Source organism: Phyllobates terribilis, unplaced genomic scaffold, assembly GCF_046119375.1.
Source record: "Phyllobates terribilis strain yellow unplaced genomic scaffold, ASM4611937v1 Scaffold_11__3_contigs__length_659146591, whole genome shotgun sequence".
Lineage (NCBI taxonomy): Eukaryota > Metazoa > Chordata > Amphibia > Anura > Dendrobatidae > Phyllobates > Phyllobates terribilis.
Window position 1 is genome coordinate 403,229,898 of NW_027362771.1, and position 144,179 is coordinate 403,374,076.

Sequence of the window (144,179 nt, forward strand, 5' to 3'; positions counted from 1 at the left end):
AAACTTATGGTGTGACCTCCATGCTCCCCTGACCTCAACCCCATTCAGAACCTCTGGAGCATCATCAAAAGGAGTGTCTATGATGGCGGGAGGCAGTTCACATCTAAGCAACAGCTCTGGAAGGGTATTCTGTCCTCATGCAAAACAATTGAAGCAGAAACCATCCAAAACCTGACAAATTGAATGGACGAGAGAGTTGAGAAGCTCCTTTCGAACAAGGGGTCCAATGTGCAAATGTAACATCACCTAAAATAACTTTTTGAGTTGAAAACTGTTTGATTTCAGTTTCTAATAACCTGCTAATGCTTATAATTTCAAAAATTACCATTTTTTTGTTCTTTATCAAAATGAAAAGGTTGATCGAAGAGTGTGGGGGATCTAAGAGTGTGGCAACCCAGTAGTCAGGAATACTTCGAATTCTGACAATCTGAGGGTCATGTTGCCGGTAGTGCAGCAAGAAGGCACTCATGTGTCTTGCGCATCTAGGAGCCCCAAAATTATTTTCCGGGCTAGATGCAGCTAAAAATTATTTTTAATTTGAAAGCTGGTGGAGCTTAGTATAGATGGCCTAATAGAATCAGTACTGCAAACTGCTACAAAGCCCAAATTATTTTCCAGCCAAGATACAGATAAACATGATTAGTAATTTTAAATCTGGTGGAGTTTAGTATAGATGGCCTAATAGAATCAGTACTGCACACTGCTACAAGGCCCAAATTATTTTCCAGCCAAGATACAGATAAACATGATTAGCAATTTTAAAGCTTAAAACCACCAGCAGCGCTGAACACACGTTCAGACAGAACGCTGGCTGCGGGGCATGACAAGATCTCCAAGGCGTAAGTGGCGAGCTCCGGACATTTATCCAGATTGGAAGCCCAAAAAGAGCAAGGGTCCAGTGACACAGTCATGGCTTCCATGTTTACTTGGAGATACTCCTGTACCATCGTCTCTAGGCATTGACTATGTGTCAGACTTCTTGTCTCCTGCGGCCTTGCAAAGGATGGGCTTAAAAAGTGGTGAAATGATTCTGCAAAATTGATGTTACCAGCAGATACTGTGTTTCTGTTACGTTTTGAGAGCTGAACACTCGACGGTCCCACGGTTGGCAAGTTGGAACTGTGAGATTCAAGACGTGCACCACTAGTGTTTTGGGGAAAAGCACATGTAAGATTCTGCAACAGTCTCTGCTGATACTCCTGCATGCGGGCATCCCTTTCTATGGCAGGAATAATTTCTGCAAATTTACTTTTGTACCGGGGATCTAACAGTGTGGCAACCCAGTTGTCAGGATTATTTCTAATTCTCACAATTCGAGGGTCATGTTTAAGGTAGTGCAGCAAGAAGGCACTCATGTGTCTTGGGCATCCAGGAGCACCAAGTCCCTGTTGTGTTGGTGGAGAGGTAACAATCATGATTCCTTCCTCTGCCCTCTCCCCTCAACCTCGCACAACAGAAATGTGATCAAGGTCTCCCTCATCTGATGAGTCTTCCATCAGTTCGTCCTCCACTTCTTCCTTGGCTCCTGCACCTTCCTCACTAGTTGGCTGCTATCATGCGCCCTGGTAAAACCATCTCCCCCACACTCACATGCCTGCCGCCTTTGCGCTGCCGACCGTCTGGACCTTGCAGATGTTAGCCCTTCCGCATACAACTCCTCCTCCTCTACTTCCTCCACCTCCTCTTGTGCCACCACCTGACTCCGAATTCTGTTTAACATGTGCTCCAGCATGTAAATCACCGGAATAGTCAAACTGATAATGGCATAGTCAGCACTAAACATCGTCGCCATTTCAAAACTGTGCAGAAGGGTGCATAGGTCCCTGATCTGAGACCACTCCTCCAGCGTGATTTGCCCCACTTCTGGATCTCGTTGGCCGAGGCTATACGTCACAACGTATTGCACCAGGGCTTGTCGGTGCTGCCACAGTCGCTGCAACATGTGCAGAGTTGAATTCCACCGGGTAGGCACATCGCATTTTAGCCGGTGAAGTGGCAGGCCCAACGACTTCTGTAGAAATGTAAGTCGCTGAGCTGCGGGATGCGAACGGCGGAAGTGAGCACACAGCGACCGTGCCCTCTGCAGAAGGCCATCTAGTCTGGGATAGTGGGCTAAAAATTTCTGGACAACCAGGTTCAACATGTGATCCATACAAGGCACGTGTGTGACATTGCCCCGGCGAAGGGCCGCACCCAGGTTTGCAGCATTGTCGCAAACGGCCTTCCCTGGTTTTAGGTCCAGTGGAGACAACCATTCATGAAACTGGTTCTCCAGAGCTGACCACAACTCCTCAGCTGTGTGACTCACATTTCCCAGACATTTCAAAGTAAAAACCACCTGATGACGTTGAGCCCTGCTGCCAGCATAGTAAGGAGGTGTGCAGGATCCCTTCTGCGCAGTTAGAAAGCTTGTGGCATGACCAGACAGGCTTTGGGTGCAGGTGGAGGACCGAGAGAAGGTTGAGGTGGCAGAAGCAGTGGAGGAACTTTGAGATAAAGAGGATTGATGCAGAACTCGTGGGAACCGCAAGACTTGGACAGCAGCCCCTTGTCCTGCTGTCACCATAGTTACCCAGGGCCCAGTCAGCGACATGTAACGCCCCTGTCCATGCCTACTCGTCCAAGTGTCTGTGGTGAAATGCACCCTGTCACACACAGAGTTTCTCAAAGAAGCGGTGATGTTGTGTGCGACATGCTGGTGGAGCGCAGGCACACCTTTCTTTGAGAAGTAGTGCCGACTGGGCATCTGGTACTGGGGCATTGCGACGGACATAAGGTCTCGAAAATCCTCTGTGTCCACCAGGCGGAAAGGAAGCATTTCTGCAGCCAAGAGCTTGCAGATGGTGAAATTCAACCTCTTAGATTTCTCATGGATAGGAGGAAATGGTCTTTTACTTGTCAACATCTGAGGGACCGAAGGCTGGCTGTTGTGCTTAGACAGGGTTGAGAATGGCGTCCCCGGCAAACTGCCGATCTGTGAGGAAGATGCAGGCGGACATGTTAGGTTGCCTTCATCCAAAGGTGGTGCTATATATGTTGGACAGCGCTGAACACCAGCTGGTGTTTCCACCTCCAAAGAAAATGATGACCTGCCAATCACGCTGGCTGTTGCGGGTAAAGAGGAGGCAGGTCTGCGTCCCAAAACAGGTGTGACTGCTGTCCCCCCAGTTAGAGAGGATGAAGAGGCCGAGGATGCACAAGATGTGGTAGACGGTGGTTGGCCCGGCCGGCTAGGCCGCTTTGTAGCACAGTGAGCTTCCCACTGCAACTTATGCTTCATATCCATGTGCCGGTTCATGCATGAAGTACTCAAACTATGTATTTTTTGGCCTCTTCTTAGCTTTTGCTGACAAATGTTACAGATAACACGAGTTGGGTCATCTTTATCGATCTGAAAAAATACCCAGGCTATGCAAGGCTTAGCACCCATGTGACCTGAAGAGCCACCACGACTTGTGGTCAGAGGCAGAGTTGTGTTTGAGGATGCAGTTGTTGACGTGCTTCCAGCACTACGTCTCTGTCCAGGAAGGCGCAACCTGACCTCATCGTCACAAGCATCCTCCTTCACCTCCTCTGCTGACCTCATCTCTGGGTTGAAAGTAAGTGGGATCTCCAACCTCGTCATCATCACCCTGTGTGTCATCACACCCATCGTCCTTAGAGCCAACCTCTTCCTGCCCTGACAAAAAACTAAAGTTGTCGCTCCAATCAGGTATTTGAGTCTCATCATCGTCTTCCTCATTGTCTCCACCAACTGGAGTTACAGTTTGGGAACGAGGGTCTACATTATGGTCAGAACCTTCTGCGTCTGGTCCTGGATCCGACTCATAAAGAATCTGGGCATCAGTGCAGATCATTTCCTCGTCTGGACTCACAGAAGCTCTGGAGCCGACCTCTGATTCCCAGGCTATAGTATGAGTAAACAGCTCTGCAGACTCAATCATCTGTTCTACCCCATACTCAGACGGGCAGCTGGAGACTTGGGAACTGTGAGGAAGCAAGTGCGATTGGGGTGACACCTCTGAGGACTGGACTATTTGTGATGTTGAAGTTGAGGTGGAGGAGAGCCCACTTAAAGGAGCACTTGATATCCGTTGAAGCACCTGCTGTTTTTGTGCCTCATCTGGAATTTGTAGCGATGGGCGTGGCCGTAAGAAAGGGATTGTATCACATTGTCCAATAAAATAAGTAGACATCTTAGTTTGACTGGAAGATGGTCTTCCTTCTGCAGATGTTACTGTTGCTTTAACACCTACCCCACGGACACAACCTTTTTTTCCCTTCCCAACACGCCTATTCCCCTTTCCACCAGCAGCAGGCCTTTTTCCACTCATTTTGGTGGTTAACTAATTGACAACTCTGGAGTTGTTTGCACAAAAAACAGTGGATGGGAACCAAGCAGAGCTGAGTGGCCAAACTGTTGTATTGGCTGGGTTAGATGCAGATATAAATTATTTTGAATTTGCAACCTGCTGGAGGTTAGTATAGATGGACTAATAGAACAAGTCCCACACACTGCTAGAAGCCGAAATATTTTTTCAGAGCTAGATGCAGAAAAAAATTAGATTGAATTTGCAACCTGCTGGAGGTTAGTATAGATGGACTAATAGAACAAGTCCCACACACTGCTACAAGCCGAAATAGTTTTTCAGAGCTAGATGCAGAAAAAAATTAGATTGAATTTGCAACCTGGTGGAGGATAGTATAGATGGACTAATAGAACAAGTCCCACACACTGCTACAAGCCGAAATATTTTTTCAGAGCTAGATGCAGAAAAAAATTATACTGAATTTGCTACCTGGTGGAGGTTAGTATAGATGGACTAATAGAATGATGCTATGCCCAAAAGGTTTTACTTCACTAGGTGCAGTAAAAAAATTTGTATTCTATACACAGGTGGTGTAGCTTGCAACACAGATAGGCTTCTCCACTGACTAACACACACTGCAAGAGGACAAAAAGTATTAGTGTTGCTAGATTTAGCCAAATGCTGTGAACAAAAACTTGCACAGCACTGGCACAGACCTGCCTTGGAAAAAGTGATAGGAACTGATGTAACCTAGCCCTGAAAAGGACTGCAATTACAATTAGTCTTTACTCCCAACCTATCTATTTAAGAGCACAGACCTGCCTGATAAAAGTCGTAGGAAATGATGTAACCTAGTCCTTAAAAGGACTGCAATCACAACTATTCCCTACTCCCAAGCTATCTGTAGATTTGTGCAAAAATTGGCTTGAAATTAACAAAGTATAGCGCACACAGCAACAGCGATGCCATCTAATACGCAGCTGCAGCAGTGAGAAAATGGTGGCGACGGGGAAAATGGCTGGGTCTTATAGGGCAAGGACATGTGACATACACTGCCAATGACACATGCCCTTGCTTGTGTGAAAAAAAGCAGTTCGCTCCGTGTGTGCGCTGCTGATAGGCTGACAGATTGCACCTCCCCACTGTAAATGCGGGAAAGAGGAAAAAAAATGGAGATCTTCATTATTTCTGCAGAGATCCATCCCCTGCCCCTCCCCCCGCCCCGCTGTACACTCAAACTGCGTATTAACATTCATTTTCAGCATTACTGAGAAAAAATCCAGTTATGATTTTGGTGCACGAACAGTTATCGAACATAACCTCGAACAGCCGAATTTTTTTCAAATCGTTCGTGTTCGCCGAACGGCTCGAACACCGCCCACAGCAGCTCGAATTTGAGATTGGCGAACAGTTCGAGTCGAACACCGCTCATCTCTAGTGTTGAGCGCTCTCCGACATCGAGAGCACCACCTTTGGATCAAGGCAACCAAACATGTCCGCCTGCATCTTCCTCACAGACCGGAAGTTTGCCGGGGACACCCTACTCAACCCCGTCTAAGCACAACAGCCAGCCCTCGGTCCCTCAGATGTGGACAAGTAAAAGACCATTTCCTCCTAGCCATGAGAAAGCTAAAAGGTTGAATTTCACCATCTGCAAGCTCTTGGCTACAGAAATGCTGCCTTTCCGCCTGGTGGACACAGAGAATTTTCGAGACCTTATGTCCGTCGCAGTGCCCCAGTACCAGATGCCCAGTCGGCACTACTTCTCAAAGAAAGGTGTGCCTGTGCTCCACCAGCATGTCGCACACAACATCACCGCTTCTTTGAGAAACTCTGTGTGTGACAGGGTGCATTTCACCACAGACACTTGGACGAGTAGGCATGGACAGGGGCGTTACATGTCACTGACTGGGCACTGGGTAACTATGGTGACAGCCGGACAAGGGGCTGCTGTCCAAGTTTTGCCGTCCCCACGAGTTGTGCGTCAATACTCTTTATCTCAAAGTTCCTCCACTGCTTCTGCCTCTTCAACCTCCTATCGGTCCTCCACCTGCACCCAAAGCCTGTCTGGTCATGCCACCCGCTTTCTAACTGCGCAGATGGGATCCTGCACACCTCCTTACTATGCTGGCAACAGGGCTCAATGTCATCAGGCGGTTTTTACTTTGAAATGTCTGGGAAATGTGAGTCACACAGCTGAGGAGTCGTGGTCAGCTCTGGAGAACTAGTTTCATGAATGGTTGTCTCCACTGGACCTGCAACCAGGGAAGGCCATTTGCGACAATGCTGCAAACCTGGGTGCGGCCCTTCGCCGGGGCAATGTCACACACGTGCCTTGTATGGCTCACGTGTTGAACCTGGTTGTCCAGCAATTTTTAGCCCACTATCTCGGACTAGATGGCCTTCTGCAGAGGGCACGGTCGCTGTGTGCTCACTTCCGCTGTTCGCATCCGGCAGCTCAGCGACTTACATCTCTACAGAAGTCGTTGGGCCTGCCACTTCACCGGCTAAAATGTGATGTGCCAACACGGTGGAATTCAACTCTGCACATGTTGCAGCGACTGTGGGAGCACCGACAAGCCCTGGTGCAATACGTTCTGACTTATAGCCTGGGCCAACGAGATCCAAAGGTGGGGCAAATCACGCTGAAGGAGTGGTCTCAGATCAGGGACCTATGCACCCTTCTGCACAGTTTTGAAATGGCAACGAAGATGTTTAGTGCTGACGATGCCATTATCAGCATGACTATTCCGGTGATTTACATGCTGGAGCACATGTTAAACAGAATTCGGAGTCAGGTGGTGGGACAAGAAGAGGTGGAGGAAGTAGAGGAGGAGGAGTTGTATGCACATGGGCTAACATCTGCAAGGTCCAGACAGTCGGCAGCAACAAGGCGGCAGGCATGGGAGGGTGGTCGAGAGGGATTAACCAGGGCGCATGGTAGCAGCCAAACTAGTGAGGAAGGTGCAGGAGCCCAGGAAGAAGTGGAGGGCGAACTGGCGATGGGCATGGAAGACTCATCAGATGTGGGAGACCTTGATCACATTTCTGTTGTGTGAGGTTGGGGGGAGAGGGCAGAGGAAGGAATCATGATTCTTACCTCGCCACCAACACTACTGGGACTTGGTGCTCCTGGTTGCGCAAGACACATGAGTGCCTTCTTGCTGCACTACCTGCAACATGACCCTCGAATTGTCAGAATTCGAAATAATCCTGACTACTGGGTAGCCACACTGTTAGATCCCGGTACAAAAGTAAATTTGCCGAAATAATTCCTGCCATAGAAAGGAATTCACGCATGCAGGAGTATCAGCAGAGACTGTTACAGAATCTTACATGTGCTTTTCCACAAAGCACCAGTGGTGCACTTAGTGAATCTCACAGTTCTAATTTGCCAACCGTGGGACTGTCGAGTCTTCAGCACTCAAACCGTAACAGAAGCACAGTATCTGCTGGTAAAAGCAATTTTGAGGAATCCTTTCACCACTTTTTTAGCCCATCCTTTACAAGGCCACAGGAGACAAGAAGTCAGACACATAGTCAACGCTTAGAGAAGATGGTACAGGAGTATCTCCAAGTGAACATCGAAGCCATGACTGTGTCACTGGACCCTTGCTCTTTTTGGGCTTCCAATCTGGATAAATGGCCGGAGCTCGCCACTCACGCCTTGGAGATCTTGTCATGCTCCGCAGCCAGAGTTCTCTCTGAACGTGTGTTCAGTGCTGCTGGTGGTGTGCTGACAGATAAGCGCACGCGGCTGTCCACTGAGAATGTAGACAGACTCACGTTCATAAAGATGAACAAATCATGGATCCGCAAGGACTGTTATACCCGTCATCCTGAGGAGAGTAAAAGCTTGAGGATTTGATAAAATCACCTCACCAACTGTATTAAGCTTTCAAATTACTAATAATTTTTAGCTGCATCTAGCCCGGAAAATAATTTTGGGCCTGTAGCAGTGTGTGGTACTCATTCTATTAGGCCATCTATACTAAGCTCCACCAGCTTTCAAATTAATAATAATTTTTAGCTGCATCAAACCCAGAAAATAATTTTAGGCCTGTAGCAGTGTGTGGTACTCATTCTATTAGGCCATCTATAATAAGCTCCACCAGCTTTCAAATTACTAATAATTTTTTTTCTCTCTGAACGTGTGTTCAGCACTGCAGGTGGTGTGCTGACAGATAAGCGCACGCGGCTGTCCACTGACAATGTAGACAGACTCACGTTCATAAAGATGAACAAATCATGGATCCGCAAGGACTTTTCTACCCCTGTGTCATCCTGGGGAGAGTAAAAGCTTGAGGATTTGTTAAAATCACCTCACCAACCGTTTTAAGCAACTCTGGAGCAATTGATGCCACTTAAGTCGTGTCTGTGCCCCAAATTTTGGGAAAAAATGGAGACTTTTTTTGGAGTCCCCTTGCTGTGTTTTACGTGACGTTGGCATCGTCAATTACAGGTGGGTTGGGTCTCCCCCCCCCCCTTTTAACAGTAAGAAACTTCATACACTATAGCTTGAAGAGCTGTTTACTCAGAGGTCTGCTCCAAAGCTTCAGTGTATGCTAGTCAGCGTAGTAACCCAGCTGCGAAGCAAGCTGCACCACCTGTGTATCTAATAATGATTTTTAACTGCATCTAGCCAAGGCAGACTGTGGTGACCCCCAACCAAACCCAGACGCTCAGCCCCCTACCGCCCCCCTTTCATTGACAATACAATCATGTAACTCTTACAACTGGATGGGTGAGGATCGGTCACAGCTTTATTAACTGTTGATACTCATTACATTAGAAAGGCATTTTATTTCTAAAATAATTCAGCTTGATGCAGCATGCTCTGTGTCTCCAGTCTCCACAATGGCAAGTTGGCCAACAAGTGTAACTCTCCAACATGTCTTTTCTATTTCCAGGCCACGGAGGATCCTGTGTACTCGTATGCAGGACTCTGAACCCCATCCATCACTCTTAACGCTTGTTCCACTCCTTATTGGAGTCCTGACAGGAATATGTCCAGTCCAATATCCATTAATTGAACACAGTCGGGCCGTATGAGGCCTGCTTTATCTCCTTCCAGTTGTCCGCCTCTGTCTCTTATAAATTTTGGCATCCAAATATTTATTAGCCACCTTGTCCGTTCGATGGCCGTGATGTCTCGGGCACCTTGCCATACTGCGCTCGGCACAATCTCTGACTATTTTTGTGAAAAATTCTCTGAAGCGCTCAGTGTCTAGTTTCATTATTGTCATTAGTTATGCGCTCTTGTGATAACCTAGGTTGCTTTTCCCGGCCTGTATAACTAAGATGACCGGACCTCTTGCCTCTCTCCCTACCTTGATTACCTCCATTAGTACCTGTGGCCATTGCAGGCCTCTAATACCTCCTCAGTTGAAATATGTGTTATGAAACTCTAATTTCCTCCCGCCTGGGCGGACTTTCGCCCTTTTTTCTACCCAATATATATAAGAGTGGCCTATCACCCACACTGTTGGCTTAACGTCACCTGTAAAAGAAGCAAACCACGTTAGGATAACAAGTCCGGTCTTATGTATCTCGCCAAACACGTGGATCGCCATCTCCCTATCCTCTGAACTTCCGTTTGCGACAATCCTGCTCTTGCTGCTTCCGTGGCCGCGCCTATGCGGAATGAGTGTGTCCCATAATCTTTGGGGTGGTTCCCTGCCGATGTTATGCATTTATTAAATATAGCTTGGAACTGGTATCTTGATAATGGCATTCCATCAATGTGTGATAGGAAGAAATTACTTTGTGATCTGATGGTTATTTATGTTTTTACTATTGTTACCCGACTCAGCGTACCATTTGTGGGTTGTAGAAGTACCCAAGAGGCCCTGCCCGCTGGAACTGTTTTCGATTTGCATATGTGTTGACGTATTGCATTACTGGCTATGACTACGTCCTGGTGTAATAAGCCTCCACTGGTGTTATTTTTTAATTGAGGGACTAATTCGCTTATGCATAGCGCCCCGAAGAAGGCGATCGCAAATACAGTAGACAGTAGTGTTGCTTCGAATTGTGAGTATCATGTTAATGGTGTTAGGGATATGATGTGAGAAATCAGTTTTAGTGACACGGGACGGGACGTCTACACTCCTGACTTGGCTGACCCCTTTTCCACCCTTTAATGGATTGTATGATGATGAATCTCTTTGTCACATATCCCCAATTCAGTGGTTAGAAGTGAAATGCTACTCCGGTCAGCCACCACTGCGCTGACGCCCCTGATATGCCCCTCATCATTAGCTGGTGGAGAAACTCTATGGTGACTTGTAATCTGGCTTGTTCACCTTGGTCAACCCGTCTGCCTGCTACTAGTCGTGTCCACTGTTCCCATGCCTTACCGTATGCTTGCCATATCGACGGGGCAACTGACGCTCTGATTAATGGCATCAACTATTCTCCACTAGATCCCATAGGGAGGCTGGGCAACTGTTGCCCGATGGGTGGGCGTTGGGGAGGAGCTCTGTGAAAATCTGCCAATTGAATTGTGATAAAGCGTTAGCAGCAGCGTTAGACACCTCAGCATCGTGGCTAGCGCGGACCCATACATTGTGTTTTAGGCACAGGAATGCTAGCCGGCGCAGTAGGCCTAGCACTGGGAGAGACGATGATGCCATATTATTAATGAAGTGCGTCTAGGCTGGTGTTTTTTGTCATGAAGGTTATATTTTTGTTAGCAAGGCGCGTGCCCCATATTTCTATTGCTACCACTATTGGAAACAGTTCCAGGACTGTCTGTTTTTTTGACAGCACTTGTTCTGCCCAATACGGAGGCCATAAGCTTGTGCACCATTGGTTATTTAGTATCGCTGCATATCCGCCTGATTCTGCCGCCCCGGTGAATAATCTTAGTTGAATTTTGGACTGTTCTGCTGACATAAATAACGTGTGACCGTTGAATGATTATAAGAAGGTTTTCCACACCTCTAAGTACGCCCGTAGCTGTCTGCTGATTCTGATTGTATGACTCGGTTAGATGCCCCTTTTGTTGCGAGTGATAAATGAAGAGAAAAAACCCTTCCGACTGGCATCACCCGACTCGCAAACACGAGGAGACCTAGTAATACTTGCATCTGCTGTAGTGACTTTCCATACTGCGCAAAAAAACCTAGATCAGGTGTAATGTTTTGGTATTTTTTCCCATGGGAGGCAGAACAACCTTGCTGTGGTGTCGATTTCGATGCCTAAGAATGATTTTTTTTAGTTGTGGGGCCTATGTTTTTGGTTAGGCATAATGGGACTCCAAACCGACGGGAGATGTTTGTGAATTCGTTGAGTAAAGGGCAGCGAAAGTGGATGACCAATCGCCACATGGCAGAAAAAGAAAGGAAAAAATCAGCTCACCCACCTAGTAGATCAACAGCACGGAGCCAGGAGTGCTACCAGACGAACATGAGGAACCAGGAAGATCTAGCTGAACAATTCTTCTAAAAACCACTTTTTACTGGGTCATACAAAAAATATTTTAAAAGTCCACCTTGGAGAAGAACAGCAAACGCGTTTCGATCTAAAGGTTCTTAATCATTGCATAGCAAAAAAACAGCAAGGAAGTGGTATTTATATGTCATGTCCTGCTATGCACCTGTTCAAGGCTGAGTTAATCAGAAATTTAAACACACATACCATATTAAAATCGTATAGCATACAAACAATGCATATAAATGTAAATAATCCAAAAGAAAAAGAAAAGAAGAAAAAAGGAACATATATATAATAATAATCTATAAATGATCAATCATAATGATACATCAAATCATGTCTGATGTTTAAACCCGCTGTTACACGTGTATTTAAAGTATAAATCCACCAACTTTCTCTATTAAGGAGCTTTCTCCTATAATCATCCACCAAATCTCCACCAATTGCCACGGCCCACGGAGGGGACACCACAGTCAGTGAATCCTTCCTTATTTAGTATAGAGTCTACCAATACTTTGGGTGTATTAGCCCAGCTGCAAAGCAAGCTGCACCGCCTGTGTATCTAATAATAATTTTTAACTGCATCTAGCCTAGGCAGACTGTGGGGACCCCCAACCAAACCCAGACGCTCTGCATCTAACACAGCCAATCATTTGATAGTATTGCTAGTAGCAGAGTCGCATGGGCTCTAAACCTTGCATAGCCTTTGCATTTCTTCAGATCGATAAGGATGACCCAACTCGTGTTATCTGTAACATTTGTCACCAAAAGCTAAGTAGAGGCCAAAAAATCCATAGTTTGAGTACTTTATGCATCAACCGTCACACGGATATGAAGCATAAGTTGCAGTGCAAAGCTCACTGTGCTACAATGCGGCCTAGCGGGCCGGGACAACCACCATCTGCCCCACCTGTGTCATTCTGGGGAGACTAAAAGCTTGAAGATTTTGGAAAATCACCTCACCAACCATTTTAAGCAACTCTGGGACAATTGATGCCACTTAAGTGGTGTCTGTGCCACAATTTTGGGAAAAAATGGAGACACTTTTTGGAGTCCCCTTGCTGTGTTTTACGTGACGTTGCCATCGTCAATTACAGGTGGGTCGGGTCTCCCCCCCTTCCTTTCAACCGTAAGAAACTACATACACTATGGCTTGGGGTAACACAGATAGTTGAGTCTGAAGAGCTGTTTACTCATACTATAGCCTGGGAATCAGAGGTCTGCTCCAAAGCTTTAGTGTCTGCTAGTCAGCGGAGTAGCCACCGCCTGTAGATCTAATTAGAATTTTTTTTTCAAATTCAAGTTTTTTTTTTATTTTTGTGTTGAAAAAGTACAAGAAAATACAATATACATAGTAAAAGGGGTAGTATAACTATAAATCTATGCATAACGACAGTACATTGGGGGGTACAGGGAGGGTTTTCCATCAATATCCAGATCAAGCATGTATTTTTCCATATGAAAGATAGAGAGAGAGGGAGCGGACCACGGCAGAACACCAATCAATAGAGTGCGATTATGATCATTATTGTGCCGACATCACTGATAACTTTAGTTGGGGGCTAGATGGTAGGGGTCAGAGTTTTGCAAATCAATCCAATCCCTCCAAATCACACAGTATCTATCAACATCAACCGGTGAGATGGCAATCAGATGCTCCATCCTATTAAGGAGGGAGATCTCCGCAAACCATTCCTACACAGTGGGTGGGTCTCTGCTTTTCCAGTGTCGTGGAATGACATTCTTAGCCGCCTGTATTAGGTAGCCTATTGATGACCTTTTATAACTACGTTTACTTATTGGTAACTTTGATAAAAGGAGGGCTTCTGGCGTATTAGGGAAAGTCAAACCAGTTATTTTCTCAATCATGGGAACCACCTTTGCCCAAAATGCATTTATTATAGGGCTTACCCACCATATGTGTGACATTGTCCCTTCCCCCTCCCCACATCTCCAACATCTATCTGAGACCACTGGATACCATCTATGAAGGACTGCTGGTACCCGGTACCATCTAGAGATAATTTTGAAGGAGGTTTCCTGAGCTTTGGACCCTATTGAGGTTTTATGTGTTAGGAAGAAACATTTATCCCATTGTGAGTCAGAGAAGGACTTCCCCAGTTCCCTTTCCCATGCACCGCAGAATCCTGGCCTATTGTCAGTTACCTGGGCAATGAGGAGATTATACAGTAGGGAGATGGAGTGTGTAGGGGGTGACAATGATAGGCTCAATTTTTCAAAGTTTGTGAGATCTCTATGAAGATGTGTGCACTTTTTCACAGTTGAATAGAAGTGTTGTAACTGGCTATATCCAAAATTAGCCTTTGGGGAAGTGGCTCTTCCCTGTAACAAGTCATTGAGGGGGGGCAGCGAAGTATTGGAGATGACATGAGAAAATAATATCGGATGGGATTTATTTGAACCGAGAAATCTATTTGCAGATAGTCCTGGTGGGAAATCTGGATTATCTGAAATCAGGAGCAAAGGGCCCTGGGGGTCAATTGAGGATAAGCTTTTTTTTGGGGATCTCAAAGCCAAAGCAGTGGCATAGGTACTATATGACATGAGGCCAAGAGAGGGGACAATTAAATGGGCGCACCATGGGAGAGTGGTAAGAGCTTTAGGACAAATGGATTGAGCTATTTTGACCCACAATTTCCCCTCCGAATGATGGAAGAAGTCCAGGATTCTAGCGTGTACTGCTGCCATGTAATACCTTCTACAATCCGGAAGGCTAAGGCCCCCCTTTTGTTTGTGTCTGATCAGAATGTCCCCCTGAATGCGTGGACGCCCACTTGCCTAGATAAATCTGCAAAAGCTACTGCATAGTCTTTTCCAAAAATTTGAGGGAATTACCACGGGATGGTTTGGAAGAGGTATAAGAGTTTATGTAGGACGTTCATTTTTAGTATATTTATTCTGCCGAACCAGGAAAAATCATTCACCGGCCAAGAAGTAAGATCTCTATGGAGTTGTTCAATAAAGGGCCCAAAATTAAGATAAAATAGACGGGAGAGGTCTCTATGAATACGAATTCCTAAGTATTTGATACCCTGTGAGAGCCAGGCAAAGGGAAAGTAGGACTGGATGGAATCCTGTATGGATTTGGGGGGGGAGACATCGAGGGCCTCAGACTTCGCTGCATTGATTTTAAAATTTGACCATGTACCAAAGTGATCTATTGCAGCCATAACAGCAGTGATGGATATATGTGGTTGAGTGATATATACTAGGACATCATCAGCAAATGCAGAGCACTTGTACTCGGTGCCTCCCACCTCAATCCCCCTAATATTTGGGTTATCGTGAATTGATGAGAGCAGGTGCTCCATCACTAGGATGTATAAGAGAGGGGACAGAGGACATCCCTGCCTTGTCCCATTGGTGATTATGAAAGGTGATGATAATGTTCCATTTACCTTCAGCCTAGCTGACGGATTGCGATACAGGGCCATGATTTTGGCTATAAAAGGGTCCCCTACCCCAAGCTTTTTAAGAGAATAATATATGGCGTGCCAGGAGACTCTATGGAATGCTTTCTCAGCATCCAACGAGAGTATCTAATTACAAATTTTTAACTGCATCTAGCCCAAGCAATACTTTGGGCCTAGTAGCAGTGTCTGCTAGTCAGCGGATTAACACAGCTGTTAAGCAAGCTACACCACCTGTAGTTTGGACACTTAATTTTTTCAAAGGAAATGGTTCAGGCCCCCGGGACACTCAGTGAAGAGCATCGGGGAGGCACCCCAAGGCACAGGGGCTGGGACTGGCGGTAGGAAACCTTGCGGTGGACCGCCAAGCTCGATCCTTATAAAAGCTTTTTAACTGCAGCAGCTTTAGTGGACGCTACTGGAGCTGGAATTACCGCGGCTGCTGGCATGAGACTTGCCCTCCAATAGATCCTTGTAAAAGGATTTAAAGTGTACTCATTCAAATTAGAGAGACAATTTAAATTAAAAAGATTAGACCTGCCTGCACCGCAGGGGGGCTCGCTCGACCCACCAGCGGACAGGCACCAGTATTGGGAGAGGGGGGCTGGGTCCACCCCAGCTCTGGCACAAACCCGGCGACACGGAGGTCGCACGGGCAGGAACGGAAGGCCGTGTCGGCTTCGCACTTTTTTTGTTTTAGAAGGGCATGACATGCCTATATCTGTGTCTCCCCCTCCTTTTACTCCTCCACCTCTTTTCTTTTCGCATGACTATATGTACTTGTCAATTTTCCATGTGTTAGTTGTGTCTTCTGAGCAGTTTGTCAGCTTTTGGACACCTTTGAAATGTTTTCTATGTGTTTTCTATGTGTTTCTGTTTGCCTGCCATTGGTTTTAACGGTGTTCGGCGAACAGTTCGATGAACATACGGGTGTTCGATGAACCGAACCGAACTCGAACACTACAGGGGTGACTCAACACTAATCTCGAGGTGCAGGATATTATGGGGTCTACTACATCCCGCTGTAAAACATTTAGCAATTTTGACTTTTTAGAATCAGTTAAATATATTTTTTGGTCCATTTTGCCTGAGAAAAACAAGCAGCCTAATAATTCTCCACACTTTGATAAAGGGTGTTGATATCCTTAGGCCTTAACCCCCTCATTACACAAATATACATCACCTGATCTGCTTCATCCAATAAGCATTCAAATTTAATCTGTTTTGAGCTGTAAAATTTGCATAAAAACTGTATGATCAAAATACCTACTTGCCTAATAATTGTCCACACAGAGTATATACCATTTGCAATTAGAACATTCCTAAGAGAATTAACACAGATCTGAAAAAGAATAGCCTATCTAGAATTCAAGATGGAGGAGCTCACTTAGGGTCATAACAAACTAGTTGATGAACACAATGAATCTGATGATGACATAACAGCTTTAAAATGTAAACTTGCAGACTTTGAAGCCTACTCTTGTAGAAGAAGTTCAAGGTGATACATGAAAATGTAAAGGCACTCACATGGAAAGACTTTCCATCTGATTTTTCCTTGTCACTAATGCCAGAATCCAACCAATGGGATCTACTCATAGACAGTGAATTGTATTCCTAATTCTAAAAGAGTATTCACCACAGCTCATAGAGATGTGATAGCGAGAATACATTTGGACCATTTTAAAGAACAGATTTCCAAAGTAGCTTCTTCACCAGAATCCACAAATGAATTGCCAGAAAGGTCTTGAAATATAACTACCTTCATTGACTTGTTTGTGATAACCCTGAACAGGAGAAAACAATTTGCTCCATTAATAAGAATCCTCAGAGAGCATACAATCATTTATAAATGGGGCTACCCTGTAAACCTTCTGATCTATAGAAACTGGATAATTCAGTCCCTAACCCTCTAAGCTCACCTAAGAAAGCTGAGGAAATCTTCCTCAAACATGGAATGCTATCTGTGATCAAGATAATGCCAATTCCATAAACATGAAACCATATCCAATGGGCAGAGAGTGGTCCATCCCAAGATAATTCAAGAAGTGCAAGATCTGATCATAGAAACATACAAGCTGTTGGCTTCGTTTAAGACTTTCTTCTGTCTTATATCCAGCGTTATATTGTTCTAATGTGAGAGAGGGGTGGGGAGGATCAGGGAGCCATCATTCACATTAGCTGATCTCAGATGAGGTGAAGGAAATGCCGCTGGGAGGTGCTGGTCTCGCTGATGAGCCACAGCCATAGTAGAAGAAAATTGGGGAAAATCCAGATTTGGCACAGCAACCAGGTAAAAATCAAAAACTTTATTGAGCCAGTTTAAAAACAGAAAACCTCCTTATGCGTTTCTGTCGGAGTGAAGATCCCTTAATCATAGGATACAAACAGAAAATACAGGCTTCTATAAATACAGGAAATGACCAAATCACCAGAATGGTGAAAATCACATTGCAAATGAAGCAGCTGTACAAAAACTAGGAAATACATGGGTTAAATGGACAATAGCACATCAATATACTGTATATATAGAACAAATCATTCTTAAAATTCATTCCCCTAGGATATTTGGTGTCCAAACGCAATATCCAAAATACTTCCCTGGCCTGGATTGTTTTGCCAGTTACCACCATGCTTCGGATATTCTATTTTTTCTAGACCAAAAAATGCAAAACTACTTAGATTCCCTTTGTGAACAGTCACAAAGTGTTTTGCAGTGCCTGAATAGAACCTATTTTTACCATTTGTTTGATATACAGTACAGACCAAAAGTTTGGACACACCATCTCATTTAAAGATTTTTCTGTATTTTCATCACTATGAAAATTGTACATTCACACTGAAGGCATCAAAACTATGAATTAACACATGTGGAATTATATACTTAACAAAAAAGTGTGAAAAAAATGAAAATATGTCTTATATTCTAGGTTCTTCAAAGTAGCCACCTTTTGCTTTGATGACTGCTTTGCATCGGAAATGATCTTCCAACAATCTTGAAGGAGTTCCCAGAGATGCTTAGCACTTGTTGGCCCTTTTGCCTTCACTCTGCGGTCCAGCTCACCCCAAACCATCTCGATTGGGTTCAGGTCTGGTGACTGTGGAGGCCAGGTCATCTGGTGTAGCACCCCATCACTCTCCTTCTTAGTCAAATAGCCCTTACACAGCCTGGAGGTGTGTTTGGGGTCATTGTCCTGTTGAAAAATAAATGATGGTCCAACTAAACGCAAACCGGATGGAATAGCATGCCGCTGCAAGATGCTGTGGTAGCCATGCTGGTTCAGTATGCCTTCAATTTTGAATAAATCCCCAACAGTGTCACCAGCAAAGCACCCCCACACCATCACACCTCCTCCTCCATGCTTCACGGTGAGAACCAGGCATGTAGAGTCCATCCGTTCACCTTTTCTGCGTCGCACAAAGACACGGTGGTTGGAACCAAAGATCTCAAAATTAGTCTCATCAGACCAAAGCATAGATTTCCACTGGTCTAATGTCCATTCCTTGTGTTCTTTAGCCCAAACAAGTCTCTTCTGCTTGTTGTCTGTCCTTAGCAGTGGTTTCCTAGCAGCTATTTTACCATGAAGGCCTGCTGCACAAAGTCTCCTCTTAACAGTTGTTGTAGAGATGTGTCTGCTGCTAGAACTCTGTGTGGCATTGACCTGGTCGCTAATCTGAGCTGCTGTTAACCTGCGATTTCTGAGGCTGGTGACTCGGATAAACTTAAGCCCCCGCCTCACATAGCGATATCGCTAGCGATATCGCTGCTGAGTCACGGTTTTGGTGACTCACCAGCGACCTCACCAGCGATGTCGCTGTGTGTGACACTTTGCAACGATCAGGCCCCTGCTGTGAGGTCGCTGATCGCTGCAACGTGTCCTGGACCATTTTTTGGTTGTTGGCCTCCCGCTGGCCAGCACACATCGCTGTGTGTGACCAGCGGGACCAACGATCTGGCTGGTAACTATGGTAAATATCGGGTTACTAGGGGCACGCGCGCACTTAGTAACCCGCTGTTTACCATGGATACCACTTTGCTACGGTAAGCGGAGGCTCCCGCGCACCGTAGCAGAGTGGTATCCATGGTAAACAGCGGGTTACTAAGGGCACACGCGCACTTAGTAACGCGATGTTTACCATAGTTACCAGCCTGCTCCTGCTTGCAGCAGGCTGGTAACGGGAGCAGGACATCGTGGAACGATCCTTTCCACGATATCGCTGCTCCCCTGATCGCTGGTGAGCCTGCCTGTTTGACAGCTCACCAGAGATGTATTAGCGATGCAGCAACGATCCCTGACAGGTCGTATCGTTGTCGGGATCGCTGCTGCATCGCTTAGTGTGACGGGGCCCTTATCCTCAGAAGCAGAGGTGACTCTTGGTCTTCCTTTCCTGAGGCGGTCCTCATGTGAGCCAGTTTCTTTGTAGCCCTTGATGGTTTTTGCAACTGCACTTGGGGACACTTTCAAAGTTTTCCCAATTTTTCAGACTGACTGACCTTCATTTCTTTAAGTAATGATGGCCACTCGTTTTTCTTTACTTAACTGCTTTTTTCTTGCCATAATACAAATTCAAACAGTCTATTCAGTAGGACTATCAGCTGTGTATCAACCAGACTTCTGCACAACACAACTGATGGTCCCAACTCCATTTATAAGGCAATAAATCCCACTTATTAAACCTTACAGGGCACACCTTTGAAGTGAAAACTATTTCCAGTGACTACCTCTTGATGCTCATCAAGAGAATGCAAAGAGTGTGCAAAGCAGTCATCAAAGCAAAAGGTGGCTACTTTGAAGAACCTAGAATATAAGACATATTTTCAGTTGTTTCACACTTTTTTCTTAAGTATATAATTCCACATGTGTTAATTCATGGTTTTGATGCCTTCAGTGTGAATGTACAATTTTCAAAGTCATGAAAATACAGAAAAATCATTAAATGAGAAGGTGTGTCCAAACTTTTGGTCTGTACTGTATGTTCTGCAATTCTCTTCTTGAGCTTACAAATAGTGCATTCAATGTACTTGATTTTGCACAAAGTACATGTAATGCAATATACTACATATTTGGTATCACAATTAATAATAGATGTAATAATGTGATTTGTTGTGGGGGATATTGTGATCTGACGCATCCTGTCAAGCTCATATACGCACATATTGCACCTGCTGATGCCTCATTCATGGAAACCTTTAACTGCCAACCAATTGGATGTAGAATTTTGAGATTTAAGTAAGCTGGGAGATAACATATTACCCAGGGTAAGCACTCTCTTTGCAACTCATCTGCTGCCATTGCTGATTATTCTGCGCAAAGTGTCATCCTGGTTCACCACTGGTAGATATTTTAATATAATATTGTTTATTGAACTGAACTGTTGGCTGTAAGGGTTGAGAAAGTAATAGGTGGTTTTAGGCTATGTGCCCACGATGCAGAAATGAAGCAGAAAATGTCTGCAGCATTTCTGCATCTCCCTGGCAGAAAAAAACGCATGCAGATTGTGCATTTGTTTTTCCTGCAGAATACATGCGGATCCACATGCGGATTCACATGCATTTCCGCATGCAGATTGACAAGCACTTTCCAGGCGATAGCATCACTTGGAAAGTGCTTGACAACTAGGTCACACTGTATAAATCCATGCAAACAGCATGGATTTATACAGTGTGAACCGTAAAAATTAAAACAAATAAAGCTATACTCACCCCCGATGCCCCGGCGTGGCTGCAGCGCTCGTTCCTGTCTGGTTCCCGGCTGCCGGCATATCGCGAGACAGAGCGGTGAAGTGCCTGCGGTCACATGACTGTGACGTCACCGCAGGTCCTTCAGCGCTGCTGGCATTCAGAGAGAAGCCTTCGGAAAGGTGAGTATAAACTTTATTTGTTATTTTATTCTTTTTTTACAGGTACAATGGTACCCAGGTCTGGATGAGAGTCTCCTCTCCTCCAGAACTGGGTACCATCCGTACATAGAGACGCATAGAAGCCGCTTGTAAAAATGTACAGTCGCGGTTTCTGTGCGTCTCAATGCAAGTCAATGGCGGGAGTTCCGCTGCACTTCCGTAAAATTAAATGACATGCTGCGGATTTTTGTACGCAGCATAAACGCTGCGGAAAAATCCGCAGCATGTGCATAGAACATGCGGAATCCCCTTGGGGACCATGGGGTGCGGATTACCTAGCGTTTTACAAGTGTTTCCGCTGCGGAAATTCCGCAGCATAAACGCTTGAAAAACGCTACGTGGGCACACAGCCTTACATCATTGTTATGGGAGGACCATATTGTTTGTGACAAAGGGGGTCTAGGGGCATCTGTTACCTTTTTTAGCGCATGTTTAACCTCAAAAACAATGATATCCCATAGCAATCAAATATTTATTAATAATTTTACCCTCTTCACTGAAGGAAGTTTGTGAAGAACAAATGCGTTTGGCACGCTTCAGTTCTCCATACGGTATTTTGCGTATTGTGTAACGGGGATGTGCACTAGAGGAATGCAGTACAGTGTTTCCAGAGACTGCTTTCCTGTAGAGAGATGTATTCACTTTTTTGGTCCTAGAATCACTTGATAAAAGTATATTAAGGAAAGGGATCTCTGTGGTACGTTTGCTGACTGTAAATTTAAGTTTAACTTGTCGGAATTTAAATATAATGAAAAACTTTTGATCCTATCAGGGTCTCCTTGCTATACGATAAGAAGGTCGTCCACAAACCTTACCAAACCACCTAATATCATTGAAGAAAGGAAAATATATGTTTCCTCCCATCAGGCCATATATAAAATTGCGAGGGATGGAGAAAATTTGTAGCCCGTTGGGGCTCCGAGGACCTGGAGAAAGAACTGAGAATTAAACATAAAGAAATTGTGAAATAAAAGATATTGTAGGGCTATGAAAATAAATTGTTTTAGACCAATAGTATAGTTGCTGTGCCTATCCAAATGATGTTTGATGGCAATAATGGCTAGGTTTTGGGGGATTGTAGAGTATAAGTTTACCATATCGCTTTTTATAAGACAATATTCTTTATTAAATGCAAATTGATCAAAAACATTGAGGACAGTAGTAGTGTCCTTTAAATATCCAAGAATCCTAATCACAAGTGGTTGGAGGTATTTCCGCATGTTCAGAATCTGCCATATTAGTAAAGGGCAATTGCAGAACACAACAGCAGCCTCCAATGGTAAGGACTGGAATTGCAGCACAATTATTAGGTGAACAATAGCAGCCTCTAGTGGTCAAACTGTAGAAGGACAGCAGAAATTCTGACAGATAGGTATCATCAGCTGGAAATGAGTGTTCATTTTGGTGACATACATCTCTTCCACTGTCCTTAACTTGATTGCTTTTTCCAAATACTCATTTAGAGATTTGTGATTTTTACAGTGATCTCTACTCAAAAATTCATCAAAGCAGACAGGGTTGCTTGCATTCCTCCACAGTTTGGTGCTGCCACACACCAAAAAAAACTATTTTCAGGGCCGATTCAAATCCTATCTATATTCTACAATATTACCGTTCTTATCTGCAATTTGTGCAGGGTGAGCTATTGCAGTAGGTATAGCGTATTACAGGCTTCTAGTCAGGGATTATTGCCTTATAGTCCTTGCTGCTACAACTGGAAAAAAAGTCTATTCTATTCCCTATTAATACCGCTGTTAGCTGCATTTAGTATAGGGATAGGTGCTAGGTATCATCTGCTGGAAATGAGTGTTCATTCTGGTGACATACATCTCTTCCACTGACCATAACTTGATTGCTTTTTTCCATACACTCATTGACAGATTTGTGTTTTTTACAGAGATATGTACTCATAAATATATCAAATCAGGCAAAATTAAATGGTTTAACGTGTCCATTCTCTGTTTCTCTGGAACATCAGTATGTAAGACATAGTGGTGTGAGACTTTATGCTACTGGAGCTGGATTTACCACTTCAGAACTCTCTAGTGCTTTGTTTCCATCCATTTCTGGGTGCTTCTTGAAGTATGTTTGGGATCATTGTCCTGCTGGAGGAACTATGACCTAGGATGCAAACCCAGCTTTCTGACACTGGGCACTACATTGCGACCCAAAATCCTTTGCGAATCTTCATATTTCATCATACCTTGTCCACAGTCAAGGCACCCAGTGCCAGAGGCAGCAAAGCAACCCTTACATTTCTTTGCACCTCCAACATTTTTGACAGTAAGTACTGTTCTTTTATTTTTAGGCCTCATTCCATTTACAGTAAACAGTTAAATGATGTGCTTTAACAAAAAGCTCTATCTTGGTCTAAACTGTCCACAAGACACCTGCCCTCTAAAAAGAGTGGAGGCCACCTGCTGGCACTATATAAATTGTGTGGGCCACCTGCTACCCCTCCAAGTTTCAAACTTTAGAGCATTAATACGAAAAATAAAATTTGACCACCTCAGATAGATACATTATATTGCAGTAGCAATATATGGCTATGCAATGCATAGCCGGCTGCTGGACCTCCAAAAATGCTTAGTGAGGGCCGCCTGATAGCCCTGAAAATAAAAAATGGGACTTTCAGAGTCCCTCCTTCATAAATTAAACAGGATGTGTCTGATCATGTCTCACACACCACACAACCAGATAAGGTAATAAAATGTTAATATTACATTCACTGGTGAATGTTTTTTACTATTGAAAGCAATGTGAATGGGCAAAAATGCAGCAAAAACACTATGTGTGAACATAGCCCAAGGTGTGGAGGAGCATTTTTTTATTCTTATTCATTTTGCCTTATAAACAAGCCATTAACATTCTTTCCAGTAAAATCCATTTTATCTTCGGATTTGTATGTTTTATTGTCAGTCCATAAAAGTGGCGCAATACTCAGACAATATTGTTCCCAGCAGAAACCTGGGAATCAGAAATACTTCAAGGGGTCTTTCCCATGCTGTTCCCATGCCATTTCAGTGCTGTTTACATTGATTTGAGCAATTTTTAGACCCCTCCAGACCTCTCTGGGGGGGGAGGGAAGCGGCAGCCGGAAAAGTTCTCGAGTTTCCCATTGACTTCCATTATACTCGATACTCAGGTCAAGCATCCGATCATTACAATTTGCTCGACTTGAGTAATGAGCACCCAAGCATTATAGTGCTTGCTCATCACTAAAAATGGATAATCAATTTTTCCGGTATCAGAGATTCCCATTATGCCCTTACTCTCCTAACTTATATTTGTACTCCTAGATTTAAAGGGTGTCTCTGATAAGTGACTTATTTGACAGAGGAAAACTTTGTTCTGCAGAATAAAAGAAATCCACCCCCACAGCTATTCAAATTGATAAAAACTCCTTGGAATATTGAGGTCTATCTTTAAAGGAATTGGTTACTACTTTATCCCTTTCATGTGAACTACCTACCATACCTAAACTCTTTTGTAAATACATTGCTTCCCAAAATCTTTCCGTAACCATAGAGTCTTTTCTGGTCACATAAGCACTGGCGCTGCAATTCCACTGACTTCCTGTTTTGCTGCGTTAATTTCTCCCTAAGTTCCTGGCTGTGGAATTTGATCTGCCATCATAGTCATGTGACTCTCATGTTGTGTGAATGGGTGGGGCTCTATTCAGCAAAGCTCGCTCACTGATCCTGTGCATACCTCTGCAGACACAGCTCTTTCATCTCCCTGCACATTTCTCCCTCCTGAGCTTTCCCTTGTATCCGTATGTTTAAAACAGAGTGTTTATATCTATACATACAGTATATAGAGATATACTATAAATATATATATATATATATATATATATATACATACCCTGCGCAAAAGGTCATAGTGTCATGGTGCACCATGGCCTTTCTCATGCATGCACAGAGGCCTCTCAGGCTCCATCATATCCGGAATCCCTGGTCTAGTGTGAGAAGCCTGGATGTTTCAGCTCAAATGGGGGTGATTTGAAGATGTGGCAAGGACTACACAAGTGATGGTTTGAAGCAGAAGAACTGGAGAGGAGAGTATAAAGACTTTTTCATCTTTTATATCTTATGTTTATTATGCTTTGAGGTCTGAAGAAACTGGGAGAAGCCTCTGGGGTCCTGCCTGTCCGACTAGTCTCTCAAGCAACTGGCAGTGACCAGCGGACAGGCCGGACCGGTGCACAAAGAGGTGAGTTAAATTTTTTTCTTTATTTTCTTTTGTTATGTTACATGTTACATTTATTATGTACTTGGGTCTTGATAGACCTATGATCATAATAACTCATGATCATACCAGGGGATATTAAATTCACAGAGAATAACTTTTCTACTAATATAATTGCCCCGTGAAAAAAAACACACAAACAGTGAATTTGAATTTTGCCTGATCTGCTCATCTCTAGTTATCAAAAGCTTCTAAATGTTTAAATCATCTAGAACATTTTAGAAATATATTATTCAAAACGTATTTTACACTGGATAGGCTTGCTAAAATGGATTAAGACTATCCAACCACTTGCTGGCATTGCTTAAGCGCTAATGCTAATATGGTGTATTTGTGGTGGAAGTGTGGAGAAATTTTGTCTTTCTTTATGGGAAGTGATTAGTAATGTTTGAGGTAGAATTTGCAAATACAAAGTTTCAATTTCAGATAAACAAGGTCTCTTAATGATAAACCTAGATTCTTTCTTCTTTATTCATCAATCCATTTTTGTCTATTGCATTGTAGCTACAAGAATGAAGATCGTAAAATACCAGAAAAATCCTAAATCACCATCACTTGCTGAAATTATAGGCAGGACCAATGAACATTGCTTAAATGAAAGGACTATCACCTTCAATTTAAATAAATATTCAAGTTTTATTCTTAATTGGGATAAATGTCTCGTCATATAATACATCATTCTTTGAATACTTAATCCATGTAATCGAATTACCATATATGTTTTATGTTTCTTTTGTTATTTTCCTATTAAATAAATGAAAATCATTATGAAAAGGAATCTCTTCTAGTTAATGGACTGGAAGGAATACGGTCCCAAGTAGATATGCTGTGTACTCATAAGGACATTATTGCCATAATCTTGCTCTGCTATTGCTAACTCTTTTTGGATGCGCCCTAATAGCAGGGTATTGTTACACACCTGTCTCTTCTTTGGGGACAAGTGCCACTCACTTCTACTGTGGCTGCTGCCCTTAGCTGTGCTCCACATCGGGTCTTGCAAGTGGCCCTCCATTATTTTGTGATATCATCTTCCAAGCCCTCTTAAAGTCTAATTGTACACATCTCTGGGAGACTTCCACTATCCTGTTCCTTCTGTTTCCATCTTCTGCTCAAAGTTCAGTGATTTTCATCACTTGCATCTGCTCAGGTGAACCCATTGATTGCAGCAATCCTCATAAACTGTTATTAGTAACTGTTCACATTATATTGCTACCTGCTGTGGACCTTGCAGCCTACATTTGAGTGCAACTCCAGACGTGCTATCTCTTCTGCATCTGCCCTCCAGGTTTTATGGCTTCTGCCTTGTCCTATCTAAACTGCCTCATTTGTCTTTCTTCCACCCATCATAGCCTATTGTCCAAGTCAAGTCCTCATTACTCCAATGCTCAGGCTGTGTCAATCCTGACTTGTGGCTTCATGCATACACTTTACCTGGTGGGTCAAACACCCCAATTTTAAGCAATAATTTATTATATCAAAAAAGTCACACATAATCTAAAAGTGCTAAAACACTTAAAGGGAACCTGAAAGCTGATACACGCTGCCCAGTCCATAGACTGTGGTTGCATGATTTCAGCCACACATATGGTTAATTCTCAAATGTTGCAACGCTTTAGAGAATAAACATGATTAAATTGGCGCCTTGTATCAAGCCACATGGGAGACCAGTTGGACAGGTGGGTCCCTGACAGCTTCTCCCCTCTCACTACCTTGGAGTGTCAGGTCTTTCCCTATATACACATGAAGGGAGAGACCTGTCAGTGTGGCAATGGACTGGGAGAAGCTGCCAGGGACTAGCCTATCCGACTAGTTTCCTGAGCAGCTGGCAGTGATCAGCAGAAAGGACAGACAGGTGCACAGTGAGATGAGTACATTTTTTCTTTGTGTTTTTACATTTTATATTTATCATGCTTTGGGGTCTGGAGAGACCCCCAAACCTAACAAAGGACTTTCAATTTGTGGAGAATAACTTCTCTGCAAATAACTTTTCCTGTGAAAATCAACGCAGTTTAGCAATTTCACATTTTGTCAGATCCACTCATCTCTAGTTGATGTCTTTGTTTAATTAATGCATTTGTGGTTTGCACAAGTGCATTATATAGTTTTATTTTAAAAATAGATATTTTTAGTAGCTGCACAGTATTTGCCAATACTGTTGAATTCTAAAGTAAGAAGAAAACAGAAATAATTTATTTTACTCCCAATTGTTTCATTTCCAAAAAGCTGACTCATTGTGCATTTTGGGACTGGCAGAAAGACTGTTAAGCAATGTTTTAACAGATTGCATCACATCACCTGCAATAGCCCATTCATTACTCACTTGCTGCAGACATTATATTCTTGTTAGAGAAATGATTTCATTTCATTACCCTAGTGTTGAGATTGGCTTTTTGGCCCACCACTGCAGTCCAGAATGAGAGGTCATTAGTATCAGAGCAATATTGTAAGGACTACTTGATTAAAAAGAGCTGTGCTTGCATGGCATGTTAACAGTTGCTTTACTGATCCACTGATAAAATGTACTGCAGTAATCATGGAAAGATGGTCCTAATAAATTAAAGAACATTGCATTGATTTCTTTTATATTGTCTGAGTAGAAAAGGCTTTAAAAAGTGCCAAATGTTTTGGCATAAAGTCAGTAAAATCCATGGTATTTTTCATCAAGAAAATTGGATATTAAAATTGTTAAAAGATCAATGAATCATAGAATAAATGTAACTTATTTTAACTTCAAAGTAAAGAGTAGAGATGGGCGGTGTTCGAGTCGTTCGACGAACTCGAATGATTTGCAAAAAATTCGGCTGTTCGAGGTTATGTTCGATAACTGTTCGTGCACCAAAAGCGTAACTGGATTTTTTCACAGTAATATTGTTAATCAATGTTAATAGACAGTTTCAGTGTAGAGTGGGCGGGGGGAGGGGCAGGGAATGGATCTCTGGAGAAATAATGCCGATCTCCATTTTTTTTTTCTTTCCCGCATTTACAGTGGGGCGGTGCAGTCTGTCAGCCTATCAGCAGCGCATACATGCAGCGAAGTGCTTTTTTTTCACACAAGCAAGGGCATGTGTCATTGGCTGTGTATGTCACATGTCCTTGCCCTATAAGACCCAGCCATTTTCCCCATCGACACCATTTTCTCACTGCTGCAGCTGAGTGTTAGACGGCACCGCTGCTGCTGTGGGCGCTATACAGTATAACTGTGTGAATTGCGAGCGAATTTCCAGTTACATAGAAAGATAGGTTTAGGGAGTAGGGACTACTTCTAATTGCAGCCCTTTTGAGGGCTAGGTTACAGCAGTTCATAGCACTTTTTGCCAGGCAGGTCTGTGCCAGTGCTGTGCAAGTGTTTTTCACAGCACTTGGCGAAATGTAGCTCAGCCAATCCTTTTGGGCCTGTAGCCGTGTCTGTTAGTCATTGGAGTAGCCTATCTGTGTTGCAAGCTACACCACCTGTGTATCTAATAACAATTTTTTACTGCATCTAAGCCAGCCAATCGTTTTGGGTCTGTAGCAGTGTCTTGTAGTCAGTGGAGTAGCCCATCTGAAGCAAGCTACACTACCTGTGTACCTAATAACAATTTTTTACTGCATCTAACCCAGTTGTCACGCTGTCTCTGTATACTGGAGGTAGGGGGCCTAAGCTGACCCTAAGCTGGGGCCCTGACTAATCCCTCAACCTGGAGGTACTGTTAAAGGTACAGAGGTCCAGGCCGCCAGCGTAACCCCTACCTCCTGAGGATCCCTGCACCTAAGTAATCTAGTCCTGAGAAGGACCCCGATCACAACAAAAGAGGACAAGTAATAATATGCCCACACACAGTACTTAGACGAACGAGACAGTACAAGGGAAAAACCAAAACCACCTTGCATACAAAAACTACACAACTACAACAGAGGGAACACCAACGGGAAAGGAGATAAATGATAAAGCGAGGAAGGGAAAAACCACTCCAAATACACTTATCTCAGAAACTCCAAATACCACGATCCGCTCTGTAAGTCTGTATGAAATGCTTTCACCGATACTTCCCAAACAGACCAGCAGGCATTTGAAGGAGACTCACTACAGCAGCATTGATTGCAGCTGGGCGAGGCTGGACCTCGTCTAGCACAGAGAGAGAATTAACTCCCTCACTGCCGAAAACACAAAGCACCAAAAAGTCAGCTGCGAGAAGTCAGGCTGTGTAATCATGACGATCTTCGTGGCAACACACCCGTGACAGTACCCCCCCTTCTACGAGGGGCCTCCGGACCCTCAGGGCCAGGTTTATCCGGGTGAGTCGTGTGGAAGGCCCGAACTAATCGGTCTGCGTTAATATCCGACGCAGGAACCCACATCCTCTCCTCAGGACCATACCCTTTCCAATGAACCAGGTACTGAAGGGACCGGCGATTAAAACGTGAATCGATGACCCTTGATACCTGGAACTCCAAGTTACCATTGACCACCACTTGAGGGGGAGGTAAAGGTGACGGTACCACCGGCGCCACATACCTCTTAAGCAACGATCTGTGGAACACGTTGTGAATTTTAAACGTAGGGGGGAGGTCAAGACGGAATGCCACCGGATTAATAATAGAACTGATTCTGTACGGCCCGATGAACCTGGGACCCAGTTTCCAGGAGGGAACCTTAAGTTTAATATTCCTGGTAGACAACCATACCAGATCGTTCACACTTAGGTCCGGACCAGACACTCTCCTCCTATCAGCCATACGTTTGTATCGGTTCCCCATAGTATTCAGATTCTTCAGCACCCCTCTCCATACTGAAGCGAGTGATGAGGAAAATCGTTCCTCCTCAGGAACCCCCGAAGAGCCCCCCCTACTGAAAGTACAAAACTGGGGGTGAAAACCATATGCCCCAAAAAACGGGGACTTACCAGTGGACTCGCTCCGCCTATTATTAAGAGCAAACTCTGCCAGAGGTAAGAAAGAAGCCCAGTCCTCCTGGTTCTCTGACACAAAACACCGGAGATATGTCTCCAAGCTCTGGTTCATACGTTCCGTCTGACCATTGGTCTGAGGGTGAAAAGCTGATGAGAATGACAAATGCATCCCCCGCCGTGCACAAAACGCCTTCCAGAACTTGGACACAAACTGAGACCCCCGATCAGACACCACATCGGAGGGTACCCCGTGAAGCCTCACAATCTCCCCAATGAACACCTGCGCAAGAGTTTTAGCATTAGGGAGAGCCGGAAGAGCGATAAAATGTGCCATCTTGCTGAACCTGTCCACTACAACGAGTATGACCGTTTTACCCGAAGACGGAGGGAGGTCCGTAATAAAGTCCATAGACAGATGAGTCCAAGGACGCTCCGGGATCTTCAAAGGTAAGAGGGCCCCAGACGGACGGGTATGTGAGGTCTTAGAGCGCGCACAAACCCCACAGGACGCGACAAAAGTTACCACCTCCTTATGTAAGTTAGGCCACCAAAACCGACGCGAGAGGAGATCCACAGTTGCTTTACTCCCCGGGTGTCCTGCCAAAACTGAGTTATGGTGTGCCTCGATCACCTTTTGTCGCAACTGATCTGGAACAAACAGTCTCCCCGGAGGTCCAACAGGGGCGTCCCCCTGAGCCTCCAATACCTCCTCCTTCAGCTCAGAGCATACTGCCGAAACCACCACCCCCTCCTGAAGGATAGGAATCGGGTCGTCCGTATTCCCGGCCCCAGGGAAACTGCGAGATAAGGCATCCGCCTTTACATTTTTTGACCCAGGACGATATGTAACGACAAAATTAAACCTGGTAAAAAACAATGACCACCTAGCTTGTCTGGGATTCAGACGTTTCGCGGACTCCAGATATAGCAGGTTCTTGTGATCGGTGATGACGGTGACCGGATGGACTGCCCCCTCCAAAAAATGGCGCCACTCCTCAAAAGCTAACTTAATGGCCAAGAGTTCCCTATTGCCGACATCGTAATTCCTCTCAGCGGACGACAATTTTTTAGAGAAAAAGGCGCACGGATGCCACTTACCAGGGGACGAACCTTGTGACAATACTGCTCCCATCCCTACCTCAGAAGCGTCTACCTCTACAATGAATGGCTGTGACGCATCAGGTTGAATGAGTATGGGTGCCGAGGCAAAACATTTTTTCAAGCAGGAGAATGCTTGACAAGCCTTGTCAGACCACCTAGAAAAATCCGTCCCCTTTTTAGTCATGTCTGTGAGAGGCTTAACCATGGACGAGAAATTACGAATGAACTTCCGGTAATAATTAGCAAACCCCAGGAAACGTTGTAGTGCCTTAAGATTCTCTGGCCGATCCCACTCAAGAACTGCCCGCACTTTCCCAGGGTCCATACGAAAACCGGACGCTGAAACCAGGAAGCCTAAAAACTGGAGTTCCTGTACGGCGAACACACACTTTTCCCATTTGGCATACAGTTTATTATCCCGCAAGATCTGTAACACCTGCCTAACGTGCTCCTGATGAGACACCAGATCCGGCGAGTAAATTAAGATATCATCCAGATATATGACAACAAACTGTCCCACCAGGCGGCGAAAAATGTCATTAACAAAGTGTTGGAACACCGCCGGGGCATTAGTCAGACCGAATGGCATGACAAGGTTCTCATAATGCCCCTCCGGAGTGTTAAACGCCGTCTTCCACTCATCCCCCTCCTTCATCCCAATCAGATTGTACGCCCCCCTGAGATCCAACTTAGAGAACCATTTGGCGCCCACGATCTGATTAAAGAGATCGGGAATAAGTGGGAGTGGATACGGATCTCGGACCGTAATCCGATTAAGTTCACGGAAATCCAGGCAAGGGCGTAGGCCTCCATCTTTCTTCTTAACAAAGAAGAACCCCGCAGCCACCGGTGAAGATGAAGGTCTAATATGCCCCTTAGCCAGACTTTCTGAAATATAATCCTTCATGGCCTGCCTCTCAGGACCAGAAAGGTTATACAACCTAGCTTTAGGTAACTTGGCCTCAGGGAGCAGTTTTACAGAACAGTCATACTCGCGATGAGGAGGTAGTTCCTGACACCCTTTCTCCGAGAATACATCCTCAAAGTCCGCCAGAAATGGAGGTAAGACCCAAGGAGTAACCGCACCGATGACCGTGTTCATGCAGTTTTTATTACAGAATTTACTCCATTGGCTTATCTCTCTGGTTTGCCAATTAATAACCGGGTTATGCTTAGTTAACCAAGGAAGGCCCAACACTATAGGAGTGGGAAGACCCTCCAACACGTAGCAAGACAACAGTTCTTTATGTATCGCCCCCACTTGAAGTTTTACGTCATGCACAGCTTGCAAAAAACTTCCCTGACCGAGAGGCCTGGCATCGATCGAGAATATGGGGATGGGTTTAGCCAACTCACTCAATCGCATACCTTGAACCCGGGCAAACTGAGCATCAACCAGATTAGCCCCGGCCCCACTATCCAGAAGAACAGATATCCTCTCAGTTCTCGTACCCACCACCACCTCCGCCGGTACGAGAAACTGAGACGAACCTAGGGACGAAATACCTACTCCCAGATTGCCGTCCACCACACAACCTGGGATCAACAGTTTTCCGACGACTCTTCACTCTGCAAGGGACGGGATGGACACCCCCCAATAAAATGTCCCTTTCTCCCGCAGAAGAAACACCTTCCTGTCTTATGGCGCACCACCGGTCCCCTCCCCCGAAATGATGTCCCTCCTAATTGCATAGGCTCCTCTGGACTGACCAGGGGAACCACCATATGAGGGGACCTTGTAGGAGGTGGACTCATCACAGGGGGTCGAGTTATCCCGCACCTCTCCCGAAGCCGTCTGTCAATGCGAATAGCCAGGGCCATAGCGGCTTCCAGTGACGCGGGAGAGTCATACTGTGCCAACACATCCTGTAATTTGTCGGATAAACCTTGACAAAACTGGCTCCTAAGAGCCGGGTCATTCCACTGGGTGTCCGTGGCCCACCTACGGAACTCCGAACAGAATTCCTCCGCCGGACGATCTCCCTGCTGGATCCTACTTAACTTAGACTCAGCAAGGGAGATCCGATCTGGGTCATCATATACGAGTCCCAGAGCAGCGAAAAACCTATCCACTGACTGGAGAGCCGGGGAGCCCGGGGGAAGAGAGAACGCCCAAGATTGTGGGTCCCCTTGTAGGAGCGAGATGACAATTCCCACCCTTTGTTCTTCACTCCCCGATGACCAAGGCCGCAGCCGAAAGTACAATTTGCATGCCTCCCGGAAAACAAAAAACTTGTCCCGCCCCCCAGTGAACCTGTCAGGGAGAGCTACTTTAGGTTCTGGTCCGGCTTGCTCCTGAGGATGCAAAACCTTGGACCTAACGTCCGCCAGCTCCATGGACAAACTCTGCAACTGCCGAGCTAGACCGGCTACTGGATCCATGGTAGCTGGAGAAAAACTAAGTGGGTCGGTGAAAATGTCACGCTGTCTCTGTATACTGGAGGTAGGGGGCCTAAGCTGACCCTAAGCTGGGGCCCTGACTAATCCCTCAACCTGGAGGTACTGTTAAAGGTACAGAGGTCCAGGCCGCCAGCGTAACCCCTACCTCCTGAGGATCCCTGCACCTAAGTAATCTAGTCCTGAGAAGGACCCCAATCACAACAAAAGAGGACAAGTAATAATATGCCCACACACAGTACTTAGACGAACGAGACAGTACAAGGGAAAAACCAAAACCACCTTGCATACAAAAACTACACAACTACAACAGAGGGAACACCAACGGGAAAGGAGATAAATGATAAAGCGAGGAAGGGAAAAACCACTCCAAATACACTTATCTCAGAAACTCCAAATACCACGATCCGCTCTGTAAGTCTGTATGAAATGCTTTCACCGACACTTCCCAAACAGACCAGCAGGCATTTGAAGGAGACTCACTACAGCAGCATTGATTGCAGCTGGGCGAGGCTGGACCTCGTCTAGCACAGAGAGAGAATTAACTCCCTCACTGCCGAAAACACAAAGCACCAAAAAGTCAGCTGCGAGAAGTCAGGCTGTGTAATCGTGACGATCTTCGTGGCGACACACCCGTGACACCAGTAAAACCTTTTGGGCATAGTAGCAGTGTCTCGTAGTCAGCAGAGTAGCCCACCTGTAAAGGAAGCTACACCGCCTGTGTATCTAATTCTAATTTTTTACTGCATTTAACCCAGGAAATCTTTTTGGGCCTAGTAGCAGTGTCTGGTAGTCAGCGGAGTAGCCCACCTGTGAAGGAAGCTACACCGCCTGTGTATCTAATTCTAATTTTTTACTGCATTTAACCCAGGAAATCTTTTTGGGCCTAGTAGCAGTGTCTGGTAGTCAGCGGAGTAGCCCACCTGTGAAGGAAGCTACACCGCCTGTGTATTTAATTCTAATTTTTTTACTGCATCTAACCCAGGAAATCCTTTTGGGCCTAGTAGCAGTGTCTGGTAGTCAGCGGATTAGCCCACCTGTGAAGGAAGCTACACCACCTGTGTATCTAATTCTAATTTTTTACTGCATCTAACCCAGTAAATCCTTTTGGGCATAGTAGCAGTGTCTCGTAGTCAGCGGAGTAGCCCACCTGTGAAGGAAGCTACACCACCTGTGTATCTAATTAAATTTTTTACTGCATCTAACCCAGGAAATCCTTTTGGGCCTAGTAGCAGTGTCTGGTAGTCAGTGGAGTAGCCCATCTGAAGCAAGTAACACCACCTGTGTATCTAATAACAATTTTTTACTGCACCTAACCCAGTAAATCCTTTTGGGCATAGTAGTAGTGTCTCGTAGTCAGCGGAGTAGCCCACCTGTGAAGGAAGCTACACCGCCTGTGTATCTAATTCTAATTTTTTACTGCATCTAACCCAGGAAATCCTTTTGGGCTAGTAGCAGTGTCTGGTAGTCAGCAGAGTAGCCCATCTGAAGCAAGCTACACTGCCTTTGTACCTAATAACAATTTTTAACTGCATCTAGCCCAGGCAATACTTTGGGCCTAGTAGCAGTGTCTGCTAGTCAGCGGAGTAGACCAGCTGTTAGGCAAGCTACACCGCCTGTAGATCTAATTACAAATTTTTAACTGCATCTAGCCCAGGCAATACTTTGGGCCTAGTAGCAGTGTCTGCTAGTCAGCGGAGTAGCCCAGCTGTTAAGCAAGCTACACCACCTGTGCTTTGGACACTTAATTTTTTCAAAGGAAACGCTTCGGGCCTCCGGGACACTCAGTCAAGATCATCGGGGAGGCACCCCGAGGCAAAGGGGCGTGGACTGGCGGTAGCACGCCTTGCGGTGGACCGCCAAGCTCGATCCTTATAAAAGCTTTTTAACTGCAGCAGCTTTAGTGGATGCTACTGGAGCAGGAATTACCGCGGCTGCTGGCACCAGACTTGCCCTCCAATAGATCCTTGTAAAAGGATTTAAAGTGTACTCATTCAAATTACAAAGCCAATTTAAAGTACAGAGCTTAGACCAGTCTCCACCGCAGGGGGTCTCGACCCACCAGTGGACAGGCACCAGTATTGGGAGAGGGGGGCTGGCCGTCAGGGTCCACCGCGGCTCTGGCACAAACCCGGCAACACGGAGGTCACACGGGCAGGAACGGCCTGGCCGTGTCGGCTTCACACTCCAGCGTAGTCCCTCTGTCCGCTCGCGCCTGTAACCTCAAAGGGATGCGCAAGTGGCATTTCTTCCCAGGGCTGTTCCCCGCCCAGCAGGAACGTGGGGGAGCTCAGGTCGGCCTTCCACCATACTCCCTTACCTCCCTCACCCTCTTTCCTTCTTCCGTTCTCCATCTAACCCCTCGGCTCTGTGGTGTCCGCTCTCCCTCCAGCTCTCTTCTTCTCACAGGTGGACTACCGAGTGTATTCACACTGTGGCAAATCTTTTGGGCCCAGGCATAAGAAGTCGTCGAGGTAATGGATAATATGTGCCCCCTTAGAAACGTCCATGACGACCCATTCGAGGAAGCAACTAAATGCCTCAAATAGTGAGCAGAATATGGAGCACCCCATGGGCAAACAGCGATCTATATAGTATTCTCCTTCCCAGAAGCAGCCCAATAGGCGGACACTATTCAGAGGCCCAGGTAGTAAATAACCGGAACGCCCCCTCAATGTCTGCTTTGGCCATTAGGGTGCCCCTTCCCAACTTCTTGATCCGCCTGATTGCCTTGTCAAAGGAGGTACAGTATATACTACTGTACTTGGTTCCGTGTCGATGTTGTCGTTTACTGACCTGCCCCTTGGATATGACAAATGGGGGATTAGTCCGAATGTATTGGGTTCCGTTTTTGGCACGACTCCCAACGGGGATACCACTATGTATTGTAAGGAAAGTGTTCTGAATGGAACCGCCATTCTACCTAAAGATGTTTCTTTTTTTAATTTTCTTGTCACGACGTCTCGGTGCTGGTAGGTTGATTTTAGATTTTTACTCCAGACTTTCTTGATTTTAGAAGGGCATGACATGCCTATACCTGTGTCTCCTCCTCCTTTTACTCCTCCACCTCTTTTCTTTTCGCATGACTATATGTACTTGCCACTTTTCCATGTGTTAGTTGTGTCTTCTGAGCAGTTTGTCAGCTTTTGGACACCTTTGAAGGTGTTTTCTATGTGTTTCTATGTGGTTTTCTTTGCCTGCCATTGGTTTTGATGGTGTTCGATGAACCGTTCTGTGAACATGCCGGTGTTCGACGAACCGAACCGAACCCGAACACTACGGGGGTGGCTCAACACTAGTAAAGAGAAGAAAAAATGCAAAAACTCAATACTGTTGTTTGCATTTCCCCAAAAATATTAATAAAAGCTAATCAATTTATTAGAATATTTACAGTAAAATGGTTGCACTGAAAAATACAACTAATCTTTTAAAAAGCAAGCCTTGCAAAATATACATTAAAGGACAAATAAAACTTTTTTTCTTGGTCCTTAAAGGGGTTTTACACCCCTGATGAAATTGTCAGCAAGCCTGGCAGCTTGAGAGAAAAAAAGCAAAGGGTAGAGTAGGCACCAAGCATAGTAAATATTCAAATATAGAGGCAGTGTATAGAAAACATGGTAGAAATTTTATTGTAGAAAAGACATACAACACCACTTGATTAAAAAATACAATTAAAAAACATATAAGACAAGAAAAAACGCATGGACGCTCCACGCTGGCACGCAGGCAGGCTGGAGGGGAGATGTCTCCTCCCTCGGCATCTACTTCTGCTTTGTGTATGTCTGATAGTGCGTTCCAGTGTGACACGCACCACGTGATATATAGGATAGCATCACTTCCTGATCACCCAGCTGATCACCATGCGTTCCAGCGTGACACGCACGCAAATTATACACTTGTTAGACATTCCACCCCTGTAGGCTTAATGGAGCATGAAAGAATCAGTCACAAAATCTGGTATGTGGAATACTGTGGATGCCTGTACAGCTACTATAGTGGATTCATTGCCAAAGGGCAGCCTCTCTTTCCAGATTTGGTCCGTATATTCACTTGTTCTCTTGTTTGACCAATTGATGTGGTGGTGTTTGGAGGTGTATATATATGAGGTATCTTGGATCTTTACTTTATACCCCTGAGGAAGCCAGGACTCAATGGTGCAACGCGTAGGGTCACGCATCGGTGACATCCCCTGTATCCTATTGTGAACCCACATGGTCAGTATCATACTTTTTGATTTATTCATGTAGCCTCTCTGTTAGATTTTTACCTGTCAGATATGCACCTATTTCTGGGAGGACATATTCTTCCCTGAGGTTTGAATTCACTATTTTAGTGACATTTCTATTAATTATTTAGAGGGCTCATTATAGTAATTTGTTCGCAATATTAGGATTATTGGATCTTATATTATACATATGTCATACAGATCATTCAGGGGGCTTATCATAGCAGTTTGCTTATATTACTAGGATCATTGGATCTTACATTATATTTGTGACATATATTCTCTGATGTAGATATCTGTATGCACACTATATTGGATTCACATGTTAGAACTCTCTAGGGGGTTATTTTGTGTCCATGCGTTTTTTCTTGTCTTATATGCTTTTTAATTGTATTTTTTAATCAAGTGGTGTTGTATGTCTTTACTACAATAAAATTTCTAACATGTTTTCTATACACTGCCTCCATATTTGAATATTTACTATGCTTGGTGCCTACTCTACCCTTTGCTTTTTTTCTCTCATCCACTTTTCAGGGATTTTGGCACAGGTATATGTCTTATCATAAGGTGGTGCTGGGTTTTATATATTTTAAGCCTGGCAGCTTGACTTTATCTGGCAGTGTGTAATGTACACATTGTTAGGATTCAGCACTGCTTGCTGGTTCCAGAGGTCACTACAGATATTAATCATAACAAATATGTCCCCCTCTAAGTCCATCAGCTGTTGATGCTTCTCCTTCTCCTCTTTGTCACATAACTCCTCCATATCCTGAATCATATAACATTGACATTGAAGGTCCCCAACAGCACCAGGGAATCAATGAATATGTACAAGTCCTTCATCACCTGTTGCATCCCTGTGAGTGTTTTTTTCAAGATAAAAATGAAGTGGATGAAACCTTTCACATGTGTCCTTTCTGACAAATTTGCTGGTCTCTTTGAAAAGGTTTCGGAAGCGGCATCAGTTGCCAATACTAGGTTTCAAAATATCCAAAGTTTCAATATGCCTGCTGCATGATATAATCAGTCATTATTTTATGATGTTCATACAGAAGCAGCAGCAAATGTAGCATCAAATTTCTCCCAGTTATGATGTTGCAAACCAATAGTAGGTAAACAACCACCGCCCGGCAGTGGAACCAGACACAATTTACAAATGGAGTGGTTTCATCACCTGTCGTGGTTGTGAATTGCATTTTTCTCAAAACATTCACCCAGTGGGCCAAGAAAGATGTGTACTGTACCCATTCATAGTTCCTGCTTCACATGTATATGGTTCAGTGTACTTTCAAGTTCTAAGGCAAATTGAGAAGGCAGCCCACCATTTCCTGCAAGTGAAAGCACAGAGAGAACATCCCATTAAGAAAGAAATAATAGCAGCTGGGATTTTTCAGAGAGGTTGAGCATTGCAAATAATTTCTTAAAAATCAGTATAGTAATCAATATCCCACCAGCAACTTGACCAGAGGAGATGGTGATAGCTGAGTATATTAACATAATTACACTACAGTCCATATACATATACACAGGTTTAAGGAAATAAGTTCGTGGGTGTGCTTCTTCAATGAGGGTTCAGTCTTTATTATTTTGTTGTTGGGATCCCTATATGAAATATGATAGGGACCTATACGATACAGCACTGTTAATTTACGGGGCTATAGTCTCTTCAGGAATGACTGTACAAACAAGCGAGGGGAGGGGTTTGTTCATATGTAAAATCATCCCTAAATCTCATTCAGTGTGGTAAAATATGTGAGTCCAATGGAAATGTAGAGTTCCTGTGGGTGGAGATTAAGGGAGGGAGAAAGAATGATACAATATTGATAAGGGTTTGTTATAAGTCTCTGAGTCTATAATGAAAGAAGCAGAATATGTACTCATAAAGCAAACAGATGAGGTAGTGAATCAGGGATACATAATTATAACAGGGACTTAAACTGTCCTTAAAAATTGGGGAGCAGAAATCTGCAGAATAAGCATATAAACATAGACAATTATATTCCACAACTGGTGCAGGACCCAACAATGGGGGTACTTCTAGACCTAATTTTAAAAAATAAGCCAGATATAATATCAAATGTTCAGGTGGGTAACTTGGGCAGTACTTGGGGAATAGCTGTCACAAAATCACATGTTTTCACGTATATTTTTATAAGATGTACAGTGGCATGTAAAACTTTTGAAACCACTGGTGAAAATTACTGTTATTGTGAACAGTTAAGCAAGTTGAAGATAAATTGATCTTTAAAAGGGCTAAAGATAAACAAGACACAATTATTTTGTATTTTAGGCAAAAAAATATATATATTGTCATATTTTACATTTTAAAAATTACAAAAAGGAAAATGGGCAGATGCAAAAGTTTTGGCAACCTTGGAGATTTGTGTGCTCAGATAACATTGTCCAAGGTTTCAGACCTTAATTAGCCATTTAGGGTTATGGATTGTTCACTATCATTATTAGGAAAGGTCAGGTGATGCAAATTTTCCAGCTTTATAAAAACCCAGACTCTTCTTTTAAGCAGCTGCCTAGCACTTGGAAAATGAAAATGGTGGAGGACCACAAAGCAGGAGAAGGCTATAAGAAGATAGCAAAAAGTTTTCAAGTTGCTCTTTCCTTAGTTCGAAATGTAATTAAGAAAGGGCAGTTAACAGCAACAGTGGAGGTCAAGATAAGGTCTGGAAGACCAAGCTAAATTTCAGTGAGAGCTGCTCATAAGATTGATAGAAAGGCAAATCATATCCCCCTGCTTGACTGCAAAAGACCTTCAGAAAGATTTAGCAGACTCTGGAGTTGTGGTGTTCTACTGTTCAGAGACACCTGCACAAATATGGCCTTCATGGAAGAGTCTTTAGAATAAAACCTCTCCTTCATCCTCACTATAAAATTCAGCATCAGAAGTATGCAAAAGAACATCTAAACAAGCGTGATGCATTTTGGAAACAAGACCTGTGGACTGATGAGGTTAAAATAGAACTCTTTGGCCTCAATCATCAAAGGTATGTGTGGAGAAAAAAGGGCACAGAATTTAAAGAAAATAACATCTCGCCAACCATTAAGCATGGGGTGGATCAATCATGTTTTGGGGTTGTGTTCCAACCAATGGCATGGGGAACATTTCATTGGTAGTGGGAAGAATGGATTCAATGAAATTTCCACAAATTCTAAATGCAAACATAACACCATCTGTAAAAAAGCTGAATTTGAAAAAAGGATGGCTTCTACAAATGGATAATGATCCTAAGCACACGTCAAAATCCAGAATAGACTACCTGTAAAGGCACAAGCTGAAAGTTTTACCATAGTCCTCACAGATCCCTGATCTGAACATCATTGAAAATCAATGGTGCGACCTAAAAATAGCAGTGCTTGCAAAACAACCCAGGAATCTCACAGAACTGGAAGAACCCTCCTCAGAAACTTGTCATTTCAAGCACTTTGTTCCAATTACTGTTCAAAGTGTGGTTTTTCTGAAATGCAAGAGCATTGAAGAGTAAAACAGATTTTTATAATGATGAAGCTTGGACCTGATTCATGCTGCCCGTAGTCTGGAACGCATGAATCCCATAACATATTTCCTTTAAATGTGAAGCACAACACAATGGAAAAATGACATGTTCATATATTGATTTTGTAGCCAAAACTAAGAGCAAATTTGGCCACCCTCCATGCTTTTTCTATGGTTAATTAACCAATTCTTGTTTGCTGACAGTGCAGTTTACTTTAAAAAAGGAGCTCCTTACAAGTACTTGTCAAACAAGAAACTTTTTTATTTAATTTGGTACCCAAGATGAGAACAACCTGAGCATAGCAAAATCTATATAGCTACCTTATAGCACTATGATGGCTGTCTCTATGGCTTGTATGGTTTTATATAAAGAGACCGCGGGAGGTAGCCCTGGCCAAGCTTTGCTCCATTGTGCCCTGGCACTTTGCAGGAAAACTGTGTCCCAGTCCCAGTGTGCTGTCAGGTGTGGGGTGAATCATACGAACTTTTAGGCCCCAGGGCTCCACTGTCTCCAGGCCTCCATCCTCCGAAGCAACAGCACATAACTCAGGAGACACCAAGTTCATTTCAACAATCAGAAGTTTACTGGATAGTTCAAGTTCATCACATTGTAACATGTGGGATAGGGCACAACACTTCTTGTTCCTTATTTCCTTAGCACAATACATCTTCATCCCTACCATTTGTTCCTCCTGGACTACCCTTATGCCCACTAGCTCTGATCAGCGCTAAGATCGTTACCGCCAGTCAAGGTGCTGTGGGATCACGCTCTCAGATGTTAGCCTGAGCTCGGAGCTCTGACTGTGACCGGTGGTAAAAAGCTTACTGCTGTTCCCAGGCATCGGCTGATGAGAGTACTACTCCCATCAGCCTACGCCTGCTGTCACTGATAACCGCGAGATCAGGCGCCGCTGATGCGAGCAGTCATCAGCTGGTGCCTGTGCTCAAAGTAAAAAAGAAAAGCCCCGGTGATCTCACTTATGGCACCGCCATTGCGTGAGAAAGCTCTCACGCCCCAGCGATGCCTTAAGTGAGGTCACCAGGGTTCATCTTCTGATGATCTCCTGTGAACTTTCTCACTGCAGCTCAGCGCACACTGCCTGTGTTAGCATGTAGTCGGCTGTCGTGTAAAGCAGTCACACCAGTGACTGCTGATGTGACTGCTTTACAAGACATCTGGATCGTCGTGGGATATTATGAATTATCTTTAAGGAGGACAGGTGAGTATTATGGTGGTTTATTACTTTTTCTCTTTTACAGGGATAATGGCTTCAGAGGATTATTTGTTAGGTGAGTATAAATGTGCTTTTTTATTTTCTGTTTTTTACAGGGGACAATGGTTTCAGGGATTAGGCATTAGGTAATTATAACTGTTTTGTATTTTTAAATAAATGTGTAAAACCGTGTGGACTTTTAATTCAAATAAAGGTTTTTTTTTAATGCTGTGTTTTTATTTACAAATTTTTACTATGGGGTTAGTAATGGGAGAGTGTTATAGATGCATCTCCATTATTAATCCCTGAGCTTTATGTCAGCTGCCAATACAAGGCTGACATGAACACCAACCCTATTACCCCACTTGCCACCGCACCAGGGCAAGTGGGAATAGCTCAGGCTAAGTGCCAGATTTAGCACATCTTATTGATGCTACATTTCTGGGACCACTGAGGGATAATGCTATTAGCATCGGAGGGGGCCAGTATCCATGGCCCCTCCCTTGGGTATTAATATCAGCCCTAAGCTGTCTGCTAAGCATTTCCTGATTAGATTTTATAAGGGGACCCTACGTCATTTTTTTCTGGTGTCCTCCAGTAAAATAGACAGTAAATTCTAATCAAACAGATGAAAGCTGTTATTAATAGCCAGGGAACATTTGGGCCTAATGGCCCCTTCCCTGGCTATTAATATCAGCCCGCAGCTGTCTGTTTACCCTTTGCTGGTGAGTGAATATAGGGGGACACCATGTCCATTTTTTGTGGGGTCTCCCCTATAATAACCAGTAGTGATGAGCGAGCATGATCGCTACTGCCTGGTACTTGTCCGAGCATCTCACTGTTCGAGATGCTCGGCACTCAGCGAGTACTTCCAGGATGCTCTGACGGGAGCACGAGTCCCCGCCCCACATGTTTGGTGCTGTTTAGACAACAAATAAGCATGCAGGGATTGCCTGACACTCACTGTAAAGCCATGTTGGTTGTGGCATTACAGTGATTGGCTGGCTGCATAGCGTTATCGAGTCTATATAAGATCCGGTGACCCTATGCTCGTCACAGTCTACCCTTCAGACAGGCAGAGTAGGGAGAGCTGCAGTTGAGCTAGGGAGAGAATTGGCAATTTACTAGTTACAGAGAAGGAAATAATAATTTGATCCCTTGCTGTTTTTGTAAGTTTGCCCACTGACATAGATGTGAGCAGTCTATAATTTTAAGGGTATGTTAATTTTAAAATGGAGAGAATATCTTATTTATACAATGTGATTTTCTTGATTTTTTTAGATAAATTTATTTGCATTTTTCAGTGAGAAATAAGTATTTGATCCCTTAATGTGCTTCTTTTTGAGCCACTCCTTTGTTGCCTTGGCTGTATGTTTTTGGTCATTGTCTTGCTGGAAGACCCAGCTACGACCCAATTTTTAATGTCCTGGCAGAGGGAAGGAGGTTGTCACTCAGGATTTTACGGTACATGGCTCCATCCATTCTCCCACTGATGCGGTGAAGTAGTCCTGTGCCCTTAGCAGAGAAACACCCCCAAAACATAATGTTTCCACCTCCATGCTTGACAGTGGGGATGGTGTTCTTTGGGTCATAGGCAGCATTTCACTTCCTCCAAACACGGCGAGTTGAGTAAATGCCAAAGAGCTCAATTTTTGTCTCATCTGTCCACAGCACCTTCTCCCAATAACTCACAGAATCATCCAGGTGTTCATTGGCAAACTTCAGATGGGCCTGCACATGTGCCTTCTTGTGCAGGGGGACCTTGCTCGCAATGCAGGATTTTAAACCTTTAAGGCGTACAAGTTCCCCCCGTGTAGCTTTAGGCTGATCTCTCACCTTCCTCATGTTCAAGGACACCCCATGAGGTGAGATTTTGCATGGTGCCCAGATCGATGTCGATTGACAGTCATTTTGTATTTCTTCCATTTTCTTACTATTGCACTAGCACTTGTCTCCTTATCACCCAGCGTCTTACTTATGGTTTTGTAGCCCATTCTAGCTTTGTGCAGGTCTATGATCTTGTCCCTGACATCCTTAGAAAGCTCTTTGGTCTTTCCCATGTTGTAGAGGTTAGAGTCTGACTGATTAATTGAGTCTGTGGACAGGAGTCTTTTATACAGGTGACTATGTATAACAGCTGTCTTTAATGCAGGTAACAAGTTGATTAGGAGCATCTAACTGGTCTGTAGGAGCCAGAACTCATAATGGTTTGTAGGGGATCAAATACTTATTTCTCACTGCAAAATGCAAATAAATTTATCTAATTTATACAATGTGATTTCCTTGATTTTTTGGGGGGGATATTCTATCTCTCAATGTTAAATTTAACCTACACTTAAAATTATAGACTGTTTATGTCTTTGTTAGTGGGCAAACTTACAAAAACAGCAGGGGATCAAATAATTATTTTCTTCACTCTAGGTATTCCAGAGCAATATACATCTGAACTAACAGTACTTCTAAGGACTAATCCAGCTGCTTATATTATCCCTGGTGATAGCAGGAATTAGGCAGGCAGAGTTTGTGGAGAGTGTGTACAGCAGAATAGGGTCCATTGCACATTCTGTCTGCTACTGTTACAGATACCTATAGCCCTAGATATCAGGGCTAATTTTTTTTTTGCTTTTAATCCTGATTATTTGCTTAGAAAGCAATATAGTACACCATTTTTACAGCTTTATTTGCTTGTTAGCAGAATACAGACAGATTTGTTTGATTTTATTTGCATTGCTGTATTGTGGAAGCAGAGAAACTTATCCATCATCAGACATGATCCAATATTACTGCAGTAACAATCATGAAATTTTTGGAGCACGCCAAATATTACACTCCATTTAAAGTCTGCCAGTTGTGTGTTGTTCAAACCTATTTACACTTGGTCACTGACCAATAACATAATAATAGGCCTCTGCCTAAAACCGTGTTCATCAGACATGATCCCATATTACTAAGTTAATGATTGTGACATTTTGGGGAGTGTGCCAGATATTACACTCCATTTAAAGTCTGCCAATTGTGTGTTGCTCAAACCTATTCACACTTGGTCTCTGACCAATACCATGCTAATAGGCCACTGCCTAAAATCGTGGTCATCAGATGTGATCCAATATTACTGTTGTAATAATCGTGACATTTTGGGGAGCGTGCCAGATATTAGACTCCATTTAAAGTCTGCCATTTGTGTGTTGTTCAAATCTATTGACACTTGGTTGCTGATCAATACCATACTAATAGGCCACTGCCTAAAACCATGGTCATCAGACATGATCCGATATTACTGCCGTAATAATCGTGACATTTTTTGGAGCGTGCCAAATATCACACTCCGTTTAAAGTTTGTCTGTTGTGTATTGTTCAAACCTATTCACACTTGGTCGCTAACCAATACCATAATAATAGGCCACTGCCTAATACCGTGCTAATCAGACATGATCCGATATTACTGCAGTAATAATCGTGACATTTTGGGGAGCGTGCCAGATATTACACTCCATTTAAAGTCTGCAATTTAGAGTCTGATGCTTTTATTAATTTCTGTCAAATATGAAAAATGTATGCCAACTTCAATGAATTTTTGTCAAGTATGATAAATTTCTGTCTACCATGATATCTGAGTACAGATCATTGTAAAAATTAGGAAGCGGTCAATGAGTACATGGAAAAAAAAAATAAAGTTATGGTCTGTGGAAGAGATTTACGCGGACAGAATGAACACTTATCTCAAGCTGATGATACCACATAGCAGCACCTGTCACTGTTGTAAATGTATCTAACAGTGGTATCAATAGGGAATAGAATAGATTTGTATTTTTTTTTCTGCAGCACGCAGTATAAGGCAATAATACCTGGCTGGATCGGTGTAATACGCTATCCATACTGCGATAGCTCACCCGTAAACAAATTTCAGATGAGAGAGGTAATATTGTAGAATATAGAATCTATTTGAATTGGCCTTCCAATTATTAAGGAGTGGGTATCCTATACTGTTATTGCGTATGCAGCAAGTTCAAGTGCTGCCAAAAATTAGGACGGACTCTCAATTAAAAATGTATTTTCTATTATTAAGAAGTACGCACTCTAGTACACATTTGAAGGGACGTAGTGGAGACCCTCAGTTAAAAATTAATTTTCTATTATTAAGGAGTGGATCTCCTATACTGTTATTGCCTATGCAGCAAGTTCAAGGGCTACCAAAAATTAGTATGCACTCTAATATACATTTGAAGAGACCCAGTGGAGGGCCACAGTTAAAAATTTATTTTATTTGATTAAGGAATGGGTCTCCCAGACTGGTAATGCCCATGCATTACCCCAGGGGGTATACATATATATTATACAGTACAGACCAAAAGTTTGGACACACCTTCTCATTTAAAGATTTTTCTGCATTTTCCTGACTATGAAAATTGTACATTCACACTGAAGGCATCAAAACTATGAATTAACACATGTGGAATTATATACTTAACAAAAAAGTGTGAAACAACTGAAAATATGTCTTATATTCTAGGTTCTTCAAAGTAGCCACCTTTTGCTTTGATGACTGCTTTGCACACTCTTGGCATTCTCTTGATGAGCTTCAAGAGGCAGTCACCGGAAATGATCTTCCAACAATCTTGAAAGAGTTCCCAGAGATGCTTAGCACTTGTTGGCCCTTTTGCCTTCACTCTGCGGTCCAGCTCACCCCAAACCATCTCGATTGGGTTCAGGTCTGGTGACTGTGGAGGCCAGGTCATCTGGCGTAGCACCCCATAACTCTCCCTCTTGGTCAAATAGCCCTTACACAGCCTGGAGGTGTGTTTGGGGTCATTGTCCTGTTGAAAAATAAATGATGGTCCAACTAAACGCAAACCGGATGGAATAGCATGCCGCTGCAAGATGCTGTGGTAGCCATGCTGGTTCAGTATGCCTTCAATGTTGAATAAATCCCCAACAGTGTCACCAGCAAAGCACCCCTACACCATCACACCTTCTCCTCCATGCTTCACGGTGGGAACCAGGCATGTAGAGTCCATCCGTTCATCTTTTCTGCGTCACACAAAGACACGGTGGTTGGAACCAAAGAACTCAAATTTGGACTCATCAGACCAAAGCACAGATTTCCACTGGTCTAATGTCCATTCCTTGTGTTCTTTAGCCCAAACAAGTCTCTTCTGCTTTTTGCCTGTCCTTAGCAGTGGTTTCCTAGCAGTTATTTTACCATGAAGACCTGCTGCACAAAGTCTCACCTTAACAGTTGTTGAAGAGAAGTGTCTGCTGCTAGAACTCTGTGTGGCATTGACCTGGTCTCTAATATGAGCTGCTGTTAACCTGCGGTTTCTGAGGCTGGTGACTCGGATAAACTTATCCTCAGAAGCAGAGGTGACTTTTGGTCTTCCTTTCCTGGGGCGGTCCTCATGTGAGCCAGTTTCTTTGTAGCGCTTGATGGTTTTTGCAACTGAACTTGGGAACACTTTCAAAGTTTTCCCAATTTTTCGGACTGACTGACCTTCATTTCTTAAAGTAATGATGGCCACTCGTTTTTCTTTACTTAGCTGCTTTTTTCTTGCCATAATACAAATTCTAACAGTCTATTCAGTAGGACTATCAGCTGTGTATCCACCAGACTTCTGCACAACACAACTGATGGTCCCAACCCCATTTATAAGGCAAGAAATCCCACTTATTAAACCTGACAGGGCACACCTGTGAAGTGAAAACCATTTCCGGTGACTACCTCTTGAAGCTCATCAAGAGAATGCCAAGAGTGTGCAAAGCAGTCATCAAAGAAAAAGGTGGCTACTTTGAAGAACCTAGAATATAAGACATACTTTCAGTTGTTTCACACTTTTTTGTTAAGTATATAATTCCACTTGTGCTAATTCATAGTTTTGATGCCTTTAGTGTGAATGTACAATTTTCATAGTCATGAAAATACAGAAAAATCTTTAAATGAGAAGGTGTGTCCAAACTTTTGGTCTGTACTGTATATGACGTTAGAGGTAGGCCTCTAAAAATAGTTCCTACGTGCATCATATGCACCCTTAAAAAAATTATGTGGGTGTTGCATGGTGATATGGTGGTGGAGGATGAGGAGAAGGAGGAGGAGTCATAAAATAGAAGAAATCCTGAAGCGTATACCCATGTCTGGGTGTAAAGGGTTTGCATGGGAATAGACCCCCAAAAAAATAAACACTGGATTGAGTTTATGTTCCGCTGCTATCCTTTGGTGGTGTTGAGAAGTCTTGCCCAATCCAGCCTTTGTTCATTTTGATAAGAGTCAGTCTGTCAGCATTTTCAGTTGACAGGCAGATGCGCCTATCAGTTATATCAGTTACAATGCCCTGGGTGACACTAAAAGCAAATCTCTGACAAAAAGCTAGCAGCCAGGACCTCCAAGGCATAGAGAGACAGTTCATGGCCCGTGTCCAGCTTGGATACTGAGAAAACTGTCACAAAACTTTGACAGTGTTCCCCTGCCTCTGCTGCATCTGGCTTTTGTCTCCCTCATCTGTACTCCTTGGTTGTCCAATGAACTGTGACCTCTGCCGCTAGTGTTGTCAGATGTGAATTTTTTTTAATGATTCTTCAACAAAGGCCTGAAACTGAATCTCTCCAAAACTGAACTCCTTGTGTTTTCTCACTCTACTAACCTACCTATACCTGACTTTGCAATTTCCTTAGATGGTGCCACCATAACTTCCAAGCTGCACGCCTGCTGACTTGGAGTCATATTTGACACACAACTTTCCTTTATTCCTCATGTACAATCACTCACTCGCTCATGTCACCTGCACCATAAAAACATCTCCAGAATCCGACCTTTTCTCACCTTTGATGCTGCAAACACTCTTCCTGTCGCTCTTATTCACTACTGCAACTCTCTTCTAATCGGTCTCCCTCTAAACAAACTCTCTCCTCTCCAATACATCCTGAATGCAGCAGCCAGTGTCGTATTTCTATCAAGCTGCTTCACCAATGCCTCTACCCTGTGCTAGTCATTGTACTGGTTACCCATTCACTACAGAGTACAATACAAACTCATCTCTCTCACCCACAAAGCTTTCCACAGTTCTGCAGCGCCCTATTTTTCATCCCTCATTTCTGTCTATCATCCTTCCCGTGCCCTCCATTCTGCAACTGATCTAAGACTAATATCCTCCTTAATCCAAACCTCACACCTCCATCTCCAAGACTTCACTCATGCCGCAACAGTTTTCTGGAATTCACTATCCCAAACGATGCGACTTATATCTAGCCCTCATGTTTTTAAACCGGCTTTAAAAACACAGCCTATCATCTCAACTCACTATACCAACTCTCCCAAGTTCCGTCCTAAATCTTAATCTTAATCTGCTCCTGCATATTCATCTGTTTCCACATCCTTCATGCATGCAATAGCACATGGTAACTGCACTTAGACAGACACTGTCTGATGACCATGTTCTACTTATTGAGTCCCCCTATTTCCATATAGATTGTAAGCTTGCGAGCAGGGCCCTCACTCCTCCTCTAACAGTTGAAATGTGATACATTATATTTTTTGTATTGTCTGTACATGTCCCTACTTAATTGTAAAGTTCTGCGGAATATGTTGTTGCTATATAAATAAAAATTGTTATTATTTAGCCAACCAGTAATTACTGTAGCCCAAAATGCACACAACGCGAGGGTCACGGTAAAGGCAGTGGAACATAAAGTCAGCCATGTGTGCCAGACTGTCAACAGCCAAGATTACCCTGTCCTCACCAAGAGGACGACTGTTCATGTTCTCTTCATCCTCCTCCCCCTCCTCATTATCACCTAATCCATGTTGAGATGAGATGAGGTTGAGCTGTGTAGCATCACCCTGTATAGTTCCTTGCTCCGCTTGCAATGACACCTCTTTATTTGTGAGCAGAAAGCATTCACTAGCCAGAGAAGAGGGATGGTGATGCTAATTATGGCATTATCGCCGCTCACCATCTTGGTGGAGTCCTAAAAGATTTGGAGGATGGCACAGATGTCAGACATCAATGACCACTGATAAGCTCTTATGTGCGGAGACTGAGCTGAATTCCAATGGGCGTGTTCAAGCTGGTGCTCAACAAATGCCTTCTGCTGCTCACAAATCCTTCCCAATATCTGTAACGTTGATTTCCAATGTGTGGTGACATGCAAACTCTGCTGAAACACTGCCAGAGTGACGGAAGCTGTCGCTGACTTTCTGTAATGGGCACACACGCGGAGTACTTTCACAAGCAGCTCTGGCAGATATGAGCAGGTTTTGAGAAACTGCTGAACCACTAAGTTGAGCATAAGGGCCAGTCATTGTACTTGTGTGAGGTTGCCAAGCCTCAGAGCCGCTACCAGATTCCGGCTATTGTCACACACAACCATGTCTGACTGTAGGTTCAGTGGTGACAGCCAGAGATCTGCCTGCTCTGTTACAGCTTTCAACAACTCTGCAGTGGTGTGCGGTTTGTCACCTAAGCATATTATCTTTAGCATAGCCTGTTGCCTCTTGGCCGAGGCAGTGCTGCATTGATTCCAGCTTGCGACTGATGTAGTCATTTCAGCGATGGAGGCTGAAGAGGATAAAGAGGTGCAGGAGCTGTGGAATGTTGGGGCAACCCTGATTGACCCAGGGCCCGCAATCCTCTGCATCGGGAGGATGTGTTCCATCCCAGGGTCCCGGCATCCACACCATTAACCCAGTGTGCTGTCAATGAGATGTACTATCCCTGGCCACAAGAAATTGTCCATGTGTCTGTGATTGGGAGGTCCTTCCCATTAACTGCATTCGTGAGGGTACGGGTAATGTTCTGGGACCCGTACTTGTATAAGGCAGGGATAGCATACTGGGAGAAATATTGGCGGCTGCGAACCAAGTACTGAGCAACAGCTGCCTCCATGAGGTTGGGGAAAGCTTCCACCTCCACAAATCTAAAAGGCAACATTTCTAGTGCAAGCAGTCGAGAAATGTGACAGTTTAGTATTATGGCCTGTGGGTGGCTGCGTATTTGCGATTGCGTTCCAAGGACTGGAGTAGGGATCACTGAACGCTGCGCTGGGACAAGGACGTGGATGTGGTTGCTGATGCTGATGGCTGCAAGTGTGCAATGACAGGTGTGCTGTAGGAGGCACCTTCGCTACATCATGGACCAAGGCTTGGCATGCATGTACAACAGGGGAAGAGGCAGTGGTGTCACCTGTAGACACTGTTTCTGGACCCTGGCATTAGGTCAAACTACTTGGGTGCTTTGCTGTCATGTGCATGAGCATACTGGTTGTGGTCAGGCTGGTAGTTTTGCTGCCCCTGCTTATGCTGGCATGGCAGATGTTGCAAATGGCCTTTTTTGGGTTAACTGGACAGTCTTTAAAAAAGAGCCAGACTCGGGAAGACCTAGCAGTTGGACTGGCAACTTCCCTGTTATTCGTGTTTTGTTGAACAGTTGCCCACCTTGTGTCTGTGGCCACCTCACTGCTTCTCTCTGCCTGTTGTGGTGCTATGCCTCCCTCCCCCTCGGCGCTGCTGTCCTCGCTATGCATGTCCCCTTGCCAAGTTGGGTCAGTGACTTCATCGTCCACCATCTTACACATCCGCACCCTGGTCCTCCTTCTGACTTTCTGTCCATTGTGTCTCATCATCATCCACCTCTTGCGACAGTAATTGCACTTTCCCACAGTCGCCTTTGTGTGGCCATAACTGCTGAAATATTTGGGCATTGCTACATGCGATCTCCTGTTGCCCCGGTTGAAGCGGACCAAGCGAGAGGCCAGAATCTATAAATAGAAAGATGAACAAAACAACTCTTTGGAGTGTCCAAGTGTGGGATCAGTTGTCTTCGGGTACTTGGCATGGTGGGAGGGAGGAAGATCAGGGTGACGAATATGCTGACTCCAAGGAAAAAAATCTGGCGGATCCGCACATTCCTCAAACTAGAATCTGCAAAAACACTAGTGCATGCACTCATCATCTCCCGCCTTGACTACTGCAACTCCCTGCTCTGTGGCTTCCCTTCTACCACTTTCACACCCATCCAATCTGTAATGCACACGCCCGGGCTGAGCGGCGTGTGCGTGTGATTCCACTGGACCGTGCCGGAAAGTGAATGCCTGGAGGGGCGTAACAAGGTATTCACCCGATCCGACCAGGGTCGCACGACGGCATACGACGCCAGTGCACCAAGGAGGAACCGAGCAGAGGGACCAGGTGCTACTCCAGGACAGACCCCGGACACGGCTGTTGACCCACACAGGGGAATACAGGAACAGACTGGTGGGAATAGGCAGGCACGACTGGTATGCAGGCAGGCGGGTATGCAGGCAGGGACGGCTAGAGTGCAGACAGGAAGGCACTAGCAGGTAGGAACACAGGCGGGATAGGACCCAGTACACACTGGGACTCTGGAACAGAACCACAGATGTGGCGGACAAACACAGCAGAGTGGAGCCGCCCAGAGAGGTGAGCGAGAGCAGGGCAGGACGAGACCGCCCGGAGCAGTGAGCAAGAGCAGGGCAGGACGAGACCGCCTGGAGCGGTGAGCAAGAACAGAGCAGGATGAGACCGCCTGGAGCGGTGAGCAAGAGCAGGGCAGGACGAGACCGCCTGGAGCGGTGAGCAAGAGCAGGGCAGGACGAGACCGCCTGGAGCGGTGAGCAAGAGCAGAGTAGGACGAGACCGCCTGGAGCGGTGAGCAAGGGCAGAGCAGGACGAGACCGCCTGGAGCGGTGAGCAAGAGAACAGCAGGACGAGACTGCCAGGAGCGGTGAGCAAACGGTCAGAGCTGAGCGAGACTGCCGGAGCAGTGAGCAAGGAGTCAGAGCAGGACGAGGCCGCCTGGAGCAGTGAGCAAGGAGTCAGAGCAAGACTGCCGGAGCAGTGAGCAAAAGGATAAGAGCGGAGCGAGACTGCCGGAGCAGTGAGCAAAAGGGTCAGAGCGGAGCAAGGCTGCCGGAGCAGTGAGCAAAAGAGTCAGAGCGGAGCAAGGCTGCCGGAGCAGTGAGCAAGGAGTCAGAGCAGGACGGACAGGGCTCTGTTCACACGGAACAGACAGGAAGGGAAAGGCAGAGCCAGATACCCACAGGGTATTTGCAGTGAAGTAGCAAGTGGACCACAAACTCACAAACGGGAGTACAGAGACAACAAGCAGGAGTTAGGTACGAGTTCAGACTCTGCAGAAAAGGAAAGGAACGGACATAGAGGCAAAACAGGTAAAGGATAGGAGAGAGTTCAGACTGGAACTGAGTGTACGGAAGAGACCGACACTGCAGCGGGATACAGGAGCGGGTCTGGGAATACGGCCCCCAGAGAGGCGGGACGAACAGGCAAGGAGCGTGTTCAGACAGGACAGACAAGATACAGAAGCGGGTCTAGGTAATCGGCCCCTAGAAGGCGGGAAGAACAGGCTAGGAGCGTGTTCAGACAGGACAGACAAGATACAGGAGCGGGTCTAGGTAATCGGCCCCTAGAAGGCGGGAGGAACAGGCTAGGAGCGTGTTCAGACAGGCCTGGAAATACAGCCTCCAGGATAGGCAGACAAGAAAACACAGAACGGAACCTGGCACCTTCAGAGTGCAAGCACACACTGAATGAAACACAATGCTCAGGCAGGGATTGATTGGAGCAGCTGGGTTATATACCAGGTGACAGACAGCAATAGGTTGAGGACGCACAAGGGGTGTGACCCACAGCAGGTACAAAAAGCAGGAAGTGATCGGGCGCCGCCCTTAAGCAGCAGAAACAGACACAAACAGACAGCATGGAGGGAAGCCAGAGAGACATTCTGGACTGGAGATCAAGTGCGTGCTCTTGCACAGTGGGAGATGGACCACTATGCAAGGACGCCGCCAGGTATGTTACAGTACACCCCCCCTTACGCCCCCTCTTCTTCAGGCCTGCCAGAATCTTCCACAGGGAATTCGAGGGCCAATCCTTCACTTCAAGGAGATCACTTCCACTGTCCACAGGAAAAACTGGTCTCATCTGGTTAGCTAGGATGCTACCTCCTATCCAGCCATCCTCAGCAACAGACGAAACGGGTGGAGTACCAGGAACAGCACACAAGGAAGTCTCTCTCCACATATTTTCAGGTGGCACCCCAGAGGGTACAGGAGACAACTGGAAGTCCTCCACCGGGTTGGAGGGGAGCAGAGACTTGGGGGTAATCTCTGCTTCGAGTTACATCTTGTCAAATTCACAGGAAGAAATAGACGGGTTATCAGGTACAGGGTGAGAAAAAGTCACTGTCTCTTTGTTATCTGGTGGTACCCCGGAGGAGTCAGGAAACAACTGGAGGTCCTCTGCCAGGTCAGAAGAGTGCAGAGGCTCAGGGAAAACATGTGCTTCAGAGTACACTAGGTCGGACTCACTGGACGAAGCAGGCAAGGTATCGGGTACCGAGTATTGGAAAGTCTCTGTCCATTCACCACCAGGAGGCACCCCGAAGAGTTCTGGAGACAACTGGAGGTCCTCCGCCTGGTCAGAGGGGTGTAGAGACTCATGGGTAACCTCTGCTTCAGAGTACACTAGGTCGGACTCACTGGACGAAGCAAGCGAGGTATCAGATCCAGGATATAGGAAAGTCTCTGTCCATTCACCACCAGGTGGCACCCCGAAGCGTTTTGGAGACAACTGGAGGTCCTCCGCCTGGTCGGAGGGGTGTAGAGACTCGGGAGTAACCTCTGCTTCAGAGTACACTAGGTGGGACTCACTGGACGAAGCGAGCAAGGTATCAGGTACAGATTATAGGAGCGTCTCTGTCCTTTCGCTACCAGGTAGCACCCCGAAGGGCTCAGGAGACAACTGGAGGTCCTCCGCCAGGTCGGAGGGGTGAAGAGACTCATGGGTAACCTCTGCTTCAGAGTACACTAGGTCGGACTCATTGGATGAAGCAGCCGAGGTATCAGGTACCGAGTATAGGAAAGTCTCTGTCCATTCGCTACCAGGTAGCACCCCGAAGGGTTCAGGAGACAACTGGAGATCCTCCGCCTGATCGGAGGGGTGTAGAGACTCAGGGGTAACCTCTGCTTCGGAGAACACTAGGTCGGACTCACTGGACGAAGCGGGCGAGGTATCAGGTGCAGGGTATAGGGAAGTCTCTCTCCAATTGTCCTCAAGTGGTATCTCGGGGGATTCAGGAGGCAACAGGGGGTCCTCCGGTGTGAATTCTGGGTGGGCAGCAGTCTCTTCGGGCAGGAGAACTGGTGCACTACCCACGCACATTACCCGTTGGGGCTTCTCCGGGATACAGGGAGATGAAGCTTCAGTAGGGACTTCAAGGTTGGGGTCAGGAGGTCTCAGGGAGGACAGACCCTGGCGTGACATCTTGCCTCTACGTCTAGCACGTCTGGACTGCCTTTTGAGGTTGGGAGAAGTATTCCGGAGAGTGTAGTCACCCTGTGAGGATTCTGGGTGGGCAGTAGTCTCATTGGGCTGGAGGACTATTGCGCTACCCACACACATTACCCATCGGGGCTGCTCCGGGATACTGGGAAGTGAAGCTTCAGCAGGAGACTCCGGGTTAGGATCATTGAAGACCATTAGAAAGGCCACCAGGAAGGCCATTATGTCTAGGACGATAGGATCCTGTGCGTCCCATAGGGGAATGATCCAATTCAAGGCATCACCCGCTAGGTAAGACATCATGAATCCCACCTTAACCCGATCTGTGGGAAAACATAGAGGGTAGAACTTGAAGTGTAGCATGCATTGCTCCACAAATGCACGACTCTGTCTTGGATCCCCATAGTAACGTGGCGGATCCGCAGGAACGAGAGCTGATACATCCATCTGGACGGGTGCGTAATTCGCCTGGAACTCAGCTAAGGGAAAAAAAAAATTATTTATTTATTTTTAATGCACTTATTCGCTGGAAAACATCTCAGAGAGCAAAGGCCGTGGGGCTCAACGGGAACCATGGCCTGAGCATGCTGTAATGCACACACCCGGGCTGAGCGGCGTGTGCGTGTGATTCCACTGGACCGTGCCGGAGAGTGAATGCCTGGAGGGGCGTAACTAGGTATTCACCCGATCCGACCAGGGTCGCACGACGGCATACGACGCCAGTGCACCAAGGAGGAACCGAGCAGAGGGACCAGGTGCTACTCCAGGACAGACCCCGGACACGGCTGTTGACCCACACAGGGGAATACAGGAACAGACTGGTTAGGCTGGCTCACAGACTGGAGGGAATAGGCAGGCACGACTGGTATGCAGGCAGGCGGGTATGCAGGCAGGGACAGCTAGAGTGCAGACAGGAAGGCACTAGCAGGTAGGAACACAGGCGGGATAGGACCCAGTACACACTGGGACTCTGGAACAGAACCACAGATGTGGCGGACAAACACAGCAGAGTGGGGCCGCCCAGAGAGGTGAGCGAGAGCAGGGCAGGACGAGACCGCCCGGAGCGGTGAGCAAGAGCAGGGCAGGACGAGACCGCCTGGAGCGGTGAGCAAGAACAGAGCAGGACGAGACCGTCTGGAGCGGTGAGCAAGAGCAGGGCAGGACGAGACCGCCTGGAGCGGTGAGCAAGAGCAGGGCAGGACGAGACCGCCTGGAGCGGTGAGCAAGAGCAGGGCAGGACGAGACCGCCTGGAGCGGTGAGCAAGAGCAGAGCAGGACGAGACCGCCTGGAGCGGTGAGCAAGAGCAGAGCAGGACGAGACCGCCTGGAGCGGTGAGCAAGAGCAGAGCAGGACGAGACCGCCAGGAGCGGTGAGCAAAGGGTCAGAGCTGAGCGAGACTGCCGGAGCAGTGAGCAAGGAGTCAGAGCAGGACGAGGCTGCCTGGAGCAGTGAGCAAGGAGTCAGAGCAAGACTGCCGGAGCAGTGAGCAAAAGGATAAGAGCGGAGCGAGACTGCCGGAGCAGTGAGCAAAAGGGTCAGAGCGGAGCAAGGCTGCCGGAGCAGTGAGCAAGGAGTCAGAGCAGGACGGACAGGGCTCTGTTCACACGGAACAGACAGGAAGGGAAAGGCAGAGCCAGATACCCACAGGGTATTTGCAGTGAAGTAGCAAGTGGACCACAAACTCACAAACGGGAGTACAGAGACAACAAGCAGGAGTTAGGTACGAGTTCAGACTCTGCAGAAAAAGGAAAGGAACGGACATAGAGGCAAAACAGGTAAAGGATAGGAGAGAGTTCAGACTGGAACTGAGTGTACGGAAGAGACCGACACTGCAGCGGGATACAGGAGCGGGTCTGGGAATACGGCCCCCAGAGAGGCTGGACGAACAGGCAAGGAGCGTGTTCAGACAGGACAGACAAGATACAGGAGCGGGTCTAGGTAATCGGCCCCTAGAAGGCGGGAGGAACAGGCTAGGAGCGTGTTCAGACAGGCCTGGAAATACAGCCTCCAGGATAGGCAGACAAGAGAACACAGAACGGAACCTGGCACCTTCAGAGTGCAAGCACACACTGAATGAAACACAATGCTCAGGCAGGGATTGATTGGAGCAGCTGGGTTATATACCAGGTGACAGACAGCAATAGGCTGAGGACGCACAAGGGGTGTGACCCACAGCAGGTACAAAAAGCAGGAAGTGATCGGGCGCCGCCCTTAAGCAGCAGAAACAGACACAAACAGACAGCATGGAGGGAAGCCAGAGAGACATTCTGGACGGGAGATCAAGTGCGCGCTCTTGCACAGTGGGAGATGGACCACTATGCAAGGACGCCGCCAGGTATGTTACACAATCTATCCTAAACTCTGCTGTCCGACTAATCCACCTGTTCTCTCACTATTCCCTGGCCTCTCCTCTCTGTCAATCCCTTCACTGGCTCCCCATTGCCCAGAGACTCCAGTTCAAAACCCTAACCTTGGCATACAAAGCCATCCACAATCTTTCTCTCTTCCATACATCTGTGATCTATTCTACCGGTACATAACTGCACGCAACCTCTGATCCTCACAAGATATACTTCTTTACTCCCCTGTTATCTCCTCTTCCCACCATCACATACAAAATTTCTCCCGTGCATCCCCCTACTCTGTAAATCTCTACCCCAACATATCAGACTCTCGTCTACTGTTGAAACCTTCAAAAGGAACTTGAAGACCCACCTCTTCCGACAAGCAGACAACCTACAGTAACCCTCGCTGCATCATACCGCTGCACGACCAGCTGTACCCTCACCTACTGTATATTAACCCATCCCTTGTAGACTGTGAGCTCTCGCGGGTAGGGTCCCCTCTCCTTCTTAACTAGTCGCCGTCACGTTTTTGTTCTAGATTATTGTAATTATTTTTGCTATGTAGAGTGGGTACGGAAAGTATTCAGACCCCTTAAATTTTTCACTCTTTGTTTCATTGCAGCCATTTGGTAAATTCTAAAAAGTTAATTTTTTTCTCACTAAAGTAAACTCTTCACTCTTGACTGAAAAAATACAGAAATGTAGAAATTTTTGCAAATTTATTAAAAAAGAAAAACTGAAATATCACATGGTCATTTTTTCCAGGAAAATCCATTTTGACTTTGTTTTTGTATGTTTTATTGTGAGTCCGTAAAAGTGGTGTAATACTCTGACAACATTGTTCACAGCAGGGGTCTTCCCCATGCTGTTCCCATATCATTTGAGCACTCTTCCCATCAATTTGGCCAATTTATAGGCCCCCTTCAGACCAGGCATGAGCGAGCATTTTAATGTTCTGTTCGGAAAAGTTCGCCGAACAAATTGATATTCGCCGAATTTATTCGCCGAATGTTCGTCGAACATTTCCGTATTCCATAGGAGTCAATGGGGGGACCGACCAAAAAAATGCATATACAACACCTAGAAATGGGACCAAAAAGCTGCCAAAACACATCAAATTAGGTGTAGACACCAGGGAAGTGCCATCAATTGACCCAGAGTACAAGTACTATAATTATTATTACTGTGACAGCGACATTCATTCAGTTGCTTTACATGTCAAAAGGGGTCACCGGCTGATACAACAGGAGAGAGAAGCCTGCCTGCGAGGGCGCACTGTCACGGACGTGGTTTGTGGAACCACTGTGCCACTGACTCCGGAAAGCCTAGAGGGGCATGACAAAGCGAGCACCGGACTGTTCACTAGAGCCTCTGATGGTGAGGTTAGACTTGGCTCCCGATGAATGCCAGGTGCCACTCCAGAACAGACCAACGGTGCTTAGCAGCTGGACCCAGTAGGACAGACTAGATGGTGCAGCAGACAGAGTCTTTATCAGAGTGTAGCAGGCAGAGTCTGTATGAGGAGTGCAGCAGGCAGAGTCTGTATGAGGAGTGCAGCAGGCAGAGTCTGTGTGAGGAGTGCAGCAGGCAGAGTCTGTATGAGGAGTGCAGCAGGCAGAGTCTGTATGAGGAGTGAAGCAGGCAGAGACTGAATGAGGATTGCAGCAGGCAGAGTCTGTATGAGGGGTGCAGCAGGCAGAGTCTGTATGAGGGGTGCAGCAGGCTGAGTCTGTATGAGGGGTGCAGCAGGTGGAGTCTGTATGAGGAGTGCAGCAGGCGGAGTCTGTATGAGGAGTGCAGCAGGCGGAGTCTGCATGAGGAGTGGAGCAGGCAGAGTCTGCATGAGGAGTGGAGCAGGCAGAGTCTGCATGTGGAGTGGAGCAGGCAGAGTCTGCATGAGGAGTGCAGCAGACAGAGTCTGCATGAGGAGTGCAGCAGGCAGAGTCTGCATGAGGAGTGCAGCAGGCAGGGTCTGCATGAGGAGTGCAGCAGGAAGGGTCTGCATGAGGAGTGCAGCAGGCAGGGTCTGCATGAGGAGTGCAGCAGGCAGGGTCTGCATGAGGAGTGCAGCAGGCAGGGTCGGCATGAGAAGTGCAGCAGGCAGGGTCTGCATGAGGAGTGCAGCAGGCAGGGTCTGCATGAGGAGTGCAGCAGGCAGGGTCCGCATGAGGAGTGCAGCAGGCAGGGTCCGCATGAGGAGTGCAGCAGGCAGGGTCCGCATGAGGAGTGCAGCTGGCAGGGTCCGCATGAGGAGTGCAGCAGGCAGGGTCCGCATGAGGAGTGCAGCAGGCAGGGCCCGCATGAGGAGTGCAGCACGCAGGGCCCGCATGAGGAGTGCAGCACGCATGGCCCGCATGAGGAGTGCAGCACGCAGGGCCCGCATCAGGAGTGCAGCACGCAGGGCCCACATCAGGAGTGCAGCACGCAGAGTCCGTATCAGGAATGCAGCAAGGACTGGTACACAACCTTACACAACTTAGACTGCAGAACAGGACGGTTCCACTACAGCCAACCCAATGGATGGAGACCCAATCAGGTTTCCCTACATTTAAAAAAATGAGTGGCAGACGCCAGAAAAGTTTCATCAATTTCACTACTGTAGAAATAGTGTAAATAAGACCCACACCTCTTCCAGTACAGCCAACCCAGGAGATTAAGACCTAACCAGGAGTGTTCACATTGCCCTAAATGAGGACCTAACAGCACTGAAGTAGCATCAATGTCATCAGACTACAAGTAGTTTAACGCAGACCCAAACCTGTCCCACTACAGCCAACTCAGGAAATGTAGACTCAATCGGAAGTGTTTACATTTAAAAAAATAGGGCCTAAGGCCACCATTTCCGTGGCCAACAGATTGGAGATGGTGGAGTTCAACCTCTTAGCTTTGTCATGTGTAGGATGAAACAATCTTTTACGTTACCACAACATCGGGATGGAGGGCTGGCTGCAGTGCTGAGAGAGGGCAGAGTACGGTGAAACAGACAAACCGATAGACCGTGAATGAGGTGCATTCGGAGATGTTATGGTGGATTGAGAAACATGTGATGTGCTCAAAGAAGCTAACACAGCAGGCATGTCCGCTTCATTTACAGCTGACGGGCTGTCACTCAGCCTAACTGCAGCGGGTATACAGCGGGTTCTGTTGGACACCTGCGTGACACAACTTGGCACAGTAACAGAGGAGGAGGAAAAAGCAACAGAGGTGTTTGATGGGGTAGCTGATGATTGTTTATTGAAAATCAATTTAGAGTTTATCATGTGTGTGTACCCGTTTGGGGAGAATAATATCTGCACCAAATGCTCAATTTCACTACAGTATAACTATAGAAATGCATGGAGACCAAACCTCTTCCACTACAGTCAACCCAATGGATGGAGACCCATTCAGAATTCCCCACATTTACAAAAATTAGCGGCAGATGCCAGCAAAGTGTAATCAATTTCACTACAGTAGAAATAGTGTAAATGAGACCCACAACTCTTCCAGTACAGACAACCCAAGAGATAGAGACTTAACCAGAATTGTTCACATTGCCCTAAATGAGGGCCTAACAAACACCACCGAAGTGGCATCAATTTCACTAGAGTATAAGTATTGCAAGTATTGCAAAGGAGGCCTAGACCAGTTCCACTACAGGCAACCCAATAGATGGAGACCCAATCAGGATTCCCCACATTTAAAAAAATTATTGGCAGACGCCAACAAAGTGGCATCAATTTCACTACTGTACAAATAGTGTAAATAAGACCCACACCTCATCCAGTACAGCCAACCCAGGAGATGGAGACCTAACCAGGAGTGTTCGTATTGCCCTAAATGAGGGCCTAACACCACCGAAGTGGCATCAATGCTATCAGACTACAAGCTGTTTAACGCAGACCCAAACCTGTCCCACTATAGCCAACCCAATGGATGGAGACACAATCAGAATTCTCCTAATTTCCCAAAATTAGGGCCTAAAACTTGCAGTAGCAGCAGCAAGAGCAGGCACAGAAGCCATATCACAGACTGCAATTTCAAGAGATCAATGCAGCACACGCAAAAAGAAAACACTGCTTACTCTGTACAGTCGGCAATTGGGGTGCAAAAGTCCTTGGAGATCCATGACTTATTCATCTTGTTGAAAGCTTGGCGATCTACACTTTCAGGGGATAGCCGGGTGTGCTTATCCGTCAAGACACTACCAGCAGCGCTTAAGACATGTTCAGAGAGAACGCTGGCTGCCGGGCATAATAAAACCTCCAAGGCGTGAAATGCGAGCTCAGGCCATTCAACCATTTTTGAAGACCAAAATGTAAAAGGGTCCAAACTCTCCTTGATGGTATTGATAATGAACTCTAGATACTCCTGCACCATCCTCTCCAGTCGTTCACCATGTGTCAGACTGGTACTCTGTTGTGCTGGTGCATAAGGTGGTGCAAAAAATGTGGGAAAGACTCCCAGAAATTGCTTCTGCCACTTACTCTGCTTACTGCTGCTGCTAATGTTTTGGCATTGATGAACTAACGTGCCGGAGGATGAAAGGCTACAACTGCGATGCACACTGTGTGCCTCACTGTTATCTGGGGGAAATCCTCTATTAAGGTTGCTTAAAAGCTTGTTTCGATACTCCAACATAAGCGGGTCCCTTTCCAAGGTGGGAAGCATCTGGCAAAATTGATTCTTATAATGTGGATCTAACAGAGTGGCAACCCAGTAGTCAGCATTATTTTGAATCCTAACTATACGGGGAACATGTTGCAGATAGTGCATCAAGAAGGCACTCATATGTCGAGCTCTTCCAGGAGGTCCAAAGCCAAGCTATATTGTGGGCTGCGTAACACTGATGCTGGTTTCCTCCGTCCCCTCCTGCCAACCACGTTCAAACGAGAGGGGTTGATTATCTGCTTCATCCTCTGACAGCTGCTAGCCCATCACCTCTTCCTCCTCCATTAGTTCCTCGGCTCTTGCACCTTCACTAACAGTTTGCCTGGTATCACCAAACCCCCTTGATTGCTGTAATCCACCATCACTTGACATTCGCCTGTGTGACGACAGTCTGGAAATTTGAGACATTAGTATCCCTTCCGCATCCTCCCCTTCTTCTGGGGCCACCACCTCCTGGTTATTCAAAATTTGCTCCAGCATGTATATGACCTGAATACTGATGCTGATGATGACATCGTCAGCGCTAACCAGTTTAATAGCCATTTCAAAACCGTGCAGAAGGGTGCAGAGGTCCTTAATCTGTTTCCACTCTGCAAACGTGATATGCCCCAAGTCCGTATTGCGTTGCCCCAAGCTATACGTCTTGATATACTGTGTCAGAGCTCGTTGCTGCTGGCACAGTCACTGCAACATGTGCAGAGTGGAATTCCACCACATTGGCACATCGCAGATCAACCTGTTAACTGGCACGGACAAAGACCTCTGTATCGATGCAAGTCGATGGCCTGAGGGATGAAAACGGCGGAAGTGAAAACACAGCTTCCGTACTTTGTGCGAGCTTGCATCAGCCTAGGGCCACTAACAGGTTCGCACCGTTATTGCACATGGCCTTCCCTGGCTCTAGGTTCAACGGAGACAACCATTGTTCAAACTGAGCATGGAGAGCTGCCCACAACTCTTCACCTGTATGACTGCGATCTCCAAGGCATATTAATTTGAAGACTGCCTGATTACAGTGAGCCCTGGCTGCGCAGTACGGAGGCAGTGTGTATTCGCTCTGCACCCTTGGAACGTATGTCTCGTTAAGGCAAAGGTTGAGTGCGCAGGTGGAAGCCCTAGAGGAGGTGGAGGATGCAGAAGCAGCGGAGGAAGTGGGAAATACAGAGGTTTCTTCTGCAAGCCTTGGGGATTCCACGATTTGTGGAGCAGCCCCTTCCCCGCCTGCCCCACACCCAGTGCCCAGTCAGCAAGATGTAACGCCCTTGGCCAATGTTACTCGTCCAGGTGTCTGTGGTGAAATGCACCCTGGCACACGTAGATTTAGACAAGGAACGGGTGATGTTGTCTGCGACATGCTGATGTAGCGCAGGCACAGCTTTCTTAGTGAAGTAATGGCGACTGAGCAACTGGTACTGGGGACTGCAATGACCATCAGTTTTTGGAAACCGTCTGTATCTACCTGGAAGAAAGGCAGCATTTCCGTGGCCAATAGATTGGAGATGGTGGAGTTCAACCTCTTAGCTTTGTCATGCGTAGGATGAAACAATCTTTTATGTGACCACAACTGAGAGACCGAGGGCTGGCTAAGGTCCAGAGGGTGGAGTATGGTAAAACGGAAAAAACGGTGGCGTGTGAGTGAGGTGCAGATGTTATGGTGGATTGAGAAACATGCGGTGTGCTCGGTGAAACAAACACAGCAGGTATGTCCGCTTCCGTTACAGCTGACGGGCTGTCACTCAGCCTGACTGGAGCGGGTAAAGAACCAGAGTTTCTGCGATGGGAGACCGGCGTGACAATACTTGGCACGGTAACAGAGGAGGAGGAAGAAGCAGCGGATGCATTTGATGGGGCAGCTGATGGTTGTTGAGATGCGCTGGTCCGCATTTCAGCGCGGTAAGATTCCCAGCGCAAAGAATGTTGCTTGAGCATGTGAGCGTTCATGCATGTAGTAGTCAAATTATTGCAGTTTTTCCCTCTACTGAGTTTTTTATCGCAAAGTTTGCAGATAACGCGAGTTGGCTCATCCTTTGCAGTGACAAAAAAGGTCCATTCTAGGCAACCCTTGCTAACCTGTGACCGCTGCTGGCCACAGCCACGGTTGTGACTATGGATGCAGTGCTCCTCGTGCTTGCATCACTCCGTGTCTGCGCCGTAGGGTGAAATGTAACCTCCTTGTCTTCCTCCTCCACCTCCTCAGATGAGCAACTCGGCTGCGTTACTCTGGGTTAACACCAAGTAGGATCTTCAACCTCATCATCATCCAATGTGTTATCCCAGTCCTTGCCGTCAGAGTGACCCCTCTCCTCTTGTTGCCCTGACACCACAGTACAGTCTGCATGAGCCTCAGGTATCTGAGTCTCATCCTGATCACCTCCCTCCCCTGCGTTTAACGTCTGGTGATGAGGGTCAGGAACCTGCTCAGACCCTACTTTGTCCTGCCCCGAATCCAAGCTAAAAAAATTTTGGGCATCGGTGCAGATGCTTTCCTCTACTTCACTCTGTGACTGTTTGGAGTACACTTCTGATGCCCATGGCATAGAATGGGTGAAGAGTTCTACAGACTCACCCATCTGTGGTTCGCTGCAGTCAGTTGGGCAGTTGGCCAGTTGTGACGCAGGGGGAAGCATGGGTAATTGAGATGCCACCTGCGTGTGATGTTGAGGTAGAGGAAGAAGAGGAGAAGTCACTGGAAGCAGAGCTTGCCATCCACTGGAGCGCCTGCTCTTTCTGGGCCTTATCAACAAGGTGTGCCAAATGAAGGGAGTGCAGTAGGCCATCCACTAACATAAGTTGTCAGTTGTCTTTGGATTGGACCTGCTTGTGTTAGTTCACTAGTGCTTTCCCTAACATTACCACGTACACCTTGAACACAAAGCTTATTCTCCCTTCCACCACGCCCTCTCTTTTTCCCACTCATGTTGGTCAGATACAGTGGTAGGAGCAAGCAATTAACTAAAGAAAAATATGTTTTTTTCCTGTGCAATAGCTCAGCACACATCTGAATTTCAGTGACACTAAATGACAAGGTAAGATATGGCCTGCCATATAACGCCACTAACAGACAAAAGAAATTTGTTAGTGTGCATGAGGCCAATAAAACCTACGAGGTATTCTCCAAACAATTTCAAACTGAGATTTCCCCTGCTGTATTACTTTAGGAAGAGAATATATATATTTTATTGAATGTGGATGAGGCCAGTATGACGTAGAATATATGCTCCAAAATATTTCAAACTCAGATCTAGCCAGTTGTATCACTTTACTCAGGGAAAAAAGTAATTTTGGGTTACTCTGCATAAGATCTGCGTCCAGCTAACTTTGAACGCCACTGACGTAGTAGCTGGCTTATGGCACTGTATGACTTTTGGCACAGGAAAATATATTTTTGGACTGGGCCTAGTAAGAGAAGTTCTTTTTTTTTACTGTGAAACCAGGAGAAGTTCAACGCCACTAAATAGGATCTGCCTTTTAGCAGACAGGATCAACTCTGCCGCAGGAAAAAAAACTTTTAGTGGACTCTGCCTGCCAACCAAATATATATATATATAGGTTTGACTGTGCGTACAAGCTGAATTTGACCGTCACTGAGGTAGTAGCTGGCTTATAGCACAGTATGACTTTTGGCACAGGAAAAAATAATTTTTGGACTGGGAGTAGCAAGAGAAAAAATTTATTTTTTTACTCTGAAACCACCTGAAGTTCAACTCCACTAAAATAGTATCTGAAACTAAAAAAAACTTTAGTGCACACAGCTTTCAATATCACAATAGCAACAGAAAAAAAAACAGATTTTGGGCTCTGCAATAAGAAGCTCTGCTGACTGTGCAGAGCACAATTTCAACCCCACTAAATGAAAAGGTGCTCTGCGCTTGCTTGATCACATTAGCAAGTGCAAAAAAAGATTTAAGGTATACTGAGACATGGAGCTCTATACCAGCGGTGCACAGAACTATTGTATGACATGGGCCCTCTGTTTCAGTCAGAAACTCAGTACTTGCACAAGAATACCAAAAAAGTGCTGCACCAGTGGTTGCAGAGGTACACAGGCCAGGAATTATCTACACTATCTGACTACCACACAAGCGCCCATCTATCTAGCTAATATCTCTCATTACACAGGAGAACACTGAGCTGTCTCCAGCAAAGACATGAATATAATGGTGCTGAGGGAACATGGCCACTTTTTATATTGAGAGGACATGTGATTTCTGCAGCCAATTGCAGAAGCCCTTATGTCTGGACAGTGTAGATGCTTCCTGCGCTATGATTGGTTGGCCGCGCTTTCCCCAGTTAAAGTTACCGTCCACAGGAAAAAAAAAAAAATTGCGCGCCACTGATCTGACCTGTTCTAAGCTCTCAACAGCCCCCACACTCACCTGGCACATGTCACTGCTCATCATACACTTGCACTATGCTAACAAAACTGTTCAAAATGCCGTGGTTGCCCTGTATTTGCAGTCCCGCTCAAATTCGTCAAACTTTTTCGATTTTAAGAAAATTTGCCTGTCTTTACGATCACGAATCCGAATGTGCCATATTCGTGCCAAATTTGAAACTTTTGAACATTTGCCTAACAAATTCGCTAAACACTACTCCAGACCTCCGGGGGGAGGCGCAGGAAAAATGCTTGAGTTTCCCATAGACTTACATTGGGCTCGTTGCTCGGGTCGAGCACCTGAGCAATACGATTTTCTCGACCCGATCAATGAGCACCCAAGCATTTTAGTGCTCGCTCATCACTAATAGCCAGTAAAGGCTAAGCAAACATAATAACCACCGATGTTTGGGCTCCCCATTCATATGAATGAAGTCCGGGTTTGGGTTCTGGTACTCTTCTGGTACTTGAACCAAACTTATAATAGATGCTCGGCTGAAACTGCAGGACCCGAACATCCACAAGTCCGCCCATCACTAATAGTGAAGTTATGAGGGTGTTGAAGTAGGCTTGTTTGGAGAGGTGAAGGGCGGAGTTGCATGATTTAAGCATAAACTTATAATGAATTAAATCTTTGGCCAGATTGGATTTTCTCCACAGAGGTTTGGCGCACCTGGAACACCGCTGTAGGAAACCTTTTTGCAGCATGTGCCAGGGTTGTCGCCATCTCTGCAGTTATTCTAAATGTAGGTGATGCTGATTCATTCAGGACATAGTGCAATGTTTCATTATATTGTTTCAGTGTAGAGTCAGAACATGAGAGGGAGGAGATTGGGGTCAATGATGATTGCATATTCTTCATAAATTTCTGGGTGTTAATGGCAAGTATATTTTTATAAGCTTGGAAAGTTGGGGTCTCAGTTCTTGACAGAGAATGAAAGAAGGTTGTGTTCAGAGCAGAAGAGGGGAGTTAAGAAATTAATACACTGAGCAGAGCCGGGAGAAGATCAGATCCAACATATTTCCATCTTCATGTGTAGAAGAATTAGTAAGTTGTGAAAGGCCGAATAAACGGTGGGAGGCAGATGGGGAGAGGGGATCACCAATGGGAATTTTAAAGTCCTACATGATGAGAAAGGGGATGTAACAGGATTGAAAATGGAGAAGCCAGGTGGCAAAGTGATCCATAAACTGACTGGGGGAGCCCGGAGAGTGATACACAACCGCCACTTGCATGTAAGAGGGCTGGTAAAGTCTGACTGCATGACAGTGTGGACCTCAAAAGAAGGGAAGATAAGGGAGGATAAAGGGGGAGGACCTAAAAAGTAAATTTTCTCCTCCTTCCCCTTCAAGGGGCCCAGGGACCACCTCCATCTGCAAGTGGCCTCAGGTAGTGCCGGAGCTCCGGACATATAGAAGCAGGTCACGGCCTCCAGCATCGCCATCGCCTGCTCTCGTGTGGTAGGTGGGGACCCGCAGTGACAGTCCAATGGCCTATGTTCACTCTGAATTGGTGCCCTGTTTGATATGTGGGCAGGACATTATAATAACACACATGATATGTGTATAACCAATCCTGAATGATTGGCTTCAGATGAATATATATAAGTAGCATGACTAGTGTTGAGCGAGCACTAAAATGCTCGGGTGCTCGAAGCTCGGGCCGAGCTCACTGTGATACTCGAGGGCTCGACTCGAGCAACGAGCCCAATGTTAGTCTATGGGAGACCAGAGCATTTTTGTGGCGGCACCCCCGGTAGTCAGTAGAAAGCCTAAAAAGTGCCCAAAACTATAGTGACCGTGTTCAAATGACATGGGGACAGCATGTGGATCGCCCCAGGAAGCATTTCTGACCCCCAGGTCACTGCTGTCAACAACGTGGTCAGAGGTATTAAGCCACTTTTACGGGCTCACAATAAAACGTTCAAAAACGAAACTAAAACTGTTTTCCTGTGAAATATGTTAAGGAACTTCCTTTCCAGGGTAAAGACTTGTGTATCAGGTAAAATTAATAACCAAAACCAAAAATACTCCTCCACACCTTGGGCTATGTTCACAAGTAGCATTTTTTATGCATTTTTGCACTTTTGTATTGCTTTCAACCGTGACAAAGGCGTTCATCGGGAAATGTCATTTTAACATTTTACAACCTTATCTGGCCATTTGCTGTGAGACACATGCATACAGTGCTGAAAAGACATGGGAACAGCATGAGGAAGACCCCTGGAAGCTTCTCTGACACCCAGGTCACTGCATAAAAGTGTGCCCATCAGAAGTGATCCTTGCCGCATCAGAAGATGCAGACTTGCAACTATTCCCATGCAAGTCCTTGTCCCAGGGCAGTGTTTAATTGTACCTCCCCCATTCCTTGCAATGCAGGCGCAAGTATGCAGCCTGCCACCCACCCACCCCCAGGCTGCAATACCATACTGCTTGCTTGAACTTGAAATTGGGCCTTTTAGGCATGTTGAGGCAGAATCTGGCCACCACGTCATGGCTGTGTCGGCAGCCTGGTGTCCATACTCGGTTCCCCAGCCACCCCGCGACCAGGTGCCCACACACGGTCCCCAGCCGCCTGGGGGCGGCCGGGTGTCCATAAACGGTCCCCAGCCACCCTTATTTGAAAGACAGCCTAACCTCAAACATGTGGACAAGTGAATTTGGCCGGGGATGGTCCATCTAACTGATGCCTTCACATTGGGTTAATATTGTGGAAGCCGGGACACAGTTGGACACTGGGATGCAACACGACCTCCAGACATAGAGGATTGCGGGTCCTGGGTCAATCAGGCTTCAACACAAAGTTCAGAAGGTAGACAGCAGCAGTGGTCGGCTTCCTACACAACGAATAAATTATTCATGATCATGAGGCCATCCATCTCCTTAGCTTTCTGTTCCTTGGATACATGCAAGCGCATGTATGTAGGAGCGGCTAGGCCTGAGGTGGTCAGCGCTTTGGCGCATATCCTACCTCCGAGGATTGCTGGATGTTTTCCTGCTGCTATCCTAGTTCTATGACTCCTGTTAAAACAAAGCTTCAGGTGATGAATGATGGATGAGGTGGTGTCAAAGGAGAAAGAACAGGAGGAACAGGGACCATTCACATCAATATCAGGCCAGTCAACCACACATGTCTTGTAGGATATGTTTCTGTACCAAAAGGAGCGGTTCGGCTACACAGTTATAGGGCATACAGTGAGTGCAATGCCTACTAAAAATTTCGAGGCACTCCAATGCCCCTTGGAAGTGAAATGGAGGTCACAGCAGCTTAACAAGACAGTTTTAATGCCCCTTGGAAGAGTGGTGGAGGTCACAGTAGCTTAACAAGATGGTTTTAATGCACTTTGGAAGAGACGTGGAGGTCACAGTAGCTTAACAAGACGGTTTTAATGCCCCTTGGAAGAGTGGTGGAGGTCACAGTAGCTTAACAAGATGGTTATATTGCCCCTTGGAAGAGTGGTGGAGGACACAGTAGCTTAACAAGACAGTTTTAATGCCCCTTGGAAGAGACATGGAGGTCACAGTAGCTTAACAAGACAGTTTAAATGCCCATTGGAAGAGTGGTGGAGGTCGCAGTGGAACAAAAAGACAATATCAATGCCCCTTGGAAGAGTGGGGGAGGTCGCAGTGGAAAAAAAATACATTATCAATGCCCCTTGGAAGAGTAGTGGAGTTCACAGCAGCATAACAAGATGGTTTTAATGCACCTTGGAAGAATGGTGGAGGTCACAGTAGCTTAACAAGACAGTTTTAATGCCCCTTGGAAGAGAAAAGGAGGAGTGGTGGAGGTCACAGTAGCTTAACAAGACGGTTTTAATGCCCCTTGGAAAAGTGGTGGAGGTCACAGTAGCTTAACAAGATGGTTTTAATGCCCCTTGGAAGAGTGGTGGAGGTAACAGTAGCTTAACAAGACGGTATTAATGCCCCTTGGAAGAGACGTGGAGGTCACAGTAGCTTAACAAGACAGTTTTAATGCCCATTGGAAGAGTGGTGGAGGTTGCAGTGGAATAAAAAGACAATATCAATGCCCCTTGGAAGATTGAGGGAGGTCACAGTAGCTTAACAAGATGGTTTTAATGCCCCTTGGAAGAGTGGTGGAGGTCACAGTAGCGTAACCTGACGGTTTTAGTGCCCCTTGGAAGAGACGTGGAGGTTACAGTAGCTTAAGGAGACAGTTTTAATGCCCCTTGGAACAGTGGTGGAGGACGCAGTGGAATAAAAAGACAATATCAATGCCCGTTGGAAGAGTGGTGGAGGTCACAGTAGCTTAACAAGACGGTTTTAATGCCCCATGGAAGAGTGGTGGAGGTCACATTAGCTTAACAAGACGGTTTTAATGCCCCTTGGAAGAGCTGTGGAGTTCAGAGTGGTTTAACAAGACGGTTTTAATGCCCCTTGGGAGAGTAATGGAGGTCACAGTAGCTTAACAAGACGGTTTTAATGCATCTTGGAAGAGTGGTGGTAGTCACACTAGCTTAACAGGACGGTTGTAATTCCCCTTGGAAGAGTCGTGGAGGTATCAGTGGCTTAACAAGACAGTTTTAATGCCCTTTGGAAGAGTGGTGGATGTCGCAGTGGAATAAAAAGACAATATTAATGCCCCTTGGAAGAGTGGTGGAGGTCACAGTAGCTTAACAAGACGGTTTTAATGCACTTTGGAAGAGACGTGGAGGTCACAGTAGCTTAACAAGACGGTTTTAATGCCCCTTGGAAGAGTGGTGGAGGTCACAGTAGCTTATCAAGATAGTTTTATTGCCCCTTGGAAGAGTGGTGGAGGTCGCAGTGGAATAAAAAGACAATATCAATGCCGCTTGAAAGAGTGGTGGAGGTCACAGTAGCTTAACAAGATGGTTATATTGCCCCTTGGAAGAGTGGTGGAGGACACAGTAGCTTAACAAGACAGTTTTAATGCCCCTTGGAAGAGACGTGGAGGTCACAGTCGCTTAACAAGACAGTTTTAATGCCCCTTGGAAGAGTGGTGGAGGTCACAGTGGAATAAAAAGACAATATCAACTCCCCTTGGAAGAGTTGTGGAGGTCACAGTAGCTTAACAAGACGGTTTTAATGCCCCTTGGAAGAGTGGTGGAGGTCCCAGTGGAATAAAAAGACAATATAAGTGACCCCTTGGAAGAGTGGTGGAGGTCACAGTAGCTTAACAAGATAGTTTTAATGCCCCTTGGAAGAGACGAGGAGGTCACAGTAGCTTAACAAGACAGTTTTAATGCACCTTGGAAGAGTGGTAGAGGTCATAGTAGCTTAACAAGACAGTTTAAATTCCCATTGGAAGAGTGGTGGAGGTCGCACTGGAATAAAAAGACAATATCTATGCCCCTTGGAAGAGTGGGGGAGGTCACAGTAGCTTAACAAGACAGTTTTAATGCCCCTTGGAAGAGTGGTGGAGTTCACAGTAGCATAACAAGATGGTTTTAATGCCCCTTGGAAGAGTGTTGGAGGTCCCAATGGAATAAAAAGACAATATCAATGACCCCTTGAAAGAGTGGTGGAGGTCACAGTAGCTTAACAAGATGGTTTTAATGCCCCTTGGAAGAGACGTGGAGGTCACAGTAGCTTAACAAGACAGTTTTAATGCCCCTTGGAAGAGTGGTGGAGGTCACAGTAGCTTAACAAGACAGTTTAAATGCCCATTGGAAGAGTGGTGGAGGTCACAGTGGAATAAAAAGACAATATCAATGACCCTTGGAAGAGTGGTGGAGGTCGCAGTGGAATAAAAAGACAATATCAATGCCCCTTGGAAGAGTGGGGGATGTCGCAGTGGAATAAAAAGACATTATCAATGCCCCTTGGAAGAGTAGTGGAGTTCACAATAGCATAACAAGATGGTTTTAAAGCACCTTGGAAGAATGGTGGAGGTCACAGTAGCTTAACAAGACATTTTTAATGCCCCTTGAAAGAGAAAAGTAGGTCGCAGTGGAATAAAAAGACAATATCAATTCCCCTTGGAAGATTGGTGGAGGTCACAGTAGCTTAACAAGACGGTTTTAATGCCCCTTGGAAAAGTGGTGGAGGTCACAGTAGCTTAACAAGATGGTTTTAATGCCCATTGGAAGAGTGGTGGAGGTAACAGTAGCTTAACAAGACGGTTTTAATGCCCGTTGGAAGAGACGTGGAGGTCACAGTAGCTTAACAAGACAGTTTTAATGCCCATTGGAAAAGTGGTGGGGGTTGCAGTGGAATAAAAAGACAATATCAATGCCCCTTGGAAGAGTGGGGGAGGTCACAGTAGCTTAACAAGATGGTTTTAATGCCCCTTGGAAGAGTGGTGGAGGTCACAGTAGCGTAACCTGACGGTTTTAATGCCCCTTGGAAGAGACGTGGAGGTTACAGTAGCTTAAGGAGAAAGTTTTAATGCCCCTTGGAAGAGTGGTGGAGGTCGCAGTGGAATAAAAAGACAATATCAATGCCCCTTGGAAGAGTGGTGGAGGTCACAGTAGCTTAACAAGACGGTTTTAATGCCCCTTGGAAGAGTGGTGGAGGTCACAGTAGCTTAACAAGACGGTTTTAATGCCCCTTGGAAGAGTGGTGGAGGTCACAGTAGCTTAACAAGATGGTTTTAATGCCCCTTGGAAGAGACGTGGAGGTCACAGTAGCTAAACAAGACATTTTTAATGCCCCTTGGAAGAGTGGTGGAGGTCGCAGTGGAATAAAAAGACAATATCAATGCACCTTGGAAGAGTGGTGGAGGACACATTAGCTTAACAAGACGGTTTTAATGCCCCTTGGAAGAGCTGTGGAGTTCAGCGTGGTTTAACAAGACAGTTTTAATGCCCCTTGGGAGAGTAATGGAGGTCACAGTAGCTTAACAAGACGGTTTTAATGCACCTTGGAAGAGTGGTGGTAGTCACATTAGCTTAACAGGACGGTTTTAATTCACCTTGGAAGAGTCGTGGAGGTATCAGTGGCTTAACAAGACAGTTTTAATGCCCTTTGGAAGAGTGGTGGATGTCGCAGTGGAATAAAAACACAATAACAATGCCCCTTGGAAGAGTGATGGAGGTCACAGTAGCTTAACAAGACGGTTTTAATGCCCCTTGGAAGAGTGTTGGAGGTCATAGTAGCTTAAGAAGATGGTTTTAATGCCTCTTGGAAGAGACGTGGAGATCACAGTAGCTTAACAAGACAGTTTTAAGGCCGCTTGGAAGAGATGTGGAGTTCACAGTGGTTTAGCCAGAGGGTTTTAATGCCCCTTGGAAGAGTGGTGGAGGTCACAGTAGCTTAACAAGACGGTTTTACTGCCACTTGGAAGAGCTGTGGAGTTCAGAGTGATTTAATATGATGGTTTTAATGCCCCTTGAAAGAGTGGTGGAGTGGTGGAGGTCACAGTAGCTTAACAAGAAAGTTTTAATGCCCCTTGGAAGAGTTGTGTAGGTCACAGTAGCTTAACAATACGTTTTAATGCCCCTTGGAAGAGTGGTGGAGGTCACAGTAGCTTAACAAGATGGTTTTAATGCCCTTTGGAAAATTGGTGGAGGTCGCAGTGGAATAAAAAGACAATATCAATGCCCCTTGGATGAGTGGTGGTGGTCACAGTAGCTTAACAAGACGGTTTTTATGCCCCTTGGAAGATTGGTAGAGGTCACAGAAGCTTAACAAGATGTTTTTAATGACCCTTGGAAGAGAGGTGGAGGTCACAGTAGCTTAACAAGACAGTTTTAATGCCCTTCGGAAGAGCTGTGGAGTTCAGAGTGGTTTAACAAGACGGTTTTAATGCCCCTTGGAAGAGTGGTGGAGGTCTCTGTAGCTTAACAATACAGTTTTAATGCCCCTTGGAAGAGTGGTGGAGGTCACAGTAGCTTAACAAGACTGTTTTAATGCCCTTTGGAAGAGCTGTGGAGTTCAGAGTGGTTTAACAAGACGGTTTTACTGCCCGTTGGAAGAGTGGTGGAGGTCACAGTAGCTTAACAAGACAGTTTTAATGCCCCTTGGAAGAAACATGGAGGTCACAGTAGCTAATCAAGACTGTTTTAATGCCCCTTGGAAGAGTGGTGGAGGTCGCAGTGGAATAAAAAGACAATATCAATGCCCTTTGGAAGAGTGGTGGAGGTCACAGTAGCTTAACAAGATGGTTTTAATGCACCTTGTAAGAGTGGTGGAGGTCACAGTAGCTTAACAAGACAGTTTTATTGCACCTTGTAAGAGTGGTGGAGGTCACAGTAGCTTAACAAGACAGTTTTAATGCCGCTTGGAAGAGTGGTGGCGGTCACAGTAGCTTAACAAGACAGTTTTAACGCCCATTGGAAGAGCTGTGAAGTTCAGAGTGTCTTAACAAGACAGTTTTAATGCCCCTTGGAAGATTGTTGAGGTCACAGTAGCTTAACAAGACGGTTTTAATGCCCCTTGGAGGAGCTGAGGAGTTCACAGTGGTTTAACAAGACGGTTTTAATGCCCCTTGAAAGAGTGGTGGAGGTCACAGTAGCTTAACAAGATAGTTTAAATGCCCATTGGAAGAGTGGTGGAGGTTGCAGTGGAATAGAAAGACTATATCAATGCACACAATGCCCCTTGGAAGAGTGGGGGAGGTCACAGTAGCTTAACAAGACAGTTTTAATGCCCCTTGGAAGAGTGGTGGAGGTCGCAGTGGAATAAAAAGACAATATCAATGCCCCTTGGAAGAGTGGTGGAGTTCACAGTAGCATAACAATATGGTTTTAATGCACCTTGGAAGAATGGTGGAGGTCACAGTAGCTTAACAAGACAGTTTTAATGCCCCTTGGAAGAGAAGTGCAGAACGCAGTGGAATAAAAAGACAATATCAATTCCCATTGGAAGAGTGGTGGAGGTCACAGTAGCTTAACAAGATGGTTTTAATGCCCCTTGGAAGAATGGTGGAGGTCACAGTAGCTTAACAAGATGGTTTTAATGCCGCTTGAAAAAGTGATGGAGGTAACAGTAGCTTAACAAGACGGTTTTAATGCCCCTTGGAAGAGATGTGGATTTCACAGTATCTTAACAAGACAGTTTTCATGCCCATTGGAAGAGACGTTGAGGTTACAGTAGCTTAAGAAGACAGTTTTAATGCCCCTTGGAAGATTGGTGGAGGTCGCAGTGGAATAAAAAGACAATATCAATGCCCCTTGGAAGAGTGATGGAGGACACAGTAGCTTAACAAGACGGTTTTAATGCACTTGGAAGAGTGGTGGAGGTCACAGTAGCTTAGCAAAACGGTTTAATGCCCCTTGGAAGAGTGGTGGAGGTTGCAGTAGCTTAAGAAGATGGTTTTAATGCCCCTTGGAAGATTGGTGGAGGTCGCAGTGGAATAAAAAGACAATATCAATGCCCCTTGGAAGAGTGATGGAGGACACAGTAGCTTAACAAGACGGTTTTAATGCCCTTGGAAGAGTGGTGGAGGTCACAGTAGCTTAGCAAAACGGTTTTAATGCCCCTTGGAAGAGTGGTGGAGGTCGCAGTAGCTTAAGAAGATGGTTTTAATGCCCCTTGGAAGATTGGTGGAGGTCGCAGTGGAATAAAAAGACAATATCAATGCCCCTTGGAAGAGAGGTGGAGGTCACAGTAGTTAGCAAGACGGTTTTAATGCCCCTTGGAAGAGTGGTGGAGATCACAGTAGCTTAATAAGATGGTTTTAATGCCTCTTGGAAGAGTGGTGGAGGTCACAGTAGCTTAACAAGACGGTTTTAATGCCCATTGGAAGAGCTGTGGAGTTCAGAGTGGTTTAACATGACGATTTTTATGCCGCTTGGAAGAGTGGTGGAGGTCACAGTAGCTTAACAAGACAATTTGAATGCCCCTTGGAAGAGCTGTGTAGTTCAGAGTGGTTTAACAAGATGGTTTTAATGCCCCTTGGAAGAGTGGTGGAGGTCACAGTAGCTTAACAAGACTGTTTTAATGTCCCTTGGAAGAGACATGGAGGACAGAGTAGCTTAACAAGACAGTTTTAATGCCCCTTGGAAGAGTGGTGGAGGTCGCAGTGGAATAAAAAGACAATATCAATGCCGTTTGGAAGAGTGGTGGAGTTCACAGTAGCATAACAAGATGGTTTTAATGCACCTTAGAAGAATGGTGAAGGTCACAGTAGCTTAACAAGATGGTTTTAATGCCCCTTGGAAGAGTGATGGAGGTAACAGTAACTAAACAAGACGGTTTTAATGCCCCTTGGAAGAGATGTGGAGGTCACAGTAGCTTAACAAGACAGTTTTCATGCTCATTGGAAGAGACGTTGAGGTTACAGTAGCTTATGAACACAGTTTTAATGCCCCTTGGAAGATTGGTGGAGGTCGCAGTGGAATAAAAAGACAATATCAATGCCCCTTGGAAGAGTGATGGAGGACACAGTAGCTTAAAAAGACGGTTTTAATGCCCCTTGGAAGAATGGTGAAGGTCACAGTAGCTTAGCAAGACGGTTTTAATGCCCCTTGGAAGACTGGTGGAGGTCACAGTAGCTTAAGAAGATGGTTTTAATGCCCCTTGGAAGATTGGTGGAGGTCGCAGTGGAGTAAAAAGACAATATCAATGCCCCTTGGAAGAGTGATGGAGGACACAGTAGCTTAACAAGACGGTTTTAATGCCCTTTGGAAGAGTGGTGGAGGTCACAGTAGATTAGCAAGACGGTTTTAATGCCCCTTGGAAGAGTGGTGGAGGTCACAGTAGCTTAACAAGACGGTTTTAATGCCCATTGGAAGAGCTGTTCAGTTCAGAGTGGTTTAACAAGACAGTTTTAATGCCCCTTGGAAGAGTGGTGGAGGTCGCAGTGGAATAAAAAGACAATATCAATGCCCCTTGGAAGAGTGGTGGAGGTCACAGTAGCTTAACAAAACGGTTTTCATGCCCCTTGGAAGAGACGTGGAGGTCACAGAAGCTTAACAAGACAGTTTTAATGCCCTTCGGAAGAGCTGTGGAGTTCAGAGTGGTTTAACAAGACGGTTTTAATGCCCCTTGGAAGAGTGGTGGAGGTCACAGTAGCTTAACAAGACAGTTTTAATGCCCATTGGAAGAGTTGTGGGGGTCGCAGTGGAATAAAAAGACAATATCAATGCCCCTTGGAAGAGTGGTGGAGTTCACAGTAGCATAACAGGATGATTTTAATGCACCTTGGAAGAATGGTGGAGGTCACAGTAGCTTAACAAGACAGTTTTAATGCCCCTTGGAAGAGAAGTGGAGAACGCAGTGGAATAAAAAGACTATATCAATTCCCATTGGAAGAGTGGTGGAGGTCACAGTAGCTTAACAAGATGGTTTCAATGCCCCTTGGAAGAATGGTGGAGGTCACAGTAGCTTAACAAGATGGTTTGAATGCCCCTTGGAAGAGTGATGGAGGTAACAGTAGCTTAACAAGACGGTTTTAATGCCCCTTGGAAGAGATGTGGAGGTCACAGTAGCTTAACAAGACAGTTTTCATGCCCATTGGAAGAGACGTTGAGGTTACAGTAGCTTAAGAAGACAGTTTTAATGCCCCTTGGAAGATTGGTGGAGGTCGCAGTGGAGTAAAAAGACAATATCAATGCCCCTTGGAAGAGTGATGGAGGACACAGTAGCTTAACAAGACGGTTTTAATGCCCTTTGGAAGAGTGGTGGAGGTCACAGTAGCTTAGCAAGACGGTTTTAATGCCCCTTGGAAGAGTGGTGGAGGTCACAGTAGCTTAACAAGACGGTTTTAATGCCCATTGGAAGAGATGTTCAGTTCAGAGTGGTTTAACAAGACGGATTTAATGCCCCTTGGAAGAGTGGTGGAGGTCGCAGTGGAATAAAAAGACAATATCAATGCCCCTTGGAAGAGTGGTGGAGGTCACAGTAGCTTAACAAAACAGTTTTCATGCCCCTTGGAAGAGACGTGGAGGTCACAGAAGCTTAACAAGACAGTTTTAATGCCCTTCGGAAGAGCTGTGGAGTTCAGAGTGGTTTAACAAGACGGTTTTAATGCCCCTTGGAAGAGTGGTGGAGGTCACAGTAGCTTAACAAGACAGTTTTAATGCCCATTGGAAGAGTTGTGGGGGTCGCAGTGGAATAAAAAGACAATATCAATGCCCCTTGGAAGAGTGGTGGAGTTCACAGTAGCATAACAGGATGATTTTAATGCACCTTGGAAGAATGGTGGAGGTCACAGTAGCTTAACAGGACAGTTTTAATGCCCCCTGGAAGAGAAGTGGAGAACGCAGTGGAATAAAAAGACTATATCAATTCCCATTGGAAGAGTGGTGGAGGTCACAGTAGCTTAACAAGATGGTTTCAATGCCCCTTGGAAGAATGGTGGAGGTCACAGTAGCTTAACAAGATGGTTTGAATGCCCCTTGGAAGAGTGATGGAGGTAACAGTAGCTTAACAAGACGGTTTTAATGCCCCTTGGAAGAGATGTGGAGGTCACAGTAGCTTAACAAGACAGTTTTCATGCCCATTGGAAGAGACGTTGAGGTTACAGTAGCTTAAGAAGACAGTTTTAATGCCCCTTGGAAGATTGGTGGAGGTCGCAGTGGAATAAAAAGACAATATCAATGCCCCTTGGAAGAGTGATGGAGGACACAGTAGCTTATCAAAATGGTTTTAATGCCCCTTGGAAGAGTGGTGGAGGTCACAGTAGCTTAGCAAGACGGTTTTATTGCCGCTTGGAAGAGTGGTGGAGATCACAGTAGCTTAAGAAGATGGTTTTAATGCCTCTTGGAAGAGTGGTGGAGGTCACAGTAGCTTAACAAGACGGTGTTAATGCCCATTGGAAGAGCTGTTCAGTTCAGAGTGGTTTAACAAGACGGTTTTAATGCCCCTTGGATGAGTGGTGGAGATCGCAGTGGAATAAAAAGACAATATCAATGCCCCTTGGAAGAGTGGTGGAGGTCACAGTAGCTTAACAAGACAATTTTAATGCCCCTTGGAAGAGAGGTGGAGGTCACAGTAGCTTAACAAGACGGTTTTAATGCCCCTTAGAAGAGCTGTGTAGTTCAGAGTGGTTTAACAAGATGGTTTTAATGCCCCTTGGAAGAGGGGTGGAGGTCACAGTAGCTTAACAAGACTGTTTTAATGCCCCTTGGAAGAGACATGGAGGACACAGTAGCTTAACAAGACCGTTTTAATACCCCTTGGAAGAGTGGTGGAGGTCGCAGTGGAATAAAAAGACAATATCAATGTCCCTTGGAAGAGTGGTGGAGGTCACAGTAGCTTAACAAGATGGTTTTAATACCCCTTGGAAGAGACGTGGAGGTCACAGTAGCTTAACAAGACAGTTTTAAGGCCCCTTGGAAGAGATGTGGAGTTCAGAGTGGTTTAGCAAGACGGTTTTAATGCCCCTTGGAAGAGTGGTGGAGGTCGCAGTGGAATAGAAAGACAATATCAATGCACTCAATGCCCATTGGAAGAGTGGGGGAGGTCACAGTAGCTTAACAAGACAGTTTTAATGCCCCTTGGAAGAGTGGTGGAGGTCGCAGTGGAATAGAAAGACAATATCAATGCACTCAATGCCCCTTGGAAGAGTGGGGGAGGTCACAGTAGCTTAACAAGACAGTTTTAATGCCCCTTGGAAGAGTGGTGGAGGTCGCAGTGGAATAAAAAGACAATATCAATGCCCCTTGGAAGAGTGGTGGAGTTCACAGTAGCATAACAAGATGGTTTTAATGCACCTTGGAAGAATGGTGGAGGTCACTGTAGCTTAACAAGACAGTTTTAATGACCCTTGGAAGAGAAGTGGAGGTCGCAGTGGAATAAAAAGACAATATCAATTCCCCTTGGAAGAGTGGTGGAGGTCACAGTAGCTTAACAAGATGGTTTTAAAGCCCCTTGGAAGAGTGGTTGAGGTAACAGTAGCTTAACAAGACGGTTTTAATGCCCCTTGGAAGAGACGTGGAGGTCACAGTAGCTTAAGAAGACAGTTTTAATGCCCCTTGGAAGATTGGTGGAGGTCGCAGTGGAATAAAAAGACAATATCAATGCCCCTTGGAAGAGTGGTGGAGTTCACAGTAGCATAACAAGATGGTTTTAATGCACCTTGGAAGAATGGTGGAGGTCACTGTAGCTTAACAAGACAGTTTTAATGACCCTTGGAAGAGAAGTGGAGGTCGCAGTGGAATAAAAAGACAATATCAATTCCCCTTGGAAGAGTGGTGGAGGTCACAGTAGCTTAACAAGATGGTTTTAAAGCCCCTTGGAAGAGTGGTGGAGGTAACAGTAGCTTAACAAGACGGTTTTAATGCCCCTTGGAAGAGACGTGGAGGTCACAGTAGCTTAAGAAGACAGTTTTTATGCCCCTTGGAAGATTGGTGGAGGTCGCAGTGGAATAAAAAGACAATATCAATGCCCGTTGGAAGAGTGATGGAGGACATAGTAGCTTATCAAGACGGTTTTAATGCCCCTTGGAAGAGTGGTGGAGATCACAGTAGCTTAATAACATGGTTTTAATGCCTCTTGGAAGAGTGGTTGAGGTCACAGTAGCTTAACAAGACGGTTTTAATGCCCATTGGAAGAGCTGTTCAGTTCAGAGTGGTTTAACAAGACGGTTTTAATGCCCCTTGGAAGAGTGGTGGAGGTCGCAGTGGAATAAAAAGACAATATCAATGCCCCTTGGAAGAGTGGTGGAGGTCACAGTAGCATAACAAAACGGTTTTCATGCCCTTTGGAAGAGACGTGGAGGTCACAGAAGCTTATCAAGACAGTTTTAATGCCCTTCGGAAGAGCTGTGGAGTTCAGAGTGGTTTAACAAGACAGTTTTAATGCCCCTTGGAAGAGTGGTGGAGGTCACAGTAGCTTAACAAGACAATTTTAATGCCCCTTGGAAGAGACGTGGAGGTCACAGTAGCTTAACAAGACAGTTTTAATGCCCATTGGAAGAGTGGTGGAGGTAGCAGTGGAATAAAAAGACAATATCTATGCCCCTGGGAAGAGTGGGGGAGGTTACAGTAGCTTAACAAGACGGTTTTAATGCCCCTTGGAAGAGTGGTGGAGGTCACAGTAGCGTAACGAGACGGTTTTAATGCCCCTTGGAAAAGACGTTGAGGTTACAGTAGCTTAAGAAGACAGTTTTAACGCCCCTTCGAAGATTGGTGGAAGTCACAGTGGAATAAAAAGACAATATCAATACACCTTGGAAGAGTGGTGGAGGACATAGTAGCTTAACAAGACGGTTTTAATGCCCCTTGGAAGAGCTGAGGAGTTCAGAGTGGTTTAACAACACGGTTTTAATGCCCCTTGGGAGAGTACTGGAGGTCAAAGTAGCTTAACAAGACGGTTTTAATGCCCCTTGGAAGAGTGGTGGAAGTCACATTAGCTTAACAAGACGGTTTTAATTCCCCTTGGAAGAGTCGTGGAGGTATCAGTAGCTTAACAAGACAGTTTTAATGCCCTTTAGAAGAGTGGTGGACGTCGCAGTGGAAAAAAAAGACAATATCAATGCCCCTTGGAAGAGTGGTGGAGGTCACAGTAGCTTAACAAGACGGTTTTAATACCCCTTGGAAGAGTGGTGGAGATCACAGTAGCTTAACAAGACGGTTTTAATGACCCCTTGGAAGAGTGGTGGAGGTCACAGTAGCTTAAGAAGATGGTTTTAATGCCTCTTGGAAGAGTGGTGGAGGTCACAGTAGCTTAACAAGACGGTTTTAATGCCCCTTGGAAGAGCTGTTGAGTTCAGAGTGGTTTAACAAGACGGTTTTAATGCCCCTTGGAAGAGTGGTGGAGGTCGCAGTGGAATAAAAAGACAATATCAATGCCCCTTGGTAGAGTGGTGGAGTTCACAGTAGCTTAACAAAACGGTTTTCATGCCCCTTGGAAGAGATGTGGAGGTCACAAAAGCTTAACAAGACAGTTTTAATGCCCTTCAGAAGAGCTGTGGAGTTCAGAGTGGTTTAACAAGACGGTTTTAATGCCCCTTGGAAGAGTGGTGGAGGTCACACTAGCTTATCAAGACAATTTTAATACCCCTTGGAAGAGAGGTGGAGGTCACAGTAGCTTAACAAGACGGTTTTAATGCCCATTGGAAGAGCTGTTCAGTTCAGAGTGGTTTAACAAGACGGTTTTAATGCCCCTTGGAAGAGTGGTGGAGATCGCAGTGGAATAAAAAGACAATATCAATGCCCCTTGGAAGAGTGGTGGAGGTCACAGTAGCATAACAAAACGGTTTTCATGCCCCTTGGAAGAGACGTGGAGGTCACAGAAGCTTAACAAGACAGTTTTAATGCCCTTCGGAAGAGCTATGGAGTTCAGAGTGGTTTAACAAGACAGTTTTAATGCACCTTGGAAGAGTGGTGGAGGTCACAGTAGCTTAACAAGACAATTTTAATGCCCCCTGGAAGAGAGGTGGAGGTCACAGTAGCTTAACAAGACGGTTTTAATGCCCCTTGGAAGAGCTGTGTAGTTCAGAGTGGTTTAGCAAGATGGTTTTAATGCCCTTTGGAAGAGTGGTGGAGGTCACAGTAGCTTAACAAGACTGTTTTAATGCCTCTTGGAAGAGACATAGAGGACACAGTATCTTAACAAGACAGTTTTAATGCCCCTTGGAAGAGTGGTGGAGGTCGCAGTGGAATAAAAAGACAATATCAATGTCCCTTGGAAGAGTGGTGGAGGTCACAGTAGCTTAACAAGATGGATTTAATGCCCCTTGGAACAGACGTGGAGGTCACAGTAGCTTAACAAGACAGTTTTAAGGCCCCTTGGAAGAGATGTGGAGTTCAGAGTGGTTTAGCAAGACGGTTTTAATGCCCCTTGGAAGAGTGGTGGAGGTCGCAGTGGAATAGAAAGACAATATCAATGCACTCAATGCCCCTTGGAAGAGTGGGGGAGGTCACAGTAGCTTAACAAGACAGTTTTAATGCCCCTTGGAAGAGTGGTGGAGGTCGCAGTGGAATAAAAAGACAATATCAATGCCCCTTGGAAGAGTGGTGGAGTTCACAGTAGCATAACAAGATGGTTTTTATGCACCTTGGAAGAATGGTGGAGGTCACTGTAGCTTAACAAGACAGTTTTAATGACCCTTGGGAGAGAAGTGGAGGTCGCAGTGGAATAAAAAGACTATATCAATTCCCATTGGAAGAGTGGTGGAGGTAACAGTAGCTTAACAAGATGGTTTCAATGCCCCTTGGAAGAATGGTGGAGGTCACAGTAGCTTAACAAGATGGTTTGAATGCCCCTTTTAAGAGTGATGGAGGTAACAGTAGCTTAACAAGACGGTTTTAATGCCCCTTGGAAGAGATGTGGAGGTCACAGTACCTTAACAAGACAGTTTTCATGCCCATTGGAAGAGACGTTGAGGTTTCAGTAGCTTAAGAAGACAGTTTTAATGCCCCTTGGAAGATTGGTGGAGGTCGCAGTGGAATAAAAAGACAATATCAATGCCCCTTGGAAGAGTGATGGAGGACACAGTAGCTTATCAAGATGGTTTTAATGCCCCTTGGAAGAGTGGTGGAGGTCACAGTAGCTTAGCAAGACGGTTTTATTGCCGCTTGGAAGAGTGGTGGAGATCACAGTAGCTTAAGAAGATGGTTTTAATGCCTCTTGGAAGAGTGGTGGAGGTCACAGTAGCTTAACAAGACGGTTTTAATGCCCATTGGAAGAGCTGTTCAGTTCAGAGTGGTTTAACAAGACGGTTTTAATGCCCCTTGGAAGAGTGGTGGAGGTCACAGTAGCTTAGCAAGACGGTTTTAATGCCCCTTGGGAGAGTGGTGGAGATCACAGTAGCTTAAGAAGATGGTTTTAATGCCTCTTGGAAGAGTGGTTGAGGTCACAGTAGCTTAACAAGACGGTTTTAATGCCCATTGGAAGAGCTGTTCAGTTCAGAGTGGTTTAACAAGACGGTTTTAATGCCCCTTGGAAGGGTGGTGGAGGTCGCAGTGGAATAAAAAGACAATATCAATGCCCCTTGGAAGAGTGGTGGAGGTCACAGTAGCATAACAAAACGGTTTTCATGCCCTTTGGAAGAGACGTGGAGGTCACAAAAGCTTATCAAGACAGTTTTAATGCCCTTCGAAAGAGCTGTGGAGTTCAGAGTGGTATAACAAGACAGTTTTAATGCCCCTTGGAAGAGTGGTGGAGGTCACAGTAGCTTAACAAGACAATTTTAATGCCCCTTGAAGGAGAGGTGGAGGTCACAGTAGCTTAACAAGACGGTTTTAATGCCCCTTGGAAGAGCGGTGTAGTTCAGAGTGGTTTAACAAGATGGTTTTAATGCCCCTTGGAAGAGTGGTGGAGGTCACAGTAGCTTAACAAGACAATTTTAATGCCCCTTGAAGGAGAGGTGGAGGTCACAGTAGCTTAACAAGACTGTTTTAATGCCCCTTGGAAGAGACATGGAGGACACAGTAGCTTAACAAGACAGTTTTAATGCCCCTTGGAAGAGTGGTGGAGGTCGCAGTGGAATAAAAAGACAATATCAATGTCCTTTGGAAGAGTGGTGGAGGTCACAGTAGCTTAACAAGATGGTTTTAATGCCCCTTGGAAGAGACGTGGAGGTCACAGTAGCTTAACAAGACAGTTTTAAGGCCCCTTGGAAGAGATGTGGAGTTCAGAGTGGTTTAGCAAGACGGTTTTAATGCCCCTTGGAAGAGTGGTGGAGGTCGCAGTATAATAGAAAGACAATATCAATGCACTCCATGCCCCTTGGAAGAGTGGGGGAGGTCAAAGTAGCTTAACAAGACAGTTTTAATCCCCCTTGGAAGAGTGGTGGAGGTCGCAGTGGAATAGAAAGACAATATCAATGCACTTAATGCCCCTTGGAAGAGTGGGGGAGGTCACAGTAGCTTAAGAAGACAGTTTTAATGCCCCTTGGAAGAGTGATGGAGGTCGCAGTGGAATAAAAAGACAATATCAATGACCCTTGGAAGAGTGGTGGAGTTCACAGTAGCATAACAAGATGGTTTTAATGCACCTTGGAAGAATGGTGGAGGTCACTGTAGCTTAACAAGACAGTTTTAATGACCCTTGGAAGAGAAGTGGAGGTCGCAGTGGAATAAAAAGACAATATCAATTCCCCTTGGAAGAGTGGTGGAGGTCACAGTAGCTTAACAAGACGGTTTTAATGCCCCTTGGAAGAGACGTGGAGGTCACAGTAGCTTAACAAGACAGTTTTAATGCCCATTGGAAGAGTGGTGGAGGTAGCAGTGGAATAAAAAGACAATATCTATGCCCCTGGGAAGAGTGGGGGAGGTTACAGTAGCTTAACAAGACGGTTTTAATGCCCCTTGGAAGAGTGGTGGAGGTCACAGTAGCGTAACGAGACGGTTTTAATGCCCCTTGGAAAAGACGTTGAGGTTACAGTTGCTTAAGAAGACAGTTTTAACGCCCCTTGGAAGATTGGTGGAAGTCACAGTGGAATAAAAAGACAATATCAATGCACCTTGGAAGAGTGGTGGAGGACATAGTAGCTTAACAAGACGGTTTTAATGCCCCTTGGAAGAGCTGAGGAGTTCAGAGTGGTTTAACAACACGGTTTTAATGCCCCTTGGGAGAGTACTGGAGGTCACAGTAGCTTAACAAGACGGTCTTAATGCCCCTTGGAAGAGTGGTGGAAGTCACATTAGCTTAACAAGACGGTTTTAATTCCCCTTGGAAGAGTCGTGGAGGTATCAGTAGCTTAACAAGACAGTTTTAATGCCCTTTAGAAGAGTGGTGGACGTCGCAGTGGAAAAAAAAGACAATATCAATGCCCCTTGGAAGAGTGGTGGAGGTCACAGTAGCTTAACAAGACGGTTTTAATACCCCTTGGAAGAGTGGTGGAGGTCACAGTAGCTTAACAAGACGGTTTTAATGACCCCTTGGAAGAGTGGTGGAGGTCACAGTAGCTTAAGAAGATGGTTTTAATGCCTCTTGGAAGAGTGGTGGAGGTCACAGTAGCTTAACAAGATGGTTTTAATGCCCCTTGGAAGAGCTGTTGAGTTCAGAGTGGTTTAACAAGACGGTTTTAATGCCCCTTGGAAGAGTGGTGGAGGTCGCAGTGGAATAAAAAGACAATATCAATGCCCCTTGGAAGAGTGGTGGAGTTCACAGTAGCTTAACAAAACGGTTTTCATGCCCCTTGGAAGAGATGTGGAGGTCACAAAAGCTTAACAAGACAGTTTTAATGCCCTTCGGAAGAGCTGTGGAGTTCAGAGTGGTTTAACAAGACGGTTTTAATGCCCCTTGGAAGAGTGGTGGAGGTCACAGTAGCTTATCAAGACAATTTTAATACCCCTTGGAAGAGAGGTGGAGGTCACAGTAGCTTAACAAGACGGTTTTAATGCCCCTTTGTAGAGCCGTGGAGTTCAGAGTGGTTTAACAAGAAGGTTTTAATGCCCCTTGGAAGAGTGGTGGAGGTCACAGTAGCTTAACAAGACAGTATTAATGCCCCTTGGAAGAGACATGGAGGACACAGTAGCTTAACAAGACAGTTTTAATGTCCCTTGGAAGAGTGGTGGAGGTCGCAGTGGAATAAAAAGACAATATCAATGCCCCTTGGAAGAGTGAAGGAGGTCACAGTAGCTTAACAAGACGGTTTTATTGCCCCTTGGAAGAGACGTGGAGGTCACAGTCGCTTAACAAGACAGTTTCAAGGCCCCTTGGAAGAGATGTGGAGTTCAGAGTGGTTTAGCAATACGGTTTTAATGCCCCTTGGAAGAGTGGTGGAGGTCACAGTAGCTTAAAAAGATGGTTTTAATGCCCCTTGGAAGAGTGGTGGAGGTCACAGTAGCTTAACAAGACGGTTTTAATGCCACTTGGAAGAGCTGTGGAGTTCAGAGTGATTTAACATGATGGTTTTAATGCCCCTTGAAAGAGTGGTGGAGTGGTGGAGGTCACAGTAGCTTAGCAAGAAAGTTTTAATGCCCCTTGGAAGAGTGGTGTAGGTCACAGTAGCTTAACAATACGTTTTAATGCCCCTTGGAAGAGTGGTGGAGGTCACAGTAGCTTAACAAGATGGTTTTAATGCCCTTTGGAAAATTGGTGGAGGTCGCAGTGGAATAAAAAGACAATATCAATGCCCCTTTGATGAGTGGTGGTGGTCACAGTAGCTTAACAAGATGTTTTTAATGACCCTTGGAAGACAGGTGGAGGTCACAGTAGCTTAACAAGACAGTTTTAATGCCCTTCGGAAGAGCTGTGGAGTACAGAGTGGTTTAACAAGACGGTTTTAATGCCCCTTGGAAGAGTGTTGGAGGTCTCAGTAGCTTAACAAGATAGTTTTAATGCCCCTTGGAAGAGTGGTGGAGGTCACAGTAGCTAAACAAGACTGTTTTAATGCCCCTTGGAAGAGTGGTGGAGGTCGCAGAGGAATAAAAAGACAATATCAATGCCCTTTGGAAGAGTGGTGTTAGGTCACAGTAGCTTAACAAGATGGTTTTAATGCACCTTGTAAGAGTGGTGGAGGTCACAGTAGCTTAACAAGACAGTTTTAACGCCCCTTGTAAGAGCTGTGGAGTTCAGAGAGTTTTAACAAGACAATTTTAATGCCCCTTGGAAGATTGTTGAGGTCACAGTAGCTTAAAAAGATGGTTTTTATGTCCCTTGGAAGAGTGGTGGAGGACACAGTAGCTTAACAAGACGTTTTAATGCCCCTTGGAGGAGCTGATGAGTTCACAGTGGTTTAACAAGACGGTTTTAATGCCCCTTGAAAGAGTGGTGGAGGTCACAGTAGCTTAACAAGATAGTTTAAATGCCCATTGGAAGAGTGGTGGAGGTCGCAGTGGAATAGAAAGACAATATCAATGCACTCAATGCCCCTTGGAAGAGTGGGGGAGGTCACAGTAGCTTAACAAGACAGTTTTAATGCCCCTTGGAAGAGTGGTGGAGGTCGCAGTGGAATAAAAAGACAATATCACTGCCCCTTGGAAGAGTGGTGGAGTTCACAGTAGCATAACAAGATGGTTTTAATGCACCTTGGAAGAATGGTGGAGGTCACAGTAGCTTAACAAGACAGTTTTAATGCCCCTTGGAAGAGAAGTGGAGAATGCATTGGAATAAAAAGACAATATCAATTCCCATTGGAAGAGTGGTGGAGGTCACAGTAGCTTAACAAGATGGTTTTAATGCCCCTTGGAAGAATGGTGGAGGTCACAGTAGCTTAACAAGATGGTTTTAATGCCGCTTGGAAGAGTGGTGGAGGTAACAGTAGCTTAAGAAGACGGTTTTAATGCCCCTTGGAAGAGACGTGGAGGTCAAAGTAGCTTAACAAGACAGTTTTTATGCCCATTGGAAGAGACGTTGAGGTTACAGTATCTTAAGAAGACAGTTTTAATGCCCCTTGGAAGATTTGTGGAGGTCGCAGTGGAATAAAAAGACTATCAATGCCCCTTGGAAGAGTGATGGAGGACACAGTAGCTTAACAAGACGGTTTTAATGCCCTTTGGAAGAGTGGTGGAGGTCACAGTAGCTTAGCAAGACGGTTTTAATGCCCCTTGGAAGAGTGGTGGAGATCACAGTAGCTTAAGAAGATGGTTTTAATGCCTCTTGGAAGAGTGGTGGAGGTCACAGTAGCTTAACAAGACGTTTTTAATGCCCATAGGAAGAGTTGTTCAGTTCAGAGTGGTTTAACAAGACGGTTTTAATTCCCCTTTGAAGAGTGGTGGAGGTCGCAGTGGAATAAAAAGACAACATCAATGCCCCTTGGAAGAGTGGTGGAGGTCACAGTAGCTTAACAAAACTGTTTTCATGCCCCTTGGAAGAGACGTGGAGGTCACAGAAGCTTAACAAGACAGTTTTAATGCCCTTCGGAAGAACTGTGGAGTTCAGAGTGGTTTAACAAGACGGTTTTAATGCCCCTTGGAAGAGTGATGGAGGTCACGGTAGCTTAACAAGACAATTTTAATGCCCCTTGGAAGAGAGGTGGAGGTCACAGTAGCATAACAAAATGGTTTTAATGCACCTTGGAAGAATGGTGGAGGTCACAGTAGCTTAACAAGACAGTTTTAATGCCCCTTAGAAGAGTGGTGGGGGTCGCAGTGGAATAAAAAGACAATATCAATGCCCCTTGGAAGAGTGGTGGAGTTCACAGTAGCATAACAAAATGTTTTTAATGCACCTTGGAAGAATGGTGGAGGTCACAGTAGCTTAACAAGACAGTTTTAATGCCCCTTGGAAGAGAAGTGGAGGTCGCAGTGGAATAAAAAGACAATATCAATTCCCCTTGGAAGAGTGGTGGAGGTCGCAGTAGCTTAACAAGATGGTTTTAATGCCCCTTGGAAGAGTGGTGGAGGTTACAGTAGCTTAACAAGATGGTTTTAAAGCCCCTTGGAAGAGTGGTGGAGGTAACAGCAGCTTAACAAGACGGTTTTAATGCCCCTTGGAAGAGACGTGGAGGTCACAGTAGCTTAACAAGACAGTTTTAATGCCCATTGGAAGAGTGGTGGAGGTAGCAGTGGAATAAAAAGACAATATCTATGCCCCTTGGAAGAGTGGCTGAGGTTACAGTAGCTTAACAAGACGGTTTTAATGCCCCTTGGAAGAGTGGTGGAGGTCACAGTAGTGTAACGAGACGGTTTTAATGCCCCTTGGAAAAGACGTTGAGGTTACAGTAGCTTAAGAAGACAGTTTTAATGCCCCTTGGAAGATTGGTGGAGGTCACAGTGGAAGAAAAAGACTATCAATGCACCTTTGAAGAGTAGTGGAGGACATAGTAGCTTAACAAGACGGTTTTAATGCCCCTTGGAAGAGCTTAGGAGTTCAGAGTGGTTTAACAAGACGGTTTTAATGCACCTTGGAAGAGTGGTGGAGGTCACAGTAGCTTAACAAGACGGTTTTAATGACCCTTGGAAGAGTGGTGGAAGTCACATTAGCTTAACAAGACGGTTTTAATTCCCCTTGGAAGAGTAGTGGAGGTATCAGTAGCTTAACAAGACAGTTTTAATGCCCTTTGGAAGAGTGGTGGACGTCGCAGTGGAATAAAAAGACAATATCAATGCCCCTTGGAAGAGTGGTGGAGATCACAGTAGCTTAACAAGACGGTTTTAATGCCCCTTGGAAGAGCTGTGGAGTTCAGAGTGGTTTAACAAGAAAGTTTTAATGCCCCTTGGAAGAGTGGTGGAGGTCACAGTAGCTTAACAAGACAGTATTAATGCCCCTTGGAAGAGACATGGAGGACACAGTAGCTTAACAAGGCAGGTTTAATGTCCCTTGGAAGAGTGGTGGAGGTCGCAGTGGAATAAAAAGACAATATCAATGCCCCTTGGAAGAGTGGTGGAGGTCACAGTAGCTTAACAAGACGGTTTTAATGCCCCTTGGAAGAGACGTGGAAGTCACAGTAGCTTAACAAAACAGTTTCAAGGCCACTTGGAAGAGATGTGGAGTTCAGAGTGGTTTAGCAAGACGGTTTTAATGCCCCTTGGAAGAGTGGTGGAGGTCACATTAGCTTAATAAGACAGTTTTAATGCCCCTTGGAAGAGTGGTGGCGGTCACAGTAGCTTAACAAGATGGTTTGAATGCCCCTTGGAAGAGTGATGGAGGTAACAGTAGCTTAACAAGACGGTTTTAATGCCCCTTGGAAGAGATGTGGAGGTCACAGTAGCTTAACAAGACAGTTTTCATGCCCATTGGAAGAGACGTTGAGGTTACAGTAGCTTAAGAAGACAGTTTTAATGCCCCTTGGAAGATTGGTGGAGGTCGCAGTGGAATAAAAAGACAATATCAATGCCCCTTGGAAGAGTGATGGAGGACACAGTAGCTTATCAAGATGGTTTTAATGCCCCTTGGAAGAGTGGTGGAGGTCACAGTAGCTTAGCAAGACGGTTTTATTGCCACTTGGAAGAGTGGTGGAGATCACAGTAGCTTAAGAAGATGGTTTTAATGCCTCTTGGAAGAGTGGTGGAGGTCACAGTAGCTTAACAAGACGGTTTTAATGCCCATTGGAAGAGCTGTTCAGTTCAGAGTGGTTTAACAAGACGGTTTTAATGCCCCTTGGAAGAGTGGTGGAAGTCACATTAGCTTAACAAGACGGTTTTAATTCCCCTTGGAAGAGTAGTGGAGGTATCAGTAGCTTAACAAGACAGTTTTAATGCCCTTTGGAAGAGTGGTGGACGTCGCAGTGGAATAAAAAGACAATATCAATGCCCCTTGGAAGAGTGGTGGAGATCACAGTAGCTTAACAAGACGGTTTTAATGCCCCTTGGAAGAGCTGTGGAGTTCAGAGTGGTTTAACAAGAAAGTTTTAATGCCCCTTGGAAGAGTGGTGGAGGTCACAGTAGCTTAACAAGACAGTATTAATGCCCCTTGGAAGAGACAAGGAGGACACAGTAGCTTAACAAGACAGGTTTAATGTCCCTTGGAAGAGTGGTGGAGGTCGCAGTGGAATAAAAAGACAATATCAATGCCCCTTGGAAGAGTGGTGGAGGTCACAGTAGCTTAACAAGACGGTTTTAATGCCCCTTGGAAGAGACGTGGAAGTCACAGTAGCTTAACAAAACAGTTTCAAGGCCACTTGGAAGAGATGTGGAGTTCAGAGTGGTTTAGCAAGACGGTTTTAATGCCCCTTGGAAGAGTGGTGGAGGTCACATTAGCTTAATAAGACAGTTTTAATGCCCCTTGGAAGAGTGGTGGCGGTCACAGTAGCTTAACAAGATGGTTTGAATGCCCCTTGGAAGAGTGATGGAGGTAACAGTAGCTTAACAAGACGGTTTTAATGCCCCTTGGAAGAGATGTGGAGGTCACAGTAGCTTAACAAGACAGTTTTCATGCCCATTGGAAGAGACGTTGAGGTTACAGTAGCTTAAGAAGACAGTTTTAATGCCCCTTGGAAGATTGGTGGAGGTCGCAGTGGAATAAAAAGACAATATCAATGCCCCTTGGAAGAGTGATGGAGGACACAGTAGCTTATCAAGATGGTTTTAATGCCCCTTGGAAGAGTGGTGGAGGTCACAGTAGCTTAGCAAGACGGTTTTATTGCCGCTTGGAAGAGTGGTGGAGATCACAGTAGCTTAAGAAGATGGTTTTAATGCCTCTTGGAAGAGTGGTGGAGGTCACAGTAGCTTAACAAGACGGTTTTAATGCCCATTGGAAGAGCTGTTCAGTTCAGAGTGGTTTAACAAGACGGTTTTAATGCCCCTTGGAAGAGTGGTGGAGGTCACAGTAGCTTAGCAAGACGGTTTTAATGCCCCTTGGGAGAGTGGTGGAGATCACAGTAGCTTAAGAAGATGGTTTTAATGCCTCTTGGAAGAGTGGTTGAGGTCACAGTAGCTTAACAAGACGGTTTTAATGCCCATTGGAAGAGCTGTTCAGTTCAGAGTGGTTTAACAAGACGGTTTTAATGCCCCTTGGAAGAGTGGTGGAGGTCGCAGTGGAATAAAAAGACAATATCAATGCCGCTTGGAAGAGTGGTGGAGGTCACAGTAGCATAACAAAACGGTTTTCATGCCCTTTGGAAGAGACGTGGAGGTCACAGAAGCTTATCAAGACAGTTTTAATGCCCTTCGAAAGAGCTGTGGAGTTCAGAGTGGTATAACAAGACAGTTTTAATGCCCCTTGGAAGAGTGGTGGAGGTCACAGTAGCTTAACAAGACAATTTTAATGCCCCTTGAAAGAGAGGTGGAGGTCACAGTAGCTTAACAAGACGGTTTTAATGCCCCTTGGAAGAGCGGTGTAGTTCAGAGTGGTTTAACAAGATGGTTTTAATGCCCCTTGGAAGAGTGGTGGAGGTCACAGTAGCTTAACAAGACTGTTTTAATGCCCCTTGGAAGAGACATGGAGGACACAGTAGCTTAACAAGACAGTTTTAATGCCCCTTGGAAGAGTGGTGGAGGTCGCAGTGGAATAAAAAGACAATATCAATGTCCTTTGGAAGAGTGGTGGAGGTCACAGTAGCTTAACAAGATGGTTTTAATGCCCCTTGGAAGAGACGTGGAGGTCACAGTAGCTTAACAAGACAGTTTTAAGGCCCCTTGGAAGAGATGTGGAGTTCAGAGTGGTTTAGCAAGACGGTTTTAATGCCCCTTGGAAGAGTGGTGGAGGTCGCAGTATAATAGAAAAACAATATCAATGCACTCCATGCCCCTTGGAAGAGTGGGGGAGGTCAAAGTAGCTTAACAAGACAGTTTTAATCCCCCTTGGAAGAGTGGTGGAGGTCGCAGTGGAATAGAAAGACAATATCAATGCACTCAATGCCCCTTGGAAGAGTGGGGGAGGTCACAGTAGCTTAACAAGACAGTTTTAATGCCCCTTGGAAGAGTGGTGGAGGTCGCAGTGGAATAAAAAGACAATATCAATGACCCTTGGAAGAGTGGTGGAGTTCACAGTAGCATAACAAGATGGTTTTAATGCACCTTGGAAGAATGGTGGAGGTCACTGTAGCTTAACAAGACAGTTTTAATGACCCTTGGAAGAGAAGTGGAGGTCGCAGTGGAATAAAAAGACAATATCAATTCCCCTTGGAAGAGTGGTGGAGGTCACAGTAGCTTAACAAGACGGTTTTAATGCCCCTTGGAAGAGACGTGGAGGTCACAGTAGCTTAACAAGACAGTTTTAATGCCCATTGGAAGAGTGGTGGAGGTAGCAGTGGAATAAAAAGACAATATCTATGCCCCTGGGAAGAGTGGGGGAGGTTACAGTAGCTTAACAAGACGGTTTTAATGCCCCTTGGAAGAGTGGTGGAGGTCACAGTAGCGTAACGAGACGGTTTTAATGCCCCTTGGAAAAGACGTTGAGGTTACAGTTGCTTAAGAAGACAGTTTTAACGCCCCTTGGAAGATTGGTGGAAGTCACAGTGGAATAAAAAGACAATATCAATGCACCTTGGAAGAGTGGTGGAGGACATAGTAGCTTAACAAGACGGTTTTAATGCCCCTTGGAAGAGCTGAGGAGTTCAGAGTGGTTTAACAACACGGTTTTAATGCCCCTTGGGAGAGTACTGGAGGTCACAGTAGCTTAACAAGACGGTGTTAATGCCCCTTGGAAGAGTGGTGGAAGTCACATTAGCTTAACAAGACGGTTTTAATTCCCCTTGGAAGAGTCGTGGAGGTATCAGTAGCTTAACAAGACAGTTTTAATGCCCTTTAGAAGAGTGGTGGACGTCGCAGTGGAAAAAAAAGACAATATCAATGCCCCTTGGAAGAGTGGTGGAGGTCACAGTAGCTTAACAAGACGGTTTTAATACCCCTTGGAAGAGTGGTGGAGATCACAGTAGCTTAACAAGACGGTTTTAATGACCCCTTGGAAGAGTGGTGGAGGTCACAGTAGCTTAAGAAGATGGTTTTAATGCCTCTTGGAAGAGTGGTGGATGTCACAGTAGCTTAACAAGATGGTTTTAATGCCCCTTGGAAGAGCTGTTGAGTTCAGAGTGGTTTAACAAGACGGTTTTAATGCCCCTTGGAAGAGTGGTGGAGGTCGCAGTGGAATAAAAAGACAATATCAATGCCCCTTGGAAGAGTGGTGGAGTTCACAGTAGCTTAACAAAACGGTTTTCATGCCCCTTGGAAGAGATGTGGAGGTCACAAAAGCTTAACAAGACAGTTTTAATGCCCTTCGGAAGAGCTGTGGAGTTCAGAGTGGTTTAACAAGACGGTTTTAATGCCCCTTGGAAGAGTGGTGGAGGTCACAGTAGCTTATCAAGACAATTTTAATACCCCTTGGAAGAGAGGTGGAGGTCACAGTAGCTTAACAAGACGGTTTTAATGCCTCTTGGTAGAGCCGTGGAGTTCAGAGTGGTTTAACAAGAAGGTTTAAATGCCCCTTGGAAGAGTGGTGGAGGTCACAGTAGCTTAACAAGACAGTATTAATGCCCCTTGGAAGAGACATGGAGGACACAGTAGCTTAACAAGACAGTTTTAATGTCCCTTGGAAGAGTGGTGGAGGTCGCAGTGGAATAAAAAGACAATATCAATGCCCCTTGGAAGAGTGGTGGAGGTCACAGTAGCTTAACAAGACGGGTTTATTGCCCCTTGGAAGAGACGTGGAGGTCACAGTAGATTAACAAGACAGTTTCAAGGCCCCTTGGAAGAGATGTGGAGTTCAGAGTGGTTTAGCAATACGGTTTTAATGCCCCTTGGAAGAGTGGTGGAGGTCACAGTAGCTTAAAAAGATGGTTTTAATGCCCCTTGGAAGAGTGGTGGAGGTCACAGTAGCTTAACAAGACGGTTTTAATGCCACTTGGAAGAGCTGTGGAGTTCAGAGTGATTTAACATGATGGTTTTAATGCCCCTTGAAAGAGTGGTGGAGTGGTGGAGGTCACAGTAGCTTAGCAAGAAAGTTTTAATGCCCCTTGGAAGAGTGGTGTAGGTCACAGTAGCTTAACAATACGTTTTAATGCCCCTTGGAAGAGTGGTGGAGGTCACAGTAGCTTAACAAGACGGTTTTAATGCCCTTTGGAAAATTGGTGGAGGTCGCAGTGGAATAAAAAGACAATATCAATGCCCCTTTGATGAGTGGTGGTGGTCACAGTAGCTTAACAAGATGTTTTTAATGACCCTTGGAAGACAGGTGGAGGTCACAGTAGCTTAACAAGACAGTTTTAATGCCCTTCGGAAGAGCTGTGGAGTACAGAGTGGTTTAACAAGACGGTTTTAATGCCCCTTGGAAGAGTGTTGGAGGTCTCAGTAGCTTAACAAGATAGTTTTAATGCCCCTTGGAAGAGTGGTGGAGGTCACAGTAGCTAAACAAGACTGTTTTAATGCCCCTTGGAAGAGTGGTGGAGGTCGCAGAGGAATAAAAAGACAATATCAATGCCCTTTGGAAGAGTGGTGGAGGTCACAGTAGCTTAACAAGATGGTTTTAATGCACCTTGTAAGAGTGGTGGAGGTCACAGTAGCTTAACAAGACAGTTTTAACGCCCCTTGTAAGAGCTGTGGAGTTCAGAGAGTTTTAACAAGACAATTTTAATGCCCCTTGGAAGATTGTTGAGGTCACAGTAGCTTAAAAAGATGGTTTTTATGCCCCTTGGAAGAGTGGTGGAGGACACAGTAGCTTAACAAGACGTTTTAATGCCCCTTGGAGAAGCTGAGGAGTTCACAGTGGTTTAACAAGACGGTTTTAATGCCCCTTGAAAGAGTGGTGGAGGTCACAGTAGCTTAACAAGATAGTTTAAATGCCCATTGGAAGAGTGGTGGAGGTCGCAGTGGAATAGAAAGACAATATCAATGCACTCAATGCCCCTTGGAAGAGTGGGGGAGGTCACAGTAGCTTAACAAGACAGTTTTAATGCCCCTTGGAAGAGTGGTGGAGGTCGCAGTGGAATAAAAAGAAAATATCACTGCCCCTTGGAAGAGTGGTGGAGTTCACAGTAGCATAACAAGATGGTTTTAATGCACCTTGGAAGAATGGTGGAGGTCACAGTAGCTTAACAAGACAGTTTTAATGCCGCTTGGAAGAGAAGTGGAGAATGCATTGGAATAAAAAGACAATATCAATTCCCATTGGAAGAGTGGTGGAGGTCACAGTAGCTTAACAAGATGGTTTTAATGCCCCTTGGAAGAATGGTGGAGGTCACAGTAGCTTAACAAGATGGTTTTAATGCCGCTTGGAAGAGTGGTGGAGGTAACAGTAGCTTAACAAGACGGTTTTAATGCCCCTTGGAAGAGACGTGGAGGTCAAAGTAGCTTAACAAGACAGTTTTCATGCCCATTGGAAGAGACGTTGAGGTTACAGTAGCTTAAGAAGACAGTTTTAATGCCCCTTGGAAGATTTGTGGAGGTCGCAGTGGAATAAAAAGACAATATCAATTCCCATTGGAAGAGTGGTGGAGGTCACAGTAGCTTAACAAGATGGTTTTAATGCCCCTTGGAAGAGTGATGGAGGACACAGTAGCTTAACAAGACGGTTTTAATGCCCTTTGGAAGAGTGGTGGAGGTCACAGTAGCTTAGCAAGACGGTTTTAATGCCCCTTGGAAGAGTGGTGGAGATCACAGTAGCTTAAGAAGATGGTTTTAATGCCTCTTGGAAGAGTGGTGGAGGTCACAGTAGCTTAACAAGACGTTTTTAATGCCCATAGGAAGAGTTGTTCAGTTCAGAGTGGTTTAACAAGACGGTTTTAATGCCCCTTTGAAGAGTGGTGGAGGTCGCAGTGGAATAAAAAGACAACATCAATGCCCCTTGGAAGAGTGGTGGAGGTCACAGTAGCTTAACAAAACTGTTTTCATGCACCTTGGAAGAGACGTGGAGGTCACAGAAGCTTAACAAGACAGTTTTAATGCCCTTCGGAAGAACTGTGGAGTTCAGAGTGGTTTAACAAGACGGTTTTAATGCCCCTTGGAAGAGTGATGGAGGTCACGGTAGCTTAACAAGACAAATTTAATGCCCCTTGGAAGAGAGGTGGAGGTCACAGTAGCATAACAAAATGGTTTTAATGCACCTTGGAAGAATGGTGGAGGTAACAGTAGCTTAACAAGACAGTTTTAATGCCCCTTAGAAGAGTGGTGGGGGTCGCAGTGGAATAAAAAGACAATATCAATGCCCCTTGGAAGAGTGGTGGAGTTCACAGTAGCATAACAAAATGTTTTTAATGCACCTTGGAAGAATGGTGGAGGTCACAGTAGCTTAACAAGACAGTTTTAATGCCCCTTGGAAGAGAAGTGGAGGTCGCAGTGGAATAAAAAGACAATATCAATTCCCCTTGGAAGAGTGGTGGAGGTCGCAGTAGCTTAACAAGATGGTTTTAATGCCCCTTGGAAGAGTGGTGGAGGTTACAGTAGCTTAACAAGATGGTTTTAAAGCCCCTTGGAAGAGTGGTGGAGGTAACAGCAGCTTAACAAGACGGTTTTAATGCCCCTTGGAAGAGACGTGGAGGTCACAGTAGCTTAACAAGACAGTTTTAATGCCCATTGGAAGAGTGGTGGAGGTAGCAGTGGAATAAAAAGACAATATCTATGCCCCTTGGAAGAGTGGCTGAGGTTACAGTAACTTAACAAGACGGTTTTAATGCCCCTTGGAAGAGTGGTGGAGGTCACAGTAGTGTAACGAGACTGTTTTAATGCCCCTTGGAAAAGACGTTGAGGTTACAGTAGCTTAAGAAGACAGTTTTAATGCCCCTTGGAAGATTGGTGGAGGTCACAGTGGAAGAAAAAGACTATCAATGCACCTTTGAAGAGTAGTGGAGGACATAGTAGCTTAACAAGACGGTTTTAATGCCCCTTGGAAGAGCTTAGGAGTTCAGAGTGGTTTAACAAGACGGTTTTAATGCACCTTGGAAGAGTGGTGGAGGTCACAGTAGCTTAACAAGACGGTTTTAATGCCCCTTGGAAGAGTGGTGGAAGTCACATTAGCTTAACAAGACGGTTTTAATTCCCCTTGGAAGAGTAGTGGAGGTATCAGTAGCTTAACAAGACAGTTTTAATGCCCTTTGGAAGAGTGGTGGACGTCGCAGTGGAATAAAAAGACAATATCAATGCCCCTTGGAAGAGTGGTGGAGATCACAGTAGCTTAACAAGACGGTTTTAATGCCCCTTGGAAGAGCTGTGGAGTTCAGAGTGGTTTAACAAGAAAGTTTTAATGCCCCTTGGAAGAGTGGTGGAGGACACAGTAGCTTAACAAGACAGTTTTAATGTCCCTTGGAAGAGTGGTGGAGGTCGCAGTGGAATAAAAAGACAATATCAATGCCCCTTGGAAGAGTGGTGGAGGTCACAGTAGCTTAACAAGACGGTTTTAATGCCCCTTGGAAGAGACGTGGAGGTCACAGTAGCTTAACAAGACAGTTTCAAGGCCACTTGGAAGAGATGTGGAGTTCAGAGTGGTTTAGCAAGACGGTTTTAATGCCCCTTGGAAGAGTGGTGGAGGTCACATTAGCTTAATAAGACAGTTTTAATGCCCCTTGGAAGAGTGGTGGCGGTCACAGTAGCTTAACAAGACTGTTTTAATGCTCCTTGGAAGTGACCTGGAGGTCACAGTAGCTTAACAAGACAGTTTTAATGCCCCTTGGAAGAGCTGTGGAGTTCAGAGTGGTTTAGCAAGAATGTTTTAATGCCCCTTGGAAGAGTGGTGGAGGTCAGAGTAGCTTAAAAAGATGGTTTTAATGCCCCTTGGAAGAGTGGTTGATGTCACAGTAGCTTAACAAGACGATTTTAATGCCACTTGGAAAAGCTGTAGAGTTGAGAGTGATTTAACATGACAGTTTTAATGCCCCTTGAAAGAGTGGTGGAGGTCACAGTAGCTTAGGAAGACAGTTGTAATGAACTTTGGAAGAGTGGTGGAGGTCGCCGTGGAATAAAAAGACAATATCAATGCCCCTTGGAAGAGTGGTGGCGGTCACAGTAGCTTAACAAGACGGTTTTAATGCCCCTTGGAAGAGTGGTGGAGGTCACAGTAGCTTAGCAAGATGTTTTTAATGCCCCTTGGAAGAGACGTGGAGGTCACAGTAGCTTAACAAGACAGTTTTAATGCCCTTCGGAAGAGCTGTGGAGTTCAGAGTGGTTTAACAAGACGGTTTTAATGCCCCTTGGAAGAGTGGTGGAGGTCACAGTAGCTTAAAAAGACAGTTTTAATGCCCCTTGGAAGAGTGGTGGAGGTCACAGTAGCTTAACAAGACGGTTTTAATGCCCCTTGGTAGAGCTGTGGAGTTCAGAGTGGTTTAACAAGACGGTTTTAATGCCCCTTGGAAGAGTTGTGGAGGTCACAGTAGCTTAACAAGACAGTATTAATGCTTCTTGGAAGAGACATGGTGGTCACAGCAGCTTAACAAGACAGCTTTAATGCCCATTGGAAGAGTGGTGGAGGTCGCAGTGGATTAAAAAGAAAATATCAATGCCCCTTGGATGAGTGGTGGAAGTCACAGTAGCTTAACAAGATGGTTTTAATGCACCTTGTAAGAGTGGTGGAGGTCACAGTAGCTTAACAAGACAGTTTTAATGCCCCTTGGAAGAGAGGTGGCGGTCACAGTAGCTTAACAATACGGTTTTAATGCTCCTTGGAAGTGACGTGGAGGTCACAGTAGCTTAGCAAGAAAGTTTTAACGCCCCTTGGAAGAGCTGTGGAGTTCAGAGTGTTTTAATAATACAGTTTTAATACCCCTTGGAAGATTGTTGAGGTCACAGTAGCTTAAAAAAACGGTTTTAATGCCCCTTGTAAGAGTGGTGGTGGTCACAGTAGCTTAACAAGACCGTTTTATGCCCCTTGGAAGAGCTGAGGAGTTCAGAGTGGTTTAACAAGACGTTTTTAATGCCCCTTGAAAGAGTGGTGGAGATCACAGTAGCTTAATAAGACGTTTTTAATGCCCCTTGGAAGGGTCAAGGAGGTCACAGTAGCTTAACAAAACAGTTTTAATGCACTTTGGAAGAGTGGTGAAGGTCGCAGTAGCATAACAAAACGGTTTTAATGCCCCTTGGAACAGTGGTGAAGGTCACAGTAGCTTAACAATATGGTTTTAATGCCCCTTGAAAGAGACGTGGAGGTCACAGAATCTTAACAAGACAGTTTTAATGCCCCTTGAAAGAGCTGTGGAGTTCAGAGTGGTTTAACAAGACGGTTATAATGCCCCTTGGAAGAGTGTTGGAGGTCACAGTAGCTTAAGAAGACGGTTTTAATGCCCCTTGGAAGAGTGATGGAGATCACAGTAGCTTAACAAGACGGTTTTAATACCGTTTGAGAGAGCTGTGGAGTTCAGAGTGATTTAACAAAACGGTTTTAATGCCCCTTGGAAGAGTGGTGGAGGTCACAGTCGCTTAACTAGATGGTTTTAATGCCCCTTGGAAGAGACGTGAAGGTCACAGAAGCTTAACAAGACAGTTTTAATGCCCCTTGGAAGAGAGGTGGCGGTCACAGTAGCTTAACAATACGGTTTTAATTCTCCTTGGAAGTGACGTGGAGGTCACAGTAGCTTAGCAAGATAGTTTTAACGCCCCTTGGAAGAGCTGTGGAGTTCAGAGTGTTTTAATAATACAGTTTTAATACCCCTTGGAAGATTGTTGAGGTCACAGTAGCTTAAAAAGACGGTTTTAATGCCCCTTGTAAGAGTGGTGGTGGTCACAGTAGCTTAACAAGACCGTTTTATGCCCCTTGGAAGAGCTGAGGAGTTCAGAGTGGTTTAACAAGACGTTTTTAATGCCCCTTGAAAGAGTGGTGGAGATCACAGTAGCTTAATAAGACGTTTTTAATGCCCCTTGGAAGGGTCAAGGAGGTCACAGTAGCTTAACAAAACAGTTTTAATGCACTTTGGAAGAGTGGTGAAGGTCGCAGTAGCATAACAAAACGGTTTTAATGCCCCTTGGAACAGTGGTGAAGGTCACATTAGCTTAACAATATGGTTTTAATGCCCCTTGAAAGAGACGTGGAGGTCACAGAATCTTAACAAGACAGTTTTAATGCCCCTTGAAAGAGCTGTGGAGTTCAGAGTGGTTTAACAAGACGGTTATAATGCCCCTTGGAAGAGTGTTGGAGGTCACAGTAGCTTAAGAAGACGGTTTTAATGCCCCTTGGAAGAGTGATGGAGATCACAGTAGCTTGACAAGACGGTTTTAATACCGTTTGGAAGAGCTGTGGAGTTCAGAGTGATTTAACAAAACGGTTTTAATGCCCCTTGGAAGAGTGGTGGAGGTCACAGTCGCTTAACTAGATGGTTTTAATGCCCCTTGGAAGAGACGTGGAGGTCACAGAAGCTTAACAAAACAGTTTTAATGCCCCTTGCATGAGTGGTGGAGGTCGGAGTGGAATAAAAAGACTATATCAATGCCCATTGGAAGAGTGGTTGAGGTCACAGTAGCTTAACAAGACGGTTTTAATGCCCCTTGGAAGAGTTGTGGAGTTCAGAGTAGTTTAACAAGACGGTTTTAATGCCCCTTGAAAGAGTGGTGGAGGTCGCAGTGGAATAAAAAGATAATATCAATGCCCCTTGGAACAGTGGTGGAGGTCACAGTAACTTAATAAGACGGTTTTAATGCCCCTTGGAAGAGTGGTGGAGGTCTCAGTAGCTTAACAAGACGGATTTAATGCCCCTTGGAAGAGACGTCGAAGTTACAGCAGCTTAACAAGACCATTTAATGCCCCTTGGAAGAGTGGTGGAGGTCACAGTAGCTTAACAAGACAATTTTAATACCCCTTGGAAGAGAGGTGGAGGTCACAGTAGCTTAACAAGACAGTTTTAATGCCCCTTGAAAGAGCTGTGGAGTTCAGAGTGGTTTAACAAGACGGTTATAATGCCCCTTGGAAGAGTGTTGGAGGTCACAGTAGCTTAAGAAGACGGTTTTAATGCCCCTTGGAAGAGTGATGGAGATCACAGTAGCTTGACAAGACGGTTTTAATACCGTTTGGAAGAGCTGTGGAGTTCAGAGTGATTTAACAAAACGGTTTTAATGCCCCTTGGAAGAGTGGTGGAGGTCACAGTCGCTTAACTAGATGGTTTTAATGCCCCTTGGAAGAGACGTGGAGGTCACAGAAGCTTAACAAAACAGTTTTAATGCCCCTTGCATGAGTGGTGGAGGTCGGAGTGGAATAAAAAGACTATATCAATGCCCATTGGAAGAGTGGTTGAGGTCACAGTAGCTTAACAAGACGGTTTTAATGCCCCTTGGAAGAGTTGTGGAGTTCAGAGTAGTTTAACAAGACGGTTTTAATGTCCCTTGGAAGAGTGGTGGAGGTCATAGTGGAATAAAAAGACAATATCAATGCCCCTTGGAAGAGTAGTGGAGGTCACAGTAGCTTAACAAGACGGTTTTAATGCCCCTTGGAAGAGACGTGGAGGTCACAGTAGCTTAACAAGACAGTTTCAAGGCCCCTTGGAAGAGATGTGGAGTTCACAGTGGTTTAGCAAGATGGTTTTAATGCCCCTTTGAAGAGTGGTGGAGGTCACAGTAGCTTAATAAGACAGTTTTAATGCCCCTTGGAAGAGTGGTGGCGGTCACAGTAGCTTAACAAGACGGTTTTAATGCTCCTTGGAAGTGACCTGGAGGTCACAGTAGCTTACCAAGACAGTTTAATGCCCCTTGGAAGTGCTGTGGAGTTCAGAGTGGTTTAGCAAGAATGTTTTAATGCCCCTTGGAAGAGTGGTGGAGGTCAGAGTAGCTTAAAAAGATGGTTTTAATTCCCCTTGGAAGAGTGGTTGATGTCACAGTAGCTTAACAATACGGTTTTAATGCCATTTGGAAGAGCTGTAGAGTTCAGAGTGATTTAACATGACAGTTTTAATGCCCCTTGAAAGGGTGGTGGAGGTCACAGTAGCTTAGCAAGACAGTTTTAATGAACTTTGGAAGAGTGGTGGAGGTCGCCGTGGAATAAAAAGACAATATCAATGCCCCTTGGAAGAGTGATGGAGGACACAGTAGCTTAACAAGACGGTTTTAATGCCCCTTGGAAGAGTGGTGGAGGTCACAGTAGCTTAGCAAGACGGTTTTAATGCCCCTTGGAAGAGTGGTGGAGATCACAGTAGATAAGAAGATGGTTTTAATGCCTCTTGGAAGAGTGGTGGAGGTCACAGTAGCTTAACAAGACGTTTTTATTGCCCATAGGAAGAGCTGTTCAGTTCAGAGTGGTTTAACAAGACGATTTTAATGCCCCTTGGAAGAGTGGTGGAGGTCGCAGTGGAATAAAAACACAATATCAATGCCCCTTGGAAGAGTGGTGGAGGTCACGGTAGCTTAACAAGACAATTTTAATGCCCCTTGGAAGAGAGGTGGAGGTCACAGTAGCATAACAAAATGGTTTTAATGCACCTTGGAAGAATGGTGGAGGTCACAGTAGCTTAACAAGACAGTTTTAATGCCCCTTAGAAGAGTGGTGGGGGTCGCAGTGGAATAAAAAGACAATATCAATGCCCCTTGGAAGAGTGGTGAAGTTCACAGTAGCATAACAAAATGGTTTTAATGCACCTTGGAAGAATGGTGGAGGTCACAGTAGCTTAACAAGACAGTTTTAATGCCCCTTGGAAGAGAAGTGGAGGTCGCAGTGGAATAAAAAGACAATATCAATTCCAGTTGGAAGAGTGGTGGAGGTCGCAGTAGCTTAACAAGATGGTTTTAATGCCCCTTGGAAGAGTGGTGGAGGTCACAGTAGCTTAACAAGATGGTTTTAAAGCCCCTTGGAAGAGTGGTGGAGGTAACAGCAGCTTAACAAGACGGTTTTAATGCCCCTTGGAAGAGACGTGGAGGTCACAGTAGCTTAACAAGACAGTTTTAATGCCCATTGGAAGAGTGGTGGAGGTAGCAGTGGAATAAAAAGACAATATGTATGCCCCTTGGAAGAGTGGGGGAGGTTACAGTAGCTTAACAAGACGGTTTTAATGCCCCTTGGAAGAGTGGTGGAGGTCACAGTAGTGTAACGAGACGGTTTTAATGCACCTTGGAAAAGACGTTGAGGTTACAGTAGCTTAAGAAGACAGTTTTAATGCCCCTTGGAAGATTGGTGGAGGTCACAGTGGAAGAAAAAGACTATCAATGCACCTTTGAAGAGTAGTGGAGGACATAGTAGCTTAATAAGACGGTTTTAATGCCCCTTGGAAGAGCTTAGGAGTTCAGAGTGGTTTAACAAGACGGTTTTAATGCACCTTGGAAGAGTGGTGGAGGTCACAGTAGCTTAACAAGACATTTTTAATGCCCCTTGGAAGAGTGGTGGAAGTCACATTAGCTTAACAAGACGGTTTTAATTCCCCTTGGAAGAGCAGTGGAGGTATCAGTAGCTTAACAAGACAGTTTTAATGCCCTTTGGAAGAGTGGTGGACGTCGCAGTGGTATAAAAAGACAATATCAATGCCCCTTGGAAGAGTGGTGGAGGTCACAGTAGCTTAACAAGACGGTTTTAATGCCCCTTGGAAGAGCTGTGGAGTTCAGAGTGGTTTAACAAGAAAGTTTTAATGCCCCTTGGAAGAGTGGTGGAGGTCACATTAGCTTAATAAGACAGTCTTAATGCCCCTTGGAAGAGTGGTGGCGGTCACAGTAGCTTAACAAGACGGTTTTAATGCTCCTTGGAAGTGACCTGGAGGTCACAGTAGCTTAACAAGACAGTTTTAATGCCCCTTGGAAGAGCTGTGGAGTTCAGAGTGGTTTAGCAAGAATGTTTTAATGCCCCTTGGAAGAGTGGTGGAGGTCCGAGTAGCTTAAAAAGATGGTTTTAATGCCCCTTGGAAGAGTGGTTGATGTCACAGTAGCTTAACAAGACGATTTTAATGCCACTTGGAAAAGCTGTAGAGTTGAGAGTGATTTAACATGACAGTTTTAATGCCCCTTGAAAGAGTGGTGGAGGTCACAGTAGCTTAGCAAGACAGATGTAATGAACTTTGGAAGAGTGGTGGAGGTCACCGTGGAATAAAAAGACAATATCAATGCCCCTTGGAAGAGTGGTGGCGGTCACAGTAGCTTAACAAGACGGTTTTAATGCCCCTTGGAAGAATGGTGGAGGCCACAGTAGCTTAGCAAGATGTTTTTAATGCCCCTTGGAAGAGACGTGGAGGTCACAGTAGCTTAACAAGACAGTTTTAATGCCCTTCGGAAGAGCTGTGGAGTTCACAGTGGTTTAACAAGACGGTTTTAATGCCCCTTGGAAGAGTGGTGGAGGTCACAGTAGCTTAACAAGACAGTTTTAATGCCCCTTGGAAGAGTGGTGGAGGTCACAGCAGCTTAACAAGACAGTTTTAATGCCCCTTGGAAGAGTGGTGGAGGTCGCAGTGGATTAAAAAGAAAATATCAATGCCCCTTGGAAGAGAGGTGGCGGTCACAGTAGCTTAACAAGATGGTTTTAATGCTCCTTGGAAGAGTGATGGAGATCACAGTAGCTTAACAAGACGGTTTTAATACTGTTTGGAAGAGCTGTGGAGTTCAGAGTGATTTAACAAAACGGTTTTAATGCCCCTTGGAAGAGTGGTGGAGGTCACAGTCGCTTAACTAGACAGTTTTAATGCCCCTTGGAAGAGACGTGGAGGTCACAGAAGCTTAACAAGACAGTTTTAATGCCCCTTGCATGAGTGGTGAAGGTCGGAGTGGAATAAAAAGACTATATCAATGCCCATTGGAAGAGTGGTGGAGGTCACAGTAGCTTAACAAGACGGTTTTAATGCTCCTTGGAAGTGACGTGGAGGTCACAGTAGCTTAGCAAGATAGTTTTAACGCCCCTTGGAAGAGCTGTGGAGTTCAGAGTGTTTTAATAATACAGTTTTAATACCCCTTGGAAGATTGTTGAGGTCACAGTAGCTTAAAAAGACGGTTTTAATGCCCCTTGGAAGAGTGGTGGTGGTCACAGTAGCTTAACAAGACCGTTTTATGCCCCTTGGAAGAGCTGAGGAGTTCAGAGTGGTTTAACAAGACGTTTTTAATGCCCCTTGAAAGAGTGGTGGAGATCACAGTAGCTTAATAAGACGGTTTTAATGCCCCTTGGAAGGGTCAAGGAGGTCACAGTAGCTTAACAAAACAGTTTTAATGCACTTTGGAAGAGTGGTGAAGGTCGCAGTAGCATAACAAAACGGTTTTAATGCACCTTGGAACAGTGGTGAAGGTCACAGTAGCTTAACAATATGGTTTTAATGCCCCTTGAAAGAGCTGTGGAGTTCAGAGTGATTTAACAAAACGGTTTTAATGCCCCTTGGAAGAGTGGTGGAGGTCACAGTCGCTTAACTAGACGGTTTTAATGCCCCTTGGAAGAGACGTGGAGGTCACAGAAGCTTAACAAGACAGTTTTAATGCCCCTTGCATGAGTGGTGGAGGTCGGAGTGGAATAAAAAGACTATATCAATGCCCATTGGAAGAGTGGTGGAGGTCACAGTAGCTTAACAAGACGGTTTTAATGCCCCTTGGAAGAGTTGTGGAGTTCAGAGTAGTTTAACAAGACGGTTTTAATGCCCCTTGAAAGAGTGGTGGAGGTCGCAGTGGAATAAAAAGATAATATCAATGCCCCTTGGAACAGTGGTGGAGGTCACAGTAACTTAATAAGACGGTTTTAATGCCCCTTGGAAGAGTGGTGGAGGTCTCAGTAGCTTAACAAGACGGATTTAATGCCCCTTGGAAGAGACGTCGAAGTTACAGTAGCTTAACAAGACCGTTTAATGCCCCTTGGAAGAGTGGTGGAGGTCACAGTAGCTTAACAAGACAATTTTAATACCCCTTGGAAGAGAGGTGGAGGTCACAGTAACTTAAAATGACGGTTTTAATGCCCCTTGGAAGAGCTGTTGAGTTCAGAGTGGTTTAACAAGAAAGTTTTAATGCCCCTTGGAAGAGTGGTGGAGGTCACAGTAGCTTAACAAGACAGTATTAATGCCCCTTGGAAGAGACATGGAGGACACAGTAGCTTAACAAGACAGTTTTAATGTCCCTTGGAAGAGTGGTGGAGGTCGCAGTGGAATAAAAAGACAATATCAATGCCCCTTGGAAGAGTAGTGGAGGTCACAGTAGCTTAACAAGACGGTTTTAATGCCCCTTGGAAGAGACGTGGAGGTCACAGTAGCTTAACAAGACAGTTTCAAGGCCCCTTGGAAGAGATGTGGAGTTCACAGTGGTTTAGCAAGACGGTTTTAATGCAACTTTGAAGAGTGGTGGAGGTCACAGTAGCTTAATAAGACAGTTTTAATGCCCCTTGAAAGGGTGGTGGAGGTCACAGTAGCTTAGCAAGACAGTTTTAATGTACTTTGGAAGAGTGGTAGAGGTCACAGTAGCTTTACAATACTTTTTAATGCCCCTTGGAAGAGTCGTGGAGGTCACAGTAGCTTAACAAGACGGTTTTAATGCCCTTTGGAAGAGTGGTGGAGGTCGCCGTGGAATATAAAGACAATATCAATGCCCCTTGGAAGAGTGGTGGCGGTCACAGTAGCTTAACAAGACGGTTTTAATGCCCCTTGGAAGAGTGGTGGAGGTCAAAGTAGCTTAACAAGATGTTTTTAATGCCCCTTGGAAGAGACGTGGAGGTTACAGTAGCTTAACAAGACAGTTTTAATGCCCCTTGGAAGAGTGGTGGCGGTCACAGTTGCTTAACACGACGGTTTTAATGCTCCTTGGAAGTGACCTGGAGATCACAGTAGCTTACCAAGACAGTTTAATGCCCCTTGGAAGTGCTGTGGAGTTCAGAGTGGTTTAGCAAGAATGTTTTAATGCCCCTTGGAAGAGTGGTGGAGGTCAGAGTAGCTTAAAAAGATGGTTTTAATTCCCCTTGGAAGAGTGGTTGATGTCACAGTAGCTTAACAAGACGGTTTTAATGCCATTTGGAAGAGCTGTAGAGTTCAGAGTGATTTAACATAAGTTTTAATGCCCCTTGAAAGGGTGGTGGAGGTCACAGTAGCTTAGCAAGACAGTTTTAATGTACTTTGGAAGAGTGGTAGAGGTCACAGTAGCTTTACAATACTTTTTAATGCCCCTTGGAAGAGTCGTGGAGGTCACAGTAGCTTAACAAGACGGTTTTAATGCCCTTTGGAAGAGTGGTGGAGGTCGCCGTGGAATATAAAGACAATATCAATGCCCCTTGGAAGAGTGGTGGCGGTCACAGTAGCTTAACAAGACGGTTTTAATGCCCCTTGGAAGAGTGGTGGAGGTCAAAGTAGCTTAACAAGATGTTTTTAATGCCCCTTGGAAGAGACGTGGAGGTTACAGTAGCTTAACAAGACAGTTTTAATGCCCCTTGGAAGATTGTTGAGGTCACAGTAGCTTAAAAAGACGGTTTTAATGCCCCTTGGAAGAGTGGTGGTGGTCACAGTAGCTTAACAAGACCTCTTTATGCCCCTTGGAAGAGCTGAGGAGTTCAGAGTGGTTTAACAAGACGTTTTTAATGCCCCTTGAAAGAGTGGTGGAGATCACAGTAGCTTAATAAGACGGTTTTAATGCCCCTTGGAAGGGTCAAGGAGGTCACAGTAGCTTAACAAGACAGTTTTAATGCGCTTTGGAAGAGTGGTGAAGGTCGCAGTAGCTTAACAATATGGTTTTAATGCCCCTTGGAAGAGACGTGGAGGTCACAGAATCTTAAGACAGTTTTAATGCCCCTTGGAAGAGCTGTGGAGTTCAGAGTGGTTTAACAAGACGGTTATAATGCCCCTTGGAAGAGTGTTGGAGGTCACAGTAGCTTAACAAGACGGTTTTAATGCCCCTTGGAAGAGTGATGGAGATCACAGTAGCTTAACAAGTCGGTTTTAATACCGTTTGAAAGAGCTGTGGAGTTCAGAGTGATTTAACAAAACGGTTTTAATGCCCCTTGGAAGAGTGGTGGAGGTCACAGTCGCTTAACTAGACGGTTTTAATGCCCCTTGGAAGAGACGTGGAGGTCACAGTAGCTTAACAAGACAGTTTTAATGCCCCTTGCATGAGTGGTCGGGGTCGGAGTGGAATAAAAAGACTATATCAATGCCCATTGGAAGAGTGGTGGAGGTCACAGTAGCTTAACAAGACGGTTTTAATGCCCCTTGGAAGAGTGATGGAGATCACAGTAGCTTAACAAGTCAGTTTTAATACCGTTTGGAAGAGCTGTGGAGTTCAGAGTGATTTAACAAAACGGTTTTAATGCCCCTTGGAAGAGTGGTGGAGGTCACAGTCGCTTAACTAGACGGTTTTAATGCCCCTTGGAAGAGACGTGGAGGTCACAGTAGCTTAACAAGACAATTTTAAGGCCCCTTGGAAGAGATGTGGAGTTCAGAGTGGTTTAGAAAGACGGTTTTAATGCCCGTTGGAAGAGTGGTGGAGATCACAGTAGCTTAAAAAGATGGTTTTAATGCCCCTTGGAAGAGTGGTGGAGGTCACAGTAGCTTAACAAGACGGTTTTAATGCCCCTTGGAAGAGTTGTGGAGTTCAGAGTGGTTTAACAAGATGGTTTTAATGCCCCTTGAAAGAGTGGTGGAGGTCGCAGTGGAATAAAAAGATAATATCAATGCCCCTTGGAACAGTGGTGGAGGTCACAGTAACTTAATAAGACGGATTTAATGCCCCTTGGAAGAGACGTCGAATTACAGTAGCTTAACAAGACCGTTTAATGCCCCTTGGAAGAGTGGTGGAGGCCGCAGTGGAATAAAAAGACAAAATCAATTCCCCTTGGACGAGTGGTGGAGGTCACAGTAGCTTAACAAGACAGTTTTAATGCCCCTTGGAAGATTGTTGAGGTCACAGTAGCTTAAAAAGACGGTTTTAATGCCCCTTGGAAGAGTGGTGGCGGTCACAGTAGCTTAACAAGACGGTTTTAATGCCCCTTGGAAGAGTGGTGGAGGTCAAAGTAGCTTAACAAGATGTTTTTAATGCCCCTTGGAAGAGACGTGGAGGTTACAGTAGCTTAACAAGACAGTTTTAATGCCCCTTGGAAGATTGTTGAGGTCACAGTAGCTTAAAAAGACGGTTTTAATGCCCCTTGGAAGAGTGGTGGTGGTCACAGTAGCTTAACAAGACCTCTTTATGCCCCATGGAAGAGCTGAGGAGTTCAGAGTGGTTTAACAAGACGTTTTTAATGCCCCTTGAAAGAGTGGTGGAGATCACAGTAGCTTAATAAGACGGTTTTAATGCCCCTTGGAAGGGTCAAGGAGGTCACAGTAGCTTAACAAGACAGTTTTAATGCGCTTTGGAAGAGTGGTGAAGGTCGCAGTAGCTTAACAATATGGTTTTAATGCCCCTTGGAAGAGACGTGGAGGTCACAGAATCTTAAGACAGTTTTAATGCCCCTTGGAAGAGCTGTGGAGTTCAGAGTGGTTTAACAAGACGGTTATAATGCCCCTTGGAAGAGTGTTGGAGGTCACAGTAGCTTAACAAGACGGTTTTAATGCCCCTTGGAAGAGTGATGGAGATCACAGTAGCTTAACAAGTCGGTTTTAATACCGTTTGGAAGAGCTGTGGAGTTCAGAGTGATTTAACAAAACGGTTTTAATGCCCCTTGGAAGAGTGGTGGAGGTCACAGTCGCTTAACTAGACGGTTTTAATGCCCCTTGGAAGAGACGTGGAGGTCACAGTAGCTTAACAAGACAGTTTTAATGCCCCTTGCATGAGTGGTCGGGGTCGGAGTGGAATAAAAAGACTATATCAATGCCCATTGGAAGAGTGGTGGAGGTCACAGTAGCTTAACAAGACGGTTTTAATGCCCCTTGGAAGAGTGATGGAGATCACAGTAGCTTAACAAGTCAGTTTTAATACCGTTTGGAAGAGCTGTGGAGTTCAGAGTGATTTAACAAAACGGTTTTAATGCCCCTTGGAAGAGTGGTGGAGGTCACAGTCGCTTAACTAGACGGTTTTAATGCCCCTTGGAAGAGACGTGGAGGTCACAGTAGCTTAACAAGACAATTTTAAGGCCCCTTGGAAGAGATGTGGAGTTCAGAGTGGTTTAGAAAGACGGTTTTAATGCCCGTTGGAAGAGTGGTGGAGATCACAGTAGCTTAAAAAGATGGTTTTAATGCCCCTTGGAAGAGTGGTGGAGGTCACAGTAGCTTAACAAGACGGTTTTAATGCCCCTTGGAAGAGTTGTGGAGTTCAGAGTGGTTTAACAAGATGGTTTTAATGCCCCTTGAAAGAGTGGTGGAGGTCGCAGTGGAATAAAAAGATAATATCAATGCCCCTTGGAACAGTGGTGGAGGTCACAGTAACTTAATAAGACGGATTTAATGCCCCTTGGAAGAGACGTCGAATTACAGTAGCTTAACAAGACCGTTTAATGCCCCTTGGAAGAGTGGTGGAGGCCGCAGTGGAATAAAAAGACAAAATCAATGCCCCTTGGACGAGTGGTGGAGGTCACAGTAGCTTAACAAGACAGTTTTAATGCCCCTTGGAAGATTGTTGAGGTCACAGTAGCTTAAAAAGACGGTTTTAATGCCCCTTGGAAGAGTGGTGGTGGTCACAGTAGCTTAACAAGACCTTTTTATGCCCCTTGGAAGAGCTGAGGAGTTCAGAGTGGTTTAACAAGACGTTTTTAATGCCCCTTGAAAGAGTGGTGGAGATCACAGTAGCTTAATAAGACGGTTTTAATGTCCCTTGGAAGGGTCAAGGAGGTCACAGTAGCTTAACAAGACAGTTTTAATGCGCTTTGGAAGAGTGGTGAAGGTCGCAGTAGCTTAACAATATGGTTTTAATGCCCCTTGGAAGAGACGTGGAGGTCACAGAATCTTAAGACAGTTTTAATGCCCCTTGGAAGAGCTGTGGAGTTCAGAGTGGTTTAACAAGACGGTTATAATGCCCCTTGGAAGAGTGTTGGAGGTCACAGTAGCTTAACAAGACTGTTTTAATGCCCCTTGGAAGAGTGATGGAGATCACAGTAGCTTAACAAGTCGGTTTTAATACCGTTTGGAAGAGCTGTGGAGTTCAGAGTGATTTAACAAAACGGTTTTAATGCCCCTTGGAAGAGTGGTGGAGGTCACAGTCGCTTAACTAGACGGTTTTAATGCCCCTTGGAAGAGACGTGGAGGTCACAGTAGCTTAACAAGACAGTTTTAATGCCCCTTGCATGAGTGGTCGGGGTCGGAGTGGAATAAAAAGACTATATCAATGCCCCTTGGAAGAGTGGTGGAGGTCACAGTAGCTTAACAAGACGGTTTTAATGCCCCTTGGAAGAGTGATGGAGATCACAGTAGCTTAACAAGTCAGTTTTAATACCGTTTGGAAGAGCTGTGGAGTTCAGAGTGATTTAACAAAACGGTTTTAATGCCCCTTGGAAGAGTGGTGGAGGCCACAGTCGCTTAACTAGACGGTTTTAATGCCCCTTGGAAGAGACGTGGAGGTCACAGTAGCTTAACAAGACAGTTTTAAGGCCCCTTGGAAGAGATGTGGAGTTCAGAGTGGTTTAGAAAGACGGTTTTAATGCCCGTTGGAAGAGTGGTGGAGATCACAGTAGCTTAAAAAGATGGTTTTAATGCCCCTTGGAAGAGTGGTGGAGGTCACAGTAGCTTAACAAGACGGTTTTAATGCCCCTTGGAAGAGTTGTGGAGTTCAGAGTGGTTTAACAAGATGGTTTTAATGCCCTTTGAAAGAGTGGTGGAGGTCGCAGTGGAATAAAAAGATAATATCAATGCCCGTTGGAACAGTGGTGGAGGTCACAGTAACTTAATAAGACGGATTTAATGCCCCTTGGAAGAGACGTCGAATTACAGTAGCTTAACAAGACCGTTTAATGCCCCTTGGAAGAGTGGTGGAGGCCGCAGTGGAATAAAAAGACAAAATCAATGCCCCTTGGACGAGTGGTGGAGGTCACAGTAGCTTAACAAGACGGTTTTAATGCCCCTTGGAAGAGACGTGGAGGTCACAGTAGCTTAACAAGACAGTTTTAAGGCCCCTTGGAAGAGATGTGGAGTTCAGAGTGGTTTAGAAAGACAGTTTTAATGCCCGTTGGAAATGTGGTGGAGATCACAGTAGCTTAAAAAGATGGTTTTAATGCCCCTTGGAAGAGTGGTGGAGGTCACAGTAGCTTAACAAGATGGTTTTAATGCCACTTGGAAGAGCTGTGGAGTTCAGAATGATTTAACATGACGGTTTTAATGCCCATTGAAAGAGTGGTGGAGGTCACAGTAGCTTAACAATACAGTTTTAATGCCCCTTGGAAGAGTGGTGGAGGTCACAGTAGCTTAACAATACTTTTTAATGCCCCGTGGAAGAGTCATGAAGGTCACAGTAGCTTAACAAGACGGTTATAATGCCCTTTGGAAGAGTGGTGGAGGTCGCAGTGGAATAAAAAGACAATATCAATACCCCTTGGACGAGTGGTGGCGGTCACAGTAGCTTAACAAGATGTTTTTAATGCCCCTTGGAAGAGACGTGGAGGTCACAGTAGCTTAACAAGACAGTTTTAATGCCCTTCGGAAGAACTGTGGAGTTCAGAGTTGTTTAACAAGATGGTTTTAATGCCCCTTGGAAGAGTGGTGGAGGTGACAGTAGCTTAACAAGACAGTTTTAATGCCCCTTGGAAGAGTGGTGGAGGTCACAGTAGCTTAACAAGACGGTTTTAATGCCCGTTGGAAGAGCTGTGGAGTTCAGAGTGGTTTAACAAGACGGTTTTAATGCGCCTTGGAAGAGAGGTGGAGGTCACAGTAGCTTAACAAGACAGTTTTAATGCACCTTGGAAGAGACATGGAGGTCACAGTAGCTTAACAAGACAGTTTTAATGCCCCTTGGAAGAGTGGTGGAGGTCGCAGTGGAATAAAAAGACAATATCAATGCCCCTTGGAAGAGTGGTGGAGGTCACAGTAGCTTAACAAGAGGTTTTTAATGCACCTTGTAAGAGTGGTGGAGGTCACAGTAGGTTAACAAGACAGTTTTAATGCCCCTTGGAAGAGTGGTGGCGGTCACAGTAGCTTAACAAGATGGTTTTAATGTTCCTTCGAATAGACGTGGAGGTCACAGTAGCTTAACAAGACAGTTTTAACGCCCCATGGAAGTGCTGTGGAGTGCAGAGTGTTTTAACAAGACAGTTTTAATGCCCCTTGTAAGATTGTTGAGGTCACAGTAGCTTAAAAATACGGTTTTAATGCCCCTTGGAAGAGTGGTGGAGGTCACAGTAGCTTTACAAGACGGTATTAATGCCCCTTGGAAGTGCTGAGGAGTTCAGAGTGGTTTAACAAGATGGTTTTAATGCCCCTTGAATGAGCGGTGGAGGTCACAGTAGCTTAACAAGACAGTTTTAATGCCCCTTGGAAGAGTGGGGGAGATCACAGTAGCTTAATAAGACGGTTTTAATGCCCCTTGGAAGAGTCGAGGAGGTCACAGTAGCTTAACAAGACAGTTTTAATGCGCTTTGGAAGAGTGGTGGAGGTCGCAGTTTAATAAAAAGACAATATCAAGGCCCCTTGGACGAGTGGTGGCGGTCACAGTATCTTAACCAGACGGTTTTAATGCCCCTTGGAAGAGTGGTGGAGGTCACAGTAGCTTAACAATATGGTTTTAATGCCCCTTGGAAGAGACGTGGAGGTCACAGTATCTTAAGAAGACAGGTTTAATGCCACTTGGAAGAGCTGTGGAGTTCAGAGTGGTTTAACAAGACGGTTATAATGCCCCTTGGAAGAGTGTTGGAGATCACAGTAGCTTAACAAGACGGTTTTAATACCGTTTGGAAGAGCTGTGGAGTTCAGAGTGGTTTAACAAGATGGTTTTAATGCCCTTTGGAAGAGTGGTGGAGGTCGCAGTGGAATAAAAAGACAATATGAATGCCCCTTGGAAGAGTGGTGCAGGTCACAGTAGCTTAACAAGATGGTTTTAATGCCCCTTGTAAGAGTGGTGGAAGTCACAGTAGCTTAACTAGACGGTTTTAATGCCCCTTGGAACAGACGTGGAGGTCACAGTAGCTTAACAAGACAGTTTTAATGCCCCTTGGAAGAGTGGTTGAGGTCGCAGTGGAATAAAAAGACTATATCAATGCCCCTTGGAAGAGTGGTGGAGGTCACAGTAGCTTAACAAGATGGTTTTAATGCCCCTTGAAAGAGTGGTGGAGGTCACAGTGGAATAAAAACATGATATCTATGCCCCTTGGAAGAGTGGTGGTGATCACAGTAGCTTAATAAGACGGTTTTAATGCCCCTTGGAAAAGTGGTGGAGGTCACAGTAGCTTAACCAGATGGATTTAATGCCCCTTGGAAGAGATGTCGAAGCTACAGTAGCTTAACAAGACAGTTTAATGCCCCTTGGAAGAGTGGTGGAGGTCGCAGTGGAATAAAAAGACAATATCAATGCCCCTTGGAAGAATGGTGGAGGTCACAGTAGCTTAACAAGACAGTTTTAATTCCCCTTGGAAGAGTGGTTGAGATCACAGTTGCTTAATAAGACGGTTTTAATGCCCCTTGGAAGAGTCGTGGAGGTCACAGTGGCTTAACATGACCGTTTTAATGCGCTTTGGAAGAGTGGTGGAGGTCGCAGTGGAATAAAAAGACAACATCAAGGCCCCTTGGACGAGTGGTGGCGGTCACAGTAGCTTAACAAGACGGTTTTAATGCCCCTTGGAAGAGTGGTGGAGGTCACAGTAGCTTAACAAGACGGTTTTAATGCCCCTTGGAAGAGCTGTGGAGTTCAGAGTGGTTTAATAAGACGGTTTTAATGCTCTTTGGAAGAGTGGTGGAGGTCACAGTAGCTTAACAAGACAGTTTTAATGCCCCTTGTAAGAGACATGGAGGTCACAGTAGCTTAACAAGACAGTTTTAATGCCCCTTGGAAGAGTGGTGGAGGTCACAGTAGCTTAACAAGATGGTTTTAATGCACCTTGTAAGAGTGGTGGAGGTCACAGTAGCTTAACAAAACAGTTTTAATACCCTTCGGAAGAGCTGTTGAGTTAAGAATTGTTTAACAAGACAGTTTTAATGCCCCTTGGAAGAGTGGTGGAGGTCACAGTAGCTTAACAAGACAGTTTTAATGCCCCTTGGAAGAGTGGTGGAGGTCACAGTAGCTTTACAAGACGGTTTTAATGCCCCTTGGAATAGCTGTGGAGTTCAGAGTGGTTTAACAAGATGGTTTTAATGCAAGTTGGAAGAGAGGTGGAGGTCACAGTAGCTTAACAAGACAGTTTTAATGCCCCTTGGAAGAGTGGTGGAGGTCGCAGTGGAATAAAAAGACAATATCAATGCCCCCTGGAAGAGTGGTGGAGGTCACAGTAGCTTAACAAGACGGTTTTAATGCCCCTTGGAAGAGACGTGGAGGTCACAGTAGCTTAACAAGACAGTTTTAAGGCCCCTTGGAAGAGATGTGGAGTTCAGAGTGGTTTAGCAAGACTGTTTTAATGCCCCTTGGAAGAGTGGTGGAGGTCACAGTAGCTTAAAAAGATGGTTTAATGCACCTTGGAAGAGTGGTGGAGGTCACAGTAGCTTAACAAGATGGTTTTAATGCCACTTGGAAGAGCTGTGGAGTTCAGAGTGATTTAACATGACGGTTTTAATGCCCCTTGAAAGAATGGTGGAGGTCACAGTAGCTTAACAATACAGTTTTAATGCCCCTTGGAAGAGTGGTGGAGGTCACAGTAGCTTAACAAGACGGTTTTAATGCCCTTTGGAAGAGTGGTGGAGGTCGCAGTGGAATAAAAAGACAATATCAATACCCCTTGGACGAGTGGTGGCGGTCACAGTAGCTTAACAAGACGGTTTTAATGCTCCTTGGAAGAGTGGTGGAGGTCACAGTAGCTTAACAAGACAGTTTTAATGCCCTTCGGAAGAGCTGTGGAGTTCAGAGTGGTTTAACAAGACGGTTTTAATGCCCCTTGGAAGAGCGGTGGAGGTGACAGTAGCTTAACAAGACAGTTTTAATGCCCCTTGGAAGAGTGGTGGAGGTCACAGTAGCTTAACAAGACGGTTTTAATGCCCCTTGGAAGAGCTGTGGAGTTCAGAGTGGTTTAACAAGACGGTTTTAATGCCCGTTGGAAGAGTGGTGGAGGTCACAGTAGCTTAACAAGACAGTTTTAATGCCCCTTAGAAGAGTGGTGGGGGTCGCAGTGGAATAAAAAGACAATATCAATGCCCCTTGGAAGAGTGATGGAGTTCACAGTAGCATAACAAAATGTTTTTAATGCACCTTGGAAGAATGGTGGAGGTCACAGTAGCTTAACAAGACAGTTTTAATGCCCCTTGGAAGAGAAGTGGAGGTCGCAGTGGAATAAAAAGACAATATCAATTCCCCTTGGAAGACTGGTGGAGGTCGCAGTAGCTTAACAAGATGGTTTTAATGCCCCTTGGAAGAGTGGTGGAGGTCACAGTAGCTTAACAAGATGGTTTTAAAGCCCCTTGGAAGAGTGGTGGAGGTAACAGCAGCTTAACAAGACGGTTTTAATGCCCCTTGGAAGAGACGTGGAGGTCACAGTAGCTTAACAAGACAGTTTTAATTCCCATTGGAAGAGTGGTGGAGGTAGCAGTGGAATAAAAAGACAATATCTATGCCCCTTGGAAGAGTGGGGGAGGTTACAGTAGCTTAACAAGACGGTTTTAATGCCCCTTGGAAGAGTGGTGGAGGTCACAGTAGGGTAACGAGACGGTTTTAATGCCCCTTGGAAAAGACGTTGAGGTTACAGTAGCTTAAGAAGACAGTTTTAATGCCCCTTGGAACATTGGTGGAGGTCACAGTGGAAGAAAAAGACTATCAATGCACCTTTGAAGAGTAGTGGAAGTCACATCGGTTTTAATGCCCCTTGGAAGAGCTTAGGAGTTCAGAGTGGTTTAACAAGACGGTTTTAATGCACCTTGGAAGAGTGGTGGAGGTCACAGTAGCTTAACAAGACGGTTTTAATGCCCCTTGGAAGAGTGGTGGAAGTCACATTAGCTTAACAAGACGGTTTTAATTCCCCTTGGAAGAGTAGTGGAGGTATCAGTAGCTTAACAAGACAGTTTTAATGCCCTTTGGAAGAGTGGTGGACGTCGCAGTGGAATAAAAAGACAATATCAATGCCCCTTGGAAGAGTGGTGGAGGTCACAGTAGCTTAACAAGACGGTTTTAATGCCCCTTGGAAGAGCTGTGGAGTTCAGAGTGGTTTAACAAGAAAGTTTTAATGCCCCTTGGAAGAGTGGTGGAGGTCACAGTAGCTTAACAAGACAGTATTAATGCCCCTTGGAAGAGACATGGAGGACACAGTAGCTTAACAAGACAGTTTTAATGTCCCTTGGAAGAGTGGTGGAGGTCGCAGTGGAATAAAAAGACAATATCAGTGCCCCTTGGAAGAGTGGTGGAGGTCACAGTAGCTTAACAAGACGGTTTTAATGCCCCTTGGAAGAGACGTGGAGGTCACAGTAGCTTAACAAGACAGTTTCAAGGCCACTTGGAAGAGATGTGGAGTTCAGAGTGGTTTAGCAAGACGGTTTTAATGCCCCTTGGAAGAGTGGTGGAGGTCACATTAGCTTAATAAGACAGTTTTAATGCCCCTTGTAAGAGTGGTGGCGGTCACAGTAGCTTAACAAGACGGTTTTAATGCTCCTTTGAAGTGACCTGGAGGTCACAGTAGCTTAACAAGACAGTTTTAATGCCCCTTGGAAGAGCTGTGGAGTTCAGAGTGGTTTTGCAAGAATGTTTTAATGCCCCTTGGAAGAGTGGTGGAGGTCAGAGTAGCTTAAAAAGATGGTTTTAATGCCCCTTGGAAGAGTGGTTGATGTCACAGTAGCTTAACAAGACGATTTTAATGCCACTTGGAAAAGCTGTAGAGTTGAGAGTGATTTAACATGACAGTTTTAATGCCCCTTGAAAGAGTGGTGGAGGTCACAGTAGCTTAGCAAGACAGTTGTAATGAACTTTGGAAGAGTGGTGGAGGTCGCCGTGGAATAAAAAGACAATATCAATGCCCCTTGGAAGAGTGGTGGCGGTCACAGTAGCTTAACAAGACGGTTTTAATGCCCCTTGGAAGAGTGGTGGAGGCCACAGTAGCTTAGCAAGATGTTTTTAATGCCCCTTGGAAGAGACGTGGAGGTCACAGTAGCTTAACAAGACAGTTTTAATGCCCTTTGGAAGAGCTGTGGAGTTCAGAGTGGTTTAACAAGACGGTTTTAGTGCCCCTTGGAAGAGTGGTGGAGGTCACAGTAGCTTAACAAGACAGTTTTAATGCCCCTTGGAAGAGTGGTGGAGGTCACAGCAGCTTAACAAGACAGTTTTAATGCCCCTTGGAAGAGTGGTGGAGGTCGCAGTGGATTAAAAAGAAAATATCAATGCCCCTTGGATGAGTGGTGGAAGTCACAGTAGCTTAACAAGATTGTTTTAATGCACCTTGTAAGAGTGGTGGAGGTCACAGTAGCTTAACAAGACAGTTTTAATGCCCCTTGGAAGAGAGGTGGCGGTCACAGTAGCTTAACAAGACAGTTTTAATGCCCCTTGGAAGAGAGGTGGCGGTCACAGTAGCTTAACAAGACGGTTTTAATGCTCCTTGGAAGTGACGTGGAGGTCACAGTAGCTTAGCAAGATAGTTTTAACGCCCCTTGGAAGAGCTGTGGATTTCAGAGTGTTTTAATAATACAGTTTTAATACCCCTTTGAAGATTGTTGAGGTCACAGTAGCTTAAAAAGACGGTTTTAATGCCCCTTGGAAGAGTGGTGGTGGTCACAGTAGCTTAACAAGACCGTTTTATGCCCCTTGGAAGAGCTGAGGAGTTCAGAGTGGTTTAACAAGACGTTTTTAATGCCCCTTGAAAGAGTGGTGGAGATCAAAGTAGCTTAATAAGACGGTTTTAATGCCCCTTGGAAGGGTCATGGAGGTCACAGTAGCTTAACAAAACAGTTTTAATGCACTTTGGAAGAGTGGTGAAGGTCGCAGTAGCATAACAAAACGGTTTTAAGGCCCCTTGGAACAGTGATGAAGGTCACAGTAGCTTAACAATATGGTTTTAATGCCCCTTGGAAGAGACGTGGAGGTCACAGAATCTTAACAAGACAGTTTTAATGCACCTTGAAAGAGCTGTGGAGTTCAGAGTGGTTTAACAAGACGGTTATAATGCCCCTTGGAAGAGTGTTGGAGGTCACAGTAGCTTAACAAGATGGTTTTAATGCCCCTTGGAAGAGTGATGGAGATCACAGTAGCTTAACAAGACGGTTTTAATACCGTTTGGAAGAGCTGTGGAGTTCAGAGTGATTTAACAAAACGGTTTTAATGCCCCTTGGAAGAGTGGTGGAGGTCACAGTCGCTTAACTAGACGGTTTTAATGCCCCTTGGAAGAGACGTGGAGGTCACAGAAGCTTAACAAGACAGTTTTAATGCCCCTTGCATGAGTGGTGAAGGTCGGAGTGGAATAAAAAGACTATATCAATGCCCATTGGAAGAGTGGTGGAGGTCACAGTAGCTTAACAAGACGGTTTTAATGCTCCTTGGAAGTGTCGTGGAGGTCACAGTAGCTTAGCAAGATAGTTTTAACGCCCCTTGGAAGAGCTGTGGAGTTCAGAGTGTTTTAATTATACAGTTTTAATACCCCTTGGAAGATTGTTGAGGTCACAGTAGCTTAAAAAGACGGTTTTAATGCCCCTTGGAAGAGTGGTGGTGGTCACAGTAGCTTAACAAGACCGTTTTATGCCCCTTGGAAGAGCTGAGGAGTTCAGAGTGGTTTAACAAGACGTTTTTAATGCCCCTTGAAAGAGTGGTGGAGATCACAGTAGCTTAATAAGACGGTTTTAATGCCCCTTGGAAGGGTCAAGGAGGTCACAGTAGCTTAACAAAACAGTTTTAATGCACTTTGGAAGAGTGGTGAAGGTCGCAGTAGCATAACAAAACGGATTTAATGCCCCTTGGAACAGTGGTGAAGGTCACAGTAGCTTAACAATATGGTTTTAATGCCCCTTGAAAGAGTCGTGGAGGTCACAGAATCTTAACAAGACAGTTTTAATGCCCCTTGAAAGAGCTGTGGAGTTCAGAGTGGTTTAACAAGACGGTTATAATGCCCCTTGGAAGAGTGATGGAGATCACAGTAGCTTAACAAGACAGTTTTAAGACCGTTTGGAAGAGCTGTGGAGTTCAGAGTGATTTAACAAAACGGTTTTAATGCCCCTTGGAAGAGTGGTGGAGGTCACAGTCGCTTAACTAGACGGTTTTAATGCCCCTTGGAAGAGACGTGGAGGTCACAGAAGCTTAACAAGACAGTTTTAATGCCCCTTGCATGAGTGGTGGAGGTCGGAGTGGAATAAAAAGACTATATCAATGCCCATTGGAAGAGTGGTGGAGGTCACAGTAGCTTAACAAGACGGTTTTAATGCCCCTTGGAAGAGTTGTGGAGTTCAGAGTAGTTTAACAAGACGGTTTTAATGCCCCTTGAAAGAGTGGTGGAGGTCGCAGTGGAATAAAAAGATAATATCAATGCCCCTTGGAACAGTGGTGGAGGTCACAGTAACTTAATAAGACGGTTTTAATGCCCCTTGGAAGAGTGGTGGAGGTCTCAGTAGCTTAACAAGACGGATTTAATGCCCCTTGGAAGAGACGTCGAAGTTACAGTAGCTTAACAAGACCGTTTAATGCCCCTTGGAAGAGTGGTGGAGGTCACAGTAGCTTAACAAGACAATTTAAATACCCCTTGGAAGAGAGGTGGAGGTCACAGTAGCTTAACAAGACGGTTTTAATGCCAGTTGGAAGAGCTGTTGAGTTCAGAGTGGTTTAACAAGAAAGTTTTAATGCCCCTTGGAAGAGTGGTGGAGGTCACAGTAGCTTAACAAGACAGTATTAATGCCCCTTGGAAGAGACATGGAGGACACAGTAGCTTAACAAGACAGTTTTAATGTCCCTTGGAAGAGTGGTGGAGGTTGCAGTGGAATAAAAAGACAATATCAATGCCCCTTGGAAGAGTAGTGGAGGTCACAGTAGCTTAACAAGACGGTTTTAATGCCCCTTGGAAGAGACGTGGAGGTCACAGTAGCTTAACAAGACAGTTTCAAGGCCCCTTGGAAGAGATGTGGAGTTCACAGTGGTTTAGCAAGACGGTTTTAATGCCCCTTTGAAGAGTGGTGGAGGTCACAGTAGCTTAATAAGACAGTTTTAATGCCCCTTGGAAGAGTGGTGGCGGTCACAGTAGCTTAACAAGACGGTTTTAATGCTCCTTGGAAGTGACCTGGAGGTCACAGTAGCTTACCAAGACAGTTTAATGCCCCTTGGAAGTGCTGTGGAGTTCAGAGTGGTTTAGCAAGAATGTTTTAATGCCCCTTGGAAGAGTGGTGGAGGTCAGAGTAGCTTAAAAAGATGGTTTTAATTCCCCTTGGAAGAGTGGTTGATGTCACAGTAGCTTAACAAGACGGTTTTAATGCCATTTGGAAGAGCTGTAGAGTTCAGAGTGATTTAACAAAAGTTTTAATGCCCCTTGAAAGGGTGGTGGAGGTCACAGTAGCTTAGCAAGACAGTTTTAATGAACTTTGGAAGAGTGGTGGAGGTCACAGTAGCTTTACAATACTTTTTAATGCCCCTTGGAAGAGTCGTGGAGGTCACAGTAGCTTAACAAGACAGTTTCAATGCACTTTGGAAGAGTGGTGGAGGTCGCCGTGGAATAAAAAGACAATATCAATGCCCCTTGGAAGAGTGGTGGCGGTCACAGTAGCTTAACAAGACGGTTTTAATGCCCCTTGGAAGAGTGGTGGAGGTCAAAGTAGCTTAACAAGATGTTTTTAATGCCCCTTGGAAGAGACGTGGAGGTTACAGTAGCTTAACAAGACAGTTTTAATGCCCCTTGGAAGATTGTTGAGGTCACAGTAGCTGAAAAAGACGGTTTTAATGTCCCTTGGAAGAGTGGTGGTGGTCACAGTAGCTTAACAAGACCTTTTTATGCCCCTTGGAAGAGCTGAGGAGTTCAGAGTGGTTTAACAAGACGTTTTTAATGCCCCTTGAAAGAGTGGTGGAGATCACAGTAGCTTAATAAGACAGTTTTAATGCCCCTTGGAAGGGTCAAGGAGGTCACAGTAGCTTAACAAGACAGTTTTAATGCGCTTTGGAAGAGTGGTGAAGGTCGCAGTAGCATAACAAAACGGTTTTAATGCCCCTTGGAAGAGTGGTGAAGGTCACAGTAGCTTAACAATATGGTTTTAATGCCCCTTGGAAGAGACGTGGAGGTCACAGAATCTTAAAACAGTTTTAATGCCCCTTGGAAGAGCTGTCGAGTTCAGAGTGGTTTAACAAGACGGTTATAATGCCCCTTGGAAGAGTGTTGGAGGTCACAGTAGCTTAACAAGACGGTTTTAATGTCCCTTGGAAGAGTGGTGGAGGTCGCAGTGGAATAAAAAGACAATATCAATGCCCCTTGGAAGAGTAGTTGAGGTCACAGTAGCTTAACAAGACGGTTTTAATGCCCCTTGGAAGAGACGTGGAGGTCACAGTAGCTTAACAAGACAGTTTCAAGGCCCCTTGGAAGAGATGTGGAGTTCACAGTGGTTTAGCAAGACGGTTTTAATGCCCCTTTGAAGAGTGGTGGAGGTCACAGTAGCTTAATAAGACGGTTTTAATGCTCCTTGGAAGTGACCTGGAGGTCACAGTAGCTTACCAAGACAGTTTAATGCCCCTTGGAAGTGCTGTGGAGTTCAGAGTGGTTTAGCAAGAATGTTTTAATGCCCCTTGGAAGAGTGGTGGAGGTCAGAGTAGCTTAAAAAGATGGTTTTAATTCCCCTTGGAAGAGTGGTTGATGTCACAGTAGCTTAACAAGACGGTTTTAATGCCATTTGGAAGAGCTGTAGAGTTCAGATTGATTTAACATGACAGTTTTAATGCCCCTTGAAAGGGTGGTGGAGGTCACAGTAGCTTAGCAAGACAGTTTTAATGAACTTTGGAAGAGTGGTGGAGGTCACAGTAGCTTTACAATACTTTTTAATGCCCCTTGGAAGAGTCGTAGAGGTCACAGTAGCTTAACAAGACGGTTTTAATGCCCTTTGGAAGAGTGGTGGAGGTCGCCGTGGAATAAAAAGACAATATCAATGCCCCTTGGAAGAGTGATGGAGGACACAGTAGCTTAACAAGACGGTTTTAATGCCCCTTGGAAGAGTGGTGGAGGTCACAGTAGCTTAGCAAGACGGTTTTAATGCCCCTTGGAAGAGTGGTGGAGATCACAGTAGCTTAAGAAGATGGTTTTAATGCCTCTTGGAAGAGTGGTGGAGGTCACAGTAGCTTAAAAAGACAGTTTTAATGCCCCTTGGAAGAGAAGTGGAGGTCGCAGTGGAATAAAAAGACAATATCAATGCCCCTTGGAAGAGTGGTGGAGGTCACAGTAGCCTAACAAAACGGTTTTCATGCCCCTTGGAAGAGACGTGGAGGTCACAGAAGTTTAACAAGACAGTTTTAATGCCCTTCGGAAGAGCTGTGGAGTTCAGAGTGGTTTAACAAGACGGTTTTAATGCCCCTTGGAAGAGTGGTGGAGGTCACGGTAGCTTAACAAGACAATTTTAATGCCCCTTGGAAGAGAGGTGGAGGTCACAGTAGCTTAACAAGACAGTTTTAGTGCCCCTTAGAAGAGTGGTGGGGGTCGCAGTGGAATAAAAAGACAATATCAATGCCCCTTGGAAGAGTGGTGGAGTTCACAGTAGCATAACAAAATGGTTTTAATGCACCTTGGAAGAATGGTGGAGGTCACAGTAGCTTAACAAGACAGTTTTAATGCCCCTTGGAAGAGAAGTGGAGGTCGCAGTGGAATAAAAAGACAATATCAATTCCAGTTGGAAGAGTGGTGGAGGTCACAGTAGCTTAACAAGATGGTTTTAAAGCCCCTTGGAAGAGTGGTGGAGGTAACAGCAGCTTAACAAGACGGTTTTAATGCCCCTTGGAAGAGACGTGGAGGTCACAGTAGCTTAACAAGACAGTTTTAATGCCCATTGGAAGAGTGGTGGAGGTAGCAGTGGAATAAAAAGACAATATCTATGCCCCTTGGAAGAGTGGGGGAGGTTACAGTAGCTTAACAAGATGGTTTTAATGCCCCTTGGAAGAGTGGTGGAGGTCACAGTAGTGTAACGAGACGGTTTTAATGCACCTTGGAAAAGACGTTGAGGTTACAGTAGCTTAAGAAGACAGTTTTAATGCCCCTTGGAAGATTGGTGGAGGTCACAGTGGAAGAAAAAGACTATCAATGCACCTTTGAAGAGTAGTAGAGGACATAGTAGCTTAACAAGACGGTTTTAATGCCCCTTGGAAGAGCTTAGGAGTTCAGAGTGGTTTAACAAGACGGTTTTAATGCACCTTGGAAGAGTGGTGGAAGTCACATTAGCTTAACAAGACGGTTTTAATGCCCCTTGGAAGAGTGGTGGAAGTCACATTAGCTTAACAAGACGGTTTTAATTCCCCTTGGAAGAGTAGTGGAGGTATCAGTAGCTTAACAAGACAGTTTTAATGCCCTTTGGAAGAGTGGTGGACGTCGCAGTGGAATAAAAAGACAATATCAATGCCCCTTGGAAGAGTGGTGGAGGTCACAGTAGCTTAACAAGACGGTTTTAATGCCCCTTGGAAGAGCTGTGGAGTTCAGAGTGGTTTAACAAGAAAGTTTTAATGCCCCTTGGAAGAGTGGTGGAGGTCACAGTAGCTTAACAAGACAGTATTAATGCCCCTTGGAAGAGACATGGAGGACACAGTAGCTTAACAAGACAGTTTTAATGTCCCTTGGAAGAGTGGTGGACGTCGCAGTGGAATAAAAAGACAATATCAATGCCCCTTGGAAGAGTGGTGGAGGTCACAGTAGCTTAACAAGATGGTTTAAATGCCCCTTGGAAGAGACGTGGAGGTCACAGTAGCTTAACAAGACAGTTTCAAGGCCACTTGGAAGAGATGTGGAGTTCAGAGTGGTTTAGCAAGACGGTTTTAATGCCCCTTGGAAGAGTGGTGGAGGTCACATTAGCTTAATAAGACAGTTTTAATGCCCCTTGGAAGAGCTGTGGAGTTCAGAGTGGTTTAGCAAGAATGTTTTAATGCCCCTTGGAAGAGTGGTGGAGGTCACAGTAGCCTAACAAAATGGTTTTCATGCCCCTTGGAAGAGACGTGGAGGTCACAGAAGTTTAACAAGACAGTTTTAATGCCCTTCAGAAGAGCTGTGGAGTTCAGAGTGGTTTAACAAGACGATTTTAATGCCCCTTGGAAGAGTGGTGGAGGTCACGGTAGCTTAACAAGACAATTTTAATGCCCCTTGGAAGAGAGGTGGAGGTCACAGTAGCATAACAAAATGGTTTTAATGCACCCTGGAAGAATGGTGGAGGTCACAGTAGCTTAACAAGACAGTTTTAATGCCCCTAAGAAGAGTGGTGGGGGTCGCAGTGGAATAAAAAGACAATATCAATGCCCCTTGGAAGAGTGGTGGAGTTCACAGTAGCATAACAAAATGGTTTTAATGCACCTTGGAAGAATGGTGGAGGTCGCAGTAGCTTAACAAGACAGTTTTAATGCCCCTTGGAAGAGAAGTGGAGGTCGCAGTGGAATAAAAAGACAATATCAATTCCAGTTGGAAGAGTGGTGGAGGTCGCAGTAGCTTAACAAGATGGTTTTAATGCCCCTTGGAAGAGTGGTGGAGGTCACAGTAGCTTAACAAGATGGTTTTAAAGCCCCTTGGAAGAGTGGTGGAGGTAACAGCAGCTTAACAAGACGGTTTTAATGCCCCTTGGAAGAGACGTAGAGGTCAAAGTAGCTTAACAAGACAGTTTTAATGCCCATTGGAAGAGTGGTGGAGGTAGCAGTGGAATAAAAAGACAATATCTATGCCCCTTGGAAGAGTGGGGGAGGTTACAGTAGCTTAACAAGACGGTTTTAATGCCCCTTGGAAGAGTGGTGGAGGTCACAGTAGTGTAACGAGACGGTTTTAATGCACCTTGGAAAAGGCGTTGAGGTTACAGTAGCTTAAGAAGACAGTTTTAATGCCCCTTGGAAGATTGGTGGAGGTCACAGTGGAAGAAAAAGACTATCAATGCACCTTTGAAGAGTAGTAGAGGACATAGTAGATTAACAAGACGGTTTAAATGCCCCTTGGAAGAGCTTAGGAGTTCAGAGTGGTTTAACAAGACGGTTTTAATGCACCTTGGAAGAGTGGTGGAGGTCACAGTAGCTTAACAAGACGGTTTTAATGCCCCTTGGAAGAGTGGTGGAAGTCACATTAGCTTATCAAGACGTTTTTAATTCCCCTTGGAAGAGTAGTGGAGGTATCAGTAGCTTAACAAGACAGTTTTAATGCCCTTTGGAAGAGTGGTGGACGTCGCAGTGGAATAAAAAGACAATATCAATGCCCCTTGGAAGAGTGGTGGAGGTCACAGTAGCTTAACAAGACGGTTTTAATGCCCCTTGGAAGAGCTGTGGAGTTCAGAGTGGTTTAACAAGAAAGTTTTAATGCCCCTTGGAAGAGTGGTGGAGGTCACAGTAGCTTAACAAGACAGTATTAATGCCCCTTGGAAGAGACATGGAGGACACAGTAGCTTAACAAGACAGTTTTAATGTCCCTTGGAAGAGTGGTGGACGTCGCAGTGGAATAAAAAGACAATATCAATGCCCCTTGGAAGAGTGGTGGAGGTCACAGTAGCTTAACAAGACGGTTTTAATGCCATTTGGAAGAGACGTGGAGGTCACAGTAGCTTAACAAGACAGTTTCAAGGCCACTTGGAAGAGATGTGGAGTTCAGAGTGGTTTAGCAAGACGGTTTTAACGCACCTTGGAAGAGTGGTGGAGGTCACATTAGCTTAATAAGACAGTTTTAATGCCCCTTGGAAGAGTGGTGGCGGTCACAGTAGCTTAACAAGACGGTTTTAATGCTCCTTGGAAGTGACCTGGAGGTCACAGTAGCTTAACAAGACAGTTTTAATGCCCCTTGGAAGAGCTGTGGAGTTCAGAGTGGTTTAGCAAGAATGTTTTAATGCCCCTTGGAAGAGTGGTGGAGGTCAGAGTAGCTTAAAAAGATGGTTTTAATTCCCCTTGGAAGAGTGGTTGATGTCACAGTAGCTTAACAAGACGATTTTGTAACGGGTCTGGGAGGCGGAACCTCTGAGCTACTATACAAGGGGGCGGCCCTTGTAAGGGAGCGGGTGGCAGTCTCTGGATGAACGGACAGGGAGATACGGCAAGTGATCAGGGCAGTCTCTGGGTGAACGGACAGGGAGATACGGCAAGTGATCAGGGCAGTCTCTGGGTGAACGGGTAGGTACGACCTGTGATGGCAGAGCCTCCGGGTAGGCTAGCAGACAGATGGTAGATTGGTGCTCCCAGGTGAGCAAGCGAGAGTCTCTGGAATAGCAGGTGGTCACGGCACGTGACGGCGGAGCCTCCGGGCTGGCAGGCAGGCAGGTAACGGAGAAGCGCTCCCAGGTGAGCGGGCAAGAGTCTCTGGAATAGCTGGTGGTCACCGCACGTGACAACGGGACCTCCGGGCTGGCAAGCAGGCAGGTAACGGAGATGCGCTCCCAGGTGAGCGGGCAAGAGTCTCTGAGATAGCTGGTGGTCACAGCACGTGACAACGGAGCCTCCGGGCTGGCAAGCAGGCAGGTAACGGAGAAGCGCTCCCAGGTGAGCGGGCAAGCTGGTCCATAGACAGACTGACCGGAGTAGAAAGGCAGACCGTCGGACCTCAGGCAAGCAGGCAGGTAGCTGATATGCGCTCCCAGGTGAGCGGGCAGGCTGGTCCTTAGACAGACTGACAGGAGTAGTAAGGCAGACCGTCGGACCTCAGACTGGCAGACAGGTAACAAGTATTCAGGCAGGAATCAGGCAGGTAACTGGCAGGAATCAGGCAGGTAACTGGCAGGTAACTGGCAGGTAACTGGCAACGGGACCTGAGGGCTGAAGCACAGGTGAGACACAGGTGCAAACAACATTGCTCGGGCACCTCCATTTTGGAGGAGGTGCCTTATATATGATGAAGTCCTCCGGCCATTGGCCGGGGACTCTTTAGGGCGGCGCGCGCGGCCCCTTTAAGAGGAGGGGAGCGCGCGCGCGCGCGCCCTAAGCACAGGGGCCGGGAAGGAGCGCGCGCTGAGAGCAGAGCAGGAGGAGGACGCCGGGACGGAGCGCGCGCTAACAGCAGAGCGGAGGGAGGATGCTGGGCACGGAGCAGAGCGGTGAGAGGAGCAGCGTCCCTGCCTAGCAGAGGGCAGGGACGCCGGCACTACAGATTTTAATGCCACTTGGAAAAGCTGTAGAGTTGAGAGTGATTTAACATGAAAGTTTTAATGCACCTTGAAAGAGTGGTGGAGGTCACAGTAGCTTAGCAAGACAGTTGTAATGAACTTTGGAAGAGTGGTGGAGGTCGCCGTGGAATAAAAAGACAATATCACTGCACCTTGGAAGAGTGGTGGCGGTCACAGTAGCTTAACAAGACGGTTTTAATGCCCCTTGGAAAAGTGGTGGAGGCCACAGTAGCTTAGCAAGATGTTTTTAATGCCCCTTGGAAGAGACGTGGAGGTCACAGTAGCTTAACAAGACAGTTTTAATGCCCTTCGGAAGAGCTGTGTAGTTCAGAGTGGTTTAACAAGACGGTTTTAATGCCCCTTGGAAGAGTGGTGGAGGTCACAGTAGCTTAACAAGACAGTTTTAATGCCCTTTGGAAGAGTGGTGGAGGTCACAGCAGCTTAACAAGACAGTTTTAATGCCCCTTGGAAGAGTGGTGGAGGTCGCAGTGGATTAAAAAGAAAATATCAATGCCCCTTGGATGAGTGGTGGAAGTCACAGTAGCTTAACAAGATGGTTTTAATGCACCTTGTAAGAGTGGTGGAGGTCACAGTAGCTTAACAAGACAGTTTTAATGCCCCTTGGAAGAGAGGTGGCGGTCACAGTAGCTTAACAAGACGGTTTTAATGCTCCTTGGAAGTGACGTGGAGGTCACAGTAGCTTAGCAAGATAGTTTTAACGCCCCTTGGAAAAGCTGTGGATTTCAGAGTGTTTTAATAATACAGTTTTAATACCCCTTTGAAGATTGTTGAGGTCACAGTAGCTTAAAAAGACGGTTTTAATGCCCCTTGGAAGAGTGGTGGTGGTCACAGTAGCTTAACAAGACCGTTTTATGCCCCTTGGAAGAGCTGAGGAGTTCAGAGTGGTTTAACAAGACGTTTTTAATGCCCCTTGAAAGAGTGGTGGAGATCAAAGTAGCTTAATAAGACGGCTTTAATGCCCCTTGGAAGGGTCATGGAGGTCACAGTAGCTTAACAAAACAGTTTTATTGCACTTTGGAAGAGTGGTGAAGGTCGCAGTAGCATAACAAAACGGTTTTAATGCCCCTTGGAACAGTGGTGAAGGTCACAGTAGCTTAACAATATGGTTTTAATGCCCCTTGGAAGAGACGTGGAGGTCACAGAATCTTAACAAGACAGTTTTAATGCCCCTTGAAAGAGCTGTGGAGTTCAGAGTGGTTTAACAAGACGGTTATAATGCCCCTAGGAAGAGTGTTGGAGGTCACAGTAGCTTAACAAGATGGTTTTAATGCCCCTTGGAAGAGTGATGGAGATCACAGTAGCTTAACAAGACGGTTTTAATACCGTTTGGAAGAGCTGTGGAGTTCAGAGTGATTTAACAAAACGGTTTTAATGCCCCTTGGAAGAGTGGTGGAGGTCACAGTTGCTTAACTAGACGGTTTTAATGCCCCTTGGAAGAGACGTGGAGGTCACAGAAGCTTAACAAGACAGTTTTAATGCCCCTTGCATGAGTGGTGAAGGTCGGAGTGGAATAAAAAGACTATATCAATGCCCATTGGAAGAGTGGTGGAGGTCACAGTAGCTTAACAAGACGGTTTTAATGCTCCTTGGAAGTGACGTGGAGGTCACAGTAGCTTAGCAAGATAGTTTTAACGCCCCTTGGAAGAGCTGTGGAGTTCAGAGTGTTTTAATAATACAGTTTTAATACCCCTTGGAAGATTGTTGAGGTCACAGTAGCTTAAAAAGACGGTTTTAATGCCCCTTGGAAGAGTGGTGGTGGTCACAGTAGCTTAACAAGACCGTTTTATGCCCCTTGGAAGAGCTGAGGAGTTCAGAGTGGTTTAACAAGACGTTTTTAATGCCCCTTGAAAGAGTGGTGGAGATCACAGTAGCTTAATAAGACGGTTTTAATGCCCCTTGGAAGGGTCAAGGAGGTCACAGTAGCTTCACAAAACAGTTTTAATGCACTTTGGACGAGTGGTGAAGGTCGCAGTAGCATAACAAAACGGTTTTAATGCCCCTTGGAACAGTGGTGAAGGTCACAGTAGCTTAACAATATGGTTTTAATGCCCCTTGAAAGAGACGTGGAGGTCACAGAATCTTATCAAGACAGTTTTAATGCCCCTTGAAAGAGCTGTGGAGTTCAGAGTGGTTTAACAAGACGGTTATAATGCCCCTTGGAAGAGTGTTGGAGGTCACAGTAGCTTAACAAGACGGTTTTAATGCCCCTTGGAACAGTGATGGAGATCACAGTAGCTTAACAAGACGGTTTTAATACCGTTTGGAAGAGCTGTGGAGTTCAGAGTGATTTAACAAAACGGTTTTAATGCCCCTTGGAAGAGTGGTGGAGGTCACAGAAGCTTAACAAGACAGTTTTAATGCCCCTTGCATGAGTGGTGGAGGTCGGAGTGGAATAAAAAGACTATATCAATGCCCATTGTAAGAGTGGTGGAGGTCACAGTAGCTTAACAAGACGGTTTTAATGCCCCTTGGAAGAGTTGTGGAGTTCAGAGTAGTTTAACAAGACGGTTTTAATGCCCCTTGAAAGAGTGGTGGAGGTCGCAGTGGAATAAAAAGATAATATCAATGCCCCTTGGAACAGTGGTGGAGGTCACAGTAACTTAATAAGACGGTTTTAATGCCCCTTGGAAGAGTGGTGGAGGTCTCAGTAGCTTAACAAGACGGATTTAATGCCCCTTGGAAGAGACGTCGAAGTTACAGTAGCTTAACAAGACCGTTTAATGCCCCTTGGAAGAGTGGTGGAGGTCACAGTAGCTTAACAAGACAATTTTAATACCCCTTGGAAGAGAGGTGGAGGTCACAGTAGCTTAACAAGACGGTTTTAATGCCCCTTGGAATAGCTGTTGAGTTCAGAGTGGTTTAACAAGAAAGTTTTAATGCCCCTTGGAAGAGTGGTGGAGGTCACAGTAGCTTAACAAGACAGTATTAATGCCCCTTGGAAGAGACATGGAGGACACAGTAGCTTAACAAGACAGTTTTAATGTCCCTTGGAAGAGTGGTGGAGGTCGCAGTGGAATAAAAAGACAACATTAATGCCCCTTGGAAGAGTAGTGGAGGTCACAGTAGCTTAACAAGACGGTTTTAATGCCCCTTGGAAGAGATGTGGAGGTCACAGTAGCTTAACAAGACAGTTTCAAGGCCCCTTGGAAGAGATGTGGAGTTCACAGTGGTTTAGCAAGACGGTTTTAATGCCCCTTTGAAGAGTGGTGGAGGTCACAGTAGCTTAATAAGACAGTTTTAATGCCCCTTGGAAGAGTGGTGGCGGTCACAGTAGCTTAACAAGATGGTTTTATTGCTCCTTGGAAGTGACCTGGAGGTCACAATAGCTTACCAAGACAGTTTAATGCCCCTTGGAAGTGCTGTGGAGTTCAGAGTGGTTTAGCAAGAATGTTTTAATGCCCCTTGGAAGAGTGGTGGAGGTCAGAGTAGCTTAAAAAGATGGTTTTAATTCCCCTTGGAAGAGTGGTTGATGTCACAGTAGCTTAACAAGACGGTTTTAATGCCATTTGGAAGAGCTGTAGAGTTCAGAGTGATTTAACATAAGTTTTTATGCCCCTTGAAAGGGTGGTGGAGGTCACAGTAGCTTAGCAAGACAGTTTTAATGAACTTTGGAAGAGTGGTGGAGGTCACAGTAGCTTTACAATACTTTTTAATGCCCCTTGGAAGAGTCGTGGAGGTCACAGTAGCTTAACAACACGGTTTTAATGCCCTTTGGAAGAGTGGTGGAGGTCGCCGTGGAATAAAAAGACAATATCAATGCCCCTTGGAAGAGTGGTGGAGGTCAAAGTAGCTTAACAAGATGTTTTTAATGCCCCTTGGAAGAGACGTGGAGGTTACAGTAGCTTAACAAGACAGTTTTAATGCCCCTTGGAAGATTGTTGAGGTCACAGTAGCTTAAAAAGACGGTTTTAATGTCCCTTGGAAGAGTGGTGGTGGTCACAGTAGCTTAACAAGACCTTTTTATGCCCCTTGGAAGAGCTGAGGAGTTCAGAGTGGTTTAACAAGACGTTTTTTATGCCCCTTGAAAGAGTGGTGGAGATCACAGTAGCTTAATAAGACGGTTTTAATGCCCCTTGGAAGGGTCAAGGAGGTCACAGTAGCTTAACAAGACAGTTTTAATGCGCTTTGGAAGAGTGGTGAAAGTCGCAGTAGCATAACAAAACGGCTTTAATGCCCCTTGGAAGAGTGGTGAAGGTCACAGTAGCTTAACAATATGGTTTCAATGCCCCTTGGAAGAGACCTGGAGGTCACAGAATCTTAAGACAGTTTTAATGCCCCTTGGAAGAGCTGTCGAGTTCAGAGTGGTTTAACAAGACGGTTATAATGCCCCTTGGAAGAGTGTTGGAGGTCACAGTAGCTTAACAAGACGGTTTTAATACCGATTGGAAGAGCTGTGGAGTTCAGAGGGGTTTAACAAGACGGTTTTAATGCCCCTTGGAAGAGTGATGGAGATCACAGTAGCTTAACAAGTCAGTTTTAATACCGTTTGGAAGAGCTGTGGAGTTCAGAGTGATTTAACAAAACGGTTTTAATGCCCCTTGGAAGAGTGGTGGAGGTCACAGTCGCTTAACTAGACGGTTTTAATTCCCCTTGGAAGAGAAGTGGAGGTCACAGTAGCTTAACAAGACAGTTTTAATGCCCCTTGCATGAGTGGTCGGGGTCAGAGTGGAATAAATAGACTATATCAATGCCCATTGGAAGAGTGGTGGAGGTCACAGTAGCTTAACAAGACGGTTTTAATGCCCCTTGGAAGAGTTGTGGAGTTCAGAGTGGTTTAACAAGATGGTTTTAATGCCCCTTGAAAGAGTGGTGGAGGTTGCAGAGGAATAAAAAGATAATATCAATGCCCCTTGGAACAGTGGTGGAGGTCACAGTAACTTAATAAGACGGATTTAATGCCCCTTGGAAGAGACGTCGAATTTACAGTAGCTTAACAAGACCGTTTAATGCCCCTTGGAAGAGTGGTGGAGGCCGCAGTGGAATAAAAAGACAAAATCAATGCCCCTTGGACGAGTGGTGGAGGTCACAGTAGCTTAACAAGACGGTTTTAATGCCCTTGGAAGAGACGTGGAGGTCACAGTAGCTTAACAAGACAGTTTTAAGGCCCCTTGGAAGAGATGTGGAGTTCAGAGTGGTTTAGAAAGACGGTTTTAATGCCCCTTGGAAGAGTGGTGGAGATCACAGTAGCTTAAAAAGATGGTTTTAATGCCCCTTGGAAGAGTGGTGGAGGTCACAGTAGCTTAACAAGATGGTTTTAATGCCACTTGGAAGAGCTGCGGAGTTCAGAGTGATTTAACATGACGGTTTTAATGCCCATTGAAAGAGTGGTGGAGGTCACAGTAGCTTAACAAGATGGTTATATTGCCCCTTGGAAGAGTGGTGGAGGTCACAGTAGCTTAACAATACTTTTTAATGCCCCTTGGAAGAGTCATGAAGGTCACAGTAGCTTAACAAGACGGTTTTAATGCCCTTTGGAAGAGTGGTGGAGGTCGCAGTGGAATAAAAAGACAATATCAATGCCCCTTGGACGAGTGGTGGCGGTCACAGTAGCTTAACAAGATGTTTTTAATGCCCCTTGGAAGAGACGTGGAGGTCACAGTAGCTTAACAAGACAGTTTTAATGCCCTTCGGAAGAGTGGTGGAGGTCACAGTAGCTTAACAAGACAGTTTTAATGCCCCTTGCATGAGTGGTGGAGGTCACAGTAGCTTAACAAGACGGTTTTAATGCGCCTTGGAAGAGAGGTGGAGGTCACAGTAGCTTAACAAGACAGTTTTAATGCACCTTGGAAGAGACATGAAGGTCACAGTAGCTTAACAAGACAGTTTTAATGCCCCTTGGAAGAGTGGTGGAGGTCGCAGTGGAATAAAAAGACAATATCAATGCCCCTTGGAAGAGTGGTGGAGGTCACAGTAGCTTAACAAGATGGTTTTAATGCACCTTGTAAGAGTGGTGGAGGTCACAGTAGGTTAACAAGACAGATTTAATGCCCCTTGGAAGAGTGGTGGCGGTCACAGTAGCTTAACAAGATGGTTTTAATGCTCCTTCGAATAGACATGGAGGTCACAGTAGCTTAACAAGACAGTTTTAACGCCCCTTGGAAGTGCTGTGGAGTTCAGAGTGTTTTAACAAGACAGTTTTAATGCCCCTTGGAAGATTGTTGAGGTCACAGTAGCTTAAAAACACGGTTTTAATGCCCCTTGGAAGAGTGGTGGAGGTCACAGTAGCTTTACAAGACGGTATTAATGCCCCTTGGAAGTGCTGAGGAGTTCAGAGTGGTTTAACAAGATGGTTTTAATGCCCCTTGAATGAGCGGTGGAGGTCACAGTAGCTTAACAAGACAGTTTTAATGCCCCTTGGAAGAGTGGGGGAGATCACAGTAGCTTAATAAGACGGTTTTAATGCCCCTTCGAAGAGTCGAGGAGGTCACAGTAGCTTAACAAGACAGTTTTAATGCGCTTTGGAAGAGTGGTGGAGGTCGCAGTGGAATAAAAAGACAATATCAAGGCCCCTTGGACGAGTGGTGGCGGTCACAGTATCTTAACCAGACGGTTTTAATGCCCCTTGGAAGAGTGGTGGAGGTCACAGTAGCTTAACAATATGGTTTTAATGCCCCTTGGAAGAGACGTGGAGTTCAGAGTGGTTTAACAAGACGGTTATAATGCCCCTTGGAAGAGTGTTGGAGATCACAGTAGCTTAACAAGACGGTTTTAATACCGTTTGGAAGAGCTGTGGAGTTCAGAGTGGTTTAACAAGATGGTTTTAATGCCCTTTGGAAGAGTGGTGGAGGTCGCAGTGGAATAAAAAGACAATATGAATTCCCCTTGGAAGAGTGGTGCAGGTCACAGTAGCTTAACAAGATGGTTTTAATGCCCCTTGTAAGAGTGGTGGAAGTCACAGTAGCTTAACTAGACGGTTTTAATGCCCCTTGGAAGAGACGTGGAGGTCACAGTAGCTTAACAAGACAGTTTTAATGCCCCTTGGAAAAGTGGTTGAGGTCGCAGTGGAATAAAAAGACTATATCAATGCCCCTTGGAAGAGTGGTGGAGGTCACAGTAGCTTAACAAGATGGTTTTAATGCCCCTTGAAAGAGTGGTGGAGGTCACAGTGGAATAAAAACATGATATCTATGCCCCTTGGAAGAGTGGTGGAGATCACAGTAGCTTAATAAGACGGTTTTAATGCCCCTTGGAAGAGTGGTGGAGGTCACAGTAGCTTAACCAGATGGATTTAATGCCCCTTGGAAGAGATGTCGAAGCTACAGTAGCTTAACAAGACAGTTTAATGCCCCTTGGAAGAGTGGTGGAGGTCGCAGTGGAATAAAAAGACAATATCAATGCCCCTTGGAAGAGTGGTGGAGATCACAGTTGCTTAATAAGACGGTTTTAATGTCCCTTGGAAGAGTCGTGGAGGTCACAGTGGCTTAACATGACCGTTTTAATGCGCTTTGGAAGAGTGGTGGAGGTCGCAGTGGAATAAAAAGACAATATCAAGGCCCCTTGGACGAGTGGTGGGGGTCACAGTAGCTTAACAAGACGGTTTTAATGCCCCTTGGAAGAGTGGTGGAGGTCAAAGTAGCTTAACAAGACGGTTTTAATGCCCCTTGGAAGAGCTGTGGAGTTCAGAGTGGTTTAATAAGATGGTTTTAATGCTCCTTGGAAGAGTGGTGGAGGTCACAGTAGCTTAACAAGACAGTTTTAATGCCCCTTGTAAGAGACATGGAGGTCACAGTAGCTTAACAAGACAGTTTTAATGCCCCTTGGAAGAGTGGTGGAGGTCAAAGTAGCTTAACAAAACAGTTTTAATGACCTTCGGAAGAGCTGTTGAGTTAACAATTGTTTAACAAGACAGTTTTAATGCCCCTTGGAAGAGTGGTGGAGGTCACAGTAGCTTAACAAGACAGTTTTAATGCCCCTTGGAAGAGTGGTGGAGGTCACAGTAGCTTTACAAGACGGTTTTAATGCCCGTTGGAATAGCTGTGGAGTTAAGAGTGGTTTAACAAGATGGTTTTAATGCAAGTTGGAAGAGAGGTGGAGGTCACAGTAGCTTAACAAGACAGTTTTAATGCCCCTTGGAAGAGTGGTGGAGGTCGCAGTGGAATAAAAAGACAATATCAATGCCCCCTGGAAGAGTGGTGGCGGTCACAGTACCTTAACCAGACGGTTTTAAGGCTCCTTGGAAGAGTGGTGGAGGTACCTCACAGTAGCTTAACAAGACAGTTTTAATGCCCCTTGGAAGAGTGGTGGAGGTCACAGTAGCTTTACAAGACGGTTTTAATGCCCCTTGGAAGAGCTGTGGAGTTCAGAGTGGTTTAACAAGATGGTTTTAATGCCCCTTGGAAGAGAGGTGGAGGTCACAGTAGCTTAACAAGACAGTTTTAATGCCCCTTGGAAGAGTGGTGGAGGTCGCAGTGGAATAAAAAGACAATATCAAGGCCCCTTGGACGAGTGGTGGCGGTCACAGTACCTTAACCAGACGGTTTTAGTGCTCCTTGGAAGAGTGGTGGAGGTCACAGTAGCTTAACAAGACAGTTTTAATGCCCCTTGGAAGAGTGGTGGAGGTCACAGGAGCTTAACAAGACAATTTTAATGCCCCTTGGAAGAGTGGTGGAGGTCACAGTAGCTTTACAAGACGGTTTTAATGCCCCTTGGAAGAGCTGTGGAGTTCAGAGTGGTTTAACAAGATGCTTTTAATGCCCCTTGGAAGAGAGGTGGAGGTCACAGTAGCTTAACAAGACAGTTTTAATGCCCCTTGGAAGAGACATGGAGGTCACAGTAGCTTAACAAGACAGTTTTAATGGCCCTTGGAAGAGTGGTGGAGGTCGCAGTGGAATAAAAAGACAATATCAATGCCCCTTGGAAGAGTGGTGGAGGTCACAGTAGCTTAACAATATGGTTTTAATGCACCTTGGAAGAGACGTGGAGGTCACAATATCTTAAGAAGACAGTTTTAATGCCCCTTGGAAGAGCTGTGGAGTTCAGAGTGGGTTAACAAGACGGTTATAATGCCCCTTGGAAGAGTGTTGGAGATCACAGTAGCTTAACAAGACGGTTTTAATACCGATTGGAAGAGCTGTGGAGTTCAGAGGGGTTTAACAATACGGTTTTAATGCCCCTTGGAAGAGTGGTGGAGGTCGCAGTGGAATAAAAAGACAATATGAATGCCCCTTGGAAGAGTGGTGCAGGTCACAGTAGCTTAACAAGACGGTTTTAATGCCCCTTGGAAGAGTGGTGGAGGTCACAGTAGCTTAACAAGACAGTTTTAATGCCCCTTGGAAAAGTGGTTGAGGTCGCAGTGGAATAAAAAGACTATATCAATGCCCCTTGGAAGAGTGGTGGAGGTCACAGTAGCTTAACAAGATGGTTTTAATGCCCCTTGAAAGAGTGGTGGAGGTCACAGTGGAATAAAAACATGATATCTATGCCCCTTGGAAGAGTGGTGGAGATCACAGTAGCTTAATAAGACGGTTTTAATGCCCCTTGGAAGAGTGGTGGAGGTCACAGTAGCTTAACCAGATGGATTTAATGCCCCTTGGAAGAGATGTCGAAGCTACAGTAGCTTAACAAGACAGTTTAATGCCCCTTGGAAGAGTGGTGGAGGTCGCAGTGGAATAAAAAGACAATATCAATGCCCCTTGGAAGAATGGTGGAGGTCACAGTAGCTTAACAAGACAGTTTTAATTCCCCTTGGAAGAGTGGTGGAGATCACAGTTGCTTAATAAGACGGTTTTAATGTCCCTTGGAAGAGTCGTGGAGGTCACAGTGGCTTAACATGACCGTTTTAATGCGCTTTGGAAGAGTGGTGGAGGTCGCAGTGGAATAAAAAGACAATATCAAGGCCCCTTGGACGAGTGGTGGCGGTCACAGTAGCTTAACAAACGGTTTTAATGCCCCTTGGAAGAGTGGTGGAGGTCAAAGTAGCTTAACAAGACGGTTTTAATGCCCCTTGGAAGAGCTGTGGAGTTCAGAGTGGTTTAATAAGATGGTTTTAATGCTCCTTGGAAGAGTGGTGGAGGTCACAGTAGCTTAACAAGACAGTTTTAATGCCCCTTGTAAGAGACATGGCGGTCACAGTAGCTTAACAAGACAGTTTTAATGCCCCTTGGAAGAGTGGTGGAGGTCACAGTAGCTTAACAAGATGGTTTTAATGCACCTTGTAAGAGTGGTGGAGGTCAAAGTAGCTTAACAAAACAGTTTTAATGCCCTTCGGAAGAGCTGTTGAGTTAACAATTGTTTAACAAGACAGTTTTAATGCCCCTTGGAAGAGTGGTGGAGGTCACAGTAGCTTAACAAGACAGTTTTAATGCCCCTTGGAAGAGTGGTGGAGGTCACAGTAGCTTTACAAGACGGTTTTAATGCCCGTTGGAATAGCTGTGGAGTTAAGAGTGGTTTAACAAGATGGTTTTAATGCAAGTTGGAAGAGAGGTGGAGGTCACAGTAGCTTAACAAGACAGTTTTAATGCCCCTTGGAAGAGTGGTGGAGGTCGCAGTGGAATACAAAGACAATATCAATGCCCCCTGGAAGAGTGGTGGCGGTCACAGTACCTTAACCAGACGGTTTTAAGGCTCCTTGGAAGAGTGGTGGAGGTACCTCACAGTAGCTTAACAAGACAGTTTTAATGCCCCTTGGAAGAGTGGTGGAGGTCACAGTAGCTTTACAAGACGGTTTTAATGCCCCTTGGAAGAGCTGTGGAGTTCAGAGTGGTTTAACAAGATGGTTTTAATGCCCCTTGGAAGAGAGGTGGAGGTCACAGTAGCTTAACAAGACAGTTTTAATGCCCCTTGGAAGAGTGGTGGAGGTCGCAGTGGAATAAAAAGTCAATATCAATGCCCCTTGGAAGAGTGGTGGAGGTCACAGTAGCTTAACAATATGGTTTTAATGCACCTTGGAAGAGATGTGGAGGTCACAGTAACTTAAGAAGACAGTTTTAATGCCCCTTGGCAGAGCTGTGGAGTTCAGAGTGGTTTAACAAGACGGTTATAATGCCCCTTGGAAGAGTGTTGGAGATCACAGTAGCTTAACAAGACGGTTTTAATACCGATTGGAAGAGCTGTGGAGTTCAGAGGGGTTTAACAATACGGTTTTAATGCCCCTTGGAAGAGTGGTGGAGGTCGGAGTGGAATAAAAAGACAATATGAATGCCCCTTGGAAGAGTGGTGCAGGTCACAGTAGCTTAACAAGACGGTTTTAATGCCCCTTGGAAGAGTCGTGGAGGTCACAGTTGCTTAACAAGATGGTTTTAATGCCCCTTGGAAGAGCCGGGGAGGTCACATTAGCTTAACAAGACAGTTTTAATGCCCCTTGGAAGAGTGGTGGAGGTCGCAGTGGAATAAAAAGACAATAACAATGCCCCTTGGAAGAGTGGTGGAGGTCACAGTAGCTTAACTAGACTTTTTTAATGCCACTTGGAAGAGACGTGGAGGTCACAGTAGCTTAACAAGACAGTTTTAATGCCCCTTGCATGAGTGGTGGTCGCAGTGGAATAAAAGGACTATATCAATGCCCATTGGAAGAGTGGTAGAGGTCACAGTAGCTTAACAAGACGGTTTTAATGCCCCTTGAAAGAGTGGTGGAGGTCACAGTGGAATAAAAAGATAATATCTATGCCCCTTGGAAGAGTGGTGGAGGTCACAGTAGCTTAATAAGATGGTTTTAATGCCCCTTGGAAGAGTGGTGGATGTCACAGTAGCTTAACAAGATGGATTTAATGCCCCTTGGAAGAGATGTGGAAGTTACAGTAGCTTAACAATACAGTTAAATGCACCTTGGAAGAGTGGTGGAGGTCGCAGTGGAATAAAAAGACTATCAATGCCCCTTGGAAGAATGGAGGAGGTCACAGTAGCTTAACAAGACAGTTTTAATTCCCCTTGGAAGAGTGGTGGAGATCACAGTTGCTTAATAAGACGGTTTTAATGCCCCTTGGAAGAGTCGTGGAGGTCACAGTGGCTTAACAAGACAGTTTTAATGCGCTTTGGAAGAGTGGTGGAGGTCGCAGTGGAAAAAAAAGACAATATCAAGGCCCCTTGCACAAGTGGTGGCGGTCACAGTAGCTTAACAAGACAGTTTTAATGCACCTTGGAAGAGAAATGGAGGTCACAGTAGCTTAACAAGACGGTTTTAATGTCCCTTGGAAGAGTGGTGGAGTTCAGAGTGGTTTAACAAGACGGTTTTAATGCTCCTTGGAAGAGTGGTGGAGGTCGCAGTGGAATAAAATGACAATATCAAGGCCCCTTGGACGAGTGGTGGCGGTCACAGTACCTTAACCAGACGGTTTTAGTGCTCCTTGGAAGAGTGGTGGAGGTCACAGTAGCTTAACAAGACAGTTTTAATGCCCCTTGGAAGAGTGGTGGAGGTCACAGGAGCTTAACAAGACAATTTTAATGCCCCTTGGAAGAGTGGTGGAGGTCACAGTAGCTTTACAAGACGGTTTTAATGCCCCTTGGAAGAGCTGTGGAGTTCAGAGTGGTTTAACAAGATGGTTTTAATGCCCCTTGGAAGAGAGGTGGAGGTCACAGTAGCTTAACAAGACAGTTTTAATGCCCCTTGGAAGAGACATGGAGGTCACAGTAGCTTAACAAGACAGTTTTAATGGCCCTTGGAAGAGTGGTGGAGGTCGCAGTGGAATAAAAAGACAATATCAATGCCCCTTGGAAGAGTGGTGGAGGTCACAGTAGCTTAACAATATGGTTTTAATGCACCTTGGAAGAGACGTGGAGGTCACAGTATCTTAAGAAGACAGTTTTAATGCCCCTTGGAAGAGCTGTGGAGTTCATAGTGGTTTAACAAAACGGTTATAATGCCCCTTGGAAGAGTGTTGGAGATCACAGTAGCTTAACAAGACGGTTTTAATACCGATTGGAAGAGCTGTGGAGTTCAGAGGGGTTTAACAATACGGTTTTAATGCCCCTTGGAAGAGTGGTGGAGGTCGCAGTGGAATAAAAAGACAATATGAATGCCCCTTGGAAGAGTGGTGCAGGTCACAGTAGCTTAACAAGACGGTTTTAATGCCCCTTGGAAGAGTGGTGGAGGTCACAGTAGCTTAACAAGATGGTTTTAATGCCCATTGGAAGAGCCGGGGAGGTCACAGTAGCTTAACAAGACAGTTTTAATGCCCCTTGGAAGAGTGGTGGAGGTCGCAGTGGAATAAAAAGACAATATCAATGCCCCTTGGAAGAGTGGTGGAGGTCACAGTAGGTTAACAAGACAGTTTTAATGCCCCTTGGAAGAGTGGTGGCGGTCACAGTAGCTTAACAAGATGGTTTTAATGCTCCTTCGAATACACGTGGAGGTCACAGTAGCTTAACAAGACAGTTTTAAGGCCCCTTGGAAGAGCTGTGGAGTTCAGAGTGTTTTAACAAGACAGTTTTAATGCCCCTTGGAAGAGTGGTGGAGGTCACAGTAGCTTTACAAGACGGTTTTAATGCCCCTTGGAAGAGCTGAGTAGTTCAGAGTGGTTTAACAAGACGGTTTTAATGCCCCTTGAATGAGCGGTGGAGGTCACAGTAGCTTAACAAGACAGTTTTAATGCCCCTTGGAAGAGTGGTGGAGATCACATTAGCTTAATAAGACGGTTTTAATGCCCCTTGGAAGAGTCGAGGAGGTCACAGTAGCTTAACAAGACAGTTTTAATGCGCTTTGGAAGAGTGGTGGAGGTCGCAGTGGAATAAAATGACAATATCAAGG